The sequence below is a fragment of the Pelophylax lessonae genome, assembly GCF_965119305.1.
Source record: "Pelophylax lessonae genome assembly, chromosome: 4".
NCBI classification, from domain to species: Eukaryota; Metazoa; Chordata; class Amphibia; order Anura; family Ranidae; genus Pelophylax; species Pelophylax lessonae.
The window spans coordinates 468059930-468182684 of NC_138771.1; the positions used below are offsets into that span (position 1 = coordinate 468059930).

The 122755-nt window shown below is 44.6% G+C and overlaps 2 protein-coding genes across 2 annotated transcripts in view; one reads left to right on the plus strand and one right to left on the minus strand.

Annotated features, from left to right (window-relative positions):
• The first annotated feature begins 2532 nt into the window (after positions 1-2532).
• UBLCP1 (ubiquitin like domain containing CTD phosphatase 1) lies at positions 2533-70801 on the plus strand. The gene is made up of 10 exons (XM_082257169.1): positions 2533-2834; positions 18458-18549; positions 18800-18885; positions 21887-22002; positions 22272-22370; positions 26298-26335; positions 27076-27174; positions 28405-28521; positions 55055-55182; positions 70762-70801. Exons 1-10 carry the CDS (start codon positions 2654-2656, stop codon positions 70790-70792), a joined length of 987 nt encoding a protein of 328 aa, XP_082113295.1. The 5' UTR covers positions 2533-2653; the 3' UTR covers positions 70793-70801.
• Positions 70802-87325: 16524 nt separating this feature from the next.
• LOC309552031 (matrix metalloproteinase-21-like) overlaps positions 87326-122755 on the minus strand; it is a 42092-nt gene continuing 6662 nt past the window's right edge. Inside the window, exons 2-7 of the mRNA XM_082252780.1 lie at positions 117027-117678; positions 109802-109941; positions 108314-108455; positions 101041-101298; positions 96122-96294; positions 87326-88042 (exon numbers count right to left, since the gene is read on the minus strand). Of these exons, the coding sequence (XP_082108906.1) occupies positions 87737-88042; positions 96122-96294; positions 101041-101298; positions 108314-108455; positions 109802-109941; positions 117027-117678 (1671 nt within the window). The 3' untranslated portion in view covers positions 87326-87736. The remainder of the gene's footprint in view (positions 88043-96121; positions 96295-101040; positions 101299-108313; positions 108456-109801; positions 109942-117026; positions 117679-122755) is intronic.

The following is a 122755-nucleotide window of genomic DNA, read 5'->3' on the forward strand; positions in this document are numbered from 1 at the left end:
GGTCTCATGTACACAAAAATAATCACATACCTTTAGACCAGCCCCATTCTGCAGAGTTGTGTGCTGCTCCCCGCCTCCTTCTCTGTGTATGGGAAAACACAGGAAGGAGGAGGGGCGGGTTCAGTGCACTCAGCTCTGCACTGTGTGTGTGTCAGAGGCAGCCGGGGAGAGATGCCGGCTTCCATGTGCTACTCGCGGCGTGCGGGTAAAAAGCCGCCCCGAACCGCCACGGGCATTCCAGGACTCAGCCCTGATTTGCCAGGACTCAGTGACAGTGACCATTTTACGAGACGGTCCTGGTGATTCAGGGATGGTTGGGAGGTATGCATTCACATATCATTTTTCCCTGCCGGTGATTTCTTGCACAGTAAAAATAATTTTTACTTGATTTTTACGTGATGTCACAATGTCATGCCAGACGTGATGTTGTGACATCACGTCTGGCCTCAGGCAGTTGTAAACACTGTTGTGTATTTGACTGGAAAGACTAAAATTGTTTTTTTTTTTTTTTTATCTCAGGCTTTCCAGCCTAGAGGAGAGGTTTGGGGTCTTATAGACACCATATCTCTCCATAAAGAGGACCTACCATGCCCTATTCCTATTACAAGGGATGTTAATATTCCTTGTGAAAGGAATAAAAGTGATCAAAAAAAAATAATTGAAAGAAAAGTGTAAAAAAAAAAAAAATTGTAATAAATAAACAAACAAAAAAAAATTAAAAAGCCCCCATACCCTTGTTCTCGCACACAGAAATGAAAGCATACGTAGGTCGTGTCCGCATATGTAAATGACGTTCAAACCACACATGTGAAGTATCGCTGCGAATGTTAGAGCGAGAGCAACAATTCTAGTGCAAGACCTCCTCTGTCACTCAAAACTGGTAACCTGTAAAAAAATGTAAAGCGTAAGCCTATGAAGATTTTTAAATACCAAGTTTGGGGCCATTCCACGAGTGTGGGCAATTTTAAAGTGTGACATGTTGGGTATCCATTTACTCTGCATAACATCATCTTTAACATTATACAAAAAAATAGGGCTAACTTTACTGATTTGTGTTTTTTTTTTAATTCATGGTTTTTTTTTTTTCCAAAAAAAAAAAAAATCACGTTTGAAAAATTGCTGGGTAAATATTGTGTGACAAAAAAATTGCAATGACTGCCATTTTATTCCCAAGGGTCCCTGATATATATATATATATATATATATATATATATATATATATATATATGTATGTATATATATATATATATATATATATATATATAATGTTTAGGAGTTCTGAGTAATTATCTATGATTTTTACATGTAGTAGAGGAGATGCCCAGTACGGTAGCGGTTAACCACTTGCCGTCTGCTCACTAGAGCTCTACTGCGGCAAAGTGACTGTTATAGGTCAGACACTCCCCCTTCTCGGCGGCGCGTGCACGCCGCCGGAGATTCACTCCCGCTGTATTCAGTCACAGCGGGAGTCGGGCCAGGGGAGGAGCAGCGGCGATCGCCGCTGCTCTTCCCCGATCGTCGGGGAATCGAGTCTGGAGATCCGCCCGCTTGTGTAAACAAAGCGGGCGGATCTCCGAAGTGACAGGCAAGGTCAGATTGCAGGGTTCAGCATAGCTGAACCTGCGATCTGTCCTTGAGTCACTCAGACACCTCCCCCCACACACGTTAGTAAGCACCAGGCATACATTAACCCCTCCCTCTCCAATAAAATTAACCCCTTCACTGCCAGTGTAATTTTACAGTAACAGTGCATATTTATAGCACTGATTACTGTAGTAATGTCACTGGTAACCCCAAAAGTGTCAAAAATGTCAGTCAAGGGTCCGATCTGTCCGCCGCAATGTCGCAGTCCCGCAAAAAAAATTGCAGATCGCCGCCATTACTCATTAAAAAAAAAAACACCAAAAACAACAGAAATCTTTCCCTTAGTAAACGCAATAACTTTTGCGCAAACCAATCAAAATACGCTTATTGCGATTTTTTTTTACCAAAAATATGTAGCAGAAAACAAATTGGCCTAAAATGATAAAAAATTTTAATTTTTACATTTTTTTTGGGGGGGAATTTCATATAAAAAATGTGAAAAATATTGTTATTTTTTCAAAATTGTCGCTTTTTTTTTTGTTTATAGCGCAAAAAGTAAACATCGCACAGGTGATCAAATACCACGAAGATAAAGCTCTGTTTGTGGGAAAAAAAGGATGTAAATTTAGTTTGGGTACAGCGTTGCACGACCGCGCAATTGTCAGTTAAAGTCGCACAGTGCCGAATCGCAAAAAGTGGCCCAGATGTAAGACAGCAAAATCCTCCGGTGGTAAAGTGGTTAAAGTTTATTGACCACTGATATGTGTACAGTCAGGAGCAGGACACAGGTTTAATGCTTTGACAACAATATTATGAAGAGTAAAGGCAGCCCACGTTTTCTCTCAGTGCAGGCTCCTTTACAGTAGGGCAGCCACCTTGTGGTTGGCAGCGAAGCCCAGTACCCGGAAGTGTTGCCAGGGCAGCTTAGCCGCGCAGCCACTGACGCACTAACACGTCGCTCGTACATCACTTCCGGTTTGTGTCGGTGTGTTGTTGTGTCTTGCCGGCTGTCAATGGCAGTGGCCCGGCTTTGATGGTGTAACGCTTCGGGAAGGGAAAGCCGCCAGCAATGGCCGTCGAGGCAGCTAGCAAGTCCATGACCCTGTCACTGATCATCAAATGGGGCGGCCAGGAGTTCCCTCTGTCTGCCCTGTCCGAGGAGGACACAGTGCTGGACCTGAAGCATTCCCTCAAGAGCCTGACCGGGGTGCTGCCAGAGAGGCAGAAGCTGCTGGGACTCAAATACAAGGGTGAGCTGGGAAGCTGGCCCTCATTTCCGTACATCACCTAATATCCACAGGGCAGTCACCCACTCTCTCTTCTGTGCCCTCTGTCAGCTTTTCTGGTCTTTGGGGGGTCTACGAAAAGTTCTTCCATTAAATTAGAACCCAAGGCAAAGCTTTTTTATTCAATTCTGCATAGAGTGAGGGAGGGTTGTGACCCCTGTTAGGTTTTATGGGCTGTCTGTGTCCCATTGGAGAAATTTCCCTTCACTTCCTGTCCCTTAGCCAAAACAGGAAGTGAGCGGAAATCACACCAAAGTGAGGGAATCCCAGAACTAGTGTACCCATTACCCCTCTATTACTGTTCAGGGGAAACCCCAAAATTTGCAATTTTCTTTCACTTTCGCTTTTGATTGATAACTGTAAACAGGACAGATAGAGAGGGTGAATCTCTCTACCAGACAGCAATAGAAAACCTGACACTGTATCCAAAACTAGAAAAAAAAAAAATTTGCCTTTAGTTATATTTTAAAGAAGGGGTCTCCAAACTTTGTAAACAAAGGGCCAGTTTACTGCCCTTAGAGTGGCCGGTGTTCTAGAATGCCGCTATCTAGAAGATTCTGCAACCGGAAGTGACGTTCGGACGAAAACAACTTACTGCGCAGGTGCTATGCGTTCCAATAGGTTTCCTAATGTGACAGATCACAGAAACGGCTGCGGACATCTTCTTACACCCACGCAAGTCTTGAATTTTACATTTATTTTATTAGCAAACTGACCTTATAGACTGAAAAACAGTATTACATTTCTATTATTATTGTAATATAGTAAATATAGCTAGAAACCTGCAGGTAGAAGGTGGCGACGTCCATCTTGGTGCAACCTGCACTGCTCAGCGACAAACTGATTATATAGTGAAATAGACTATTTCACTATATAAGGTGAGTTTACTGCTAAAATAAATGTAAAATTCAAGACTTGCGTGGGTGTAAGAAGATGTCCTCTGCTTCTTCGTGTTCTGTCACATTAGGAAGCCTATTGGAATGCATAGTGGCCATGTTGGAAGGCATGGCGCATGTGCAGTAAGTTGTTCTCATCCGAGCGTCACTTCTGGTTGCAGAATCTGATAGGTAGAGGTATTCTGATAGAAGACCAGACTGTGGCCATCTCGAGTACAAAATGTCCCAGCATCATTGGGAGTCCTCATTGGTAGGAATTGGGCCCCATTGTTGGTGTCATTATGAGGAATTGTGTCCCATTGTTGGTAGGAATTGGGCCCCATTGTTGGTGTCATTATGAGGAATTGTGTCCCATTGTTGGTAGGAATTGGGCCCTATTGTTGGTGTCATTGGGAGGAACTGTGCCCCATCATTGGAAGGAATAAGGCCCCATTGTTGGTGTCATTGGGAAGAATTGTGCCCCATCATTGGTAGGAATTGGGCCCCATTGTAGGTGTCATTGGGAGGAATTGTGCCCCATCATTGGAAGGAATAAGGCCCCATTGTTGGTGTCATTGGGAAGAATTGTGCCCCATCATTGCTAGGAATTGGGCCCCATTGTAGGTGTCATTGGGAGGAATTGTGCCCCATCATTGGTAGGAAATGGGTCCCATTGTAGGTGTCATTGGAAGGAATTGTGCCCCATTGTAGGTATCATTGGGAGGAATTGTGCCCCAATCATTGGTAGGAATTGGGCCCCATTGTAGGTGTCATTGGGAGGAATTGGGCCCCATTGTGGTGTCATTATGAGGAATTGTGCCCCATTGTGGTGTCATTATGAGGAATTGGGCCCCATTGTTGGTAGGAATTGGGCCCTATTGTTGGTGTCATTGGGAGTAATTATGCCCCATCATTGGTAGGAATTGTGCCCTATTGTTGGTGTCATTGGGAGGAACTGTGCCCCATCATTGGTAGGAATAAGGCCCCATTCTATGAGTCAAGAGAATTGGGCCCCATCATTGGTAGGAATAAGGGCCCATTGTTGATGTCATTAGGAGGAATTGTGCCCTGTCATTGGTAGGAATAAGGCCCCATTGTAGGTGTCATTGGGAGTAATTGTGCCCCGTCATTGGTAGGAATTGTGCCCTATTGTTGGTGTCATTGGGAGGAACTGTGCCCCATCATTGGTAGGAATAAGGCCCCATTGTATGAGTCATGAGAATTGGGCCCCATCATTGGTAGGAATAATGGCCCATTGTTGATGTCATTAGGAGGAATTGTGCCCTGTCATTGGTAGGAATAAGGCCCCATTGTAGGTGTCATTGGGAGTAATTGTGCCCCGTCATTGGTAGGAATTGGGCCCTATTGTTGGTGTCATTGGGAGGAACTGTGCCCCATCATTGGAAGGAATAAGGCCCCATTGTTGGTGTCATTGGGAAGAATTGTGCCCCATCATTGGTAGGAATTGGGCCCCATTGTAGGTGTCATTGGGAGGAATTGTGCCCCATCATTGGAAGGAATAAGGCCCCATTGTTGGTGTCATTGGGAAGAATTGTGCCCCATCATTGCTAGGAATTGGGCCCCATTGTAGGTGTCATTGGGAGGAATTGTGCCCCATCATTGGTAGGAAATGGGTCCCATTGTAGGTGTCATTGGAAGGAATTGTGCCCCATTGTAGGTATCATTGGGAGGAATTGTGCCCCAATCATTGGTAGGAATTGGGCCCCATTGTAGGTGTCATTGGGAGGAATTGGGCCCCATTGTGGTGTCATTATGAGGAATTGGGCCCCATTGTGGTGTCATTATGAGGAATTGGGCCCCAATGTTGGTAGGAATTGGGCCCTATTGTTGGTGTCATTGGGAGTAATTATGCCCCATCATTGGTAGGAATTGTGCCCTATTGTTGGTGTCATTGGGAGGAACTGTGCCCCATCATTGGTAGGAATAAGGCCCCATTGTATGAGTCATGAGAATTGGGCCCCATCATTGGTAGGAATAAGGGCCCATTGTTGATGTCATTAGGAGGAATTGTGCCCTGTCATTGGTAGGAATAAGGCCCCATTGTAGGTGTCATTGGGAGTAATTGTGCCCCGTCATTGGTAGGAATTGGGCCCCATTGTAGGTGTCATTGGGAGGAATTGTGCCCCATCATTGGTAGGAATTGGGCCCCATTGTATGAGTCATTGGGAGGAATTGTGCCCCATCATTGGTAGGAATTGGGCCCCATTGTAGGTATCATTGGTAGGAATTGGGCCCCATCATTGGTAGGAATTGGGCCCCATTGTAGGTGTCATTGGAGGAACTGTTCCCCATCATTCATGTCTTTGCTAAGGACATGGGAGGAACTGTACCCTTAACTGCTGTCAGTGAATAAAATGGTGCCCCAAGGGTCGGATAAAAGCAAGCAAAGGGCTGCAGTTTGAAGACCACTGCTTTAAATAGACTCTGTCATTAGACCATTCATTTCAACACACATCTTCCCATAGGATATGTGCATTGACTGTATTTTATTCATGTTATTTACTTGTAAAACCTGCCTTATGTAGCCATCCAAAACCCTGAGACTGAGATCTTGGATGTGATGTTGGCAGCCCATCAGACTCAGAGCTGTTACCCAAGTGACAATCTATAATGTTCCCCTTTGCATTTTCCTGACCCCCTACATAATAGCTTATGTAGAGAGGTAACGAGATGCGAGGAGGAACTGGGTCAGCACAGACAGTATTTAGACACTCCTAGAAGAGGAGAGGGCGATGATGTTCAAGGAGGTAGGGGTCTGTAATAGGGAATTTATTCCTCTAAAATGGTCACATTTTCTAGCAACATTGCAAGTCAAAAAATAATTTATAGAAAGAAAAAACACTGCAAGTAAGCATTTAAAGGAGATATTCAGCCAAAGCTTGTTTGGCTGTACATCTCCTATGGATCAGAGGAGTGCAGATCGTTCTTAGTGTAGAGGTGCCAGGGGACAGATGCAGCATCAGACCATTGCTGTATCCACTTAGGTAAGTATAAATGGCTAAAAAATAGAAACCCTTCTCTTTTAAAGTACTCAAATTTTTTAAATTGGTGGCATGGTCTCTTTAAATTAGTATTAAACCCTTAGCATGTTTTAGTTTTAACACAGTGAGCGCTATAAAATAAACATTCCACATTAAACTATTTGTTAAAATCCATACCCCAGCACTTGCAGTTTACAGCTTTCAATGCTGCTAGCTCCTGCTTTCTCAGTGCTGCTTCCCTGAACTTCCTGTCTTTACAGGGAAGAGGTAACAGGGAAGAGGTAGCTATGAACAAGGCAGTCTGGCATCAGACTATTAACCTGGAGGAGGCAGGAGCAGAGGAGTGTCTTGTCATCCTACCTATGGGGTTGTGTGCTCCTATTGTTGCACCCAGTGTAAGGAGTTAAGCCCCGTACACACGGGCTGAAAATCAGAAACCATCCGTAGCCATGTGTAAACCAGCCTCTCTAAAGGAAGCTGGCCGAATGGCCGCCTTTTGTCAAATAGGCATGCTGGAAATCCAGCATCTGATTGGCATCCAATCAGCGCTTGTAGCCAAAGGGGTCATCCCCTTGTCAAAACACAATAGCTCAGTGGGGAGAGAGGAGTACTAACATCAGATAGTTAGTACAGCGGCTCCTCAGATTTTTTTTGTTCAGCCTGCTAGGTTGAACAAAAAAAAAAAACTGACAGTGTGTACCAGGCTTTATATTCCCAGTCACTGCATGCAAGGACGGTTCCATAGAATGCTGTAAGAGAAAGGAGCCACCCTGAAACAGAAAACCTGGGACAGAGGTCATGACACCAGCTTAAAGCGGAGTTCCACCCAAAAGTGGAACTTCCGCTTTAAATAGTCCTAACCCCCTGACATGCCACATTTGGCATGTCATTTTTTGGGGGGGGGGGGGGGAGCGGGTACCTAGTTTTGACATGTACCCGCTCCCACTTCCGCTCGGAGCGCCGCGGCGCCCTGAACGGAAGTTCTCCTCTCTCCCTCCCTCCCTGCAATCTTCTGGGACATGTCAGAGGTCCCAGAAGATTGCCGGCCAATCACGACGCATAGCGCAACTCGCGCATGCGCAGTGCATACCCGGCTGTGAAGCCGCAAACTGTCACAGCCGGGTGCCCACATCAGTGATGCCGGCGGAGCAGAGAGGGAGAAGACGGCGCATCGCTGGACCGTGGGACAGGTGAGTGTGTGCGGTTAGGCTGGAACTCCGCTTTAAGCAGGAACTTAGGCAAGAATGAAAAGATAAAGAGGCTGCATACTCAGTATAAGAGAAGTACAGCCAAAGCTTTTTTTTTTTTTTTTGGAACAAACTGCACTCCTGTGACCAGTTTTCAGTCAACAACAGGCTGAAGTCAGCTGGTCCAGGCTCTGAAAAGATCACTACCATATGGTCAGGATCCGCCTGGATCGACAGCTGGCTCAACCTCCCAGGGAGGCACTGAGGACCTGAGCCAGCCGCTCCTGTCCTCTCCTTAGCCCAGTGCTCCTCTGAGTGCTGGAAGGGTAGAGCAGAGAGCCAGTGGCTGACAGTCACCAGCCATCTGCAGGTTAAGGACAGAGAGCTGAGCGATCAGTGGTGTTTGACTTCTCAGTTCTCGGTCTTAGAGGCAGCAGGGGACAGATGCAGCTGGGTTTGGTTATGCAGCCATCTAGGCGAGTATGATTTTTTTTTTTTGTATGTGATTTCCATGCTTTTTTTTTTTTTTTTCAGCTGCTGAAAGTGCTTAAAAAAAATAAAGGTTTAACATCACGTCAAAGATGTTTTGTAATCTTTGTAAGCAGCAACATAGCTATACCTATGCGGACACCAGTACTAATTCTGAACCACCCCACCACTTTATCAGTCTGCTTTTTTATTGTGGCACTTTACTGCCCCACAATACAACTTAAAAAGAAATGATGAGAAACTAATAAAGGTTGCCACTGCTGACCCTTCCTTTGGAGAATGCTAGTTCTCTGGCTGCCATGTTGAATCACTGACCCGGAACAGGTATAGAGACCAGAAATTTTGATAACATTTGTATTGTTTTTTGTTTCAGAGATAAATAGTTGCACTACATGTGAATTATATTATATTTTATTTATCTGATTAACACTTCAAGCACTGTTTTTACACTCCTGTGGGTTCATTTTGAGGATCATATAACCTAATTGGATTGCAACAGCAGCTGCACTAAGTTGCACTGGTGGCGCGAGTGTGTTTTATATTCTTTTATAGTATGCATGCTTGGGTTCTGCGAAGTAAAAGTAAATAAATCAGACCTAGCCAGACAACTACCATTTTTAGAAGGACAGCAATGACAACTGTCGTTCTTCTCTTGTGATAGTCACTGAACCACTTCCCAACCACCTATAGTCAATAAACTGCTTCAGCGCCGGCTTCCATAGAAGTCCTCCCAGAACCCTGCCCCCGTGCACCTCTTGCGGCGTGCATCAGGTGTGCTCTATGACCGTGTTGTCTTTTGGAAATAGCTGATCACAGTTTAGGGTAAAGGGCCAATCACAGCGGCCCATTACCATGCGATCCATGCTGTGTCCATTTACAGCTGATTACATGTAAACAGACTTGGCAGTTATCAGCAGTCCTTTCCTCACACGCTGTGTCTGTGGGAGGAAAGTAAAGCCGTTAACTGCAAAGCCTGTCAGCACATTGTTTACACAGATAATTATTAATTAGTTATCATTAGTGTCCTGATTATCAGTGAGGAATAAAAATTATTATTATTATTTGCAAAAACATTTTTTTTTTCAAAATTTGTATTTTTTTTTTGGTTTGTTTAGAAAAAAATAAAAACCCCAGTGGTGATTAAATACCACCAAAAGAAAGCTCTATCTGTTTCAAAGCAATGATACAAATTTCTTATGGGCACAGTGTTGCATGACCGCTCAATTGTCATTCAAAGTGCGAAAATTGGCCTGGGCAGGAAGGGGTGAAAGTGCCTTGTATTGAAGGGGGTGAAAGAGACATATCACATTAGTGATACCATGTGAGAATTTGTTAGCAACAGGAAATCTAGAAAATTCAAGGACATATAACCTGCTTTATATGTGTAGCTCACTCACCAGCTTTGGCAGTTAGTTACAGCATAACTTAAGTTGGCAGTGAGCGATTGTTGAGCTGCTCCTCCAGCCAGTAAGGAAGTTAAACCTACAGGTAGTTGCTCGTATCACTGTCTGCATGTTGCCTCCAAAACGATCCTATTATCAGTGACAGTGTCTCTAATGTGACATGGCCCTAGAGACATGTACTGCACAGCATTGGAGAGGCACTTGCAAAGACTTCCCATAGCAATGTCAGGTGACCTACACAGTGATACTTCCTCTCCATTACCATGTGCTTGTATGTTTCTCTGGTAATGCAGGATAGTAAAGTATAGGTGGGGGCCAGAAACTAGACCAGGCACCACCTGCAGGATATGTTCTTTCAAGGGCGTGGTTGCATTTCTTACACTGGTGATTGTAAAAGCGCCCACTAAATATGCATAAAATAAATGATGCAAATAAAATAATGATGGTAGAGTAATGCACTTAGGGCTAAAAACACAAATGCAAACTACTCACTGGGTAGGGGGGGGGGGGACCTCTGGGGGAATCAAGGATGGATAAAGATCTGGGGGTCCTAGTGGAAGACAGACTAAGCAATAGCATGCAATGTCAAGCTGCAGGTACCAAGGCTGGCAGAATATTAGCATGCCTAAAAAAGGGGATATATTCCAGAGATAAAACTATAATCCTACCACTTTATAAAACCCTGGTCCGGCCACATCTGGTGTATTCTGTCCAGTTCTGGTCACCAATCCTCAGAAGGGACGTGCTGGAGAGAGTCCAAAGAAGGGTAACTAAACTAAGTAGGGGATTGGAGGACCTCAATTACGAGAAGCGACTACAAACACTAAATTCTCGCTGGAAAAGAAATGCTTGAGAGGGGACATGATAGCAATTTACAAATACCTCAATGGTAATCCCAGCAGAGGAAAAAAGCTATTAATTCTCAGGGAGTGTAAGAGGACACGGGGCCACACAAATAGATTGGAGGAGAGTGGTTTAACCTCAAGCTACGCAGGGGGTTTTTCACTGTCGGTGGTAAGAATGTGGAGCACTCTTCCACAATTGGTGGTGTTAGCGGGGAAGTATTGCTATTTTTAAAAGATTCCTGGACTTTCATCTTAAAGAACCCAATGTATAGGGATATGGGAAATGATTATCTGACACACACCCCCCTCCCTACACAGGTTGAACTGAATGGACTATTGTCTTTATTCAACCTTAAAGCGGAGTTCCGGGCACAGATGTCATTTTTTAATAAACATACCCCCGGGACAGTCAAGGCTAGCACATTCCACAATGGCTAGCCTCTGATCTGTCCCGGTTCGCACTTACCTTTTAGAAGAAATACTTACTTAGAAAATTTCTTCCACAGCGTTTCCATCTCTCTTGTGGGCAGCTGAAGCCGGCGCGGTCCTTTTCTGTGTCTTCTTCCGCGTCTTCATGTCCCAGAATGCGCCGCACCGGCCCCTCTCGTCACGCGCGGCGCCGCATTCCTCCACAGCTTCTGGGCATGCCCAGAAGCTGTTTAGCAGGGGAATGCGGCGTCGCCCGGAAATGACGAGCGGGGCCGGTGCGGCGCATTGATTCCTGGGAGCTGTGACGTTCAGCTCCCAGGAATCATAGCGAGGCAGGAAGTGACGGGGTGAGCCGCGGCTCCGAGGGAGGAAGTACTCTGAGGTGAGTATCTTCGATCTTCAATTGCAAGGTAAGTAAACAAAAAAAAAAAAATAACTATCCAATTCCTTTTCAGGTGAGGCATACCTAGCGGAGGGGCACAAAAAAAAAATATCGTTTTTGTGCCCGGAACTCCGCTTTAACTACTATGTTATTATGTTGCCTGTATTGAAGCCACAGTGATAGGATAGAACCATGTAAATTGACAACCGGTGAAAATAAGTAAGAACAGCTGGAACTAAAGATCAACTGCTTAAATTGTATGTATAGGCCAAACTTTTTTTTTTTTTATATAATAGTGGATAAAGTAGTGAAGGGCTAAAATCCATGTTGGTTTATTTATTTTTGCTGGCTGTATTTTAGGAAGATTTTTTTACATCCTGTCTCGGAGACACAATAGGAAGTGAGAGAGAGCCTCTGCAAAGTGTAGAGGAACTCCCCTCTTAGAAAGTTATCACTAGAACAAGTGTTCTCATGTAGAGATTTTCCTTCCCTTTCCCTGATGGGGGTCATCAGGATAAATGTAGAGTATTAAAGTGACTGTAAAGGATTTAAAAAAATAAACATGGTATACTTGCCTACTCTGTGGAGTAATTTTGCACAGAGCAGCCCCAATCCTCCTCTTCTCGGGTCCCATGCCTGCGCTCCTGGCTTCCCCCCCCCCCCCCCCAGTGACTGCCCCTATTGCAATCCGCTTGCTATGCGGGCACTCATGGGCTCGATCCTGAGCCACACTCTGTGTGTCCATTGACATTATCAGTGTGGCTTGGCCCTGCCCCCTGCTCCCTCCTCACAGGCTGTAATTGACAGCAGCAGGAGCCAATAGCCCCCACTGCTGCATTCATGACAAATGAGGAGGGAGAGACCTGTATAAGGGGGGCTGTATACAGGAGGTTTTTAACCTTAAAGTGGAGTTCCACCCTAAAATGTAACTTCGGTCCATCTTCTTGCACCGGGTCACCTGAAAAACAAATGGATAATCGCAATTTTTTTTTTTTTTTTACTTGTTTTAGAAGATAATATACTTACCTTACTTCCTCTTCCTCCCTCGGCGGCCACGGCGAGTCGTCACTTCCTGGCTTGCAATGATTCCTGGGAGCTGAACGTCATCGCTCCTAGGAATCAATGCGCCTGCACCTGCCCCGACGTCAGATCCAGGTGCAGGCGCCGTCATATCTTGCTAAACAGCTTCTGGGCATGCCCAGAAGCTGTGCAGGGATGACGCTGCAACCCCCGGAAGTGACGGCGGGGCCGGTGCAGTGCATTGTGGGACCGAAGAGAACGCAGAAGAGGATCGCGCTGGCTTCAGCTGCCCACACCTGAGATGGCAGCGCTGGACAATACATTTTCAAGGTAAGTATTTCTTCTTACAGGTAAGTGCAACCCAGGACAGTTCAGAGGCTATCCATTGTGGAATGCACTAGCCCTGACTGTCCCGGGGGTATTTTTATGTATTTTTATTTTTTTTTGTTTTAGGTGGAACTCCGCTTTAAGCCATGCTGTTTGAATCTCGATATTCAAACCATGTATGGGCAGGCTAAATGTACCCAAGTTGATCGATTTTTACATGCGATCATTGCTTGCAGCTGTTATAGCCGTTAGCAATAATCACTGTGTTATCCAACGGGAAAGCCTTCTTCCCGATATCTAAACTGATATGGACTGGGAAATGTGTTAGGAATGAAAGGATGCCACTTTATTTGATAGAAATGAAAATGATCAACCTACAGAGGGCTCAATTCAAAGACACCCCAAAAAATCAAAGTGAAAAAATTATGCAGAAGCCTAGTCCATTTTTGCTGAAATTTCATTGCAGCAATTCAAAATGGTACTCGGTAGTTTGTATGGCCCCCATCTGATTGAATGCATGCCTGACAATGTCAGGGCATGCTCCTAATAAGACGATGGATGGTGTCCTGTGGTATTTCCTCCCAGATGTGGACCAGGGCATCACTGAGCTCCTAAACAGACTGAAATGCAACCTGGCAGCGTCAGATGGACCGAAATATAATGTCCCAGAAGTGTTCTTTTGGATTAAGGTCAGGCAAGCATAGGAGGATAGTGGGATCAAACCGCGCTGACTCTGTCATCAAAGAAGCTGCCAGCACTTCAACTAGACATAAGTAGTGGTCATCAAACATAGATAAATTAAGTGCAGCGCTAAAAAGATATATACATAAAATCATAAATCACCTTCAAATGAATAAGGAAACAATTTAAAATAATAAGACAACTAAAATCTCATAAAAAGAGTTGAAATCTTTGTGAGAAAATGTCCATATAGGATTGCAGAAATAGAGTCCCAAGTAAAAAGGTGACTTTGAAACAAATACTGGTGATAATTGTGATAGAATCCAACACTAACAAGGTAATACAAATGCGCTCACCAGAAGTAATGGACCCAAAATTCCGTATAGAATATGGGTCATTAAAGCAGATTATCGTAATACGTCCTTTCTCTCAGCATACAGTTGTCCAATGTACATGCCAGGATGGATAGGGTGGTCAGCAATGGAACGCCCGGACTTCCCGACCGATGGTGTGTACATGAAAATGACCAAACGGTGCAAACATAGCGTAAAACTGTTTCTCAAATTTTATTAAAAAAAGAGAAATACACTTACAAGGTCATCATGTAAGGCAGCGCATGTAGTGAGGAGATGGCAGAATAAGGTTCTGATGCGTTTCATCCAATAGGATATAATCATAGGAGAATTGCCATGCCAAGCATAGGAGCCATTCGATGGAATCATTTCCTTCATTCTCCAGGAACTGGCTGCATACATACTACTGCCTGCTACATAAGGCTGGGCATTGTCATGCACCAGAAGGAACCCAGGACCCACTGCACCAGCGTAGGGATTGACAAACGGTCCAAGGGTTTCATCCTGATTCCTAATGGCAGTTAGGTTACCATTTTCTAGTCCAGGGTTTCTCAACCAGGGTTCCGTGGAACCCTAGGGTTGCTCCTGAGGTTGCTGGGGGTTCATTAAGCAATTTCTGCCTCTCAGATAATTTTCCAATGTTCCTTTTAGCTATCTGTAATGGGGTAAATCTTTCCAATGATGACAAGAGTAATGAGCATTCTTTCCACTGACTGTCACTCTAGTTGTCATGAGTTGTAGATTTTACATTTTTAGCAGGGGTTCCCCGAGACCATAAATTTATTTCACGGGTTCCCTTGTGTTAAAAAGGGTTGAGAAAGGCTGGTCTAGCCTGTAGAGGTCTGTGCGTCCCTCCATGGATATGCCTGCTCAGACCATCACTGACCCACCACCAAACTGGTCGTGCTGAACGATGTTCTAGGCAGCATAACGTTCTCGATGGATTCTCCAGACCCTTTCATGTCTGTCACATGTACTCAGGGTAAACCTGTTCTCATCTGTGAAAAGCACAGGGTGCCAGTGGCAGACCTGCCAATTCTGTTCAATAGCAAATGCCAGTCAAGCTCCATGGTGCCGGGCAGTGAGCACAGGGCCCACTAGAGGATGTCGGGCCCTCAGACCACCCTCATGAAGTCCTGTTTTTGATTTTTTTGTCAGAAACATTCTTACAAGTGGCCTGCTAAAGGTCATTTTGTAGGGCTCTGGCAGTGCCCAACCTGTCCCTCCGTGCACAAAGGAACAGATACCGGTCCTGCTGATGCGTTAAGGACCTACGGCCCTGTCCAGCTCTAATAGAGTAACTGCCTGTCTCCTTGAATCTCCTCCATGATCTTGAGACTGTTCAAGGAGACACAGCAAACCTTCGTATTGATGTGCCATTCTGGAGGAGTTGGACTGCCTGTGCAACCTCTATAGCAGGGGTGGGGAACCTGCGGCCCGCACAATCATTGCATCCGCCCCCCCCCCCCCCGTGCCGCTGAGCCTGTGCATGCCAGCGGAGCTGTCAGAAGGAGCCGATGGCTCGTCCTGACAGTGTGAGTCTCAGAAAAGGGTGGACCCGGGGCGCAGAGCAGTGTGCCCGAGCCCACCCATTTGTGTGACAATAGCGAATGAAAATTCGCTATTGTCACACGGATCCTCCTCCTGGCCAATCAGGAAATGGGTCCGAGACCCGCTTCCTGATTGGCCGAAAGGCGAAACCATGTCATTGGTCGAGGAGGAGGCGGGAGGACTCGAGGAGAAGCCGCCGCTGCAGGTAAGTGCACTGGCTTTCTGCATTGGAAGGGGGCACGCTGTGGTCAGTCTGCATTGAAAGGGGGCACGCTGTGGTCAGTCTGCATTGAAAGGGGGCACGCTGTGGTCAGTCTGCATTGAAAGGGGGCACGCTGTGGTCAGTCTGCATTGAAAGGGGGCATACTATACCTTGATTACTGGAGGCCCCTTTCACACTTTTGTGACCTCAAAGTCACGCAATTTTTTTACAGCGTTTTTTGCCGCAAAGCAATGCCTATTACATTTTTGCATACATTTTGTACGTCCCCCGAATGATGTTACAAAAATCCAAATGGCCCTTGGCAGAAAAAAGGTTCCCCACCCCTGCTCTATAGGGTCCAGGTATCGCCTCATGCTACCAGTAGTGACACTGATCCTAGCCAAATGCAAAACTAGTGAAAAGCAGTCATTAAAGATGAGTAAGGGAAAAAGAATGTCAGTGGCCTCCACCTGTAAAAGTAAAACTATTCCTGTTTTTGGGGGTTGTCTCATTGTTGCCCTTCTAGTGCACCTGTTAATTTCATGAATGCCTAAGCAGCTGAAACTGGTTAACAACCCCCTCCGCTACCTAACTGTGTGCGTGTGTATGTGTGTATATGTAATACACACGCACAGTGTTTTGCGAAAGTATTCGGCCCTCTTGAACTTTGTGACCTTATGCCACATTTCAGGCTTCAAACATAAAGATATAAAACTGTAATTTTTTGTGAAGAATCAACAGCAAGTGGGATACAATCATGAAGTGGAACGAAATTTATTGGATATTTCAAACTTTTAACAAATAAAAAACTGAAAATTGGGCGTGCAAAATGATTCAGCTTTGTAGCGCCACCTTTTGCTGCAATTACAGCTGTAAGTCGCTTCGGGTATGTCCCTATCAGTTTTGCACATTGAGAGACTGAAATTTTTGCCCATTCCTCCTTGCAAAACAGCTCAAGCTCAGTGAGGTTGTATGGAGAGCATTTGTGAACAGCAGTTTTCAGTTCTTTCCACAGATTCTCGATTGGATTCAGGTCTGGACTTTGACTTGGCCATTCTAACACCTGGATATGTTTATTTGTGAACCATTCCATTGTAGATTTTGCTTTATGTTTTGGATCATTGTCTTGTTGGAAGACAAATCTCCGTCCCAGTCTCAGGTCTTTTGCAGACTCCATCAGGTATTCTTCCAGAATGGTCCTGTATTTGGCGCCATCCATCTTCCCATCAATTTTAACCATCTTCCCTGTCCCTGCTGAAGAAAAGCAGGCCCAAACCATGATGCTGCCACCACCATGTTTGACAGTGGGTATGGTGTTTAGGGTAATGATCTGTGTTGCTTTTACGCCAAACATAACGTTTTGCATTGTTGCCAAAAAGTTCGATTTTGGTTTCATCTGACCAGAGCACCTTCTTCCACATGTTTGGTGTGTATCCCAGGTGGCTTGTGGCAAACTTTAAACGACACTTTTTATGTATATCTTTTAAGAAATGGCTTTCTTCTTGCCACTCTTCCATAAAGGCCAGATTTGTGCAGTATACGACTGATTGTTGTCCTATGGACAGAGTCTCCCACCTCAGCTGTAGATCTCTGCAGTTCATCCAGAGTTATCATGGGCCTCTTGGCTGCATCTCTGATCAGTCTTCTCCTTGTATGAGCTGAAAGTTTAGAGGGACGACCAGGTCTTCATAGATTTGCAGTGGTCTGATACTCCTTCCATTTCAATATTATCGCTTGCACAGTGCTCCTTGGGATGTTTAAAGCTTGGGAAATCTTTTTCTATCCAAATGCGGCTTTAAACTTCTCCACAACAGTATCTCGGACCTGCCTGGTGTGTTCCTTGTTCTTCATGATGCTCTCTGCGCTTTAAATGGACCTCTGAGACTATTACAGTGCAGGTGCGTTTATACGGAGACTTGATTACACACATGGTGATTCTATTTATCATCATTAGTCATTTAGGTCAACATTGGATCATTCAGAGATCCTCACTGAACTTCTGGAGAGAGTTTGCTGCACTGAAAGTAAAGGGGCTGAATAATTTTGCACGCCCAATTTTTCAGTTTATTTTTTAACAAAGTTTGAAATATCCAATAAATTTCGTTCCACTTCATAATTGTGTCCCACTTGTTGTTTCTTCACAAAAAATTACAGTTTTATATCTTTGTTTTTGAAGCCTGAAATTTGGCAAAAGGTCGCAAAGTTCAAGGGGGCCGAATACTTTCGCAAGGCACTGTGTGTGTGTGTGTGTGTGTGTGTGTGTGTCATATATAATCAGTTTGTTTTCAGATGCATTCAGGTTGCAGGTTGCATTTGATACGTTTTTGAGCTCCCTCCTAGCCATCTTTGTGTTCCTACTGATTTGGATGGGGAGAAAAGCAGCTCTGATCCAAAGAAATGCTAGTGTACACAAGCATTATAAAAAACATATATAATGAATATTAATACACACACACGCATATAAAAAAAAAAATATATATATATATATATATATGCGTGTGTGTGTATTAATATTCATTATATATGTTTTTTATAATGCTTGTGTACACTAGCATTTCTTTGGATCAGAGCTGCTTTTCTCCCCATCCAAATCAGTAAGAACACAGAGATGGCTAGGAGGGAGCTCAAAAACGTATCAAATGCAACCTGAATGCATCCGAAAACAAACTGCTTTGACCCATCTACTAAAACGTTTAATGATGGTCACAGTACCTGCTGTAGTGATAGGAATTGAAATAAATAAGACATAACTAATGTAGAAAACATTTGAAAACCCCTTATAAAAATTCTGTCTGAATAAATAATAATCAATAATTATGTTTTGTTCAATGTCTTCTACAGGCAAGCCGGCAGAAAATGATGTAAAACTGGGTGTTCTAAAGCTGAAGCCAAATACCAAGATTATGATGATGGGGACACGTGAAGAGAGTTTGGTAATGCAAGCTACATTTTCTATGTGTAATACTATATGGAAAACATAACTGGAAATAAGTCAGCAAAAATGACACAAACACATACTGAGAGAGAAAGATTAAACGATTGGTCATTTTCTTGGTGGAACACTTTTGATCTACCAAGGGTAGGTGATGCATTGCACCAAACATTCACTTTATTCCAGAATAATATTTAATCATCTTTACTGCCTTTCTCTTGTAAATGTAATCTTTTGTTACATCTCTGCAGGAAGAAGTCATGGCACCACCTCCAGAAAATGATGATGTTATAAATGACTTTGACATTGAAGAGGAGGTAGTGGAGGTGGAAAATCGGTGAGGCTTTTTTTTTTTTTTTTCATGTGACAGCTCTAAATCCTAATTGCAGGTGGTGTTATATTACTGTAAAGTTGTTTTTTTTTTCCTGTTAATATAATAATTGTATTTTGCTGGAATTTTTGACAGCTATGCAAAAATGAGAATAAAAACTGCTTATTACACTGTGAGACAGAGCAAATTCCTAATTTTGATGAACAAAGGATAGCAACAAGAGCAGCCAAACAGAACTCAGGCCCCTATATTCAGCCTATGAAAGATGTCTTATTGGTTTTTATAATGTACTGCACTTTGTGCGTCATCCTACCTTCTGCACTGCCTTATTGTTTAAACCTATAAGTGTAACAACCTGTGTGGCTGATTGTGCAGAGTTGTGTACAAGCTATTATTCCTTGAACTGCAGAATGATACTACACTCCATTGTCAGTCTCCTCTGAAAGTTTATTCCTTTCAACATACCCTGCTCAGACTACTCCCTGTAATGCATTTAACTTCAAAGAGCCTAAAAATGAAAACAATCTGATATCTCAGTCTGAATAAAGACATACTCTACCTTTTGCAAAAGTTTAGTAAATGCATCAACACATAAAAATGAAAAGTGTGAGTTTAATAAATTTTCTCATTGGGGCCTGCATAATATTGAAACGACAACCAGTTCATCAAGGGTGCAGTGCACAGGTTCTTGCGAAGCTGGACAGACAGAAGTGTGGACCTGGCGGGAGGAAGCTAAACTGAACTGTAGAGCAGTGACTGAAGAGATATTACTGACACACTTTCTGCAAGCCCCATTTGTTGCAGTGGCAGTAGTGAATTGCAGTAAATGAATGTAATGAGAAGTATAGCTGGAAGGTGAGGCTGTGTGGACAAAACCTTTCACATCTGCACTAAATGATAACCGGATTACTCAGGAGGATGCACCCCATGATTCAGATTAGTGGATACAGTGTAGGTTTTTGGGATGGAGTTTATTAACATGTTTCATGTTACACCGTAAATATACCTATACCATGTAATATGGTGTAAAACATGGACTTACCATTAAAGAGTAGCTCAAGTCCCCCCCCCCCCAAGAAAATTAAAAGTCTGCATCTACAAGCTGTTCAGCCACTCAAAAAAGCTGTTCAGCCACTCACTTCTGCTGAAGAGGGAATGGTCGGCTGAAAATTTTGATACTGGGATGATGTCTGCAGGTGCATGCATCATCCCGGTATACCCACTTCAACCTGAGGACGTCATATGATGTCATATGGGCAGGAAATGAATAAATCCACGAATCCACCAATTACTAATGCTGGAGAGTGCAAAATCTAGTGCAGCTCTGCAAAGAAACCAATCAGCTTCCAGATTTTATTGTCAAAGCTTAATTGAATAAGCTGAAGTTAGAAGCTGATTGGCTACTTTGCACAGCTGCACCAGTTTCTGCATTCTCGGTTTTAGTTCTGCGCATGCTCAGTTGATCTCTATTTTTAGGCACTGTGCTGAATTTGTAGAGGTGATCTGCTGACAGCTTAAAGATTTACTGCTGTTCATGGGCTCTAGGCTTCAGAAAAATGGCAGCCTCCAGCAAGAAGAAACTAGAACAATGCTGGGGGCATTTTACAGCCCACACTGATTTTGGTAGCATAATAATAATGTTGAATATATGTTCCTTGCTAAAGAACATTATTTATGTCAAGTTGTTCTGGGTAAAGTTCCACTTTAAAGGATAAGTTCACCTTTAAGAACATGTCACGTGTTCCACCCATTTTTAGGATGGAACATGTAACATGTTCTCACTCCTGTAGCCTCTCTCCAATCTGCAGAGGGGGTTTTTGATCTCTATGACCCTATGTGTAGTCGGGTTTGCCGTCGTCCCTGGTTGAATGTTGTATAGGTTGTTGGTACCTCAGGCCAATAAGAAGTGGGACTTTTAAGGCAGGTATGGAATATACGAGAAAGTACAAACAAAAATCGCTGATAATAAATAATAATAATTGTTTAATCCTTAAAACATATGTACAGTGAAGTACAGTTGCGTGAGAGGGTTATAGACCCTTGTGAAGTTGTGTAATAGATGGAGGGTTAGTGACATGTGAAAAATAGTGACTTTTAAGGGTGTATCTCTGTCATTCCCCAATGCGAGGCTACCATGCGAGGAGCTCTGCCTGCACTGCAGCGTCATTCGTTCAGAGTTTTGTGAATGGGAGAACTACAACTACCGACAGCCTTTGCGGCTGTGGACTTGTAGTTCCCAGTGAACTACCACAGTGCTGTTAAGTACTCTAGGTAGTTCATTGTCTTCTTCTCACAGTATGTAACAGCTTGTATGATGTACAGGCAGAGAGTGTTCCATCACAGTCTGCAGGAGTCCTGCATGCAATGCTTTCCAGGTTCCTAGTAAAAAATTATAATAAATGTACATTTTTTTTTTTTTTTTAACCTGCAAAAAGATGTGCATTTATTTTTTTACAAAGGTGAAATTCTCCTTTTAAGTAAGGGGTGATTTGAGCGTAGGACCTTGGAGAACGTGACTATGTTTTATGTTACACTCTAAATATGGTTGTTATATGAAATATGACTAATAATAAAAAGGCAAGTCTTGGGCCAGTCACCACTTTCGTTTCTGATGTCACTGCTCACATGTTAAGGGAGTTCTCTACTGTGGTGATCACAGGTATTTGTACAGGGTTCGTGACAATATGTCCTGGCATCTTTAGGTGCTTGCTTTTGAAGCTTCCAAATAAACACAGATTTACTTCTGTAAGTAGCTCCAGCCAACCAAAAGCGAAAACTTTAATCTGGATGGATGCTGTCGGGCTCAGACACCTATAGTTACTTTTAATGCTCAGGGTCCCCAGCAGAGAAATTCCCCTCTTCCAAAGAGGCCAACCCAACCTGAACATTTCAGTCCTTTAACTTTACCCCAGCCTCTGCCCACAGCATTAATAATTGGTGGGACTCAGTCTAACCATGAATTCCTTCATTTAAAACTATTGCTAATGCTAACTGTGATTAATTGCAGAGAAGAAAATCTGGCTAAGATTTCACGCCGTGTCAAAGAATACAAAGTGGAAATCCTAAATCCTCCAAGAGAGGGGAAGAAGCTGCTGGTTTTAGATGTTGACTACACTCTGTTCGGTTAGTATGCTGCACACTTATCTTACTATTCATTCCTTAGAGATGGATTGCATCCCCCTCCCCTGAGTGCTTCCGAGGCCCCTAAACTGATACAGATACAGTTTTATGAACCTCAGAGAATAGCATACCCTCTACCCTACATCTGCAATTTACTACTATTGCCTCTGTAACCCACAGTAGGGTCTGACTATTATTTGGGAAGGTGTTGCTCTACATCATACTGGTTTACAACCCTGCATCTTCTACTTTCCTTTCCTATGCTGTTTTAGATCATCGGTCCTGCGCAGAAACTGGCCTGGAGCTTATGAGACCATATCTACATGAATTTCTTACATCTGCCTATGAAGATTATGATATTGTAATATGGTGTAAGTTGTTCCAACCTTTATATGCCCCTTAGGTGACTTTTTGTTACCTTTTTTTCTTTCTAGGTTTTGTGAGACTTTTTTAGGCTTTACGTACACAGGATGCTTGAAAACCTCTTCTGAATGCTGGAACTTGATAGCTAGTAACCGACGGTTAAAAACATCCGCTTTGCCATTTCTAAACTACTTTAGGCGCCTGAGTGTACATGTACCCATAAGATAACATTGAGTAGAGTTCAGGGGCTGCTGAAAAAAAAATGCCCAAAGGCTCATAAATGTCTGTTTATCAGCTGCAGTGTACATGAGGCCTTAGTCAGAAAAAAATGTCTTAAAGAAATGAGATGGTCAAATGATTTCCTCAGGGAGTCTACTTACTTTACTGACTCTAAAGGAAGTGACTTCCAAAAAGCTCGAAGAGTAGTTTGCATTAAATGTGTAAACATAAACTAGACTTTTTTTTGTTTTACAGAAGGTCTGCTTTTTGTCTCAGGTTTATTTGGCTTTTTTAATAATATTGGAGGCTGTAGTTGCTAGCCTCATCTCATATAATGCATTAGGATAAAAAACCTTCTGCCTTTACAACTCCCTTTAACCACTTCCATACAGAGCAGTTAGACCCCCTTCCTGCCCAGACCAATTTTCAGCTTTCAGCACTCTCACACTTTGAATGACAATTGCTCAGTCATGCTACACTGTAACCAAACAAAATTTTATCATTTTTTTCACACAAATAGAGCTTTCTTTTGGTCGTATTTGATCACATCTGGGTTTTTTTTTTTTTTCGTGATATAAGCAAAAAAAGAGCAAATATTTTGAAAAAAAAAAACACTTTTTTTTTTAGTTTCTATTATAAAATTTTGCAAAAAAATTATTTTTCTTCATACATTTGGGCCAAAATTTATACTGCTACATATCTCTGGTAAAATTAACCCAAATTAGTGTGTATTATTTAGTCTGTGTGAAAGTTATTGAGTCTAGAAGCTATGGTACCAATTGCTGAAAATTGATTACACCAGATGTACTGATGGCCTATCTCCTTTCTTGATGCCCTGAAATGTCAGGACAGTACAAATACCCCCCAAATGACCCCTTTTTGTAAAGTAGACAGTCCAAGGTATTTAGTAAGAGGCATGGTGAGTTTTTTGAAGTTATAATTTTTTCCCACAATTCTTGGGAAAATGAAGAAAAAAAATTTAGTTTTTTTTTTTTTTCCCACAAAGTTGTCAATTTATAAGCCATTTCTGACACATATCATGTACACAGCAAAAATGACACCCCAAAATACATTCTTCTACTCCTTCTGAGTATGGTGATACCACATGTGTGAGACTTTTACACAGCTTGGCCACAAAAAGAGACTCCACATCCAAGTAGCACCTTCAGGCGTTCTAGGAGCATAAATAAACATAAAACTTTCTTACTACCTATCACACTTTTGAAGGCCCTAGAGCACCAATACAACGGAAAAGTCCACAAAATTACCCCATTTTGGAAAGCAAACACTCCAACGTATATTCTATGAGGCATTATGGGTCGTTTAAACATGTCATTTTTTTCCACAAGTTTTTGGAAAATGTGGGAAAAAAATGAAAACTTTTTTTTTTTTTTTTTTTTTTACTACTTAGAACCCCCAAACATTATATATATTTTTTTAGCAGAGACCCTAGAGAATAAAATGGAGATTATTGCAATATTTTTTATCACACCCTTTTGGCACAGCGGTCTTCCAAACACAATTTTTTTGGAACAAATTCACTTGTTTTAATTTAAAAAAAAAAGAAACCAGTAAAGTTAGCCCAATTTTTTTCCCATAATGTGAAATATAATGTTAGGCCGAGTAAATAGATACCCAACATGTCATGCTTCAAAATTGCGCACCCTCACGGAATGGCGACAAACTTTGGTACTTAGAAATCCCCATAGGCGACATTTTAAAAATTTCTACAGGTTGCCATCTTAGAGTTACAGAGAAGGTCTAGGGCTCAAATTATTCCTCTTGGTTTAATGATCGCGGCAATACCTCATATGTGTGGTTTGAACACCGTTTACATATGTGGGCGGGGTATCCATATGCATTCGCTTCTGTGCGCGAGCTCACGGGACAGGGTGCTTTAATTTTTTTTTTTTTTACTATTTATTTTATTTATTATTTTTTATTTTTACACCGTTTAAAAAAAAATAAATAAATTGATCATTTTTATTTCTATTACAAGGAATGTAAACATTCCTTGTAATAGAAATAGGCACGACAGGACCTCTTTTTTGTGAGATCTGGGGTCACAAAGTCCTCAGATCTCACAAGTACACTAAAAGATAGAAAAAAAAAAAAAAAAAAAGGGACCTTTAAACCAGTTGCTAGGCAATGACGTTTGCCGTAGCTCCGGTCCTCCAAGACCATAGAGTCGAGTGAGGGCAGGCTTGCCCTCACTCGACATCCTGTCTATGAGGATCCGGGACCGGATCGTTTTCCCCGCTGCCGGTGGATCCAGTAAGCGGGGAAAAGGACCGGAACGCAGTGGGAGGGGTGCACCTCTTCCGCCATCCCGGAAGGGTGATCCCACGGTGAATCCGCCGCTGGGACCACCCTTATTGGAAAGCCAACCGTCCACCGTTTAAAAAAAATACCAGGGTTATGGCAGCTATCTGCTGCCATAACACCGGTATTTAAGTTTAAACGGAGGACTATATAAACCTTTTTGGACTTGGACATGGTGGCTGTATGAAGGGTGACAGGTACTCTGGTACTTTGCTGGGCAGGTGACAGGTACTCTGGTACTGATGAGCAGGTGACAGGTACTTGGGTACTTTGATGGGCAGGTGACAGGCAGGTGATAGGTACTGATGAGTAGTACTGATACTGATAGGTGATACTGTACTGATGGGTACTGATGATCAGTACTGATACTGATAGGTACTGATGGGTACTGATGAGTAGTGATGGGTACTGATGAGCAGGCGGCAAGTACTCGGGTACTTCAGGCGTCAGGTACTCTGATGAGCAGGTGGAAGGTACTCGGGTACTCTGATGGGTAGGTGACAGGTACTCGGGTACTCTGATGACGGGTACTCTGGTGACAGGTACTCAAAGTACCCGTCATCAGAGTACCTGTCACCAGCCCATCAGAGTACCCGAGTACCTGTCACCAGCCCATCGGAGTACCCGAGTATATGTTTTAGCCCCGATTCACATCAGTGCGATGACAGACATAGCATGTGATTTGCAGCGCACTGCTCTGAAAATCACATGCGATGTCTGTTCTATGCAATGTCAGCCATACAGATTGTATGTCTGAATTCACATCGGATTCGGACACAACACGTACAGGGCCCTTTTTTGGGTCCACAGCAGAATCGGATCGCATGGTGGTTCACAACTATGCGATCTGATTTCATGTCCGAACTGACAGTTCGTACTGCGATATGCAAACTGATCTGGGGGTGTTGTTCACTTTGCATTTGGCACCCCCAGCGATTTCCATATGGCAGTGTGAACTGCCTGCGATTTAAATGTGATACGGGAACCCGCAGTGGATTTGCAAGGTTTCCGCATCGCATATATGTGAACCGGCACTAAACCACATCAAGAAAAACATCCTTGGCAGTGTTATGGTTTGTCAAAACTGTAACTGACAGTTTGTTAGATTAGCATTTCCTGTCACAGGAAGTGGGAAAAGTAACTGGTCTACTGGCAGGATCAACACGTAAAAACTGTTGAAAAACAAGGATCTGGAAAAACAAAAACTGTTTTGTTAATTGCTACTGGAAGTCTTTTTGCACTGCAAAGTGCACATTACACAGGGAACAATTAACCCTGTAACCCTATAATCATCTGGTAGGGGATCCCCTCTAGGCGCACTGAGTACAGACCAGTGCAGGCTAAGTTGTCTCCATAAATCCATTTTTGATTTTCATTTTTTTTTTTTTCTCTAGCGGCAACTAGCATGAAATGGATTGAAGCCAAAATGAAGGTAAGTGGAACTTGGCAATGTTTATAACAATTTCTGTTTGACATGTTGTATTTTATTTTTCCAACCCCTTTTTAAATGAACAGTACACACAGCACTAATATTTTATATAGTTGTTATAGCTGGAGCCTGGGGGTTGTTGATATCTTTCTGCCATTATAACATTGTTCTGTCACCTGAGAGTTTTGTTCCCACCCATCATTGTGTCTGTATAATAAATGTGAAAATTCCTGATAATTGCCATAGAAGATTTGTTGACCCAGAAACTCAAGCACTGCTTGCTATCTAAGTAAAAGCATTGTTGCAGCTCCTGAGAGCCTTGCTAGCACTGCCATTGAATACAGGGTAGTCTAGAGGAGTTTTTACTGGTGACATTAGGGTGAGGTATTGCAGCTTGGTCCTAGCCATGCAAAGCCCAGTGAGGTGGTCACATGACTTGTAATAAAGAAAGAAAATATTTAAAGCATTTTTTAAATATTCAGTGTTGGCTACTTTTGCATGTATGGACATTTCCCACACAAACATGACAAAAAAAGTTAGTTTTGGGAGGACTGGTCTTTATTGATTATACACTTTGCTGTATCCTTATGGTGTCACCTGCTTTTCTAATTTACCTTGTTGTCATAGAAGATCTGTACAAATTTGTCTATTCTAATGAATTGTGACATCATTGATGTACCTGTGATGTTTTTGAAGAGCTAAAGACTTATCTGCTTGCTCATTACAATGTTCTTTTTCTCTAGGAATTGGGCGTTAGCACAAATGCCAATTATAAGATCACTTTTATGTTGGATAGTGCAGCCATGATTACTGTCCACACACCCAGAAGAGGTCTCATTGATGTAAGTCCTCTCTTTGCTATGGGATTATCCATTTACACTGTGCTTTTCTGTCACACTTCTATATGGAGCCTTTTATTCAACAAATTAAATAAACTTGTGAGTACATTTACAAACATGTAATGAACTTACAGTCTTTTATAAAGAAAACTTGTCATTAAAAAAACCCCAAAAACTGCAGTAGCTATAAAGTGCTGGCACCTGCAAGAACCTCTGAGACCCTGCTTCTATGGCTGTAAACGGTTCATGAGAAAAGGTATTTAGCAGTTTTTATTTACTAAAATTATTGCATTTCCATGTTCTGTGTACTGTGGGAGACGAGATATAGTGGATGCAGGGTTCTGGGTTTTATTAACACTTTAAAGCAGAACTTCGCCCGAAAGGGGATGTTCCACTTGTCTGCCTTTTTTTTTTTGGCGGGGGGGACCTGGGAAAACCAGGTACCTGCTCCCACTTCCGGTCGAATCCCCACGGCGATCTGAACGAAAGTTTGCCCCCCCCCCCCTTTTCCACCTGCAGCCTTCTGGGACAGGTCACAGGTTCCAGAAAGCTGCTGGACCATTCACAAAACGCAGCTCGCTGTGGTAAGCCAGCTGTGAAGTTGGTAAACATGCCCGACGCCTGGACCTGAAGATGGCTCAAGAGCCAGCTCAGCCAGTGAGGACAAGTGCTGGATCCCTGGATAGGTAAATGTCCTAATAAAAAAGTCAGCAGCTACAGTATTTGTAGCTACTGACTTTTAAGTTTTTATCTTTAGGGTGAAGAAGTGAGCCAGTTGCTTTGCACTGTATGGGCAAAGCATATTTTCACCTTAAAGCTACCATTAGCACTGTCAGTAAGATCTGTATTTAGAGTTTCTGAAAATGCTTACTGAATTTTTTTTTTTTTTTTTTTTAGATTAACGTTACAAAATTAAACATTATCTGTGTGTTTAGTATCTACAGAGTATTCAGCTTGGCTGATGTTTGGCTTTGTTTCCATGTATGAAACGTTGCTTATGTTCGGTCAATGTAAGCTGTAGGTTTTGTCTATTCAGATCAGAATTGCTTAACTGGCCATCATCATTGTGTAACATGTGGTCTCCTTTATCTGTAAACTGATTTAGCCTATTAAAAAAGGTGGGGAAGTGGTGAGATCAAGTCAATGACTACTGGTACTTGTTTTAAGAACTTATATTGTGGCAACAAGCAGAGCCAAATATTTCTATATAACACTTTTGTTTTTTTTGAATAGGTAAAGCCTCTTGGAGTTATTTGGGGCAAATATACTGAATTTTACAGTAAAAAAAATACTATAATGTTCGATGATATAGGGAGAAATTTCTTGATGAATCCTCAGAATGGCCTAAAGGTGAGTGACATTATTCTGGTAATTCATCCATGTCTCATTGAAATGGAAGGATACAGGAGTCTTTCTCATTTAATACTATTAAACTAGATAAACCTTTGCATTGTGTTAAAGTGGTTGTAAACCCCCCCCCCCCCCCAAAAAAAAATAAAATAAAACCTTTTTCTTACGTCCTCCGACAGTCGCCGCCCACTCATACAGTCTTCACCAATGGGTATTCACTTAATCTCCACAGGAGTAACTAGGCATAAGACTTGTTAAAAACAAAGCATTTACATAGACACACCTATGGGGGCTGTCCCACTGGTCCAATACCCCCCTGCAATCAGCCATCTCAACTCAGTTTGTCTTCTGCCTAGTTAAGGAGTAAGATAGGCTTCCCTGTGCTGGGGCTACAGTCTCAGCCTTTCTTCTTTTTATGATTTTATTTGCTGCAAATGTGTTTTTTCTTTGCACTTCTAGCTGTTTATTTTGTCAGCGTTAGTCGGATCTTCGGATGAAGACTGGGTTTGCGGAGCTGGGAGTCGGACTGGTCGTCCTGGTTTTCCAGGACAGAGGGCCTGATGGAATCCCAGCCCGCCATCGAGCGTTTAGCAGGCTATGTGTTCGCCCTGGCCTCGCAAACGACCCATCCCTGTCCTCAGGGATGCAGCCTGCGAGGTGGCTACCTCGCCTGGACGCCTCATCCACGGTTCTCCGTGCACTGCTAGCGTCCTGCGTTTTTTGGCTGACGGCACCCCTGCCATCTGAGAGTGGACGAACCAAAAATAAAATAGCTGGCGCACAACGGGGAATAAATATCACCAGGGGCTATACCAATGTCACTGGACACACAATTAACCAGAGTTAATGATAATCAGTAAAAAGGGCAGATTGAGAAATCCATATATGGCAAAGTCCATAAAAAAGTCCATAAAAGTCCATAAAAAGCTCAAGGTGCACTCCTGAGGCAGCTCTAGTGACAAGTAGAAGATTTGCTTGGGGCCAACTAGAAGAAAACACAGGCGCCACTCTAAGTGCAGTAACTTGAAACTTTTTTATTTGGATAAACCGCTAAATAAGGGGGTACTCACAAAAGGGATGATTAAAACAGCTCATAAAACACACTCCGGTAAGGATCAGGATGGCTCGAGCGGTGACAAGTAGACAGGCTGTAGCGGTAGCTGCCGCACTTCCTCGTCCCGGAGACACTCAGATGACCGTCCGTCGTCACTTCCGCGAGCGTGATTACGTCATGGCGCCGGCGACGCGTTCTCGGAGCATGCACTCCTTCCTCAGGCCGATATCGCGCCATTTTGGATGTGGGCTTAAGTAGAGAGGGAGCCAGAGTCTGCCCGGTCCTAGTGCCCGCCTTGAATTCAAATGTTGCGGCGTGTTATGCTATTCTAATACATGTGGCAGCATCTAACTAATATGGCTGGAAGATTTTTTATATATATATTAGCAGTAATTCACAAAATGATGATGGAAATTTTAAGCAGTGGTTAGAACCATCAAAGCACAACATTAAAACCACCTGAAAGCAAAAATCTAAAAATAAAAAATGAAATTGAATTAAACTAGCAATATGCCTTTAATGAGCAATGTCATTGACTATAAAAAATTATTTTGAACAAATGGAAGTTATTAAATTCAAAAAATAAAATAAAATAAAATAACAGTAGATGAACAATAAAAATAAAATTAAAAAAAAAAAAAAAAATTATATAACATTTATGTGTATGCACATGTTATCAATATGATCTTCATGCACATAAAAACCCATGAGTAATAAATAGATAAAAATATATATTATAATTAAATTTATATTAAAAGGTATAGAACAAGGGGATATGCTAGAAACAGCTACATAAATAAAAATACATATATACTCTCTTGTAGTAGTCCATAAATAGGATGTCAACAAGGAAAATTAAAAAGAAGGGACAAAAATCTGTTCAGGGCGGACTATATGAGCGAATTTGTTTCGATTTCCTCATTTAAGCCACCCGGCACTAACGTATCCAGGGTGTAGATCCAGTACGCTTCCCTTTGGCACAACCGCTTAAAACGCTCGGCTGGTGCAAAGGTGGCTGGTATGGACTCTATGATCCATACTCTCAAGCCAAGGGATGATAGATCATGAAACAGCAGAAAGTGACGTGGAACACTATGCTTATCCTCCCCTGCTTCTACAAACCTGCGATGTTCCCCAAACCTCTTCCTCAAGGGACGAATAGTTCTTCCTACATAAAACTGTCCACACGGACATGTCAAGCAATAGATGACGTAGTCCGTGGAACAGTTATAGAATTTAGTGATGGGATATGTTTTGTCCTTAACCTCAAAACTTTTTTGCCCATGGGTTACATGCTTGCACGTTAGACATAATGCTTTACGGCATTGGTACATGCCTATGAGCGGGATAAGGCACAGTCGCGCTTGAGAGGGTGTGGGTGGTTTCCTCAATTTACTAGGAGCAACCATACTCTTAATATTTCTAGCCTTTCGATAGGTGACCCTAGGTTTCGATGGCAAATTATCCTTAAGATGGGGATCCTCCAATAAAATTGGCCAATGTTTCACTAGAACCTGTTCCATCTTTTTAAATTTAGTGTGAAACTGAGTGATGAATCTCGGTATACCAATCTCGGTGTTAGTTGTCTTACTCTCATGTCGTACGTAACCAGTCTTATACGTGTCCTGGGCGAGATTTAACAGGGGTTCTGGGAAGGCCTTATCTGTAAATTTCCTTTTTAGCATAACACTTTGATCTTCATAGTCTGCATCATTGGTACAATTTCTGCGAAGTCTGCAGAATTGGCTCTTGGGAATGTTATTAATCCACCTGGGGTGGTGGCAGCTCTTAAAATGCAAAAAGGAATTACCTGCTGTGGGTTTAGTATAATTCTTTGCCTCTATTTTTCCCTCGTGATGGTAGAGAAGGAGATCCAAAAAGGCCAACGCAACAGGGTGATGGACTGAAGTAAATGATAGACTGTAGTTGTTTGAGTTACAGTGACTGACAAATTCTGAGAGCAAAGTGGCCGTGCCATCCCAGATTACAATTATGTCATCTATATACCTCCCATAAAAGACAATATGGGAGGTATAAGGATTGTTATTCCAGACATAATTGTCCTCCCACATGCCCATAGTCAGATTGGCATAGCTGGGGGCAAAATTTTCCCCCATAGCTGTGCCATTGACTTGCAGGTAATAATCATCCTCAAATAGGAAATAATTGTGGGTGAGGCAAAACCTGGTTGCCTCCACAACAAACTCGGCCTGTGAGGGATTAATGGTGGGATGATTCGTAAGGGCACGAGCCACTGCTTCAAGCCCTATGGAGTGGGGGATGGAAGTATATAAAGATTCTACATCCAAGGAAGCCCACAAGTAAGTGGGTTCCCATTTGTATGGTGAAAGTAATTCCAAGAGATGGACTCCATCACGGATGTAGGATGCTAGATTTTGGGCCAGGGGTTGCAAAAATTGATCCACATACTGAGAAAAAGGGTTTGTAATACTGTCCATGGCCGCAACTATTGGCCTACCTGGTGGATTCTCCGGATTCTTATGTATTTTTGGAATGTGATAAAAATAAGGCGTGGAAAAGAAATCTCTATTGAAAAGTGTTATGCTAAAAAGGAAATTTACAGATAAGGCCTTCCCAGAACCCCTGTTAAATCTTGCCCAGGACACGTATAAGACTGGTTACGTACGACATGAGAGTAAGACACCTAACACCGAGATTGGTATACCGAGATTCATCACTCAGTTTCACACTAAATTTAAAAAGATGGAACAGGTTCTAGTGAAACATTGGCCAATTTTATTGGAGGATCCCCATCTTAAGGATAATTTGCCATCGAAACCTAGGGTCACCTATCGAAAGGCTAGAAATATTAAGAGTATGGTTGCTCCTAGTAAATTGAGGAAACCACCCACACCCTCTCAAGCGCGACTGTGCCTTATCCCGCTCATAGGCATGTACCAATGCCGTAAAGCATTATGTCTAACGTGCAAGCATGTAACCCATGGGCAAAAAAGTTTTGAGGTTAAGGACAAAACATATCCCATCACTAAATTCTATAACTGTTCCACGGACTACGTCATCTATTGCTTGACATGTCCGTGTGGACAGTTTTATGTAGGAAGAACTATTCGTCCCTTGAGGAAGAGGTTTGGGGAACATCGCAGGTTTGTAGAAGCAGGGGAGGATAAGCATAGTGTTCCACGTCACTTTCTGCTGTTTCATGATCTATCATCCCTTGGCTTGAGAGTATGGATCATAGAGTCCATACCAGCCACCTTTGCACCAGCCGAGCGTTTTAAGCGGTTGTGCCAAAGGGAAGCGTACTGGATCTACACCCTGGATACGTTAGTGCCGGGTGGCTTAAATGAGGAAATCGAAACAAATTCGCTCATATAGTCCGCCCTGAACAGATTTTTGTCCCTTCTTTTTAATTTTCCTTGTTGACATCCTATTTATGGACTACTACAAGAGAGTATATATGTATTTTTATTTATGTAGCTGTTTCTAGCATATCCCCTTGTTCTATACCTTTTAATATAAATTTAATTATAATATATATTTTTATCTATTTATTACTCATGGGTTTTTATGTGCATGAAGATCATATTGATAACATGTGCATACACATAAATGTTATATAATTTTTTTTTTTTTTTTAATTTTATTTTTATTGTTCATCTACTGTTATTTTATTTTATTTTATTTTTTGAATTTAATAACTTCCATTTGTTCAAAATAATTTTTTATAGTCAATGACATTGCTCATTATAAGCATATTGCTAGTTTAATTCAATTTCATTTTTTATTTTTAGATTTTTGCTTTCAGGTGGTTTTAATGTTGTGCTTTGATGGTTCTAACCACTGCTTAAAATTTCCATCATCATTTTGTGAATTGCTGCTAATATATATATAAAAAATCTTCCAGCCATATTAGTTAGATGCTGCCACATGTATTAGAATAGCATAACCCGCCGCAACATTTGAATTCAAGGCGGGCACTAGGACCGGGCAGACTCTGGCTCCCTCTCTACTTAAGCCCACATCCAAAATGGCGCGATATCGGCTTGAGGAAGGAGCGCATGCTCCGAGAACGCGTCGCCGGCGCCATGACGTAATCACGCTCGCGGAAGTGACGACGGACGGTCATCTGAGTGTCTCCGGAACGAGGAAGTGCGGCAGCTACCGCTACAGCCTGTCTACTTGTCACCGCTCGAGCCATCCTGATCCTTACCGGAGTGTGTTTTATGAGCTGTTTTAATCATCCCTTTTGTGAGTACCCCCCTATTTAGCGGTTTATCCAAATAAAAAAGTTTCAAGTTACTGCACTTAGAGTGGCGCCTGTGTTTTCTTCTATCTGAGAGTGGACGGTTTCCCGTCGATGAGAGGCACCCCACGCCATCGAGTACAGGTAAGTACATTCTGTCTGGGGCCTCTGTCTGGGGCTGGCAGTCCTGTGTGTCTGTGTTATCCCCTCATGTCTGTGCGTTTTTGGGCTCCCTGATCCCGGTCCCTGCGGGGGTTTTTCTCACAGCAAGTGCGCTGTGTGGATTTGTGGGGGTCCCTCTCCTGTGTCACTTTAGGGTGCTATTTGGAGGTACAGACACGCGTGGCGACCGCTGCGGGGTTAAACACCGCCGGTCCGCCATTTTAGGTGTGGGCAGCATGTCTGGCTTCACTGTGGGCGCTTATACAGCATTGTATGTGGTGTGTTTTTGGCGCCTTGCGGCGCCATCTTGTGTGTGGCAAAACGTTCATTCCGAGCACATGTCGGCGGCCATTTTACCGAAGCCTCCCATACTTTCTATAGGCAACCATTTTTTCTTGGCCTGCAGTCTCAGTTCAGTCTCCTGCAGGGGCATCACTTCCTCCTTCTGTTCAGAAGAGATCGGCTGCGGTGGTAACACTTGTGGGGGTCTGTCTGCTGTCCTTTTTTTGTGTGCAAATACTTCTGGCTATCAGTTTATCCTGTTCAGGGGTCTGTTTGTCACAGTCTTGTAGCGGTGTGCTGCAGGGGTCCGCGGCGCGCTTAAAGGACCAGTACCTTCCAAAAAAAAAAAACTTTTTTAATATTGAATCTCAGGACAGCAAGTTTCCCACAGCCTTAGTGGGGGATTAAGGTTCCTCTGAATCTTCTGCTCTGTCTACTTTGTCTGCTGCAGTGGCGACTTTGGTTTCCAAAGTGGATATTCTGATGACTAAACGTGCTGACAGAAAAAGGCCTAGTTTTTCCTTGTCTTCTGATTCTATGGAGCTATGGATGCGCTAATTCTTGCCATTAAGGAAACACTAAATTTAGAGGATGAGCCCAATCCTCCGGGCATTGTGTCCTCTTTTGGTACACACAGGACCCGCAAGGTGGTTCAGGTGTTCCCTTCCCGTGAGTTTCACGCTACTGTGAATGATCAATGGCGTCATTTAAAACGCACCTTTGTGGTGCCTAAGAAGTTTCAACTCCTTTATCCCTTTGTGTCTCCTACGGATCTCACTGTGGCTAGATTGAACAAGGCCACTCTGGTACCCACCGAAGATTCTCCGGTGTTTAGGGATCCTACGGATAGGAGGATGGAATCCCTTGCCCGCCATGCCTACATGGTGGCGGGTTCCCTTTTTAAAGCCTATTTTCGCCTCTGTCATGGCGGCTCAGGCTGTGGCGTATTGGACCAAGGTGTTAAGACGCACGCTCGTGGCTGATTCTGCCCCCCCCTACTACCGTGGCGATGGTGGACCAGATCTATCAAGGAGTCATGTATTTGTGCGATGCGGCCTTGAATGAGGCTCCATTAGCTGCACGCCTGTCCAGTGTCGCGGTGATTAACCGTCGCCTGATATGGTTGAAAAGCTGGTCGGCTGCCAGACTTCAAGAAAAACGGTGGCTGACAACCCCTATGCGGGGTCTCGTCTGTTTGGGGAATCCCTGGATGAATTGGTAAAAGGGGTCACTGGGGGCAAGAGCACTCTGCTGCCCCAGAATCCAAAAGGCAAGTTTTTCCACGGTAAGCAGGGCCCCTCCTTTAAACCAAACCAGGGGTCATTTCGTGCCTTCAAGGCACAGTACAAGGGGAAACCCTTCAAGGGCCAGGGTGGCCAGAAAAAGCCCTGGGCGGGCAAACCTAAATCCGGCCAAGCTGGTGTGGCGGCCCAGTCCGCCTCTGCCTGATGGGGTGCCCTCACCCGTTTCAAGGGTGGGGGGACGTTTGCGCGGTTTCCTCCAACCTTGGCTGCTCCGAATTCCGGACAGGTGGGTTCAGGAAATCGTTCGATCAGGTTACAAGATCGAATTCCTTTTGCGGGCGGCGGACAGATTCTTTCCCTCAAATCTTCATTTGACCCCAGGGCGGCTACAGGACCTGCATCAGGCGGTACAAGATCTCCTCGCCCAGGGGGTGATCATCCCGGTGCCTCATCGGGACAGGTTTCGGGGGTTTTACTCAAATTTATTCACTGTGCCCAGAAAGGAGGGCAAGGTGTGTCCTATTCTGGACTTAAAAGCTCTGAACCGCTTTGTACGCGTTTGGAAGTTCCGCATTGAATCGCTTCGCTCGGTGGTAGCCTCCCTGAGTCCAGGCGAATTCCTTGCCTTTATCGACCTGAAGGATGCGTATCTACACATCCACATTTTCGAGGGTCATCAGAGGTACCTCCGATTCGCTATTGTGGAGGAACATTATCCGTTTGTGGCGTTACCTTTCGGTCTCGCTTCGGCTCCAAGGGTGTTTACCAAAGTGCTGGCTCCCATTCTGGGCCTGTTGAGGGCACAGGGCATTGCGGTCTTGGGGTATCTGGACGATCTCCTGTTAAGATCGAGTGCCAGCCAGAGCCTACTACGCGATCTGTCCACTACAGTTCAGACGCTTCAGGAGTTCGGATGGACCATCAACGTGCAGAAGTTGACCTTGTCTCCTTCGGTTCGTCTCCCATATTTGGGAATGGTTCTGGACTCTGCTCAAGCGAAGGTGTTCCTGCCGGAGGACAAGCTCTGGACCCTACAGAACGAGGTCAGGGCCCTCAGGGAAAACGAATCCTTGTCACTCAGGACCTGTACGCAGTCCCTGGGGTTGATGGTGTCGGCCTTCCAGGCGATACCGTTTGCACAGTTTCACACAAGGTCTCTCTCTCCAAGTGGAGATCCTAGCCAGGTGGGACAGGCTCCCTCAGTCTTTGGATCTCAGAGTGTCTCTGAGTCACCAAACCAGAATGGATCTTCTGTGGTGGCTTCAGTCCCCGGCTGTGGCGGACGGAAAATCCTTCCGGCCATTACTGTGGACAGTACTTACCACGGATGCCAGCCTGTTGGGCTGGGGTGGAGTCCTGGACAACCTGTCTGCCCAGGGCACTTGGTCGGTGGAGGAATCCTCCCTCCCCATAAACATATTGGAATTGAGAGCGATCAGGCTATGCCTGCTCCATTGGTCGGATCGTCTTCAGGGCCGCCCTGTACGGGTGCAGACGGACAATGCCACTGCAGTGGCTTACATCAATCACCAAGGGGGCACCAGGAGTGCCCGGGCGGCCCAGGAGGTGACCAGCATTCTGTCTTGGCCGAGACTCATGTCCCGGCAATATCGGCAGTTCACATTCTGGGTGTAGAGAATTGGCAGGCCGATTATCTGAGCCGCCAGACCCTGGACCAGGGGGAATGGTCCCTGCACCCGGAGGTATTTCTAACGCTGTGTGCGAAATGGGGATCTCTGGATGTGGATCTGTTCGTGTCCCGGCTAAACCGCAAGGTGGAAAGGTTTGTGGCAAGACCGCGCGATCCTCTGGCAGACGCCTCGGATGCACTGGTGGTGCCTTGGCATCAGTATCCTCTGATATATGCCTTTCCTCCGATTCAGTTGTTGTCCAGGTTCCTTCGCAGGTTGGCCTCAGAACCAACGTTGGTGATTCTAGTGGCACCGGACTGGCCACGCCGGTCCTGGTACGCGGACATCGTTCACCTGGCCGTCGTGCCTCCATGGCGGCTACCAATGCAAGAAGATCTACTGTCTCAGGGACCGATCTTCCATCCTGCTTTACAGTCGCTGGCTTTAACGGCATGGCTGTTGAAAGCCAGGTCCTGAGAGACAGGGGTCTCTCCTCAGAGGTCATTCCTACCTTACTCAAGGATAGAAAAGTCTCGTCTGGTAAGATTTATTACCGTACATGGAAAGCTTATTTTGCCTGGTGTGAGTCCAGGGGCTTCTCTCCTCGTTCATATTTGGTGGCGAGAGTGTTGGCTTTCCTTCAGTCTGGTGTGGACCAGCGCCTTGCGTTGACCACGATTAAGGGCCAGGTATCTGCTCTGGCTGTCCTTTTCCAGCTCCCCGTGGTGTCTGATTCATTGATTCGCACCTTCATTCAAGGTGTGTGTCATTTGGCCCCTCCTCGAAGGGATCCCTTACCTCCATGGGACTTGAACTTGGTTCTGTCCGTGTTACAACGTTCCCCGTTTTAAAACATTAGGGAAATCTCGTTGACTCTGCTGTCTAAAAAGGTTGCCTTTCTTGTGGCGATCACTTCTGCTCGCAGAGTGTCGGAGTTGGCGGCCTTGTCTTGCCGCTCCCCTTACCTAGTGGTTTATAGGGATGAGGTGGTCTTGCGACCTAACCCGTCCTTTCGTCCAAAGGTGGTTTCTGATTTTCACCTTAATGAGGACATTGTTCTGCCTTCGCTCTGTGCGAATCCTAAGCATCCTAAGGAGGTTGCTTTGCATTCCTTGGATGTTGTCAGGGCGATCAGGGTTTACCTGTCGACTGAATCCTTTCGGAAATCGGATTCTCTTTGTCCTTCTTGAGGGACCTCGGAAGGGTATGGCTGCGGCGACCATTTCAAAATAGATCAGACAGACAATTGTACAGGCCTATTCTTTGAAGGGACGGGTACCGCCCTTCCCTGTCAAGGCGCACTCTACCAGGGCGGTGAGTGCGTCATGGGCTTTCCGGCATCAGGCTTCGGTGGCCCAGGTGTGTAAGGCTGCGACTTGGTCGTCAGTGCACACCTTTTCTAAATTTTACAAAATTGATGTTCTGGCAGATGCCTCCTTTGGCCACAAAGTTCTCTGTGCGGCAGTACCGTAAGGTGACCCTGGTTTTATTGCGGGTCCCTGGCTGTTGGGGTTGTTTATCCCCTCGGTTATTTGCTTTCCTGGGTTGTTGCTCCTGTTGAGCTTTTTTGTTACCCAGAGGGTTACCTTTCTATTCATGTAAGGTTCCTTTCTCTGATGTGGGTACTGCGTTGCCTTTCTGACTGTTGCGTTTCCCACCCCTCATGTCTACACTGCTTTGGGACATCCCCATTGGTGAAGACTGTATGAGTGGGCAGCGACAGTCGGAGGACGTAAGGGAAAACGGAATTTTTGTAAAATCTTACCGTATAAATTCCTTTCTCGGAGTCCTCCAACAGTCACCGCCCCCGCCCCTCTATTGGGGTTCTTATAGACTTAACTGCTTGCTACCAAACTGAGTTGGGATGGCTGATTGCAGGGGGGTATTGGACCAGTGGGACAGCCCCCATAGGTGTGTCTATGTAAATGCTTTGTTTTTTAACAAGTCTTATGCCTAGTTACTCCTGTGGAGATAAAGTCAATACCCATTGGTGAAGACTGTATGAGTGGGCGGCGACTGTCGGAGGACTCAGGGAAAGGAATTTTACGGTAAGATTTTACAAAAATTCAGTTTTCCACCTGCAAGGTAATATCTACTATGCATCACTGACAGGGCTTCCATCTTCACCCGGTCTTCCTTCTGGGTTCATGGGCTTCAGCTGTTTGAATGAGCGAGACGCAATGATGTCAATCCCGTGCAATGCGAATGGGAATTATGGCAGCGGCACAGCACTTTGAGGGGACGGCATGTTATTCCTTTTGAGTGCAGTGCCCATGCGCCGGTGATGTCACTGGCTGCTTGTAGAAATTAATAGGGCTTGAAACATAGAAATTCTTTCGATGCGCTGGAAAGCTCGCTTGTGGATATTAATATGTGCCAAACGCCATTAAACCCTTGTACTGAAAAGTACAATGACCAACTCTTTTGTATAAGGTTATCCAAGCGCTCAGCAGCAAGGAAAATGAACAGACACGCTTGCTGTAGTCAATTCGATGCCATCTGGAGGGTTCCTCTGAGTGCCCGTCCCATCCAGAGCAGAGCAGGTTTATTTACAACAAGTGAACAAAAGGAAAGGGGGGTTACAGGCAATGTTCCCTCTAATTTTTTACTGTGCTGAGCAAATAAAAAAATTTCTGAGCGCAAACCTTTAGATTGAGCAATTGGGGGGAGGGGGGGGGGGGGGGGGACGTCAATGCAGAGTGACCAGCTTGCCCCAATAAACTGCAGAGTGCCACAGCAATGCCCCCAATAAACTGCAGAGTGCCACAGCAATGCCCCCAATAAACTGCAGAGTGCCACAGCAATGCCCCCAATAAACTGCAGAGTGCCACAGCAATGCCCCCAATAAACTGCAGAGTGCCACAGCAATGCCCCCAATACATTGCAGAGTGCCACAGCAATGCCCCCAATACATTGCAGAGTGCCACAGCAATGCCCCCAATACATTGCAGAGTGCCACAGCAATGCCCCCAATACATTGCAGAGTGCCACAGCAATGCCCCCAATACATTGCAGAGTGCCACAGCAATGCCCCCAATACATTGCAGAGTGCCACAGCAATGCCCCCAATACATTGCAGAGTGCCACAGCAATGCCCCCAATACATTGCAGAGTGCCACAGCAATGCCCCCAATACATTGCAGAGTGCCACAGCAATGCCCCCAATACATTGCAGAGTGCCACAGCAATGCCCCCAATACATTGCAGAGTGCCACAGCAATGCCCCCAATAAACTGCAGAGTGCCACAGCATTGCCCCCAATAAACTGCAGAGTGCCACATCAATGCCCCCAATAAACTGCAGAGTGCCACATCAATGCCCCCAATAAACTGCAGAGTACCACAGCATTGCCCCCAATAAACTGCAGAGTGTCACAGCATTGCCCCCAATAAATTGCAGAGTGCCACAGCATTGCCCCCAATAAACTGCAGAGTGCCACAGCATTGCCCCCAATAAACTGCAGAGTGTCACAGCAATGCCCCCAATAAACTGCAGAGTGCCACAGCAATGCCCCCAATAAACTGCAGAGTGCCACAGCAATGCCCCCAATAAACTGCAGAGTGCCACAGCAATGCCCCCAATAAACTGCAGAGTGCCACAGCAATGCCCCCAATAAACTGCAGAGTGCCACAGCAATGCCCCCAATAAACTGCAGAGTGCCACAGCAATGCCCCCAATAAACTGCAGAGTGCCACAGCAATGCCCCCAATAAACTGCAGAGTGCCACAGCAATGCCCCCAATAAACTGCAGAGTGCCACAGCAATGCCCCCAATAAACTGCAGAGTGCCACAGCAATGCCCCCAATACATTGCAGAGTGCCACAGCAATGCCCCCAATACATTGCAGAGTGCCACAGCAATGCCCCCAATACATTGCAGAGTGCCACAGCAATGCCCCCAATACATTGCAGAGTGCCACAGCAATGCCCCCAATACATTGCAGAGTGCCACAGCATTGCCCCCAATAAACTGCAGAGTGCCACAGCATTGCCCCCAATAAACTGCAGAGTGCCACAGCAATGCCCCCAATAAAATGCAGAGTGCCACAGCAATGCCCCCAATAAAATGCAGAGTGCCACAGCATTGCCCCCAATAAAATGCAGAGTGCCACAGCATTGCCCCCAATAAAATGCAGAGTGCCACAGCATTGCCCCCAATAAAATGCAGAGTGCCACAGCATTGCCCCCAATAAAATGCAGAGTGCCACAGCATTGCCCCCAATAAACTGCAGAGTGCCACAGCATTGCCCCCAATAAACTGCAGAGTGCCACAGCAATGCCCCCAATAAAATGCAGAGTGCCACAGCAATGCCCCCAATAAAATGCAGAGTGCCACAGCATTGCCCCCAATAAAATGCAGAGTGCCACAGCATTGCCCCCAATAAAATGCAGAGTGCCACAGCATTGCCCCCAATAAAATGCAGAGTGCCACAGCATTGCCCCCAATAAAATGCAGAGTGTCACAGCAATGCCCCCAATACATTGCAGAGTGCCACAGCAATGCCCCCAATACATTGCAGAGTGCCACAGCAATGCCCCCAATACATTGCAGAGTGCCACAGCAATGCCCCCAATACATTGCAGAGTGCCACAGCATTGCCCCCAATAAACTGCAGAGTGCCACAGCATTGCCCCCAATAAACTGCAGAGTGCCACAGCAATGCCCCCAATAAAATGCAGAGTGCCACAGCAATGCCCCCAATAAAATGCAGAGTGCCACAGCATTGCCCCCAATAAAATGCAGAGTGCCACAGCATTGCCCCCAATAAAATGCAGAGTGCCACAGCATTGCCCCCAATACATTGCAGAGTGCCACAGCATTGCCCCCAATACATTGCAGAGTGCCACAGCATTGCCCCCAATACATTGCAGAGTGCCACAGCAATGCCCCCAATACATTGCAGAGTGCCACAGCAATGCCCCCAATACATTGCAGAGTGCCACAGCAATGCCCCCAATACATTGCAGAGTGCCACAGCAATGCCCCCAATACATTGCAGAGTGCCACAGCAATGCCCCCAATAAACTGCAGAGTGCCACAGCATTGCCCCCAATAAACTGCAGAGTGCCACAGCATTGCCCCCAATAAAATGCAGAGTGCCACAGCAATGCCCCCAATAAATTGCAGAGTGCCACAGCAATGCCCCCCCGCGACCCCGTGCACTTACCTCACGGACGGTCACGGCACTCTGTCTTCAGTCCCCGGCTTCCAGCTTCCCGCGTCTCCATCCTCCCGAGTCCCGGTGCCTCCTCCTCGGCCAATGGCATGAAGTTGGCCTTTCGGCCAATCAGGAAGCGGGAGGACCCGCTCCCTGATTGGCCAGGAGGAGGACCCGTATGACAATAGCGAATTTTCATTCGCTATTGTCACACGATGGGCGTGCTCTCGGGGTGCACGCTCTGCTCCCTGGCCGCTCCGTCTGCGGCTGCGCCGTCTAACTAGGTGCTTGCGCGGGACGTAATTTCCACTGCGCGTCCGCGCACGCGCGCACCTTAAAGGGAACACTGGTTACAGGGTGTGGCTTCAAGACCACCAATCACAGAACATGTATACATTCAAAAAGTACAATAGGAACGAAAAGTCAGTGTTTATGTAGAAACACAGCCATGTGCAGAGATGAGCAGAAATGGCTGCCATCGTATGGACTTGGCTTTGCTCATTCACAAACATAGACTCATTACCTGTTAGTGGATCCCATCAAAAATAGTTCATATCAGTCATATTTGCTATTTATCATGCTACTATTCCAGTGAATGGGACTTTCTTATTTCTGCATAAGACAATAGCAGCAGTATTTCAATCAAATGGATCAAATATGACTGAAAGATGCCATCCATTAATCCATTATTCTTGGTAAAACTGTAAGAATTCCACATCACAAACACATCTCCGCTGTGAATGCCGGGGCCCCAGATGGCGGGTATATATTTGTGCGATGGACTTCCCCTTGCGCTGCCATAAATCAGGCTACAAGTATTGTTACATCTAATGGAATATTTTCACTAACAGGCCTTTCCTCAAGGCCAGTTAAAGCAATATTCGCTGTGCATAGCGATTACCTGTAAACTGACACTGGGAGACATTATGGCAATTAGCAGTTAGCAATTAGTAGTGAAAATCTTTTAAACTGTGTATGTTTAGGAGATATTCCTTCTACCAAGCTGTGTTTACTACAGCTTTAATGTATTTTGCACTATTTAAAGGTTTGTCTTTGTGAAAAAAAATTATAAATGCACATTTCTCTTTCTTTAATTTACTGACACAGTGCCTGATCTTCTTAACCATTGGGTTATACTGCCCCCTACAGGAGTAGGACACTAGGCAGAAAAAAAGTCTGGCTACGCCTATGGGCAGTCCCAGGGTGTATACTCCCTCTCTCAGTTTTTTCTGCCTAGTCAGGAGTAAGGACCTAGTTCCTTGCTGGGATGTCTGGTCCTGGAAACTTTTTTTTTAGATGGAATTTTTTTTCTCCTGGATTTTTTCCTGTGAAATCTACACAGGATCAACTGCCGGACTGGGCGACGGGCTGGATAATCTGGAACCAGTGGTCATCCCAGTCTGGCCAGTGAGCGTGCCCAGACTTCAGCTCCGCACTAGGTCAGCCATGTGAGTTAAATGCCTCTCGAGGTCGCATACGACCCGGTCTTGGCTGGAGTCGCAGCGTTCCTCCTGGCCGACAGCCCTCCCCCCCATTTTGATGAAGAGGAGGTTCTGTCTGGAGCGGTGCCTGCCTGGCTCCTAGTATGGTAAGTGACTGTCACCCCTCTCCCCCCTGGAGGTTTTTGGGGTGGACGTTGGCCCCTCTCTGGGACAGTCAGACCCCTGGGTACCCCTCCTTCCCGTTAGGCATCCCCCTCATCACCAAATGGGGGCGTGCCGCCGTCAAAATGGCAATCAGCTGTGGGGGGGGGGGGGCTGTACCTGGTGGGGGCTCCTGTCAGGGCCCCCCCCTTTTTGCCTGTCCCAGGCCAAGGGATCCCTCCTGGGTCCCTGGGAGAGCCTTGTAGCGCTGCCATTTTCTCGTAGCCTGTGTGCTTAATGCACGGCGGCCATGATTGTGTAGTCCAGCGGCCATTTTTTGGTGGTTTGCCATTGAAAATAGCGGCGGCCATGACAGTGGAGCCCCCTGGGTGGCGATTTCGGCAGTGGGAGCCCCTCCTCATCCCCTGGAGTTGACTCCTGGATCTTTTCATTTCCTGATCGCCGTTCGTGCAATGCAGATTCTCCTGGTAGCTGCGGTGCCTGATTTCTATGGGGTGGTGAGTCTGGTGGGGTCCTCTCCCTCTCTACTGAGGATCGATTAGTGCTTTGGCTGGCAATCGGGTGGGCTGCCAGAGCGGTGAGGGGTTTTCACTTAGCGGTGTGTTACACTTTTTTGTGGGGTCACCCTGGTGACTCATGGAGTCTTTGGAGCACATCTCCCCACCTGATCGTCTCTCTGAGGCTTCGGGGCCCCATCCATCCATCAATTTACTGACGGCGGTCCTGGTGTACCGGGTGAAGGTGGCTTTTGGGTGACGGGCTGGCAAAAAGCGCCCCTCTCTTTCCCCTGTGTCATCTAATCCTTAATCTGATTTGGCCGCCGCGGACGTGGGTCACCCTGCTGGGTCTGCGACCATGCTGTATGTGAGATCTTAAAGATAGAGGACGCAGCTGAAGCTGCGGCGGAGGCACAGGTTCCCTTTGGCATTCACAAGCCATCCAGAGCGGAAAAGGTGTTCCCTTTCCCTTCCTATTTTGACAGAATTGTCACTAAATAGTGGGGACGACCAAATCATCTCCTTGGGGTCCCTAAGTGATTTTGCTAGGCTATACTCCTATGAAGAGTGCCTTCTTAAGAAGGGGACTGTTCCACCGGTGGTGGACCCACCGGTTTCCAGATTAAACAAGCCAACCATGATTCTGGCTCAAGAGTCCACGGCCTTTAAGGACCTGGCTGACAGGAAGGTGGAAGCTGTGGTCCACAATATGTACACCCTGGCTGGTTCGGCACTGAGGTCGATATTCACCATTGCCCTGGTGTCGCAGACTCTGACTAAATAGGCTAGGCTTTTGCGCCTGACCTGGGGGGGGAGTAGCTCCGCCCTGCCTTTGCTGTGCTGGTGGACTAGCTAGTCCAGGGGCTGCAGTTTATCTGTGATGCCTCTTTGGATGCGGCTCCCCGCGTGGCTCGGCTCTCTGTTTAGGCAGGGGTCCTTCGGCGTGTCTGTTGGCTTAAATGCTCCTTCCTCTGGACAAACTCCAGAAACTGCAGGCTGTAATTTTGTCTCCTGCTGTCCAGCAGATGGTAATCCCTCCAAGCTTGCATGCGGGTGCTGGGCCTGGTGGCATCTACCTTCGAGGCTGTTCCGTTTGCACAGTTGCATACGAGGTCCCTGCAAGAGAGATTCTGGCCAAATGGGACAAGAATCCGCAGTCCCTGGGTGCTCAGATCTGGCTGAGCCAGGGAACGAAAGAGTCCCTGATATGGTGGCTTCGTGCTTCAGCTGGGCAAATCCTTCCTCTACTCCTATTGGGCAGTGGTCACCACGGATGCCAGCCTTTTAAGCTGGAGAGGCGTCCTCGGCAAAATTTCTGCTCAGGGGGTCTGGACACTGGAAGAGTCCAGACTACCGAACAATGTCTTGGTACTCTGAGTGATCAGACTGTGCCCGGAACAATGGACGGATCGTCTAATGGGATGTCCAGTGTGCATTCATTCGGACAATGTCATGGCCGTGGCTTATGTCAAACACCAGGGGGGCACAAGAAGTGTCCTGGCAGCTCTGGAGGTAGCCAGCATTCTAAGGTAGGCAGAATGGTTTGGTTTGTTCCAGCCCTCTCCGCCGTACATATTCCCAGGGTGGAAAACTGGCCGGTGGATTACCTCAGTCGGCGGGCATTGGACCAAGGGGAGTGGTTCCTTAATCCCGAGGTGTTTCATCAGTTGTGTTTCATCAGTTGTGTCTCCAGTGGGGCATCCTCGAGGTGTATCTGTTGGCATCTTGGCTCAACAGGAAGGTGCAGAGGTTTGTGGCTCGGTCATGGGATCCTCTGGCGAACGCCATGGATGCACTGGTGGCCCCGTTGCGTCAGTATCGTCTGATTTACGCTTTCCTGATTTTCAGGCTTCTGCCAAGACTTCTACGCAGGATTGAGGCAGAAGGGATTACGGTCATCTTAGTGGCCCCGGACTGGCTTTGCCAGGCTAGGTACGCTAATCTGGTGCTGCTGGTCGCCGACGTTCCTTGGAAGCTTCCTCTCAGGGAGGATCTGCTGTCCCAAGGAACAATCTTCCATCCTGCTTTACAGTTGCTGGCTTTGAGGGCATGGCTGTTGAACGCCAGGTGCTGATGGAAGTTGTTTGTCTGAGTCGGTGAATTAAACGCTGTTAAAAGCTAGGAAATCTACTTCTAGGAAGATCTACCATTGTATGTGGAAGACGTACATTGCGTGGTGTGAGTCTCTTGGGATTCATCCTTTCGCTGCTGTCCTTGTCTCAGAAGGTTGCCTTCTTGGTGGCTATCACTTCTGCCCGCAGTGTGTCTAACTGGCGGCATTGTCTTGCTGATCACCTTATCTGGTGGTACATAGAGATAAGGTTGTACTTCGACCTAATCAGTCATTCCTTCCTAAGGTGGTTTCTGATTTTCATCTGAATGAAGACATTGTATTGCCCTCACTTTGTCCTAAACCTCAGCATCTGATGGAGCATGCTTCACATTCTTTGGCTGTGGTTCGGGCGATCAGGGTCTATTTACAGACCACTGAGTCCTTTCAAAAATCGGACGCTCCTTTTGTCCTTCTTGATGGACCTTTTAAGGGTATGGCTGCGTCTACTGTGACCATTTCCAGATGGATCAGGCAGACGGTTGGACAAACCTATTCACTGAAGGGTCAGGCTCCTCCTTTCCCAGTGAAGGCTCACTCTATGAGAGCGCTGATCGTCTCTTGGGCTTTTCGACATCGGACGTCAGTGTTACAAATTTGCAAGGTGGCAACTTGGTCGTCTGTGCATACAATCACTAAATTTTACAAGGTAGATATGTTGCCATCCACGGGTGCTTCTTTTGGCCCCAAAGATTTGCAGGCTGCGGTTTAAAAGAGAATTCCTTTTATTTCTATTTGGGGGTTCTATTGTTTCCGGTGAGCTCCAGTTGTTCCCGATTGAACTCTATTTTACCTGGTTGGCTACTTTAGCTATTGGGCATATCGGTTTTTTGTTTCTGTATTGTTCCCTCCCCTCATGATCTACTGCTTTGGGACATCCCTATGAGTTTATGAATAGGAAGAGCTGCGTCTGTCGATTGAACTTCAGAGAAAAGGATTTTATGGTGAGTTCTTACAAAAATCCAGCTATTTTTGCCTGAAAAAAATGTGCATTTATTAAATTTCACAGGAATCTGCACATCATTGCAGTGTCAGGCTCCTGCAGACACACCCACAATGTTCTGCCCGTACCTCCATATGGGTTGTCAGTCTTAAAGCTGCAGGGCTCGTGAGTGAAAGAGCGCTCATCAGCAAAAAATATAAGCCATCTGCCCTCCTGTTTTAAAGCATTGCGCAAACTGTTGGTGCTATAAAAATCCTGTATAATTATAATAAAGTTGATGCCTGCATTTTAGTCCTCAGGTGTGTTTAATAATAAAATTAACTTTAACCTTGACATAACTACCAAAAATTCTCTGCTAAATCCATGTCGCAAAGCAAAACTATTTACGCATTTCAGCCGAAACAGTTGTAATTGTAGCTATGCACCAAGGCCATTTAGGCTTAAATACGTAGGCGAGTTTTGCTTTTTGAGCAATATGGAATCCACAGGCTTTTTAAATAATTTTTGGCTGAAAGGGAGCTGGTACGGGTATTAGCTTTATATTTAACCCCACCTGATAATTGACTTAAGGCAATCTTTATACGATCAAGGCAGTAACTACTACATTATAACAGATTCTAGCAGTGCAAATACTGTCATGTGGAAAATAACCCCAAAACAAATGATCTGGCACTTTAGTGTAAAGGAACCTAGTTTTAAAATTTTTAATGCAAGTTTACCTTAAAGTGGATAGCAGCACTATGGGGATTGGTGGATGAAAACGCAGCCCGCAGCAGGAGAAATTGGCAAATGAGAAATGTTTTTTATTGGTTGAGCCAGATGGACTTTTCTCTTGCGTCCTCCGACAGTCGCCGCCCTCTTCATATTCGTCACAATGGGGTTATGACCTTTGCTCCGTAGGAGTAGCTAGGCAACAGAATATGTTAGTATTAAGGTTTTTAACATATCCCACCCCCAGGGGGTGGTCCCCTCAGTCTATAACCCTCCACTTCCTGTATCCAACTCAGTTTCAATGTCTAGCTTGTCAGGAGTAGCTGGATGTCTCTGTGCTGGGGCATTTTGTCTCAGCCTTCTCTCCTTTTTTGGATTTTATTTGAGTTTTTCTCTCTTTCTTTATTTAGCTGTTATTTTTACCAGCATTAGTTAGGTCTTCTGATGAAGAGGATAATGCGGGCTGCGTCTCGGGCTGGCCCCCCTGGTCGCAGGTTGTGGGTCAGTGGTTTCTCAGCCCGCCATCGAACGTTCAGTCAGGTACCGCTCCTGAGTTTTCTGAACGACCCATCCCTGTTCCGTGCAGGGATGCTATGGTGAGGTGGCTACCTCACTGGACGCTGTGCGGTTTCTCAATCCACCTTCTGCTGCTTCCTGGATGCGACTCTCCCTGTCTCATGTACAGCGGCTTGTTCGCCTGTGCGGGTCCCCCACGCCATGTAAGAGGTAAGTGTATTTATGTGGGGACCTGTCTGTCTGGGGGGTGTCAGTCTGGGACTGTGTTACCTTGCCCTGTGTTCACACTATTGATGTTTCCCTATCTCTCACACTGCATGCTGTGGGCTGCAAGGAGGGGGGGCTGTGCTGCACTTCTGTGTCAGTCTGAGTGTGTGAACGGCTGTGTGCTGTGGAACTTGATGCTATCATGCTTGGGGCACATTACAGCGCCGCTGCGGCGGTTCACCATGTTATTTATAACCTTGTGGTGTATTTTTATTCCACCTTCATGAGGTGGGGGAGCGGCGGTTTCGGCGCCAAACTGCACCATTTTGGCTGTACTCGCTCCGGCCGCATGGTACACATGCATGGCGGCCATTTTCTTGTAGCCTCCCATAGGCTTTAATAGAGCGCCCTGCATACCAGCACCAGGAGCACCGATCTAGGCAGCAGCAGCAGCGGTCTCTCCAGGTTTTTTCCCTCTATTTCACTGTATCCTTGCCTGAGTATACCTTCTCCCTGTGGGGGTCCCTGGTGTGGGTGTGCTTGTGTGGCGGTGGGCTATGTTCGCAGCGCCTTATTTAAAGGGGCGGTCACCCATTTAACTTTACTCATTTTGGGGCATGGATTCTCAGGAAAGCAAATTTCCTGCCACATTGGTGGGAAGCCAGGGAACTGCGGTTTCCCCCCCGGGGGGGGGGGGGGGGAATTTGGCTGCGATTGTGGCTAGCCTTGCGGCTCAGGTGCAGATGCTGGTGGCTGTTCAATCCTCAAAAAGGCCCAGAGTTTCAATTTCCTCTGATTCAGAGGGTGATGGTGATGGGGCTGCTGTGGCTGGGGTCTCCTTGTCGGGGTCCCGTTCCTCCCTGGACCTTGTGGGGTCAGAGGTGGAGGCTGAGGTTGAGGGGGTTGATAATTCTCCCCCTGGCTCGTCTGAAGAGCTTGCACTCATGGATGAATTGGTTGCTTCTATCAAGCAAACACTGCGTTTACAGGAGGAACCATGTCCTCCTGCTGCCACCTACTGTACCAAGTAGGTTTAAGCTGCGCTATCCTTTTACGCCCGCTACTGATGAGCGTTGGTGTGTCCCGCCTCCGGTGGACCATGCGATAGCAGTTTTGAATAAGTCCACTGCGATTCCTGCTGAAGATACCCCGGTGTTCCGGGATGCCACGGACAAAAGGATGGAGTCCCTTGCCCGTCATACCTATTCTATTATGGGTTCTATGCTGAAAGCTTTATTTGCTTCGCTTATGGCGGCTCAGGCTGTCGCGAGCTGGACGCAGGTGCTTAGACGCGTCCTGGTGGCTGATTCTGCCCCCCAGGCGACATTGGATATGGTGGATCAAATCCATCAGGGTGTCATGTATCTGTGTGATGCGGACCTGGATATGGTTCCGTTGGCTGCACGTGTACATGGTGTGGCGGTGTTGTCTAGCCGCTTGGTTTGGTTGGAGTGTTGGTCGGTGGACCAATCTTCGCGTAAGACCTTGGCTAATCTGCCCTATGATGGTTCTCGCCTTTTTGGTGAGTCCCTAGATACGTTAATTAAGGGGATCACGGGTGGTAAGAGCATGCTCTTGCCCCAATCCCACAAGGCTAAGACGGCTCCCGGTAAGAAGCATGCTTCCTTTCGGCCCCCTCAGGGGTCCTTTCGTGCCTTTCGGTCACACTATAGGGGCAAGCCGTCCAAGAGTCAAGGCTCCCACAAGAAGCCGTGGGCTGGTAAGCAAAAGTCCGGCCAGTCCGGTTCCGCGGCCCACAACAGTGCGGCCTGAAGGGGCGCCCTCACCCGGCTCTGGGGTGGGGGGACGCTTGCTCGGTTTTCTCCAGCCATGGCTGTCCCGGGTGCGGGACAGGTGGGTTCAGGAAATCGTTCGATCTGGCTACAAGATCGAGTTTCTCTCTCGGCCGGAGAGCAGATTTTTTCCCTCAAATCTTCTACTGTCCCCGGAGCGTTTGCAGGATCTGCATCTAGCGGTACGGGACCTGAGGGCTCAGGGAGTGGTGGTCCCGGTGCCTCATCGGGACAGATTTCGGGGGTTCTATTCCAATCTGTTCACCGTGCCCAGGAAGGAGGGCAAGGTACGTCCGATTCTGGACTTAAAGGCGTTGAACCGCTTTGTGCGGGTGCGCAAGTTCCGCATGGAATCCCTGCGGTCGGTGGTGGCTGCCCTGGTTCCGGGGGAGTTCATGGCTTCCATCGACTTGAAGGACGCGTATCTTCACATCCCGATTTTCGAGGGTCACCAGAGGTACCTTCGATTCGCCATAGCGGAGGATCATTACCAATTTGTGGCGTTGCCCTTTGGTCTCGCCTCGGCTCCACGGGTGTTCACCAAGGTGCTGGCACCGGTTCTGGCTTTGTTGAGAGCCCAGGGCGTCTCTGTCCTAGGGTATCTGGGCGATATTCTGGTTCGGTCTGCGACCAGCCAGGGTCTGGAGAAGGCTCTGTCCGTTACGATGCAGACTCTGCAGGAATTTGGTTGGACGATCAATTTTCCAAAGTCAATACTGTGCCCTTCGGTTCGTATCCCTTACCTGGGGATGATTCTGGACTCTGTCCAGGCGAAGGTCTTCCTACCGGACGACAAACTCAGGACTCTTCAGGTGGAAGTCGGGTCCCTCAGGGACGCTCCATCCTCGTCCATTCGGACGTGCATGCGGTGTCTGGGATTGATGGTCTCGGCTTTCAAGGCGATTCCCTTCGCCCAGTTTCACACGCAGGGTCTCCAAGCGGAGATTCTGTCCAGATGGGACGGGCGACCGCAATCTCTGGATCTTCGGATCTCGTTGAGTCATCGGACCAGAAGGGACCTTCTGTGGTGGCTCCAGTCCCCGTCAGTGTCCGGGGGGCAAGTCTTTTCGTCCCTTCTCGTGGACGGTGATCACCACGGACGCCAGCCTGTCGGGCTGGGGTGGTGTTCTGGGCGTTCTGTCCGCCCAGGGTATTTGGTCGGAGGAAGAGTCCTGCCTTCCGATCAACATTCTGGAACTGCGAGCGATACACCTCTGCCTTCGACGTTGGACGGACAGGCTACAGGGCTGTCCGGTTCGGGTGCAGACGGACAATGCCACGGCGGTGGCTTACATCAATCACCAAGGGGGCACCAGGAGTGCCCGAGCGGCTCGAGAAGTGACCAACATTCTGTCTTGGGCCGAGACGCACGTCCCGGCAATATCGGCAGTTCACATTCCGGGGGTGGAGAATTGGCAGGCGGATTATCTGAGCCGTCAGACCCTGGACCAGGGGGAATGGTCCCTTCACCCGGATGTCTTCCAGGTGTTGTGCGCGAAGTGGGGTCTCCCGGAGGTGGACCTGTTCGCGTCTCGTCTGAACCACAAGGTAAAGCGGTTCTCGCAAGGACGCGCGATCCTTGGGCAGACGCGTTGGTTGCCCCGTGGCATCAGTACCGACTGATGTATGCGTTTCCACCGATTCAATTGCTGTCCAGGTTCCTTCGCAGGTTGCACTCGGAACCAACCACGGTGATTCTTGTGGCACCGGACTGGCCTCGCCGGTCCTGGTACGCAGACCTCGTAAATCTGGCGATCGACGCCCCGTGGCGTCTGCCTCTTCGAGAAGATCTCCTGTCGCAAGGGCTGATCTTCCAGGGGATTCCCACCTCACACTTTTTCGGTGTCTAGGGTGTTGTCCTTCCTTCAAACGGGTGTTGACCAGCATTTGGCGCTGGCTACGATCAAGGGTCAGGTGTCTGCGTTGGCCGTTCTTTTTCAACGTCCTGTGGCATCGAACTCTTTGGTTTGCACTTTTGTGCAGGGGGTTCGGCGTCTGATCCCTCCTAGGAGGGACCCTCTACCCCCTTGGGACTTGAATTTAGTTCTGTCCGTGTTGCAGCGTGCTCCTTTTGAAAGGATCAGGGAGATCTCGCTGTCCTTGTTGTCCAAGAAGGTCGCTTTTTTGGTGGCAATTACCTCGGCTCGTAGAGTGCCGGAGCTGGCAGCCTTGTCCTGCAAGTCTCCTTATCTGGTCGTGCACTTGGACAAGGTGGTCTTGCGACCTAACCCTTCTTTTCTTCCGAAGAGGGTTTCGGAATTTCACCTCAATGAGGACATCGTCTTGCCTTCGCTCTGCGCGAAGCCTAACCATTCGAAAGAGGTGCAGCTGCACTCCTTGGATGTTGTGCGGGCGATTAGGGTTTACCTAAAATCGACTGAATCCTTTCGCAAGTCGGATTTCTTGTTTGTTCTTCCGGAGGGTCCTCGGAAGGGCATGGCGGCGTCGGCTTCTACCATCGCCAAATGGATCAGACAGACCATTGAACAGGCCTATGCTTTGAAGGGGAAAGTTCCCCCTGTGCCTGTGAAGGCGCACTCTACCAGATCTCTGAGTACGTCTTGGGCCTGTCGTCATGGGGCCTCTGTGGCCCAGGTGTGTAAGGCGGCGACTTGGTCAACCGTACACACTTTCACAAAATTCTAGAGAGTAGATGTTCAGGCATCGGCGGATGCTTCCTTTGGCCGCAAGGTTCTTAGTGCGGCAGTTCCCTAGAGCCCTTGTTGCGGGCTCCTTGGCTGTTTGGGATTATTTGTTTTTCCCTGGGTTCTTGCTCCTGTTGAGCGAGTGTTTTTTTCTCATTGCCCAACTGGTTTCCTTCCTTTGGTAAGGTTCCTTTCTCTGATGTGGAGACGGCGTTGCCTTAGGCGCGACTGCGTTTCCCACCCCTCATGTTTCCACTGCTCTGGGACGTCCCCATTGTGACGAATATGAAGAGGGCGGCGACTGTCGGAGGACGTAAGAAAACTGAATTTTTGTAAAATCTTACCTGTAAAATTCCTTTCTCTGAGTCCTCCGACAGTCGCCGCCCCCGCCCCTCTTTTGGGGTTGTTGGTTGTATACTCTACTGCTATTCCACTGAAACTGAGTTGGATACAGGAAGTGGAGGGTTATAGACTGAGGGGACCACCCCCTGGGGGTGGGATATGTTAAAAACCTTAATACTAACATATTCTGTTGCCTAGCTACTCCTACGGAGCAAAGGTCATAACCCCATTGTGACGAATATGAAGAGGGCGGCGACTGTCGGAGGACTCAGAGAAAGGAATTTTACAGGTAAGATTTTACAAAAATTCCGTTTTTTCAACCTGACTATGTAACCAAATACTGTATATCAAACACTCTCGAAGTGTCAGATGCTAAAGAGGCCAGAGCGGAGAATATAATCTCTTCTCTTGTATGAACTTGCTATTATGATTTTTTTTTTTTTTTTTTTTGCACAACAATCTCACTTTAAGCAAGTGCCCTTAACTTAAGGGAGACTGCTTATATGCTACCCCCTTCCCCTCAAAAAAATTGCTTTGTAAATTTAAAACATCAGAAAGCATAAAAAATACTCGCTTTACACCCAGCATTGTCCACTTCCCTAGGCGAGTGGGACATTATTGGGGCTGATCATGGGATGCTAGGAAGCCAAGGATCTCAAATTCTAATACTAGAGAGGGAGGGGAGGCTTAGAACTTCTTCAATTAAATTCTTATTGATTGTGTCTCTTGTTTCCAATGCTACCATGTACCATCCCCTCAATCCCCACACTGGGGGATGCAGGCAGCAAAAATAACCTTACCGAAATGCTTACTGAATAAAGGCCTCGTTCACACCAGTTTTTTTGCACCTGGTCCGGCAAGGGCACAAAGAAATCCATTGTTCTATATGTGTCCTGTCCACACCAAAACGCTGTTGTCATGTGTGCATTTTTTTGCACTGAAATCTGCAACATGTATGCATTTTTTGGGGCAAAAAGAAAACTTGCATGACCTCAACATTGTGCTCTGAACAGGGCACACGGAAAACAATTTTTTTCTTTGTGTCCTGCCGAGAATCTATGTTGCAGATTCCTGCGCAGAAAAAAAACTTGTGACCACAGTTTTATGGTGTGAGCAGGGTACATGGAAAAGAATGATTGATTTTCTTTTTGCCCCTGCAGATGTTAGAAAAACTTCCCACACACGGTGTGAACAACCCCAAAATATTCTATTCGGATCAGTTTTAATGCACATAAAGTGTGAATGAGGCCTACTCAATCCAAAACAAAAAAAAAAAAAAAAGATTTGGATCTGTAGAACAGAAACAGCAAAAGGTGTTATATTCTTTTGTCTAAAGCTGACTGGGGGAATGGTGTTTTTCACTAGTTAATATTTTGGATAACTTGATTTATTTCTCTTTCTTGTAACAGATCAGACCTTTTATGAAAGCTCATTTAAATCGGGATAAAGATAAAGAGCTTTTGAAGCTATCGCAGTACCTTCAAGAAATTGCTAAACTAGATGATTTATCAGATCTTAATCATAAATATTGGGAAAGGTTTGTATTCAATTTAATTTTTTTTTCTGTTTCCTTAGATTTTTGCTTTTATATTTTTTTTACGTTTAATATTGAAAAAAGTTGACCCAATGTGTTTCTTTTTAATTGAATAAGGGCTCTTTCACACGGGTGATCCGATCAGATCCGCCTGTCAGTTTTTTAGGTGGGTCGGATCCTCCATGCAGCTCTATGGGGCAGCGGGTGTTAGCGGAGACACCTCCGCTGACACCCGCTGCCATCCGCATCCGGTCCTGTGCGTGAAATCTGGACGGATGGAAATCCTATTTTTCCATCCGTTCAGTAATCGGAGCGGAGCGGATCTGATGAGAGCGGACAAGCGGTCCGCTCTCATCCGACCCCCCATAGAGGGCAGCGGGTGATGAGACACCTCCCTCTCCGCTCTGCAAGCGGAGATGGATCTGTCATCCGCCGGCTCAGCGGGGATCGCGGATTGATCCCCGCTGAGCAACACGGATCCGCCTACGGAGGCGGACCGTGTGAAAGAGCCCTAAATCTGGTAAATTGCTTGAATATTTGTATGTAATATTTGCAGGCAGCAGGTGGTTAGCTGCATGCATATTCTTTGCTCCCTGGAGGCTTTTTCATATAGCTTTTTTTTTTTTAATTGATATTAAAAGTAATGTTGTGTTTTTTTTGTTTGTTTTTTTTTTTTTTTTTTTAAATAATAAACGTGTTATACTTACCTGCTCTGTGCAGTGGTTTTGCACAGAGCAGCCCCGATTTTTCCTCTTCTTGGGTCCTCCTTTGGCGCTCCAGGCCCCTCGCTCACTGGCTTTAATTGAGTCATTGATTTCAGTCAATGAGGAGGGAGAGATGGGGGGGGGGGGGGGGGGGGTCTGCGCTTTTGCACACAGAAGATTTTTTTTTTTAACTTCATGCATAGAATGCCTTTAGAGCCACTTTAAAACTATTGCTGATCAGTTGTGTTGCAGTACTTACAGTGCCTTGAAAAAGTATTTATACCCCTTGAAATATTCCATATTTTGCCATGTTACAACCAAAAAGAAAATGTATTTTATTGAGGTTTTATATTGTAGACCAACACAAAGTGGCACATAATTGTGAAGTGGAAGGGAAATGATAAATGGTTTTCAATTTTTTTTACAAATGAATATCTGAAAAGTGTGGCGTGCATTTGTATTCTGCCCCCCTTAGTCAGTACTTTGTAGAACCACCTTTTGCTGCAAATTACAGCTACAAGCTGTTTTGGGTATTTCTCTACCAGCTTTGCACATCTAGGGAGTGACATTTTTTCCCTTTCCTCTTTGCAAAACAGCTCCAAGCTGTGTCAGATTGGAGGGAGAGCGTCTGTGAAAAGCAATTTTCAAGTTTTGCCACAGATTCTCGATTGGATTTAGGTCTGGACTTTTACTGGGCAATTCTAACACATGAATATGCTTTGATCTAAACCATTCTATTGTAGCTCTGGATGTAGGTTTAGGGTCGTTGTCTTGCTTGAAGATGAACTTCTGCCCCAGTCTCATGTCTTTAGCAGACAGGTTTTCTTCTAAGATTGCCCTGTATTTGGCTCCATCCACCTTCCCATGAACTCTGACCAAATTCCCTGTCTCTGCTGAAGAAAAGCATCCCCACAACATGATGCTGCCACAAAAAGTTCAATTTTGGTCTCATCTGACCAGAGCACCTTCTTCCTCATGTTTGCTGTGTCCTCCACATGGCTTCTCTCAAACTGCAAACGGGACTTCTTATGGCTTTCTTTCAACAATGGCTTTCTTCTTGCCACTCTTCCATAAAGACCAGATTTGTGGAGCGCACGACTAATAGTTTTGCTGTAGACAGATTCTCCCATCTGAGCTGTGGATCTCTGCAGCTCCTCAACAGTTACCATGGGCCTCTTGGCTGCTTCCCTGAATAATGCTTTCCTTCCCCGGTCTGTCAGTTTAGGTGGACGGCTTGGGATATTCTTTATAACCTAACCCTGCTTTAACCACTTTAGCCCCAGCCGCTGCAGATGTACTGCGGCAGGCTGGCGCTCCCAGGCAAACCGCCGTACATGTACGGCGCTCGCCTGGTAGGAGCTAGGGGGCGAACATGCCCCCGCTCATCAGAGGAGAAGCCAGTGCGTGTGGCAGGGGGCTCCGATGGCCGCCGGCCACTTGCAATCTCCTGCCGCTGACAGAGAAGGACGGACGGCTGATGTAAACACAGCCGTCTGTACTTCTCTCTGAAGTTGTCACAGATGTCATGTGATCCTGCTATATAGGATCACATGTCTCTGTGATGACTTCACAAGCCACGCCCCTAGGGTCACATTTAACCCCTTGATCACCAGTACTGTTAACCCCTTCCCTGCCAGTGTCATTTTTACAGTAACAGTGCATATTTTTAGCACTGATTACTGTAGTAATGTCACTGGTATCCCCAAAAGTGTCAAAAATGTCAGAGGTCCAATCTGTCCGCCGCAATGTCACAGTCCCGCAAGAAATCGCAATGACTTAAAATCTTTCCCGTAGTTAGTAAACGCAATAGCTTTTGCGCAAACCAATCAATACCAAAAATATGTAGCAGAAAACTATTTGGACTAAAATGTTAAACATTTTTGATTTTTACATTTTTTTTTGAGAATTTCATATAAAAGAATGTAAAAAATATTGTTATTTTTTCAAAACTGTCGCTCTTTTTTTGTTTATAGCGCAAAAAATAAAAATTGCACAGGTGATCAAATACCACTAAAAGAAAGCTCTATTTGTGGGAAAAAAGGACGTCAATTTTGTTTGGGTACAGCGTTGCACAACCGCGCAATTGTCCGTTAATGTCACGCAGTGCCGAATCGCAAAATAGGGCCTGGTCATTGAGCAGCCAAATCCTCCGGTCTGAAAGTGGTTAAACGTCTTCTCACTTTATCCCTGAACTGTCTGGTGTGTTCCTTGGCCTTTATGATGCTGTTTGCTTACTAAGGTTCTCTAACAAACCTCTGTGGGCTTCACACAGAACAGCTGTATTTATACTAGGGCTGGGCGATTTTGGCTAAAAAAAAAATCTTCGATTTTTAAAGAAAAATTAGAGTTTCGATTCGATTTTCGATTTTTTTTCCAATGCACTTAAAAAATGACTGCAGACATCAGATATAGTGTCAAAAGTGCAACTTTATTGCTATTTTAACTCCTCAAGAGTTAAAATGCGTAGAATCCCAAAACAAAAAGTAAACGAGGCTCTGTCATTCAACAATTTCAAGCTTTAACCCAGGTTTAAGCAAAACTAAAGTGTAACAACTTCACAGTAGCTTAAATTTTCTGTTCAAGAAATCCAGATAATTACAAATTTTGTAACATATAACATTACAATTAAAAAAATAAACTCTTCTCAGTGTGAACTGTGAATATAAAAAATGAAACGTGCCTGTGGCAGACATAAAGCCTGCTCAAAGAGTGAACAAATGTAAACTAAGTTTTAACAACAAAACACGTGCTTGTTAGATCTCTGAAACATTGTGCATGCTCAGAGTCATTCTAAACATTTTTTGCAAGAAAGATGAGCCTGTCCACAATCTCTGGCTTAAGGCAGGCCCGGTTGCAGGTAACTATTCCCCCACCCACACTAAATACCCTCTCTGAAGGGGCACTAGTGGCTGGAATGGAATAGAAAGATATTTTTTAGCCAGTAAGCTTAGCCTTGGAAAGTTGGGCTGATGCAGCTTCCACCATTAAAGAGGATCTGTGTCTGGCTCTATGTCTGGAATAAGGAAATACGTTGCAAGCTCAGTCTCAATTTTAGTTTTCTCAGATTGTGGGTGTGGCATGGTGGATGGTGCACTGTTTTTAAAGAAGGCACCCAGAGTCATTTTCTTTTTTGGTGGCAATGGTGGTGGGGTGTTCTTCTCTTGAACAGCTGAGGGACCAGCTTCCTCTGTGGTAGAGTTGCAGAGAGCAGAGATCTCAGACACCGCTCTTTTTTTGACAACTTCCAGTTTGCTAGCATCAATGTAGGTTGTATGGAACCTCGGGTCTAAAAGTGTGGCCATGTCCAAAAGTTCCTCTTTCTCCAAATCAGAGTATTTACTTTCGAGGTAACGCATGATGTCAGCTTTGATTGTTTTTGTTAGCTCCAAATCTTCCTCCTCTGGCAGGAGGAGACTTGTTTTAAACAAATGCAGCACTGGTTTGATGCATGACACACTGACATATGATTCCCCTGACAGTGCATCAGTGAAGTCCTGGAGAGGTTTCACTGCTTTGTTGGTGGCTTCCAATACTTCCAAATCTTGCCACGTGGGAACAAGATGACGCGTTTTCTTGTCCGCACCCAGGACACGAGTTATTGCCTTCTCTTGCTCAAGAAAGCGCTCAATCATCTTTTGACGAGACCCCCAACGTGTTGGGGATTCTGAGATCAAAAGATGCTGGTGAAGTCCAAGCTCAGCCTGCAACTCTGTCATGTCTTGCCTTTTTTTCCAGCTGTAGGAGAAGGCTGATACAGCTTTTTTGCAGACCCCTATGGCCTGATCGATCCTTGGATCCTTTACACCATTCTCTGTAATAAATGTGAAAAGATATTTAGTATATTTTATGTTCTGGCTATTAATTTATGAGCAAACAGTACTTTACAATGTGCAAGTATTGTGCACCTATTTATTCTTACACCAACTCTTACCTATAGCATTGTGGAGTCTGTGGCCAAAACACTGCAAGCTGGGCCAGTTGTTGTCTTTAAGGGCTTTTATGATGTTGGTGCCACTATCAGTTGTCATGCAGACGAGTTGTTCCTCCGAAAGTCCCCAGGAGCTGAGAGCGTCTTTTAAGCCATGGGCAATTATGTCACCAGTGTGGTTGTCGGGGAAATACGCTGTCTGAAGGCAGATGCTGCGCAGAGTCCAACTAGTGTTGATGTAGTGAACCGTCAGACTCCGATATGGCTTCATCGTCCGGCTGGACCACAGGTCCGTTGTGGCTGAGAAAAACTGCATCTCCTCCATCTCACTGCGGATCTTTTCCCGAGTTGTATTGTACAGGTGAGGCAGCGCTACTTCGGCGAAATACTTGCGACTGGGGACAACGTACCTTGCATCTAATACTTTCATCATGTGATTAAAGCCTCGCTTTTCGACAGAATAAATTGGCAGCATGTCTGTGGCAATATAAAACGTGTTCGCCTCTGTAATCGCTTTCCATCGCGCTCCTTTCTTATCATAAGGCACACAGTTTGTAAAGCTGTCAGGAAGTGTAGTTTGCTTTTTAGCAGCAATAGTAGCCTTAGTAGGTGTGCTAGAGGAGCCGTTTTCGCTACGGAGCCGGCTGCACTTCTCCCATTCTTCGCGATGTTTATTCCTCAGGTGCTGGAAAAGATTTGTTGTACTGCTGCTTCCAGTAGCAACAGCCTTGAAACATAATTTGCAGCAAGGCTTCGTCTGTGTATTGTCTGCTGCATCAAAACTAAACCAGTTCCAAATTACAGAATTACCTGTGCCTTTCTTTGGAAGTAGTTCTTTGCTAGTGCTAGTAGTACTACACGCTGCCATGTTGTTAATTTTTTGACTGTGTTCTTTTAATAGACATTAGACAGTAAAAGAAGACGCGGGGGTGTAGCGCTGAGCGGGGAGGGAGGAGAGCTCACTGTGTGGAGGGAGGACTGAGGAGAAGGAGAAGCGCTGTATATGTGTGTCTGACGGACCACCGCCGCGCCTGGATGTGACGTCAGCTGCGGGCGGTGCGTCTGTACAGGGGCTGCGCTGGGATAGGTACAGAGAACTCCCCAGTAACCGGCCACCTTTTTTTAGTTTGAAACAATTTTTTTTTTTCAAACTCGAGTTTTTTCTGCCTTTTTCCGCCTTGTGCAGCCAGCCCCCCGCGTAACTACACACACCCTGGGCTCCAGCCAGCTCCTAGTCCGCCGCACAGGAACCGAACTCCCCAGTAACGGACCATCGCCGCGCCTGGATGTGATGTCAGCTGCGGGCGGTGCGTCTGTACAGGGGCTGCGGCGCGCTGTGATAGGTACAGAGAACTCCCCGGCCTGGATGTGACGTCAGCTGCCGGGAGAGGAAGCGGGCGGTGCATCTGTACAGGGGCTGTGATAGGATAGGTACCTATCCTATCACAGCCCCTGGCCTGTACAGACGCACCGCCCGCTTCCTCTCTTGGCAGCTGACGTCACATCTAGGCCGGGGAGTTCTCTGTACCTATCACAGCACGCCGCAGCCCCTGTGCAGACGCACTGCCCGCAGCTGACGTCACATCCAGGCGGTCCGTTACTGGGAAGTTCGGTTCCTGTGCGGCGGACTAGGAGCTGGCTGGAGCCCAGGGTGTGTGTAGTTACGCGGGGGCTGTCTGCACAAGGCGGAAAAAGGCAGAAAAAACAATTGTAGAAAAAACTAGAGTTTAAAAAAAAAAAAATCGTTTCAAACTAAAAAATCAATAAATCGATTAAATCGATTTATCGCCCAGCCCTAATTTATACTGAGATTCGATTACACACGGGTGGACTCCATTTACTAATTAGGTGACTTTTGAAGGCAATTGGTTCCACAAGATTTTAGCTTGGTGTATCAGAGTAAAGGTGGCTGAATACAAATGCACTCCACACTTTTCAGATATTTATTTGTAAAAAAGATTTATAATTTTCCTTCCACGTCAAAATTAATATGCCACTTGGTGTTTAGTCTATCACATAAAATCCCAATAAAATACATACACGTTTTTGGTTATAACATGACAAAATGTTGAAAATTACAAGGAGTATATATACTTTTTCAAGGTACTGTATTCGCTATCAAGGAGCATGTTGATAGACGATCAAGTCTTCTGCCCAGGTGGACAGGATTGTGCTGTGTAAATCTCAAGACTGGATTGACAGAAGTATAAATCTTCTTCTTTTGCAAGTCCTGCTTATTTACATTTTTTTAAACCCAGCAACAGTTACTTAACCACTTAAGCCCCGGAAGATTTTACCCCCTATTTTGCGATTCGGCACTGCATGAATTTAACGGACAATTGCGCGGTCGTGCGACGCTGTACCCAAATGAAATTGATGTCCTTTTTTTTTTTCCACAAACAGAGCTTTCTTTTGGTGGTATTTGATCACCTGTGCGATTTTTTGATCATGCGCTATAAACAAAAAAAGAGCGACAATTTTGCAAAAATAACAATATTTTTCACATTTTTTTTATATGAAATTCCCCCCCAAAAAATGTAAAAATCTAAATTTTTTAAAATTTTAGGCCAATTTGTTTTATGCTACATATGTTTGGTAAAAAAAAGTTATTGCGCAAAAGTTTGCGCAAAAGTTATTGCGTTTACTAACTAAGGGAAAGATTTTTGTCATTTTTGTTGTTTTTTTTAACGAGTAATGGCGGCGATCCACAATTTTTTTTTTTTTTTTTGCATGACTGCGACATTGCGGCGGACAAATTGGACCCTTGACTGACATTTTTGACACTTTTGGGGGTACCAGTGACATTACTACAGTAATCAGTGCTATACATATGCACTGTTACTGTAAAAATGACACTGGCAGGGAAGGGGTTAAGTGTGTCCCTAGGGGCGTGCTTCTTACTGTTATGGGATGTGGCTGTTTGTGTAACTACAGAGAAATACGATCCTGCATAGCAGGTCCGTATGATCTCTGCACTTACACAGGGGAGAATGACAGGCGGCTTTGTTTACATTAGCCGCCTGCCTATCTCTCGCTGTACCGGACGATCGCGAGTGATCGGCGGATATCGGGTCCTCCGCTCACACGCGCGGGGGGGTCCGTGAACGAGCGGGGGGCGGGAGCGCGCCTCGGGCAGCGCGCGCTCGCCCCTTAGAGCCTCACAGGCTAGCGACGTAGTACTACGTCACTTTGCCTGTGAGGGGCTGACTGCCGACGTAAATAGTCGTGCGGCGGTCGGCAAGTGGTTAAAGTTTCTACTCCAGCCATACTGTTAAACACACAGGTGAACACATAAAGGAATTTTTATCTGCCAAAAGATTTGTTTCTGTCTATCCAGCCCCAGGATTTACATAGCACAGCCCTCATAGAGGGGAGCATTCCCTTCTGCAGTTTCACTTTCAATTAACCACTTAAGCCCCGGAAGATTTTACCCCCTTCCTGACCAGGGGGTTTTTTGCGATTTTTTTACTGCGTGACTTTAACAGACAATTGCGCGGTCGTGCGACGCTGTACCTAAACGAATTTCCTTTTTTTCCCCACAAACAGAGCTTTCTTTTGGTGGTATTTGATCACCTGTGCGATTTTTTGATCATGCGCTATAAACAAAAAAAGAGCGTAATTTTTGCAAAAATAACAATATTTTTCACTTTTTTTATATGAAATTCCCCCCCAAAAAAATGTAAAAATCTAATTTTTTTAACATTTTCGGCCAAATTGTTTTACGCTACATATGTTTGGTAAAAAAAATCACAAAAAGCGTATTTTGATTGGTTTGCGCAAAAGTTATCGCGTTTACTAACAAAGGGAAAGATTTTTGTCATTTTTGGTGTTTGTTTTTTTTAACGAGTAATGGCGGCGATCTGCGATTTTTTTTTTTTTTTTTTTTTGCGGTACTGCGACATTGCGGCGGACAGATCGGACCCTAGACTGACATTTTTGACACTTTTGGGAGTACCAGTGACATTACTGCAGTAATCAGTGCTATATATATGCACTGTTACTGCAAAAATGACACTGGCAGGGAAGGGGTTAACTGTATTGGAGAGGGAGGGGTTAAGTGTGTCCTAGGGGCGTGATTCTAACTGTACAGGGACAGGTCTACTATTGTAAAAACAAAGATCAACGGTTCTACATAGTAGAACCGTCTGATCTTCATTTTAACACAGGGGAGAATGACAGGCGGCTTGTTTACATAAGCCGCTCTGTCTTTCTCCCGCTGTACCGGTGATCATAGTGTGACCGGCGGACATCGGGTCCGCCAGTCACACTCCCGCACTCCTCCATGAACGAGCCGAGGCGGGCGCGCGCTCGCCCGCTATTGGCTCTAAAAGGAGTGACAGGCTAGTGACGTTAATTAACGTCACTCTGCCTGGCCGGGGCTGACCGCCGCAGTAAATTTACTTGCGGCGGTCGGCAAGTAGTTAAAGGCCTCCTTCCCGCCCACACCCTCCCACTGTACAATGAAAGAAGAAAAAGCAGACTGATGAGCTTGTCTCTCTGTGACTGCTCTCCCCTGTCATCATTTCCCTTGCGTTTTAACACACCTTACTTATTCCTGGTGTTCCTGCCTCCCTCTCTCTGAATTCTGTTGTACAGGGGCTGCAAGAGGTTGATACCATGTCAGCTTTAGGTGCTTACACTGCTTGTTTTTGAATAAATTAAATTAAATTAAAGATGTACTATTAGGCTCGTTTCACACTGGGGAGACCTTTCCCGCGACATCTTGCCGCTCCCCATTTAGTGCAATGGACTCAAGTCACTCCAACTTAGAAATAGGTTCCTGCACTACTTGGGGGCAACTTCAGAGCGACATGCATTGACATCTGTTAAAGAAGTCGTTTGCAAGGCATGCTGTGCGACACAGCTTCAATGTCGGGCGAATTTGAAGTTGCGCTAGTGTGAACCGAGACTTACAGAGCTGCATTTTCACTTTTGTTTATTGACCTACACAGTGCTCCATTATTCAGAACCACAGGGTTAAACTGCCCCCTACAGGAGTAGGACACTAGGCAGAAAAAAAACTTGGCTACGCTTATGGGCAATCCTTGGTGGTATTCACCCCCCCCCCCCCTCTCTGCTCTAGACCTTCAGCTTTTTTTCTGCCTAGTCAGAAGTAAGGACCTAGTTCCCTGCTGGAATCTCTGGTCCTGGCAATTTTTCTTTTTAAATGTTTTTTGTTTCCCTGTTTTTTTTCCCTGCGAGATCTGCAATTGACAGCCGGACGACAGGCTGGATAATCTAGACACAGTGTTCCCCCCAGTCTGGCCAGCGAGCACGCACAGACCACAGTTCCGCGCTAGGTCGGTCGCGATATAGCTCCACTGGACAGGGGCTGGCTTGCAAGTTAAATGCCTTGCGCGGTCACATACGACTGAGTCTTGGCTTGACTCACACCGTTCCTGCCTGCCGACAGCATCCCCATTTCGATAGCGAGGAGGTTCTGTCTGGGGCGGTGCCCGTCTGGTTTCTGGTATGGTGAGTAGCTGTCCCCCTTTTCCCCTGGAGGGTTTTGGGGTGGATGCAGGCCCCTTTACCCTCAGCCCCCCCCCCCAATCTGCGGTAGTGTGGTGAATCTGACTCGGCCACCTTGCACGTGGCCCACCCTGCGGGGTGTGTAGCCATGCTCCCTGATTTACCAGATAGTGAGGAGGATTCCTCCACACCTGTAGCTGCGCACGAGAAGGCGCTAGTTGACCCACTGTTTGCATCTGTGCGGGAAACTTTAAAAATGGAGGATGCAGCTGAAGCTGCTGCGGAGGTGCCGGTCCCCTTTGGCACCCAAAAGCCGCCGAGCGCGGCAAAAGTGTTTCCTTATCCATCCTATTTTGACAGATTTAAAAGAGTGGGAGCATCCTAAACGTCCCTTTGTGGTTCCTAAATGCTTTGCGGTAAGGTACCCCTTTGAGGAGTCCCTCCTTAAAGAGGTTGTAAACCCAAACCTTTTTTTTTTTTTTTAACCTGAAAGAGAAACACATAATGAGCTAGTATGCGATTATGAAATACTTACCTTACAATGAGCCCCCGCCGTGCCGCCAGCTTACCTCTATGACGGGCGACCTGTTCAGTCGCCCGTCTTCTGGGAAAGCGGCATCCGGCCATTTGATTGGCCAGAGCCGCGGTGACGTCACTCCCGCGGGAGCCAACGGTCACGACACGGGGCTCTGAAGGAACGGCAACAGCGGCCATTCCTTCAGAGCGCATGCGCCAGTAATGTCACTGGCTGCATGTAAGGTAAATATCTCCTAAACGGTACATGTTTAGGAGATATTTACAGTACCTATAGGCTTACCTATAGGTAAAAGTTGCAGAGGAGGGTTTACTTCCTCTTTTAAGAAGTGGATTGTTCCACTGGTGGTGGACCCCAGGGTTTCCAGGTTGAACAAAGCAACCATGATTCCGGAATCTCAGGCTTTTAAAGATCCGGCTGACAGGAAGGGGAGTCTGTGGCCCGCAAAATGTTCACTGTTACTGGTTCGGTGATTAAGCCTGTCCTGACCATTGCCCTGGTGTCGCAAACTCTGACCATGTGGGCTAAACTTTTGCGCCGTGACCTAGAGGGTGAGCAGATTCCCCCTGCCGTTGCTGAATTTGCAGACAAGTCTGCGATGCCTCTTTGGATTCCGTTCTCCTGATTTCTAAGCTATCTGTTTTGGCAGTGGTGCTGTATTGTGGCTTGAGTATTGGTTTGCAGACCAGACTTCTAAAAAAAAAAAGCTCTTACTGATTTATCTTTTCAGGGTGATCGTCTGTTTGGGGCTACCCTGGATACATCATTAAGAATCTCATAGGGTGGAAGAATATCTTTCTTCCACAGTCTGGGGAGGGAAAAGAACCCCGTCACAGACGTGGCCCGTCTTTCTTAGCAAGAAGTTTTTTTTCGTCCCTCAGGGTCCACTGATAAGGGTTTAAAACCTTTCAAGTCCCCCTCGAGAGGTTCAGAGCTGCCCTGGTCTGGCAAGCCAAGAGCGGGTTTCGCTAGACCCGTGGACAAGGCTCCTTCTTCAGCATGAAGGTGCACCCTCACCCATGCCTAGGGCAGGGGGTGGCGTCTTTGCTTCGGGGCCCGTGGACCTCTTTGGTAAACGACAAGTGTGTCTATGAAGTGATACTGTTCGGTACGATAGTTTCGTTCTTGCCCACCAGAAAGGTTCTTTGCTTGCAAGCTCTCTTCGGGGCGGTGCAAGACCTGTTGCTTCAGGGAGTGTTGTCCCGGCTTTCGGTATCCAAACGGTTTCAGGGTTTTTTTTTCAAACCTGTTCATGGTCCCAAAGAAGGAGGGCAGGGTATGTCCGGGTCTGGACCTCAAGGCCCTTAATTGCTTTGTGCGTGTACAGAAGTTCAGAATGGAGTCCATTCGCACGTTGGTGGCGTCCCTTTCATCAGGGGGACTTTCTTGCTTGAAAAAAGATCTGTGCCCCTGCGCTTTAGGGCTTATGCAACTTGATCTTTTTAGAGACACGGCTCTGCTGGTTTAGTCGCCATTTCACTCCCAACAGGTCAGGGAAACCCAGATAGAACTCTAAAAGGAAAAATACAGAGGGCGCACCAGCCTTGTGTGTGTGTGTGTGTGTGTGTGTGTGTGTGTGTGTGTGTGTGTGTATGTATGTATATATATATGTATATATATATATATATATATATGTGTGTGTGTGTGTATGTATATATATATATATATATATATATGTGTGTGTATGTATGTATGTATGTATGTATGTATGTGTATATATATATATATATATATATATATATATATATATATATATATATATATATATATATATATTTGGAGGTTTACATCTCACTACTGTTTGTACCAGCGGACTATGCTAAGTGGAGACTTCTGGTGGACTCACTTTTTATCTCTGCTGTTAATTCATCTCCTGTGTAAGTATGATGTATATGCTTTTATAAAAAATAAATTGTTGCAAAGGTAATGCACTAGGCTGGTGCTCCCCCTATATTTTTCCTTTTAGAGGATTTTCTTGTATCAACATAAAGGATGCTTACCTGCACGATCCAATATGTGCCCGGCACCAGTGCTCAGTGCTTCCTCAGTTTTGCTGTGGGAGAAGAGCATTTATCATTTCGTGGCGTTACCCTTCTCGCCTCAGGTCTTCTCAAAAGTGTTGGCCCTGGTTCTGGCATTGCTATTTCAGCGGTTGATTGCTACCTGGATGACCTCCTCTTGCGAGTGGAGTCCTCTGCTGCCCTGATGGACGACGTGGAGATCAATATACAGACCCTGAAAGAGTTTGGCTGGCTTCTAAACTACCAGAAGTCTGCCCTGATTCCATCCATAAAATTGGATTATCTGGGTCTGACTCTGGAGTCAGCTCTAGCCAGAGTGTTCTTTCCTCTGGACAAGCTCCAGAAGTTGCAGGCTGCGATTCACCTACTGATGTCCTGCAGGTGGCCGTTCCTCTGGATTTGCATGCAGGTGCTGGGCCTAATGGTATCTACCTCCGAGGCGGTTCTGTTTGCACAGTTCCATACGAGGTCCCTGAAAAGGAGATCCTGGTAAAATCGGGCAAATATCCAAGGTCTCTGGACAACCAGATATGGCTGAGCCGGGAAACCAGGGGGTCTCTGGTCTGGTGGCTTCGCCTTCCGGGAAGGGCAAATCCTTTCTCCCCTTGTATTGGACAGTGGTCACCATTGATGCCAGTCTGTCCGGGAGGGGAGTTGTCCTGGGACTGAGCGCCGCTCAAGGTTGTTGGACGCTGGAAGAGTCCAGACTACCGATCGATGTCTTTGAACTTTGGGTCTGGATCACTAGATGGATCTAGTTTGGGGGCTTCTGCTGCGTATTCAGTCAGACAGTGCCACGGCTGTGGCTTATGTCAATCTCCAGGGCGGAACAAAGAATGTGTTGGCAGCCCTGGAAGTAGCCGGCATTCTCTAGGGGGCAGAATGCTTCGTTCCAGCCCTCTCTGCTGTAGACATTCCCGGAGTGGAAAACTGGCAGGGGGACTAACTCAGTCAACAGACGTTGGACCAAGGGGAGCGGTCCCTTCATCCGGATAAGTTTCATCAGATATGTCTCTGGAGGGAAACCACCCCCCCCCCCAGGTGGGTCTGTTGGCATCCCGGCTCAACAGAAATATACTGAGGTTTGTGGCAAGGTCAGGGGATCCTCTGGTGGACGCAACAGACACTCTGGTGGCCCCGCAGGACCAGTATCATCTGATTTACGGTTTTCCTCCTCTCAAGCTTCTGCCGCAGCTTTTGCACAGAACCGAGGCCAAGTGGATTCTGGTAGTGGCCCCGAACTGGCCTTGTTGGTCTTGGTATGCCAACCTGGTGCGACTGGTCGACGACGTCCCTTGGGGACTGCTTCTCATGGAGCATCTACTGTGCCAAGGGCCGATCTTCCATCCTGCCTTACAGTCGCTGGCTTTGACGGCCTGGCTGTTGAAAGGCAGGTATTGAAGGATAGAGGTTTCCCTGAGTCGGTGATTCGGACACTGCTAGAGGCTAGGAAGTCTACCTCTAGGAAGATCTACCATCGTACGTGGAAAGTGTACATTTCGTGGTGTGAGTCGATTAGAGTTTACCCTCTTTCCTTTTTGGTGGCTCGGATATTGGCTTTTCTTCAAAGAGGTGTTGAGCATAAATCGGCCTTGAGTACCATCAAGGGCCAGGTGTCTGCCTTAGTGGTCTCCTTTCAGCGACCCCTGGCCACGCTTTCCCTGGTGCGTACCATTATTCAAGGGCTTCGACATCTGACTCCACTGGTGCAGTCTCCTCTACTGCCTTGGGATCTGAACTTGGTGCTTTCAGTTCTCCAGAAGCCTCCCTTTGAAAATATTCGGGAGATTCCCCTGCTTACGCTATGCCAGAAGGTCGCCTTTTTGGTGGCTATCACTTCTGCTCACAGGGTGCCATAGCTGGCAGGGTTATCTTGTCGTACCCCTTATTTGGTGGACCACAAAGATAAGGTAGTTCTTTGCCCATGTCCATAGTTCCTTCCTAAGGTATTCTCTGATTCTTCCTAAGGTATTCTCTGATTTCCATTTGAATGAAGACATTGTGTTGCATTCCCTGTGTCCTAGGCCCAAACATTCAAAGGAATTTGCTTGCATGCCTTGGATGTGGTTCGGGTGATTCAGGTGTATTTGGCAGCCACAGAGTGTTTTCGGAGGTCAGACTCACTGTTCGTGATCACAGAGGGGCCAAGAAAAGGGCTGTCCGCTTCTTCTGTGACCATTTCCAGATGGATCAGACAGACGATGGCTCAGGCCTATTCTATCAGGGGTCAGGTTCCTCCTTTCCCTGTAACAGCGCATTCTACTCAAGCACTTAGTGCTTCTTGGGCCCTCTGTCATCAGTCGTCAGTGGCGCAGGTTTGCTGTTTAGAAAGTCTGTTCCCTCTTTGGAGGGTTATTGTTCAGGTGGGCTCCAGGTGTTTTTGTTGAGCTCCAGCTTTACCTGGTTGGCTATTATGTCTAGCCTTGGTTTTTTTTGTTGCCCTACCCCTCATGTTTGGCACTTCTTGAAGACATCCCTGTGATTCTAAATAATGGATTGCTGTGTCCGTCAATGAACGAAAGAGAAAAAAGGATTTTTGTAAAATTACTGTAAAATCCATTTGTCTGAGTTCATTGACGGACACAGCACCCACCGCTCTATGGAGTTTTGATATTTCTGACACTGCTCATTACTAAACTGAAGGCCTATAGCAGACAGGGGTTGTATACCACCTAAGACTACCCATAGGCGTAGCCAAGTCTTTTTTTCTGCCTAGTGTCCTACTCCTGTAGGGGACAGTATAACCCTGTGGTTCTAAATAATGGAGCGCCGATTCCGTCAATGAACTCCGAGAAATGGATTTTACGGTAAGTACAAAAATCCCATTTTTTTTCTGTGTTTTTTTTTTTTGCCAGAAGTTAAACTTTAAATATTTTCATTGTATGACATTTAGAAGCTTTCTCTTTTTTTTTTTTTTTACAGATACCTCTCAAAGAAACAAGGTCAACCGTGAACTGTTTCATTTAAAGGATGCACTGTATTTACAGTGCATTTTATCTATTATGTGAAATGGGAGAAGCCAGGATGATGCTTGAACTGGGATAGCCCATTTTTTTTCTTTTTTTTTTTTCTTTGTAGCAACAAAACTTTTTTGCCTTGCTTGACGTCTCCTAAAACACAAATTTTCAAGCACTTGTTATTTCTCTGTGTTTGCCTACCCTCTATTTTGTCATATTTTTTATTTATGTTTTTTTTATATATTGAGTTCTTTGAATCATTTTGCCTGTTGTCCATTTTTTTCCCTTAGTTTAGGTTTGATTTTTTTTTCTCCTTTTGAGATGCAGGACAATTTAGCATAACATTTTATTTGTAGGTTGGACAAAGACAAATATTGAAAAGCGAAAGGTAAAGAGACTAAAAGAAGTATATCTTTGAAAAAAATATCAATAAAGTTGAAGATATGGCCTTAATGCCCAGCTCGTTTGTCAATATGATGGAATTCGCATTCTTCAGATTTAAAAATAACAAGAGATATTTAAAGGATGGCCTTGCCCATTATCACTGCATAAACTTACATTATTTCCCTGTCGACTTCCAGGACAGCATTTGCGTAAGGAGGCTGCTTCCACCAAAACAGGAAACACTTCAACGAGAAGTCTTTAAATCAAGTCCCATGGGACTGCTCCTTCAGTTATCTTGTTTCCTTCTGTCTGACAGGTTTTCTTCAAGAATTATTTTGCGAAGGGGAACTTTCTAAAGCACTATCCTGCCCCCAAACCCCTGCCTCTGGAAAGTTTTTTTGGTTTTACTGACATCCCAGTAACTTTAAGGCCCACACCTGATGAGCAATCCTGTCATTGGTGAGAACTTGCCATCAACACCATCTATATTAGATGCATTGGTTGGGTGCAGGGCCATTCATTCTGTTTGACAACCCAATGCACCTGTTAACACACGTACAATTCAGTGCAATGTGCGGCAACACAAAAGCACGTGTTGCACTGTGCTTTTTAAAAAATAGTGCAAATGTTATTATTTGGCAGCTAACCACAATGCACAGCCATCAGCAGAGATGTTGGGATGCCATTTATATTGTATGGCACTGCAACACCCCAACAATATTAACATACATTGACGTGCATAGAAGGTGTGAACAGATCCTAAAATGTGCAGTGAAATCATTTTGTTTGCTTGCATGTGTTATTCCCCTTTGAGAAGTATTCATTCCCCCCCGCTTGAAAAAACAGAATTTACGGCAGAAAAAGCGGTTGTAACCCCATTCCCATTCTATGCTGTAAAATACCTGGTTGATCCTGTCTGTTCCTGTGTCCCCTGAGGTGTGCTGACCACGGTAATCATGGCTGCTGATCCATGATACCGTGGTCAGGTTACGTGCCTCCGTCATCCCGTTGTTTTCCCTCTCCCTCCCTGCCTGTCAGTTCCTAGTGTAAATGTATGTGAGCTGATCCCAGTTTGGGCTCCATCTGGAGCAGAGGGCAGGGGTGACATTAGTAGTCTAACAGATCCCTGATGTCCCCTTAAAAAGTATCTGACACCAGCCCCCTGCCAAACATTATGATATGCAGTTGTTTTCAAAATAAAACCAGTCCAACGTCACTAACCAGATCAAGTACTGTTTTTGGTATAAATTCTATTTCTACATGGCAAATAAGTTACTAGTAGGTGTAGAAGAGTTAGACTCCATGCACACTAGTGTTTTTCATCAGCTCGAAAAATGCTGACAATAGCATTTTTGTGTCAGCTTCTAGTAGCATTTTAGTAGCCTTTAGAAGCATTTAGCAGCAGTAGCATTTTATTAGCGTTTTTTGCAGTACATAAAGAAAAAAAAAAGCTAAAAAAATATATATCTTAGTAGCACTTAGAAGCAGTTCAGTCTTTTTGTTCTGCAGGAAAAACGCTCCAAGAAACTCTGCGAAAACAATTTTTTATTTCTGCTCCTCGACTCTGAAAAAAATTGCTCCTAGCTCTAAAAATGCTAATAGCCTAAAGAAGTGTGCATTGCCACATGGGGTAACACGATTTTTCATCTAGGAGCAGAAAAGAAAAATGCTAATAACCGCTTCTAGGTGCTTAAAAAAAAAAAAAAAATGCTAGTGTGCATGGAACCTAATAGAAAACCAACAGTCATGACATGCATGCTGCTGATTCTGTGTAATTGAATCATTAATTTAAAATTGTTCAAAATAATAGCAGTTTGGAGTTCAATTATCGAGGTCATTCAATGTGAAAAAAACAGGTGGTCCTTATTTAAGGACGAAGGCAGCAAATGTACCTGCTGTGTATAGCGCATTTCTCTCTGAAAATCTGAGTAAAATGGGTCGTTACAGACATTGTTCAGAAAAACGGCGTACTTTGATTAAAACGTTGATTAGAGAGGGGGAAAAAAAGAAGTGCAGCAACTAATAGGCTGCTCAGCTAAAATGATCTCAAATGCTTTAAAATGGCAACCAAAACCAGAAAGACATGGAAGAAAACGGAAAACTACCATTCAGATGGATCGAAGAATAGCCAAAATGGCAAAGACTCAGCCAATGATCAGCTCCAGGGGTATCAAGGAAGGTGTAAAGTTACCTGTGAGTACTGTAACAATTAGAAGATGCCTATGTGAAGCCAAGCTATTGGTAAGAAGCCCCCATTATTGGAGAAAAAAAAAATGTGCTGAAGAGGTTACAATTTGCCAAAGAACACATTGACTGGTCTAAAGAGAAATGGCACAACATTTTGTGGACAGATGAAAGCAAGATTGTTCTTTTTGGGTCTAGGGGCTGCAGTTTGTCAGACGACCCCAAAACATGGAATTCAAGCCACAGTACACTGTAAAGACAGTGAAGCATGGTGGCACAAGCATCATGATATGGGGATATTTTTCATACTATGGTGTTGTTGGGCCTATTTATCGCATACCAGGGATCATGGATCAGTTTGAATACATAAAAATACTTGAGGAGGCCATGTTGCTTTATGCCGAAGAGGAAATGCCCTAGAAATGGATGTTTCATAAAGAAAACGACTCCAAACACACCAGTAAGGCCCCGTTCACACTGGGGCGACGCTACTTCCTGGGGCGACCTCACCTCGGAGTGGCCGGCACGGACTTCATAACATTGAAGTCTATGCAGGTCGTTCCGGGTCGCCCCAAAGAAGCTCCGGACCCTTTTTCTAAGTCGGAACCACTTGTGTCGCTCCTATTAGAACGGGTCCACAGCTTCTCTATGTGAGGCGACCTACGGCGACAGGTCGCCCCTGTGTGAACGGGGGCTAAGTGAGCAGCATCTTGGTTCCAGATCAACAATATTAATGTTATGGAGTGGCCAGCCCAATTCCTGGACCTTAATCCAATAGCAAACTTGTGGGGTGACCTCAAAAATGCTTTTTCTGAGTTAAAACCAAGAAATGTAGAGCAATTGTCCTGGGCTGGAATACCTGTTCACAGGTGCCGGAAGTTGGTTGACTTAATGCAACACAGATGTGAAGCAGTTCTCACAGTGATTATATAACTAAATATTAGTTCAGTGATTGACAGGAAAGCTAAATCTTCAAGCATTTTTCAGTTTATACAGTAAATGTTTGAGTTTGTAAAGAAAAATGCAGACACTGCTATTTTTCAGAAAAGCCAAATATTCCTTTTTCTTCACTTTCTGTAAAGTATTAACAAATTTGAAACCTTTTTCTTCATGTTTTGATTCGGAATAGCCTGTGCAGTGTTCCCAATGCATTTGCATGTATGGAAATAAAAGCTCTTTGCAGGATTTTGAGGATTCTAGGATTCTGAGCTTTACTCCCTTTTTAAAAAACACTGCTATTATTTTTAACACAACTATAGTGGGTGTGTTAGATCCCTTGTGATAACAATAAATGTAAGTGAAAAAAAATTGTTAATAAAAACATTTAAAATATAATTAAATAAAAATGTAAAGCCGCTCCATGTACCACTTATGAATGCAAACACATGCAGAGGGCACACGTCAGAAAGAGAGAGAAATTGTTCTAGGCTTCTTAGTGTTGCCTATTGATAATTTTTGGTACAATTATCTGTTGCCATTTTGTGGGTGCATACAGTTTTGAGGCTGGACATAGTTCACATCAATTTACTTAAACAACCATTTTTTCCTCAAATACATTTTTGTACTTTTTAATAGATTTGATAAGCCGTTGCAGAGATATTGTGCAACATAAGAATTTGCAACTACCATCCTTTTATTTACAGGGCCTCTGCTTTCAGAAAATATGTTTTTGGGGTTTTAAGTAATTTTCTAGCCAAAAATTCAGATATTAACATGTGAGAAATGAAATATTGCTCTGGAGGCAAACTGAAGTACTGAAACCAGTGGCTAAATAACATTTCCAGCTAACTAGCATTTTTCAGAAGCAGCAAGGGTAGTCTCCAAATTTCTGCCACGAAGTTTTTTTTTTAAATTTTTATTCTGTGTGCTTTAAAAAGATCTGAAAAACATATCAGCATGTTTACAAATATTTACTGATGTACAAGTATATGTGTAAAAGAAGTCGTACAGTAATTATGGAAAACACATATGAGGCTGTTTAAAACGTAGTTTTATTTGTCAAGAAAATTGTACATTTGATACATTATTGTTACAATAAAACAAAGCTGAACCATTTATGGTACATAAATATTCATACAGAATAATTTCTTAGGCTAGGTTCACACTTCGGAGAGGGAATGTGTGTAAATCGCACACGTTTCTGCTCCCGCAGAAAAAATAAGCTGGTGCGCAGGGGGTGCTATTCATTTATGACACTCCCACGCCTCTGAAATGCACGAAACCACATGGTGCAAAAGCTCCTATGCAGTTTTTTTGTGCGGCTGTGGTTTTGATAAGGGGCAGGGACCTTTTAACTATGTTTCCCGCAGGTACAGCAGCTCATTCAAATGAGCGGGCTGCTGTGCCTGCACAAACATCGCATGCAGGAACCGTTTACAAATGAGCCCAGCCTTACTGAGTGTCTATAGAGTGTCTATATAATGATTTAATATATGTTCATGTATTCCCTGTTAGGTTCCTGAAATGTAACTTAAAGTATTCATAGATGTATATAGCAGATAAACCTAATTTTTAAAATCTATATATAAAAAAAAGAAAATGTTTTCAAAAGTCAATCATTTTGATGGCTAATGCCAAAGTAAAGAAAATATAATATTTTAATAAAAATAAAGCTCGACAATAATAGTACTGTAGGTAACTTGACTTGTTAAGGCAAAGTGGTACTCTAGGCCAGGGTTTCTCAACCGGGGTGCTGCGGCAAAAGAACAAGGAACTTGCACTGTGCTAAACCCAGTATACAGAGGGGAGAGAGCGCACATCCTGGCATCATCGATTGCGAAGCACTAGTCGGGAGGCCTGCACAGCTTTTTGTATTGCCAACGAGAGTATAGATATTGGCAGAGAAGAGGAGAGAGCTGGGAGGAGGAGGTCTGGACTGTGCTCTCTCCTCTCTGTATACTGGAGAGCAAAGGGCTTCCGCCTCCTAGGCCATCTAAAAAATGCTGTCTGACTCCTAAATCCAAATGAGTGGAGGCATCCCAGAGTGGAGAGACTAATCCACCCCAGAACAGATTTGCAAAGCAGTAAAGTAAAGCAACAATATGCAGAGCCTGCACAAATCAGACTGGGGTTTTTCATTACCATCCCCTGTCTCTTCCCCATGCTGGGGGGGCACAGCTTCCACCTCCTCCCTGCTCTTTACCTCTCTCTTGCTGTCACTAATCCTGTAGTGATGAGAGGGATGTGAGCTTTTGTGTTAGGAGGGGGAATCTAGAGAGGGGAGGCAGAACATATTTTTTTTCTCAACAGGGAGGATTTGGGGGGGGGGGGGGGTTGTGCTAGGAGAGGGGGATTGGGGGGTAGGTTTGTGCTAGGAGAGGGGATTGGGGGATTTGTGTTAGCAGGGTGGGGAGGGAGAGAATTTACAAACTGCCAAACAAAGCACATCTTAGGGTTTGTTCACACAGGTGTGGTAACGTGTGCAAAATCACATGTGCACCCCCACATATCTAGCAAATGTGCATGCATTTATGCCCGCTAAAATGCATGGTACCACAGTAGCATGTGTTTTGGTACAGTGTGATTTAAAAAATTCTTGCTATCACTATTTTTTTTTTTTTTTTTTTTGTGCGATTCACATAAATAGGGCAACCCGTTAAAAGCACAGGGAAACCTGCATAAAAAGTGTGTTTAGACTGGCGTGCCTTGAGATTGTGCACAATTCTAAAAAAAAATAAAAAATTTGGATTTTAAACAGTATAGGCCAGTGATGGCAAACCTTGGCACCCCAGATGTTTTGGAACCCATGATGCTCAACTACACTGCAGAGTGAATGAGCCTCATGGGAAATGTAGTTCCAAAACACCTGGGGTGCCAAGGTTCGCCATCACTGGTATAGGCACTTATTTCTAATGTTTTACATAGTTATACCTGCGAAAGGGGCCAGCCTGAATTCTTCTAGTAGGATTTAATTTTCTGACTAACGTTCCACTTTAATGAATTGTGTTTGTGCTTTGTAGGATCCATTTGTTATTGAGCCCGAAAAACCCCAGCTCTGCTTACCTACTGTACATAAAATAAAAATAACGACAATAATATCATCTAAGAAATAAAAATATAACAGCAGTACATTAAGCCTCCTTTGAGAAAGCCCAAACAGGCTATGTATCCTTGTCTAAATACAGGTTTAATATTAAAGCGCTAAAGTAGTAGTCACAAAGATACTAATTTTAGACTTGTAAAATAGTAATAGCTTATTAAACATTAACATATATGCAAAATGGATAAATAAATATTTTAAGTTGCATTTTTTTAAAAGGGTGTCTGCAGCAAAGACAAATACCTGTGTGAAAAGCCTCAGACAGAAGCTGTCATTTTATGACTCCTAGACCACATGCTAGTTCCTAGGCATATGATTCAGCCTTAGTATCCTAAATACGGTTGTATTACTATACTAAATACAGCATGGGAGTCAACAACTTCACCTATAGGCAATTTGCTTTGTGACAGGTTTCCTTTAACATCCAGTTCAGTTCTTAGCAGCAAAAAAACCCCTAAAACATTCCTTGGTTTATGGCTGTATTAACCATGGGTCATGGTTGACATTCACAAGCTCTTGCATTGTTTATATTCCAGCCCCAGGTCTGTACAGAAGTATGGAACTTCTTTTATGTCGATGGAGGAAGCTCTGTGAGTCCCACTGCTGTGGTGGTAGATGGGATTTGTATTTTTCCCATTCACAGATCCAGCTGCGCTAAATTAAAAAAACTAGGATGATCCAGGAAGAAGCCCTCCACAATTCATGTAAGTTGATTGGGGGATACCACCCTCTTTCATATTACACCCTAAATATTGGTGTAATATTGAACATGGTCACAAAGGTGGACTGTGCCTTCAAACCATCCCTCCTTTGTGACAGCAGTGTTCTCTCAACAGCAGTCAGATGCACCCTTCTAACTTTTGACACGGCATTACGGTCAGCAAACAGTGTGAGCTTTGCAGAGCTATAGTTCTGTCTCAGCACTGGGCATGTCAGACCTCTGCAGAAAGACCACTGCTTTGACATAGAGAGAACAGCGGTCTTTAGCCCCAGAATACTGCATGTACCCCAGAATATGCGGCTGCGGGTTCTTGCCTGGGGTCTGGTGTGTCCTTGTTCACCCCTTCAAGTGCGAATCGGGTCCAAATTTTTGCCTGAAATTGCACCTGAATCTGAGCCAAAGACGCACAGGACCCTTTTTAAATGCGGACCGCGGCCGTCCCTGACCTGGACCTCCAATTCGCATATGTGTGAACTCAGCCTTAGTGGCGATGTTGCGTTGTTACACTGATAACACAGGTAGGACATTGAAAACCTGTTATTTTGCTACACCCTGAAATGGTGGGTGTGAATTTTGTAAAAAAAAAAAAAAAAAACTATAGGGCTTTTCCCTTAACATAACTGAGCATATCATGTACTGTTCTCATGTGACTACAGCAGAGGGCAAAATTCTAACTATTGGCCATGAAGGGAGGATCGAAGGCTACTGTAAATAAAACTGCATGGGTGCAGTGCCTAGTTTGTTTCTAGAAACCATATACTGTACGTCTCCTTTCACGTTACAGACCCAAAAAAGTGGTTGAACATAACGTTTTCTTCCAGATTGTGCTTTAAAAAAAAAAAAAGGATAAATCACTTTTCATATGTGACTCAATTGTCTGTTTTGGATTGGTCTTTTAGAGTGTACGTTACCCAAAATATTTTTTCTGTATGTGTTCACATACTGTATGTTTATTTTATAAATCATAGTCGCTACCATTTTCATCAGGGTGGTAACTACAGGGGTCAGAGGGATTAAAATTGCGACCCAGCCCCATGCTCCAGGGGGGCCGCATGGCTCCCCTGTTCTACACCTGGATAGGAGGGGTGGCATATAGAGGAACCAATCACCTCCAATTTCCTCCTGCAGCCATTGAAAGCCTGTTTCTCCTCTCTCTCCTGCAGGCATTCAGCATCTGCAGAAGGAAATTGAAGGGGAGCGGTTTCCTCCATATACCCCGCCTCCTATCTATTTAATGTGTTTTCAGCTACCCCCGGACCCCTGTGTGCTCCCCTGTCCCCCCTGCAGCTCTGTCGGCTTTCCCCCTCTCCTGCTGACTGCTGCAGGGGATGTGTTGGAATGGAGAGTGGGGAAGGAGCTGGTAAATATGTCATTTACTGGCCTCTTCCTTTTGTGAATGAACAGGGTCAGTGATCAGTATCGATTATTGACTCTGTACATTCAAAACTGATGCATAGTAAACTGTGTTTTTTACATTTTTGGGTCCGGTTCAGGTGAAAATTCAGGCAAAAATTCGGACCTGAATGGCACCTGAACCGGTGAACGGAAATGCACTGGACCCCAGGCTAGAAACCGCGGCTGCACATATGTGAACCCAACCCCAAAGGTAAAACATCAGGGATTTGTGTAGACTCCTAATATCTCACCAAAGCCCCCCATGGGGTTCCTAAAAAAAATTGTAAAAAGTAAAATTGCAAAAAATAAAGTACCAAAAAAAAAAAAAACTATTGATACTAGTGAAAAAACTACCAGGGTTGCAAAGGTCGCTTTTGCGACTGGGCCCTGGTGTTCCGCCACCGTGGTGGGGCCCCAAAATGGCAGGAAGGGGGACAACTGTAGGTCCATAATAAAGAGACTCATGATGGGAGTGAAGGGCCCTGGGATTGGTGGAAATGGCCAGGGGTCGGTGCCCATTCATGGTTTCTTGCACCATGTTCCTGAAGAATCTAGTTACGCCTCTGATTTTTATGTACTCCATTTGAAGTAGCTGGTTGATCCTTCCAATCACCTTGCTTCTTTGTTCTAAACTGACCACACAGAATCTGATCTGTGTCAGCATGGACAGTTTTCATTCTTTAGCTGTCTATTCAGAGGTACAGGACACTATGCAGACACACACCATGCCTGTATTGGGTATTTTTTTTTTCAGCCACCACACCCCCTGACCAACCGCAGCCTGTCTCCTAAACATGCCATCTTGCCTCAAGCTGAACAGACTCTAGTAAATCAACCCCAAAGTGTGCTTGTATTCCAAAGGCAAATAGACTGTGCACTTTACAAAGTGCACTTGCACTCTGAAAGTGCAGTTGCTCTGAAGCTTAGAAACTGAGGTTCATCTTCACTTTGCAAAGAATACCCAATCACATGCAAGGACAATACAAAAAACCCCAAAAAACTGAATTTTTGCTTGCACATGATTGGATGATGGAAGTCAGCAGAGCTTCTGCTCATTTACTAAGCTCTGGAGTAACTACACTTGAAGAGTGCAGGTGTACCTCTTTGTGTCTGCACAGTTTCCTGTAACCCCATACCTCCGCCCCTGCCATGCCCCTATAAAGGAGAATTAAGCCCGTACACAGGTACCGATAGTCGGCCGCAAATATTCGGCCGCTGACCGATCGGCCAATTGTAGGCTTGTTAATATGATGCTTCCGACAGCGCATTTTCGGCCGAACAGGATCTGTTGTGCAGACTTTAAAATATTTGTTGGCCGTCACCAGAATGGCCGATTGTTCGCCAGTCAGTACAGAATTCGGCCGACATTCAGCAGATTTGCAAGACTGGGCATGCTCAGAAAAGAAAAAACACACGGAAAGTTAACCATCACATGACATCACTTCTGCAGTCGGCTGTTGTTGGCCGACAAAATTCGTGTGCAGTCTTTTGCAGTTTTCAACCAACAGGACAGCCCTGGACAAAAGACGGCCGATCGTTCGGCCGACGATCGCTAGGTGTGTACGGGGCTTTATACAACAAAAAAAAATAGTTAAACCACCAAGTGCATTTTTACCACTACTATTCCTTTATATTGGATTTTGAAATTTACTAATGCAGCAAATTTAGAAATTGGTTAAAAGGTTTGGCACTGGGAAACATTTTTTGAAAGTTAAAAAGTGCATTTTATATACAACTCTATAGATCAGACCAAAATGAGGGACAAATGAGGAGGAGAGAGGGACAGAGGAACTTTGTTCCAAATCAGGGACACTTCCCTTGAAATCAGGGACAGTTGGGAGCTATGCAACCCTGCCCCACACTATCAGGAAAAAGAGAGGCACAGTCACATGTCAGAACTTTTTAACCTTGTTAAAAAAAAAATTCTGAAAATAAGCAAAAGCAGTTATATTGCCTGCACAGTTATAACTGTGTTAGAAAGTGTCTATAACATCATATGCTCACAACTACTTTAACCATTATTCTTTTCTAAAGCACACCTGCTATTTATTATAGTAGTTTATATAAGAGATCATGATCATAGACTATGACAGTGACAATATTCCATCTGCTGGTACACTTAAGTTTCCCAAAATGCACTGCACAGTATCGGTTGGCTTCCAACACTTCTGTCCACAACAGCATCTCATTGATGTTTATCTTATAGAAAGTATGGCACCATTAAAGGGGCTTGCTAATAAAACAAGCACGTGCAATGTAGAAAGTAAATTTGCACCTTTCCTGCTTCCCGCGTTACTGAATGTCTCTCTATTGAAGAGAAACCATTGGATGAAGTTTCTTCAGAAACAGAAAATCCCATGAGTGTTATTCTTCTATGTACCTCCGCTGTGCTTGGTGGTTCCTTCTAATACTTCTTCAGGTCACTGCAAGATGCAGAGTCAATGGCAGAAACCACTGAGCACAGTTGGGACGGATCAGAGACTGACATTGGCACAAGTGTACGGTTCTGAGGAAGACTTGGGGCCCTCAGGCTTCTGTAGACAGTTAACTGTGTTTTGATGCTTAACTGTGAAGGAAGATATTTTTTTAAACTGTGTTTTAGGAGATAAATGGTTTGATTTAATTCTTTAGCTTTTTTTTTTTTTTTTTTTTTTTAATTTTTGTGTGCTGTTTATCTTCTTTTATATACTTTTTTCTTCTGATCCCGGTGTGGATCTAGGGGTGTGCTTGGGTGAGGTTTTAGTCATGACTCCTCCCAGGTCTCTGAAATTGGCACACCTACTGAGCCATGACAGTGTCCCACCCCCAACATTTACAGGAGGACAGAAGTGAACTTCTTCCACCCACTTTTTTTAGCCTGCTTCACCTCCCATTTCCTTTGCTTTGGCTTCCTGGCCCTGAAAGGTGTGGGGGTAACTCTGATGGGACAGTTGATGTAAGGGGGCTCTCTAATGGGGACAATTGATGGAAGGAGGCACTCTAATGGGAACAGTTGATGTAAGGGGGCTCTCTAATGGGGACAGTTGGTGTAAGTGGGGGACACTGATTCAGACTCCTGATGTATGGGGAAATGATGAGAACTTCATATATAAGTGGGGACTATGATGTGGTATTCTTATGTAAGGTTGGACTTTGATGAGGACTTCTGCTTTGAGTGGGGTCCTCAATGAAACAAAGAAAGCCGCTCCATGTGAGTGAGTCTCCAGTTAAACCTCACACACACTAGTCGGGTGCTAGCCCAACTTACATGCTTTGTACTATAAAGCAAATGATTCCGGACAGCTGCTGTTCCAAAAATCCTCTTTATATAGGTGGTTAACAGATGGAACAGAAGACAAGGAGGTAGACACGTTTCACAGAAATATTAGTGCTTAGTCATTACTAAGTGTTAAAATAGGCATGAATTGCATCTACCTCCTTGTCCCCTGCTCCATCTGTTAACCACCTGTCACATGAGATCCAATAAAGAGGATTTCTGCAAGTGCAGCCATCCTGAATCATTTTCTTTATGATATTAAAGGGGGCATGATTGGGATACCTAGTATTTTGAGGCACAGGTTCTCTTTAACCATCCTTATTTAATGACAGCCTACTAATACTTGCATATTTCGTGGCAGGGACACTGGTCACACTGTGTGGCCGACTAGTAATGACTCACACACAGTTGACAGTATGCCCTCCTTACTATTTTGTGGCAGCCACCTAGATAAGCAGGGACACTGGTCACACTGTGTGGCCGACTAGTAATGACTCACACACAGTTGACAGTATGCCCTCCTTACTATTTCGTGGCAGCCACCTAGATAAGCAGGGACACTGGTCACACTGTGTGGCCGACTAGTAATGACTTACACACAGTTGACAGTATGCCCTCCTTACTTTTTATCACTGCACCCCCAGATCAGACAGGCTAGGTCCAGCCATGTTTTGATTTTCCATAATGGATCTTACTGAGAGAAATATTTAATATGGCACATGTAACTTTAAGAGGGCCGTAGAGACTACAGCAGTCTCATGTAACATGTAACATGTCTTCAATCTATGGCTGCCTCCATTCTTTAACCATCTCCTATTGCATATCTGCAGCCTTTGACAGCTTTGTGTTACATTACATTCACTGAATAATATGTGTGGCCAGTTTGGTGGTGTCATGAGTCATACGTGAGGACCCCTATGTTAAAAAAAATTGACCACCACTGATTTGGAGGAATGATTTATCTTCAGTGGAATGGAATTTGACTATGGAAGAAGGTGAGCATTTACTTTCCTATTTGCAGGTGTTTCTTTTATTCAATAGTTTATTTCAGTGACAGGGATGCTTGAAAGGAAAACCGTCATCAGAGAAATACACAGGATGCCATTACTGAGCACCTTCTAAAAATAAAAAGTAGTATAGCCAGAGTATCCGCATTGCAAAGAGGCAGCAATGAAGTCACTGACACAGGACAACTATGCAGTGACTTTTTGATACAGTAAATATAGTGTTAAAAACCAACTCCAGACCTAATTGGGCCACAAATTAGACCAATGTCTGCATCCACCAGCCAATGTCTAGATGGGCATGTTCAATGCATCCTCGTGGACATGTATAGTACAGTCTCCTAAAGTGGAACTTCACTCTCTCAATCAACATTGACTATTTTTAATCTTTATGCTGCTAGCATTAGTAAATATATATGAAGTAAGTAAAGCATGAAAACCAGGAAGTAAAAAGTTACTGCCTGGTTTCCATGCCTAGGCAAATTATGTCATACATCCCAGGAGTCTTCAGGAGGGGGATGGGTTTTCTCAGCTAAGCACACCCTCCTGTCTGCATACCTGGGAATCAAGGCTGTCTGCATGCCTGAGCGAGACAGATGGTTCCAGGAAGTAAATGTTACATGAATCATCTGCCCTTACTCAAGATGGCCACAGCCAGAAAGGCTAGGGGGACATTTTTAAAAGTGATTTCATAGCAAAATAAAGCACGTAGACATAAATGGATGGAGGAGTTTTCTTTGAATATAAAAAATTAACTAAATAGCGTTTTTGTTTTGTGGTGCTCAGATGCAGTGTAGTCCCACTTAAGCATTGAGATGTTCAAGAGATGACCAGGTATAGCCAATGGGGAAATATTTGGTTGGAGGATGTAAATATTATAGTAGGCTGCAGGAAGGAGGTGGTGGGGGGGTTAGATGTTGGTGTACGTTTTTGTTAAAGTGCACTTATACTTTAACCACTTGCTGACCACTTGTCACAGTTTTACTGCGGCAGGCTGGCTCGGCTCGGCTGTGCAAACCGAGGTAGTACTACGTCGGTTGCACGCGTGGTGCTGGGGGGCGAGCGCGCTCCCGCCCCCACTAGGCAGCAGGGATGCAGATGCACGGGGCTGGCGGCATTGATTCCCGCCGGCCACCTGCGATCACTCCCCGCTGAGACAGAAGAACGGTCAGCTGTTGTAAACACAGCCGACTGTTCTTCTCTCTAAAAATGATCACAGAGCGCCTGCGATCCTTCTATATAGGATCACAGGTCTCTATGGTAATTTCACAAGCCCCTCCCCCAACATTTAGTAAACACTCCACTAGGCTTACATTTACCCTTTGATCACCCACTAGGTTAACCCCTTCCCTGCCAGTGTCATTATTACAGAAACGGTGCATATTTTTAGCCCTGATTACTGTAGTAATGCCACTGGTCCCCCCAAAACTGTCAAAAAGGTCAGCTAGGGGTCTGTCTGTCTGCCGCAATGTCGCAGTCCTGCTAAAAATCGCAGATCATTGCCATTACTAGTAAAAAATAAATAATGCGATAACTTTTGCGCAAACCAATCAAAATACGCATTTTGGGATTTTTTTTTTTTTTTTTTTTACCAAAAATATGTAGCGGAATACAAATTGGCCCAAAAGGATGAAAAATTTAGATTTTTACATTTTTTTGGGGGGGGAATGTTATATAGCAGAAAGTGAAAAAATATTGTTTTTTTTTTCAGAATTGTTACTCCTTTTTTTTTTTTTTTTGTTTATAGCACAAAAAAATCAAAATCGTACAGGTGATTAAATACCCCCAAAAGAACGCTCTATTTGTGGGAAAAAGGGACATCAATATTATTTTGGTACTGCGTCGCACGACCGTGCAATTGTCCATTAAAGTAACGCAGTGACATCGCAAAAAATGGCCTGGTCATTAAGGGGGCAAATCCTTCCGGTCCAGAACTGGTTAAATGTATCCCCGTACAAAACACAATAAAAGTCCCAAGTAGAGCAGCAAAATCTAGATGGTGTTTGGGCCTGTAACTCTAGGGGTGCTCAAAGTGGCAAACACAGATGGAGCCCTATATAACCAGAACCAAGAGTAAAAAGTCACTTGCACTTCAAGAAATGTGTCTCAGTGATTTATTGTAAATATAAGACATCACATAGGTCAAACTGCCATGCCAATGTGTAAAGACCTCTAAGGGTCAGTGACCACTAAGTCACATTGAGGAAGAGGATCCTACGAGGGCCCAAAATGTTATCATAGCAGTTGGACTTATGTGACGTATTTACAATTAATCATTGAAATGCATTTCCTGGAGTGCTGGTAACTTTCTGCTTTTGATTCTTATACAGAAGACTTCTCTTCCATGTTAGTCTCTTGCTCTGTTGCAATTACTAAATACTAGTACTACTACTACTTGTACTTTACTAGTAAAATCTACATTTCTGTAATTGCTACTAACAAATCTCAATGTAAAGGACTGTAGAACACATAAAAGTATTTTTTGCTGTTTGCTCAAGAAGCTTCTTTTGTGGTGGCAAATATAAACTAATCCAATTAAGTATACAACAGCAGTCCTGAAGTGAGACTGTATTCTAAAGAAATAAAGTGGGAGCTAAGTTGGCACAATTTATTATCTATTTGATAAAAAATACAGATTTCTAAACCCACTTACTAAAATCTCAAATAGGATTGACAGTGAAGTCAATATTCAACCACTTCCGCAGCCCATGCTGGGGCATGGGTGTGTGAAAGACGTTCCAGGAGATCAACAGCACCGAGGTGCAAAAAAAAGAATTGGAAAAAAGAAAAAACAGGATTTTATGTTTAAAAAATGGCAGTTGTCTATGATACACAGTAGTTTTGCAAACTAAATGTCATCCAGATAGGGTTTAAATCTACCTTTTATACATTATCATTATTAAAGCCCAGTTGAATCTTTCATTTTTCTTCTTATAATGCAGCCAGGCGCAGCAAACAGTAATGTGTTAGTGTTTTTTTTTTTTTTTTTTTTTTATATTTTTTTAATGCACTAGTGTTCTACAGTCTTTGTTAGATTTCTCTGTGTTGTCATCACACTGGAAATTTGGACCGTTGAGCAACACAGAGAATGCAGCAATCCAGATATTTAGCAGTCCAACAACCCCACCCCACCCCACAATGTTCTAATCAACACTCAAAATCTGTCAGCAGAGTTGTTGATTGTAGAACTGTGCTGGGGGCATGTTGGACCACTGGAGCACCAGACTGCTGCACTTTGTGTTGAGCATGCTACCAATGTTGGGAGTTTGAATGAAGGCTGCAGCATACTATTAGGTTACATTAAAAAACTTGGACACTTATCAGTGGTCTCCCCTGCATGGGCTGGACCACTGCAGTTTGTACTATTCCTATAACTTTAAATTCAATAATAATTGATTTATAAAAAAAAAAAAAAAAAAAACGGATACATCCTTTACTGTTTAAGAAACCTGTCAGCATTACAGTAAGTAAAAAATTATTGAAGGTTCCAATAGGTTTTAACATAGCAGAGCCCTATAAAGCAAAAGCAGAGCTTTACATTTTCTCTAATTACCTACAGCATACATACGTACATACGTACATACTATCATTATGCTTATACTTAGACTGTACTAGTCGGTTTTTCAGTATGTTCAGACAGGTACACTTTAAAAATTATTGTGGAATGTTGCTTTAGTCTTTGAGTCTGTACACCCTGGATACAGTCAATAGCAAGTTAAACATTTCCTGGAGAAGTAGTGTGTTATTTTGATATTACACAAGTGATCGCAAGTTATTTGGAGGAACCCATGACTACTGGGCCTCCCCATTCCCTTCTCATAGCAGCAGTCCTGGGAACAGCTTTAATGGTACACAACGAAGCGTTGGAGGTGGCAGGAATGCAATAATAAACATTGTGTTGCAATGTTATTTCCCGGTGCTGTTGAGCATACAGACCAAACGTGAGAGTTTTCCACTCTATGTTGTGTTGAAGAGAACAGAAGGATGGACATCACAAATATCATACCATTTGGAGTTAATCTTCTTCCTGGGCCATAGTCCATTGAGTGGAAGGGATGCATTGGCTTGCCTTTCTTGATCTTTGACCATTTTCCAGTAATAACTATCTTTCATGAAGTAGGCTGCCTGATTTGTATAGGAAAAGTAGACAGCATCTAGGTACCCTATTGGATGGTCTCCAGGGTCCACCGCTGAGAAAACGTCTATGATGCGTTTTGGAAAGCCTTCGACTAACTTGTTCTTATCCACGCTGAATGCTGTTACCTAAAAGGATTAGGGTATAATGATTTTTAATAATCAAATCTACGCAAAATGATTTTAAGCTTTGAAATAACAATAATAATAAATACTTCTAAATACCATTTGTATGGTAAAGTGGCTGTAAACCCTTACATATAGCCAGTGAAGGAACTGGCCCTATGTGATACACAGAGATTAAACAAATCCTCCTACATAAATTGTACGTGTCTATCTGCAGCCCTCTATTTTCTACATCTGTTAAAAGTGCTGAATTATAAAGCTACTCTGAGAGTTCAGAAAAAAGGGTGTGGAGAGCTGAAGTTACACTCTGCAGAGCTCAGTTAGGAGAGCTCTGACAGCTGACTAGAGGGAAGGGGACACAATCCCCTTCACAAAGCACAAAGGAACAGAGCTGAGGCTGTCAATCAGGTGGAGCTCCCTCCCTGTCACCTTTTTTCTCTTGGTGTCAGAAAAACTGGTCCGAAGTGATTCATGCTGATAGCAGAGGAACGAAGCAGCAAACAAAGAGTACCCTGCTTCCCTTGTCTCCTGTCCCTGTCCTGTATTGCTATTGTTTGCTCCATCCTTTTGTATATAGTTAGTTAGGTCACTATTGGGGTTTTGCACTGTTACGTTTATATTTTGTTTATTTGCTTTTGGTCTACTGGTGTTTGTATTGGAGTGTATCATTTAGGCTCCGTTCACATGTTAGCGTATGGATCGCGGGCAGAACCGCCGCGATTCCGCCCGCGATCCCGCCCGCGATCCGGAGATTATTGCAAATCGCGGGACGCCTGTGCGTTGCCCGTTGATTTGCAATAGCCCCCCAAACGCTGAGCGATGTTGCCGCGATTTCCGCCTGCCGAATCGCGGTAACATCGCGCAAAAAAAAATCGCGGGACGCATTACGGCCAAAAAAGTACAAGAGCTTCTTTGGAGCGTATTGCGTCTCGCAATTTTTTTTGCGCGATGTTACCGCGATTCGGCAGGCGGAAATCGCGGCAACATCGCTCAGCGTTTGGGGGGCTATTGCAAATCAACGGGCAACGCACAGGCGTCCCGCGATTTGCAATAATCTCCGGATCGCAGGCGGAATTGCGGCGGTTCTGCCCGCGATCCATACGCTAACATGTGAACGGAGCCTTAGCTTAATGAACTTATTTACACCTTATCCGTCTGGGTCCTGGATTCTTAGTACAGCCAACTGATCTGGTCACCCTTGCTGGATGCCTGCATGTGGTATCCCTGACAGAATACTGAAGCCACTAACGATCAGATTGGTTGCACCTGGGAATTAGGAATTGTTTGGTTGCTGCAAGATGCAGTCAGAGGAGCTCTTTTATTTTACCCAGCTTGTAACAGAAGACAGGGAATATTGCCACCAAATTGTGAGAGTTTATCCTAGAGAGCAATTGTTGGAATGCATCCGTCTGGCTCACTCGCTTGTTGACCAAGGTAGATTTTTGTTTGGAGAGATTCAGCCACTCATTCAACTCTGTGCAGAGTTGGCTTTGTCCAGTATCCACAATGGTGGTGATGATTATTCTCCTCCTTTTAGTGTCTCTCAGGTGTTATCTCTTGTGTGGCTCTTGGAAGAGGATAAATCCTATTTCATTGAACATTATTCAGTATATTCTCCAGAGGCTCTGCTGGATTGTACGAATGCTGTACACTCTCTAATCAGAAAAGGGGATTGTAAATTGAGTTTTGTTCAGCCCTTACTCAAAACCTGGTCAGATCTTTCTGATTCAGCATCAAACCACTTCTGCCTCTAGACACCAGTTTACTCAAAGATTCCCCTCTTCGTTACCCATAGCAACAACAGCTGCAGTTCAGTATGCTTTGCTTCCAACTGCATGTTCATATCCTGTCTCCACTAGCTGCACTTTTCCTGCATTTAATCCAGTGAAAATCCCCTCTACTACTCTGTTGCCCCTAGCAACTTCTCAGAAATCCTCCTCTGTAACTGTCTCTACTTTGCCACCATCTCCCAGTACTGCCATTATGCTTCCTTCTACTTCACAATCTATTCATAGCCCTGCAATCACTCGCATGATTCCTGTATCTAAATCTAAAAAGAAAAGGAGAATCCCCACACATACAATTATGCATGCTGCCCTGCCTGATGTGCCTCTGCCTGCTGCCCAGTCTAAAGATCTGGTGCCTGCTGCCCAGCCTGATGATCCAGTGCTTGCTGATTGGGTGCCTGCTGCCCAGCCTGATGATCCAGTGCCTGCTGCCCAGCCTGCTGATCTGGTGCCCGCTGCCCAGTCTGCTGATCTGGTGCCAGCTGCCCAGCATGATTAACCAGGGCCTTCTGCCCAGCCTGCTGATCTGGTGCCTGCTGATCGGTGCCTGCTGCCCAGCTTGCTGATCAGGTCCCTGTTGACTCAGGGCCTGCAGATCTGTTGCCTGCTGCCCAGCCTGCTGATCTGGTGACTGCTGCCCAGCCTGTTGATCTGGTGCCTGCTGCCCAGCCTGCTGATCTGGTGCTTGCTGCCCAGCCTGATGATATGGTGCCCAGTCAGCTGATCCGGTTCCTGCTGATCCAGTGCCTGCTGCCCAGCCTGCCGATTCAGTGCGTGCTGCCCAGCCTGCTGATCCGGGGCTTGCAGCACAGCCTGTGGGTCCGGTGATTGCTGCCCAGCCTGCTGCTCCTCTGCTTGCTGCCCAGCCTGCTGGTTCTCTGCTTGCTGCCCAGCCTGCTTGTCCTCTGCTTGCTGCCCAGCCTGCTTGTCCTCTCCCTAATGTGCCAGTGTCTGTTGCCCGGCCTGATGTTCCACTGCCTGCTGCCCAGCCTGATGATCCACTGCCTGCTGCCCAGCCTGATGATCCAGTGCTTGCTGATTGGGTGCCTGCTGCTCAGCCTGATGATCCAGTGCCCTTCTGCCCAGCCTGCTGATCTGGTGCCCGCTGCCCAGCCTGCTGATCTGGTGCCACTGCCCAGGATGATGATCCAGTGCCTTCTGCCCAGCCTGCTGATCTGGTGCCTGCTGATCCAGTGTCTGCTGCCCAGCTTGCTGATCAGGCCCCTGGTGCCCTCTGCCCAGCCTGCTGATCTGGTGCCCTCTGCCCAGCCTGCTGATCTGGTGCCCTGCTTCCCAGGCTGCTGATCTGGTGCCTGCTGCCCAGCTTGCCTATCAGGTCCCTGCTGACCCAGGGCCTGCAGATAAGGTGCCTGCTGCCCAGCCTACTGATCCAGTGCCTGCTTATCTGGTGCCTGCTGCCCAGCCTACTAATCTGGTGCCTGCTGCCCAGCCTACTGATCTGGTGCCTGCTGCCCAGCCTACTTACCTGGTGCCTACTGCCCAGCCTACTCATCCGGTTCCTGCTGCCCAGCCTGCTGATTTGGTGCCTGCTGCCCAGCCTGCTGATACAGTGCCTGCTGCCCAGCCTGCTGATCTTGTGCCTGCTCCCCAGCCTGCTGATCTCGTGCCTGCTGCCCGGCCTGATGATCCGGTGTCTGTTGCCCAGCCTGCTGATCCAATGCCTGCTTCCCAGCCTGCTGGTCCTCTGCTTGCTGCCCAGCCTGCTTGTCCTCTGCCTGCTGCCTGGCCTGATGTGCCACTGCCTGCTGCCTGGCTTGATGTGCCACTGCCGAATCCTGGCCTGATGTGCCACTGCCTGATGACCAGCCTGATGATCCAGTGCTTGCTAATTGGGTGCCTGCTGCTCAGCCTGATGATCCAGTGCCCTTCTGCCCAGCCTGCTGACCTGGTGCCCGCTGCCCAGCCTGCTGATCTGGTGTCACTGCCCAGGATGATGATCCAGTGCCTTCCGCCCAGCCTGCTGATCTGGTGCCTGCTGCCCAGCTTGCTAATCAGGTCCCTGTTGACCCAGGGCCTGCTGATCTGGTGCCCTCTGCCCAGCCTGCTGATCTGGTGCCCTGCTTCCCAGCCTGCTTATCCGGTGCCTGCTGCCCAGCTTGCTGATCAGGTCCCTGCTGACCCAGGGCCTGCAGATCAGGTGCCTGCTGCCCAGCCTACTGATCCGGTGCCTGCTGATCTGGTGCCTGCTGCCCAGCCTGCTGATCTGGTGCCTGCTGCCCAGCCTGCTAATCTGGTGCCTGCTGCCCAGCCTGTTGATCTGGTGCCTGCTGCCCAGCCTGCTGATCTGGTGCCTGCTGATCTGGTGCCTGCTGCCCAGGCTGCTGATCTGTTGCCTGCTGCGCCCCTTATGATCCGGTGCCTGCTGCGCAGCCTACTGATCCGGTGCCTGCTGCCCAGCCTACTGATCGGGTGCTTGCTGCCCAGCCTATTGATCCGGTGCCTGCTGCCCAGATTACTTTTTCAGTTCCTGATGCCCAGCCTGATGACACGGTGCCTGCTGCCCAGCCTGCTGATTCAGTGCTTGCTGCCCAGCCTGCTGATCCAGTGCCTGCTGCCCAGCCTGCTGATCTGGGGGGCTTGCTGCCCAGCCTGCGGATCCAGTGATTTCTGCCCAGCCTGCTGGTCCTCTGCTTGCTGCCCAGCTTGCTTGTCCTCTGCCTGCTGCCCGGCCTAATTTGGCAGTGCCTGCTGCCTGGCCTGATGTGCCACTGCCTGCTGCCCGGCCTGATGTTCCACTGCCTGCTGCCCAGCCTGATGTTCCACTGCCTGCAGCCCAGCCTGATGTTCCACTGCCTGCAGCCCAGCCTGATGGGCCACTGCCTGCTGTCCAGCCCAAAGATCAGGTGTCTGCTACCCAGCCTGATGATCCACTGCCTGCTGCCCAGCCTGATGATCCAGTGCTTGCTGATTGGGTGGCTGCTGCTCAGCCTGATGATCCAGTGCCTGCTGCCAAGCCTGCTGATCTGGTGCCCGCTGCCCAGCATGATTATCCAGTGCCTTCTGTCCAGCCTGCTGATCTGGTGCCTGCTGATCCGGTGCCTGCTGCCCAGCCTACTGATCCCGTGCCTGCTGCCCAGCCTACTTACCTGGTACCTACTGCCCAGCCTACTGATCCAGTTCCTGCTGCCCAGCCTGCTGATCTGGTGCCTGCTGCCCAGCCTGCTGATTCAGTGCCTGCTGCCCAGCCTGCTGATTCAGTGCCTGCTGCCCAGCCTGCTGATCCAGTGCCTGCTGCCCAGCCTGCTGATCTGGGGGGCTTGCTGCCCAGCCTGCGGATCCGGTGATTTCTGCCCAGCCTGCTGGTCCTCTGCTTGCTACCCAGCCTGCTTGTCCTCTGCCTGCTGCCTGGCCTGATGTGCCACTGCCTGCTGCCTGGCTTGATGTGCCACTGCCTGATGCCCGGCCTGATGTGCCACTGCCAGCTGCCCGGCCTGATGTTCCACTGCCTGCTGCCCAGCCTGATGTTCCACTGCCTGCTGCCCAGCCTGATGTGCCACTGCCTGCTGCCCAGCCTGATATGCCACTGCCTGCTGCCCAACCTGATGGTCCCCAGCCCGCTGCCCAGCCTGACGATCCTCCACCTGATGCCCAGTCTGATGCTTGCCGCTGGTGCTTTTCTGCCTGATGCCTTCGGTCTCAGTGTTGGGACATGTGCTGCATTGAGGGCATGTATATTCTTGATGTTACACCTCTGCAGGAATCTGACCTGTGGGGTACCTAGATGGCTTCCTGATCCTGGTGGTGGGACCCATGATCAATTACTGGACTCTGGTGGCACGCCTTCCAGCAAGTTAAGACTCTGGTCTGGAGATCGTAAGGAAGTCCACAAACACGGAGGGGAAACCTTTCTGGACTTTTGGGGCAGAATGGAACATCCAGAGGCCTCTTTTCAGGGGGGGGGCTGTCAGGATCTGTGTCATTTCGTGGGTCACCTACTGGTGGCACTGCTGTTCCTGGAGCTGAAGGACGCAGTTCCAGGGCTCACCAGCAGGTGTCTCCCAGCAGCTGGACTGTACTTTAATTAGGCTGCACCTGAAGGAATTTAAGCCCGCCCTTCACTTAGGTTTAGTGCTTTAGTATTTTCCCTGCAAGCAGTGTCCCTGTGTGAGCCTGAACCTGTGTCCTGATCCTGAGTCCTGTTCCCTGTACCCTGCTTCCTGTACCTTGCTCCCTGCTTCCCTTGTCTCCTGTCCCTCTATTGTTTGCTCCATCCTTTTGTATATAGTTAGGTCACTATTGGGGTTTTGCACTGTTATGTTTATAATTTTGTTTACTTGTTTTTGGTCTACTGGTGTTTGAATTGGAGTGTGTCGTTTAGCTTATTAAACTTATTTACACCTTATCCGTCTGGGTCCTGATTCCTTAGTGCAGCCAACTGATCTTACGCTGAGTAAATAGATACCCAACATGTCATGCTTCAAAATTGTGGAGTGGCGACAAACATTGGTACTTAAAAATCTCCATAAGTGACGCTTTAAAAATTTCTACAGGTTACTAGTTTAGTGTTGCAGAGAAGGTCTAGGGCAACGATCGAGTGGATAACTCACATGTGTGGTTTGAACACCATTTACATATGTGGGCGTGACTTGCGTATGCTTTCGCTTCTGCGGGCGAGCTCGGAGGGACAGGGCACATTACATTTCTTTTTTTTATCTTATTGATTTTAACCTTTTATTTTTACTCTGTCCCTTTAAAAAAATGTGATCACTTTTATTCCTATTGCAAGGAATGTAAACATCCCTTGTATTAGAAATAAGCAGGACAGGTCCTCTTTAATGTGAGATCTAGGGTCAAAAAGACCTCAGATCTCACATCTACGTTTAAAAGAAAAAAAAATTTCATATTTTTTTTTAGCATGAAAAAAAGGGCCCTTTAAGTCCGTTGGGAGGAAGCGACGTTTGACGTTGCTCCGATCCTCCAAGTCCATGGAGTCAAGCGGGGGCCATCTTGCCCTCACTCGACTTCCTGCCTGGGACATGGACGGACCGGATCATTTTCCTCACTACCGATGGCTCTGGAAAATGACCGGGAAGTGGCAGAGGGAGGGGGGGGGGCACCTCTCCTGCCACCCATAAAAGTGATTCTGCAGGGAATCTGCCGCTGGGACCACTTTTATGGGAAAGAGGATCGCCCGCCCTGTAAGAAAACACCAGGATTATGCCAGTTATCTGCTGCCATAACACTGGTATTTAACATCAAACTACCGACCTAAAACTGCAGTGGGCGGTCCGGAAGTGGTTAAAGTAGATGTAAACCCTAAAGGGTAAGTAAACCCGCCTTTCGTTTTCAGCCAAGGAATCTGCCATCTTGGCCTCTGTATAATCTTCAACTGCCATGATGCTGCACATGTGATCAGTTATGGCACCAACCATTGGATGGTTTGACAGTTTGATTGACAATCATGAGACATCTTTCTGACATATAGAGTTCTGGAAAGGTGAGTTTCTTTAACAGTGTTGCTAGTTATGAACTTCTTTAACATAGGAATAGGGTCAAAAACATGTCAAAACCCACTTTAAGCTAGAGGACCATAGATTGTCCACTTTTGCTGCTAAACAGTGGTTCACCCCCTTGAGGTTGGTGTCACTATTGACAGTCTCAGGATACCATTTTAGTCCCCAGGATATTAGAACAGATGATGTCATTAAGGCCTAAAAAGGCTACAACATGTTTGTAAATTGATTTCTCTCCCAGACTTTAATAAAGTAAATAACGGAATATCATCTGATAGGCTGGTCGTGTCTTCCTTTGTTCCCAGGTATGTCAATAGCACACCAAGCACGTGCTTCAATTGCATTACTATGGGACTGCAAAGGAGCTATCTGCCTTTCAAAGTCAATTTGAAATTAGCAGAAGCTTTTTCAGTCAAAAGAAGCCTGTACATGGCTAACCAATGTTGACCTTGTTTTAAGCATGCCCGTTGCCTGGCTGTCCCTGGCTTCAATGTGTTCTGAGCAATTGACATAGAACAAGCCTATAGAATTCATGATCTGCATACTACTTCCAGGTCAGAGCCTTGAATTGGAGTATTGAGCTACTGGTTCAGAATGAGAGGCAAGCAACTGGCTTTTTTTACAAGGAGAGTTTAGCAATGGCAGTCTTCCTATTATCTCTGTGCATGTTAATTTTACATCTCAGATAAGCACATCTTTCTCAAAACAATAAATAGCTGACAGTCAAGATTCCAGATAGATTTCCAGATAAAAGACATTGGAGGTCCCATCATAAAAATACTGCAATCAATAAAACTACATATATAGGTACTCAACCATACATTGTTTTGTCTGAAGAAATATATGAGACGCTCCTTTTTGTCAAAGAAAGCTGCATCAATTGGACTTGGAGCCCCAGGGAAAGCCTCAGATATGAGTTGAGGGTACTTATTTTTCTTCCAGTCTTCTGTATAGGCTGTGTCTTTGTCAGGGTCATAGCGCCAGACTTGAGTACCTTCAAAGGAAGGAAGCCATCATTAAGTATAGGTCTGAATATGAACACAAAAATCAGACAGAGTTTGTGGGCTCTTGATTTATAGCAATTCCCCCTCAGGAGTTATTCTAGTGAGGTCAGCTACTACGAATGATCATCTTCCATTAAATAACAAAAAAGAAGGGAGGCCCGGGAAATTCAGTTTATAGTATTATACTATACACTATACACCTGGCCAACTCCACACAAAAATATATATATATTTTTTTTTTGGAGAGAGCTGACCGGTTCCTAAAAAATTGGATTTTTGGACACAGCTCCTGAGCTTCTTAACTACTGGGTTATACTGCCCCCTACAGGAGTAGGAAACTAGGCAGAAATAAAGTCTGGCTATGCCTATGGGCAATCCCAGGGAGTATACTCCCTCTCTCTGCTATAGGTACTCTGTTTTGTTACAAGCAGTGTCAGAAGAATTACAACATAGTAGAGGGGAGGGTGCAGTGTCTGTCAATGAACATCAGAGAAGTACATTTTACGGTAAGTCAAATTCCCATTTTCTCTTTCTTTTATTGACGGACACAGCTCCTGATCTTCTTAACCATTGCGACGTCCCAAAGCAGTGTTAAACATGAGGGGTGGGAACAGCAAAAAAGAAATTCCCAAAGCTAAACTATAGCCAACCAGGTAAACAGGAGCTCAACCTAAACAACTGGAGCCCACCTGAAAAGAACAATACACCCTCAAAGAGGACCAGGTCCTCTAAACAGCAGCCTGCAAAACTCTGCGGCCAAAGGAAGCATCCGCAGATGCAGAGACATCCATTTTATAGAACTTTGTGAAAGCGTGCACCGTTGACCAAGTGGCCGCCTTGCAAACCTGCGTCACTGACTCCTCATGAAGGATGGCCCAGGAGGCACTGAGCACCCGAGTAGAATGCGCATTGAGAGGGAAAGAAGGACAACCCTTTCCGAGGCCCATCCGTAAGCACAAATAGTGAGTCTGATTTCCTAAAAGACTCCATAGCTGCCAGGTACACCCTAATCGCCCGGACCACATCCAAGGCATGCAAAGCAATTTCCTTCAGATGTTTTGGCCTGGCACAGGGCCAAAACCCACCCCTCCCTAAACACTTAGGGAGGCAGCACTGTCCCTGCCGGCAGCCCTACTCTACCCTCATCCTGCATTCACAGAGCAGGAGCCGTTGGCTCCTGCTGCTGTCAATCAAATCCTTTGAATAGGGATCGGGGGTGGGGCCGAGATGCGCTGTGTCTGTCTATGGATACACACAGCCCAGCTCGGAAGCGTGCCCACAACTGTACCACTATAGCACATAGCATGCTATTGGGGCACAAACAGAAGAGGAGGAGGAGCAGACAGTCAATACCATTGCATAGAGCAGGTAAGTATAACATATTTATTATTTTAATTAAAAAAAATTCCTTTACCACCTCTTTATTAATGGATCTTGCTGAGAGAAAAATAAAAAATATTGTCATAAGTATGTTGTAAGGGGGCTGTAGGGGGCTCATATGTGAAAGCACTGTGTTTTAATCATTTTCCACAAACCGACGTACCTGTACGTCGGTTTGAGGAAGTGGTTGTACTGGGGTGATGCCTGCAGCTGCAGGCATCCCCCAGTACAGTTTTTTAGAGTGGGTGGCCGGCTTTCCTAGTGATAACAGATGCGGCTCAGCAACCGCTCAGCCGTTATTACAAGGAGTGGGAGGGGATGACCCCACCCCTCCTGCTGCCTTCCACCGTTCCGCCCAGGTCTCCCGTCCCACCGGGAGATCAGAGGGACCAGCTGGCACATTCGTTGGCTGGAGTCCGGAACAAAGCCGGATTACGCTCCGATCAGGGCGCTGATGTATTAACCCGGAAGTGATCTCACTACGTGCTGATTTAAAAAAAAACAGTATTAAAAAACACAGATTTTGATGTTTTGAATACTTTTAATTGCAAAGGATGGATTTGGGGTCTTTTAGACCCCAGATCCCTCCATAAACAGTACTTGTTACTGCCTATTACTGTCACAAGGGATGTTTACATGCCTAGTGATGCCAATAAAAGTGATTAGATTTTTCTTTAATGGGACAGTGAAAAAAATAAAAAATAAAATAAATAGAAAAAAAAATGTTCAAGGTGCCACTGTCCCAGCGTGCTCACACACCAAAGAAAACACATACTTAACTCACGCTCGCATTAAAACAGTGTTCAAATTACACATGTAACGTATCGCCACGATCATCAGTGTGAGAGCAATAATTCTATAATTCTAGTAAAATACCTCCTATGTAACTCTAAACTGGTAACCGTTAACATTTTTTAAAGCGTTCCTTATGGAGATTTTTAGGTAACGTAGTTTGTCGCCATTCCACAAGTGTGCGCAATTTTAAACCGTAACATGTTAGGTATCTGTTTACTCTGCGTGACATCATCTTTCACAATATACAAAAAAATTTGGCTAACTTTACTGTTAAGTTTTTTTTAAATTCAGTCAAGTACTTTTTTTCTTTTAAAAATTGCGTTTGAAAGACCGTTGCGCAAATACTGTGTGACATAAAATATTGCAATGACCGCCATTTTATTCTCCAGAATCTTTTCTAAAAAAAAAAAAAAATATATATATATATATATAGAGTGGGGATCGAACGTTTGGGCACCCCGAGTACAAATTTGTATTAATGTGCATAAAGAAGCCAAGGAAAGATGGACAAATCTCCAAAAGACATCAAATTACAAATTCGACATTCCTATAATATGTAAACAAAAGTTAGATTTTATTTCCATCATTGACACTTTCAAAATTACAGAAAACAAAAAAATGGTGTCTGCAAAAGTTTGGGCACCCTGCAGAATTTATAGCATGCACTGCCCTCTTTGCAAGGCTGAGACCTGCCATGTCATGTCATGGATTGTTCTCAATCATCGTCTGGGAAGACCAGGTGATGTCAATCTCAAAGGTTTTAAATGCCCAGACTCATCTGATCTTACCCCAACAATCAGCACCATGGGATCTTCTAAGCAGTTGTCTAGAAAACTGGAACTGAAAATAGTTGACGCTCACAAAGCTGGAGAAGGCTATAAGAAGATAGCAAAGCGTTTTTAGATGTCAATATCCTCTGTTCGGAATGTAAATAAGAAATGGCAGTCATCAGGAACAGTGGAAGTTAAAGCAAGATCAGGAAGACCAAGAAAAATATCAGACAGAACAGCTCGCAGGATTGTGAGAAAAACAATTTAAAACCCACGTTTGACTGCACGATTCCTCCAGAAAGATCTGGCAGACACTGGAGTTGTGGTACACTATTCCACTATAAAGAGATACTTGTACAAATATGGTCTTCATTGAAGAGTCATCAGAAGAAAACCTCTTCTACGTCCTCACCACAAAAATCAGCGTTTGAACTTTGCAAATGAACATATAGACAAGCCTGATGCATTTTGGAAGTTCTGTGGACCGATAAGGTTATAATTGAACTTTTTGGCCGGAATGAGCAAAGGTACGTTTGGAGAAGGGGCACAGAATTTAATGAAAAGAACCTCTGTCCAACTGTTAAGCATGGGGGTTGATCAATCATGCTTTGGGGTTGTATTGCAGCCAGTGGCAAAGGGAACATCTTACGAGTAGAAGGAAAAATGGATTCAATAAAATTTCAGCAAATTTTGGATGGTAACTTGATGCCATCTGTGAAAAAGCTGAAGTTAAAGAGAGGAAGGCTTCTACAAATGGATAATGATCCTAAACACACCTTGAAATCCACGGGGGAATAACATCAAGAGACGTAAACTGAAGGTTTTGCCATGGCCTTCACAATCTCCTGACCTCAACATAATTGAAAATCTATGGATAGACCTTAAAAGAGCAGTGCGTGACAGACAGCCCAGAAATCTAAAAGAACTGGAAGACTTTTGTAAGGAAGAATTGGCAAAGATACCTGTGTAAATGATGGAAATAAAATCTAACTTCTGTTGACATATTAAAAGAATGTCTATTCTGTAATTTGATGCCTTTTGGATATGTTTCTATCTTTCCTTGGCTTCTTTATGCACATTAATACAATTTTTTACCTGAGGTGCTCAAACTTTCGATCCCCACTGTAGATATATATATATATATATATATATATATATATCTATATATACTGTTTGGGGGTTATAAGTAATTTTCTAGCAAAAAATACTGATTTTAACTTGTAAGCAACAAGTGACAGAAATGGGCTTGGTCCCTAAGTGGTTAAAAGGGTTGTAATGACAATTATCTTTAGCAGTCTCCTGTAGCATGTCTCCAGTCTCTGACCATCTTCTGTAGCATTTCTGTAGTCTCTGACCTTCTCTTGCAGCACATCTCTGGTCCCTGGCTATCTGTTGTTCCATATCTTCAGCCCCTGACAATCTCCTGCAATATGTGCACTCTTTCACCATCTGTGTTGAACCATATCTGCAGTCTCTGACCATCTCCTGTTACATGTCTGCAGTCTTTGACAGCTTTCTGTAGTATTGTTTTAACTGAATAAAATCTGTGGCCCTATAGCAATGTCAGGGGTTGCACTTGAGGCCCCCTATTTTAAATACGATGATCACCACTGGTTTAGAGCCTGTGTTAGGTTTTGATTATCATATGTGAGGAGATTCACCCTTACTTTCTTTCAGGACCAAGGGGACATATACAAACAAGTAGTAGTAGATTGGGCAAGACTTGAAACTTCTGAAAACATTTTTTTATTGCTATCCAGACCTTCCTGTCCTTTATAATTGAATTCTTACCTTTAAAGAAATATTGAGCATCTATATTCCACGTCCAGACATGTACATAGGCATCTATGTCTTTCTCTGGAAGTCCCTTCCAGCCTGTTTTAATTGGCAGAGGGTCTCCAAATCTTGTTCTGTTACTCTTGTTTTCATACATCCAGTACCAGCCAGTCTTGAAAAAGTAGGTGTTGAACCTGTAGAAGGTGTCTCCTCGTGAGTTCCGTTCCTTCCTCACCCAATCAAACACTGTGCTAAAGCTGCCATCACATGAGCCTGGTGACCAAGAGATAAAGATTAAATCTGGTGCCCTTTATATTTGCATAAGTATATTCTGTATTCAGCAAAGGTAATTAAATATACAACATAGGTACAGATAGGTAGGTTAATTTAAAATTCTAATTTAAAACTCTCATTTAAAATTGAGAAAAAAAAACCTGTAGAGGTTAATTATATTTCCAAGTCCCCTGATTGATGACTCCGATCTTTACCCTTCTATAGGGTGACACTGACTTAAAATATTTGCATTTGACACTTCCGGGTGTGGTGAATGTCTGGTTCCCTACTTTATGCCGTAGATGATGGGCACATAACTACTGCACCACTGCAGAGCTGTAGTAATGTAGTAGCCAGCAGGTGGAACACAGCGGCGAACACTGACTGACACTGAAGTGTCAGATGCTAAATATCATTCTTAATACTCTAGTCTAGGGGACTCCAAACTATGGCCTGGAGGCCAAATGTGGCCATCTGGAAGATTTTATCCTGCCTGTAGTTAGGGTCAATGGCCTCTCACAGAGGTCTTCATGTCAGCCTATAGCGTACCTCCGAACCTTTTCAGATGGGAATGAGGGACTATTACCAAAAGTATGTAGGCATAAAACACACCCTGCCACGTCCCCTTTGAAAGAAAATAAGTGCATTTTATATACAACTGTATAGATTAGAACAAAATGAGGGACAAATGAGGAGGAAGGAGAGACAGAAGGACTTTCTTTTTACCAAATTGGGGACAGTCCCGCGAAATCGGGGAAAGTTGGGAGCTATGGCTTACAGTCTTTATGTCTCTCTAACATGGATGGGGATTGGAACCCTTATGTAAAGGAGGACTTTGATGGGAACTCTCATGTATGAGAGGGGACACTGATGGGTTCAAAATGATTTGGGATTTCTTTGCTTTCTTTTACTACAGTTCTTTCTCTGTTGTTTTGAGTCATATCACACTGATTACAATAAAGCTCCAAGTAAAACGTATTCATTAATTTATAAAACTGATTTTTTTTTACCCAAAAATATTTGGAAAAATATACTGTATAATTCTGCCCTCATATTCCAACTTTGAAGATCCCTGCTTTTTGTTTTAATAACGAGGATAACGTGGAAAAGGTCAGAACCTCGTCAGGTTTTCCTGTGCCTCCATTAGGAAGGCATTCATTTCACTTTCTAGAGTGATGATGGTCATCATCCAGGCAGGAGATCTCTCCATTGAGGAAGACACTCAGAAAAACAAACATATTTTGTAAAACAAAAACAAAATCATAATAAATAACTAAAATAAAGGGACCCTTGCAAAAAATATATTCATTATTCACCTGTACCAGTGCCTGGGCAGTTAATATCTGCTGAAGTGAAAAGAAACATCTTCCTGCATATTTGCCAAGTGTCCCAAATCTTGGGAACAGTCCTTGCAGAGCAGCAGCTAAGGAGCATGTATTCAGGTAAGTAACTACTGTCATTAACGAAGTAGAGTTTATTTTATCCCACTGACACCAATGAAAGGGCTTATTGTACTCCCACTCTTTATGCAATGTACCCCAGTACCCCATTTTGTCTATAATATAAGCATCTGGAAAAAGGTGTGATACTTCAAGCGATACTCTGTAAAGTCACACCCACTTTTCATCATATCTCCATGTGTCACTCCTAATTGCTCTTTCAAATGTTGGCAACTGAGTGCCTAAAAAATCAGCGGAATCTGCCACTTGGGGACCATTTGAGTCGCTATAAAGAATTGTGATGGGTTGAACCTCAGCTATTTTTTTTTACATTTCTTCTGTATGGTTGGTAAGATTCTTTCACCTCTTGGCCTAGTAACAGTTATCGCTGCCACGGACAATGAGGGTAAAGCTCCCAAAAGACGGGGGACGTGTCCAAGATGGTGACGGAGCAAGACGATTGATCTCATTGCTCTGCTGCTTCATCTCCAGACTACCAGCTGCTGCACTCTTTGGTTCCATCCTCCTCTCTAACCCTGGAGGATTCCAAAGGGCTGACAAAATAAGCTGGCTACACTGCAATGGTGACTCAGTTGAAGCCTGCACCTGACAACCCATCTAGTTTAGCCAGTTTAGAGGCTTGTGGTTCCCCAGATGCCCCTCTCCGCACCTTCATCCTTACACTACTCAATTTAAGACCAATACCAAACTCCAATCAAAAGGTATACTTCTACAGCATGATCTTCAGGCTAAACCATGTGTTTAAGTTCTTTACGAAAAGAGGCCTCAACCTGGCTGGAAGCAACACTTTGGTCCCAAGTGGGTATATACAAGGCTTTACACCAACTTTTTTTGGGATGCATTCTTTGCGCATGGGTCACATAGATGTGAGTACTACTCGGTTTTTCATCCTCTCAGGTTTAATCCTGTAACATATGGCCTACACTCCCCAGTAGTACCGTATCTGCCTGCAGTGGTGGCCTATTTCAACTGGCTAATACCTGGCTGTGAAATTTAATGGTGTTGGTCCTGTGACCTGACTAGGGATGTGCCTCCCCCTTGGTGTCACCTTGGATAAGCTGCATCCATCCCTTTCTATATGTCTGTTTTTTCCTGCTTCTTTTATGGAACCACAAGAGAGGCTGTACAGAGAACGGTCCTATTCAATCACTTTTGCCTGTGTTCTGAATTCTACCTCTTTTCTAAGTTTTGTGTCCTTGGAGTGATCTAAGAGGCGGTGCCTTTTAAATATTGCAGCAGACTCTGCAATACCCCAGGCTTAAATTTCTAAGATGAGCATCCTGACCAGGACCCCTCAAGGCTTGTTACCTGTTTTTGTTTTGGGACTTAAATCTGCCGCCTATTCTCTACTATGCTACAGGGCAATTGGGTTTGCTCTCCTATGACTATTACAGCTTTGGTTAAAAGTTTGACTATTCCTGCATGATGTCAACCCTTAATTGTATTTACTGGAATAGCAGGGGACTAAATCCACTGATTAAGCATTCCCTTGCCTTCCAATTTCTTAAACATCTCTGACCCCACATTTGTATTCTCCAAGAAGCACGATTGCTGGGTAGTAGAGTGATGACCTGTAAGAAGACATAAGTAGGACATTACTATAATGCTACATACTCCACATACACAAGGGGGGTTAGTATTTTAGTCCACAGATCAGTACCATTTCAGCTACTTGACCTTAAGCTGGATCTAGAGGGCATTTTATTTCATATGCTAAAGTATAATGCATTGATTTGGTGTTGGTGGGATAGTATTTGCCCCCTCTGGCTGCGACACAGACTCTCCACGGGCTGACAGCCTCGGTTACCCAATATCCTACCTCTAACTTCGTCATAGCAGGTGATTTTAGTATAATACCTAATCTGAACCTGGATAGACTTGGTTCTGTAGCTGATGAGGAGTTGGATCTCTCTAAGTAGGCTGCGACCTTCAAGTTTGTGGGAATTGGAAATACTCGATAGAGAGAGCATATATAGTAAATACCACTCCGCTATCTATAGATCCATGTCTCAGATTGACCTTTATATATGTGTCCACCTCTTTGCTCCCTAAGGTTCAAAGCATGTCCATTGTTCTGAGGGGTATCTCTGAATAGCAGTGTCCCTTGACACAGAGAAAGCATTCAACTCGGTCAAATGGGTTTACCTTTGGGAAATGCTGACTAGATTTGGCTTCAGTTCAGACCCCAATTCATGTTCTGTCTGAGAATGCTTTACTCTGCTCTTATGGCAAGCAACCACACTAATAATAAACTGTACCCACTGTTCGCTGTACACAGGGATACAAGACAAGGCTGCCACTCTCACCTGGACTATTAGTCCTGGCGTTGGAAACTTTGCTATCTTTATACGAGAAGCCACTTCCATTCAGGGGTTACCTGTGGGCTCATGGGAGAAGAGGATTTCTCTATAGGATGATGCTGCTTTATCTCTATGTTCTGCCTTGGAGATCATCAACTCCTTTGGCTGTTACTCAGATATTAAAATTAATTAAGACAAGTCGCTCCTCTTCTTATTTGGTCAACACCCATCCCTCCAGCCCATGGGAGAGACCCCCTTAACTACTTATTTGGCCTAATTAATACATTTGGTCAACTAGATTGATTTCATACAGCTCCCAATCTTCTTTATCAGGTCTCTAAATTTAAATATTTTTGGGTTGACGTGCAAGTGGATCTTTCCCTCTTCATTTCAGATAACCTACAACCTTTTCTACAAAACTTCTCCCGGAAATGTACCAGCTGGACATCTCCCCCATTGACCCCTGTGGGTAGGAATAATTTATTTAAAATGGTTTTCTTGCCTAAACTTCTCTATTTTTTTAGATAAACTCTGCTCCCTATACCAAAATCTTTTACCCCGTTGTTTATTTGGTCAGGGAAAACCCCCCAGCTGACAAAAGTAGTTCTACACCATCCTCTTACCCTTGGGAGCCTAGCATTCCCTAACTTCTTTCTATACTACTAAATGGCGGTCTTATGTACTGGGCATTGGTGATTTGTGCAACCCCGTGAAAACTACCAAGGTTACTTTGGAAGCTAGGCTCTTGGGCTCCTATTCATCATTGCAATTACTACACTGGCAGTCTGATGATAGGGTTCTTTGAGGTATTCTGCTTCTGACATTCCATTTGGGGGAATCAAAATTTTCCCCACCTACGCACGATACCAAGCTCACAGCTATGGTATCAAGTTTCATGTTTCAAATTTTTTTCAGTGTCAGCTTCTTACATTTGACAGGCTAAAGGCTACTTACATCCTTCCAAATGTTATCTTCTTTTGCCTCTTACAACTCTGCCATGCGATTACCACACAATTCCCTGGACAGATCACGTTGGTTTCCCAACTATTAGAAAGCCTTTTTATAGTGGAAGATAAACCACTCTCTACCATTGAACATAGCTAACAAACCTAAATTGGCCTCTCTTTATCAGAAGTGGATGTGGATCTGCCTACTATGAGAAGGATTGGGGCGAATGTTTGGATTATTTTCTGACAAATATGACCGCGGCCAAGGATAGATTCATTCAAAATAAACTGTTGCATAGAGTCCTATACCCCTCAGAGGCTTTCTTGTATCTACCCTCAAGCCACAGATATTCGTCATAAATGTTCCACTGATGTAAGGTCTTTTCTTCATATGCTATGGACCTGTCCAAGGCTACTGGACTATTGGAGGGAACTGATGTCAACAATCCATGCTGTGGCTCCATGCCATGGTGTGGTGGTTGTCCCTATAGACCCTCTAATATTTCTCCTAGGAATGACTGATAATCTTGAAGAGTTTAGCTATGTTACTTTGTTCATTTTTCTTGTGTGGCCTTTTATGCCAGACAAAGAATATTGAAAAAAAAATGGAAATCACCCTTACTACCCACTCTTACTAGTTGGAAGACAGCAAATATTAATGTCTTACCAATATACAAGCTTATTTACACTAGTTGTAATTGGCCTAGGAAATTTAATAAGATCTGGGCAAGCTGGATAAATGCTGAAGACATAATTGTTCTGTTATTTGTTAATTACCCCCTTCCTAGGGACATTCACGTACATTTCCCCCTCCCCACTTCCCCTGCCCTTCCTCCCAATCCACCACCTTTTCCCCTTTCTCCGTTCTCCCCTTGACCATGGATGCATTTCCCTGTAAGGACAGGCTACGCTATTGGATGAGGTTTACATCTGCTGTTCCTTTTTTAATATAGCCTGTGAAATATTATTGGCAAGTACATTTTTTTTTCTGTTTCTTTTATTTGATTTTGTTGTCTACTCCCAATATGTATTCTACTATACTTTATTTTGGCTTAATCCTTATTAAACATTTCACTGACAAAAAATTCTCCCAAATGATGACATAAGAATTTTAATCTCTTTGGAGGAATGCACCTAATAAATCATTCAATATACAATGTACATGATGCCAGAGATGGGTCCTGGGTGGGAGATATATGTCTCCACTATTTGAGTTGTGGTCCCTTTTAGCCTTTTAGACATTTTAGCACTCAGGGGTTCAAACCCATGCAGGGTAAGGGGTTCTGCGGTAGTCCAGTTGGAGAGGGAAGGACTGATTTACAGTATACTCAGGATTGGTAAGTCCTCATTCGGGACCTGGAGTTCGGAGGCTCTGAGAGACTTTGGGTGGAAAAGAGCTTCCAAATCCTGATTGCAGGGACTTTGGTCCCAAAAGGGTTAACCTGCCTGCAAGGGAGGCTGGAAAAACAGCAGGAAGGAGTCAACACCTTTCTATTAGGTGGAGTGGAGTAATCCAGAGAAAGTGTGGGCTGTCTAGCAACTGAGACTCTTTTTACTGAACTCCTGCGGCTTGTCTTGTACCCTGAAACTGACCGGAACCCTAAACCGTAAAGTGTAGGACCAAGATACTGGTGGTGAGCCATTTTACGTTTGCTTCTTTTAAGAGACCAATAAATAAAATTTCTGTTTGCAAGTGGCTGGCTGGTGCTCTCGAGCTCTCCATATTGCAACATACACACATTTTACCTTATGCAATGGAAGCACTGGGCTCCCAGTTCAATTCACACCAGGGACGCAATCTTTTTGAAATGTTCTTTTTTGCATGTCTTCTCTTAAGCTGGTCATAGATTGGAAGAATTTCAAATGAAAATACTTAGGAAAGATTGTTCCAAAAAAGGTAACTTTGTTTTTCTAATTAGCGGGGCTAAATCTACGTTAGTTTTCAAGGAAGAGAAAATTTGAAGGAACAAGATGGAAAATTTTTCTAGAAAGAACAAATTTCTAATGGTGTATGTGGTTTTCGGTTGATAAGGTCCATTCCTTCCAAAATCAAATTTTAAAAGCAAACGAAACCTGAATGACATTAAAATGTTCTGAGAATGTTTTAAGAATTTTTGTACACTTTTTGCTATGACTTTTCCTATGAATTTTCATTCGAAGGTCTATCTATGGCCAGTGTAAGTTTTCTTTCACAGTCCAAAAACATACCAGTATAATGATAAGCCTTTACATAAAACTGCAAACTCCCCTGAAAAAGGGACTGATGCAAGTAGTTCTACATGCTCTATGAATTAAATAAAGGTAATACCATATTTTTTCTGTACAGCTTTTCTGTCCTCCCAGTCCAACTCGAAGTGCTTCCCCAGAGGTGTATAGTTTGGCTGCATCACTGACCCCATGCGATTTATATGGGGCAGGCCAAGAGCATGACCAATTTCATGGACAGCAACCTGCAACAGAATATATTTAAAATAAGCCCTCTAGATTTTATTGTATGGGTTGTGCATTTCCTGCTAAAGCAATTTGGGAAAATTATGGTGGCCACTCAAAATAATGACACTTTGGGTCCAATTTGGACATTTTCACTCACTTTTGTTGCCAGCGGTTTAGACAATAATGGCTGTGTGTTGAGGTATTTTGAGGGGACAGCAAATTTACACTGTTATACAAGCTGTACACTCACTACTTTACATTGTAACAAAGTGTAATTTCTTTAGTGTTGTCACATGAAAAGATATAATAAAATATTTACAAAAATGTGAGGGGTGTACTCACTTTTGTGAGACACTGTACTGTATATACAGCATATGCTAATACTAACACTCCATAGAACTCCCATGCTTACCTTCTCTGTAAGCTAAACAAAAGTCACCCTTTCATCCTTTCACCCTTTCATAACACTAACCCTACCTATTACTAGCCCTTACTGTAACCCTAAAGCCTTGTACACACGATGAGAATATTGGATGAATGATCGTACATTTTTTCTTGTATGTTAGTCCTATATCGAAAATAAAGAAGTTACTAAAGTTGCAAAAAATCTCATACGACAGAATACAACTTCGGAAGTGATGTATTCCTGTGTTGTAATGTATTCTTTTGTTTCCAAGCATGCATGGTCTTTAGTCTTCTGTTTTTTTTTGGATAAATACTGTTCTGATTAAATGAAAATCGTTCATTTTGGTATTGTACGAGAACATTTTTCGTGTTTGTCCCTTTGGATAATTTTGCATGAACTGTCATGATTGACTCTTGAAAGCTGTGTAGTAATGATCAAATTATCGTACGATCGATTTGAAAGCAGTATTTTTCATCCGATTTTCTGATCCTGTGTACTAGGCTTGGCAGTAACACTCCTTGCAACCCTAACACTCCATATAACTCCATTGCTAGCCATCTCTTTACCCTTTAACCCTCTCTGATATCCTAAAGCTAACACTCTTAGTAATCTTAGGACCCAAAAGCCTAAGCTTCCTAAGCCAGAAGATACCAGCATCAACGTTACAGTGCAGCAATCTCCTCCTGAAATGGTTCCATTTTCTTTTCTTTTCGGTTGACACCAGTCAGAAACTAGCAGTATTTAAGAAAAGGTAACCCATGCTCTAATCTTTGTGACTTGATATTAACATACAAAAGACTACAAAAGTCTATAATACAGCATGCATGTGCTAACCCATGTGAAAAAAAAAACCTTTAGTGAATTGGGAAACATTATTTTTGTTCATAAATAAAGGAAATACATTGCTACTTTATTTACTACTGGATTTATTTGTCATCTAGCAACAGTACAACTCACTTTTAAAAGGCTAATTCCTTGTTCACTGGTAGGACCAACAAAGTGTTCATCATCATCAAAATGAATGTCTCCCAGGTACCAGGCATGCGCAAACTCCTGTCCGACTCCATCGAATGCCTGAGTACAGCCAAGGTGCTGCCCTGTGAAGAGCCAGATTATTATTATTATTATTATTATGTACATCTAGGAAAGAAATGGCAAAACCATCACTTGGTACCCTCAAATTTATTTCATTAAAATAAGCTAGAATGAAGTTGTGACTGCTTTGAACCACTTCTGGACTGAAAGGATTTACCCCCTTAATGACCAGGCCATTTTTTGCGATACGGCCAATTTTTATTTTTTGCGCTATAAACAAAAAAAAAAAGAGCGACAATTTTGAAAAAAAAAAAAATATATATATTTTTTACTTTCTGCTTTATAACATTCCCAATAAAAAATGTAAAAATCTATTTTTTTCATAATTTTAAGCCAATTTGTATTCTGCTATATATTTTTGGTAAAAAAAAATCCCAATAAGTGTATATTGATTGGTTTGCGCAAAAGTGTTCGTGTCTACAAACTAGCGGAAAGATTTGTCATTTTTATATTTTTTGAGGGGCGACAAATACTGGACTTCTGCGCTGGCTTGGTCAAAGGGATTCTGCATGAGCGTGGCTGTATATGCCCTCGTGTTGTATGCAAACTTTGGGCCCTTTGCTTTTTTCTTGTGTAATGCTGTGACCTCCTTCTACTTGGATTACTTGTCTTTGTTCTAGCCATTTGTGAATATAGGTCCAACACAAAAATCCATATTCTTATGTTTGGATTATCAGTCCTACTGGCCAGGCCTCTTATATACATTATAAACTTTCTACTTTACAATGACCTGCGTTTTGGTTCCATTTGTCCCCTGTGCCTGCCCCAAGCCAAAGTTTTCGCCTATGCATTTTTGAGAAGATTATAACTGTCTGTATACGGTCCTGACGAAGCTTACTGCAAAACGCTTTGACACAGACGTACTCTCATACCCATGCAATCTTGATATGTTTTATATTTCTACTGTGTATTTGTCTTACATTTAGTAGTTATGATCTTCTGTATACATAAAGGAGGGGAAAGAGGGGAAAAATGGCGCTGCCTAGAGGCTCAAGTAGGAGGAGTGTGTATATAGAAATGCAAAGAGATAAAAGTGGTGGGATGGACGAGGCAAAAACTGTGTGCTAATGATGATGACGCACGTACAATTAATGTAAACAATAAATCTTCTGATATTGCACAAAATAGGAAAATAAATAAATAATAAAAAAAAATGGTAAGTAAATACAGGGGCTATTTATAGGAAAGAAATAGATAAAGTGACTGCTGCTGCTGCTGCTGCAAAAAAAAGAATAAACAATGCAAGTAGGGTACTCCCAATATTGTAGTAAAAACAGAGCGGTAAATGGAGTCTCCGGAACGCAATGCATTCCAACGATAACCGCAACTGGAAGTGATGTGACGGCACCGCTCTGTTTTACTACAATATTGTGAGTACCCTACTTTACTCTATATGTGAATAAAGCATGTTTGCAGTATTGCGCTATTTGCCCTCTCCTTGCTTTCCATGATGTTTGCATACACCCCAACATCCCGCTAATACCCCCGGAATACCTGGGATATGACCCCTTACTGAGCGTGGATTTAACCACTGGGAACCCCAACCAGGATATCCAGGAACCCCTGATAAGAATCCTAGAGAGTCCCGGAGCCATACAGGGATTACCAGCTCCATACAGCTTTATCTCCTGAGGGAACCAGGATCCATCAGATGAGTTGCATTACCTTACTATATATACCGGCTCTATACCCCTGTGTGGGGTGGGTATTTCTGGTGAGTGTGCTACTTACCTTATGGTTCGCCAGCCCCCCCCCACTTTACCCACCATAGGGCAATTATTGGGATTACCGCATGAAGATTGACTTCTTGTTCACATTGTTTATGGACTGTGTGCATTTTATTTAATTATTTGTTGATCATTCATCACCTTTCGCACAGTGTCACTTTATCCTGCTTATATATATTTTTGGACACAGCGTCACCTTCAGTTATTATATGCTTTGCCCCATCACCATTATTTATATATATCACTATATTTACTTATTTATCCATCCTCCCACCTGTGGCATCAGCACGTATATTCAGCTTTTTTGGCACTTGATAGATTTTAATATATGATATTCACTTGATATTTTTCACCTTATTTGTTTACTCATCTTTTAGAGTATACATCTCTTTGTACTCATTTCACTTGCATTGTTTATTCCTTTTTTTTTTTTTTTTTTTTCATCAGTCACTTTATCTATTTGTTTGCTATATATAGCCCCTGTATTTACTTACATTTTTTTTTTTTTTTATTTATTTATTTATTTTCCTATTTTGTGCAATATCAGAACATTCATTGTCTACATTAATTGTACGTGTGTCATCATCATTAGCACACAGTTTTTGCCTCATTCATCCCACCACTTTTATCTCTTTGCGTTTCTATTCACACACTCCTCCTACTTGAGCCTCTAGGCAGTGCCATTTCCCTCTCTCCCCTCCTTTATTACACGCATATAACCTTTGGGTCATATTCGAGGGAGGCTGCAGCCTACTATTATCATTTATTTTTCCATAGTGCGGAGTATACTCCTTTCATAATCTTCTGTATACATGTTTGGTGAGCTGGACCTCCTTTTTTGGTAAATTTCATCATTTTAGTTTGTCATTGAATTTAATCATGAATTAATAAATGTCCATTTTATTATTTTGTGTATGATTATCTGTCTCATGATGTGCCCATCAAGTCCACGTATATGTACAGTTGTTTTCTTACAGCTGTCGTTCCCTATGTCATTTTTATAATTTTTTTTTTTTACTAGTAATGGCAGTGATTAGCATTTTTTAGCAGGACGGTGGACAGATCAGACATCTAACTGACATTTTTTACACTTTTGGGGGGACCAGTGGCTTTATGATAGTTATCAGTGCTAAAGATATGTCTCCACGGGGAGCGATTGCGGGTGCCCGGCGGCTATTGCGGCCATCGGACCTGCTGATTGGCTCTCCCTGTGGCCAGAGGGGAGAAGGCCAGAGGGGAGAAGGCCAGAGGAAGAAGACCAGAGGAAGATTTTTAATAAAGGATTTCTCAAACCGTCTCCTGTCATTATTTACATACACTGCCTTTTATGGGTTGAATGGGTAGGGGTACAATGTACCCCATACCCATTCACATAGGGAGGGGTTCCGGGATCTGGGGGGCCCCCTTGTTACAGGGGGCATCTAGATTCTGATAAGCCCCCTGCCCGCAGACCCCCACAACCACCGGCCAGGGTTGTCGGGAAGAGGCCCTTGTCCTCATCAACATGGCGACAAGGTGCTTTGAGGTGGGGGGTGCAGAGCTCCCCCTGCCCCAAAGCACCCACCCCCCCCCCACGTTGGGGGCGTGTGGTCTGGTATGGTCCAGGGGGGGGGTGGGGCTGCTCGCTTGTCCTCTCCCCTTTCCTGACCTGTCGGGCTGCATGCTCAGATAAGGGTCTGGTATGGATTTTGGGGGGGACCCTATGCCCTTTTTTTTGCGTGAGGCACCCCTCAAAATCCATACCAGACCCAAAGGGCCTGGTTTGGAACCTGGAAGGGACCCCCACGCTGTTTTTTTCCCATTTTGGCGTGGAGTTCCCCCTCAAGATCCTCAGAGCGCAAGTCGCAACACAAGTTGAATCATCCTGATCTGACTTGTGATGCAACATCCATTCAAATCAATAGGCTCCCATAGGGAACCATTGATTTTCACATAAAAAAAAAAACAAAAAACGTATAACGTGGTTTAACGCTGTATAAGCAACGGTAAGCAATGTTAATCAGCCTTTTGCAGTGTCAGACATTTTTACAGCTCTGATGCTGGTCATCAGAATGCACAGGCCCTGGGGTTTTTTTGCAGCTTAAAAATGCCTATGCCACTTGGAGCTCCTAAAAGCCCGTGTGTGCATGAGGCCATAGAATAACATGGAGGGGGGTTTTTAAGCTGCAAAAAAAAAACGTCAGACACTCCTAAAAGCAGCTGCAAAAACGCCCTGTGCATGGGGCCTTAGAGGCTGTTAGGGGCAGGAAAAAAACCCACTGCCAGTGCATTCAGGAGCAGCAGAGTTTGGGCAGAAAAAAAGTTTGAAGCTGCTAACAGCCGCTAGAAGCTGATAACAGCTTCTAAAAGCTGTTAAACATTAGTGCTTTAGCAGCAATTCATTTCAATGACCAGAATAAATTATTTATTTTGGCCAATGAAATGAATTAACGCCCAAGAGCTTGATGCCTATAAAAGCTCCTAAAAGCTTGTAAAAGCTTAAGACACTTTTACAAGCGTCAGGCATTTCTGCAAAAACGCTGCTGGTTTCTAGGAGAGTTAAAGCGGTTGTAAACCGCTGCACATTTTTTTTTTTCTAACCTGCAAGGCAAAGGCATAATGTGCTAGTATGCATCGCATACTAGCACAATATGTTAAACTTACCTGAAAACAAAGTGTTCCAGCGATGTGATGCCATCGCTGAAGACAGCCCCCATCTCTACCTGGTCTTCCTTCTGGGTTCGCGGCTCCAGCTCTGTGACTGGCGGAAGCCACCATTTCATCACTCCTGCGCATGCATGCAGAAGCCACCAGTCACAGCACACTGCTCTGAAGAAACAGCATGGGTGGCCATTCCTTCAGAGCGCATGTGCCAGTGACGTAACTGGCTGCTAGCTCAGTAAATATTTCCTAAATGGTGACACATGTTTAGAAGATATTTACACTACCTATAGGTAAGCCTTAATATAGGCTTACCTATAAGTAAATCTTAAAGATAGAAGTTTACTTCCTCTTTACATTAAGGTCCTGTGTACATGAGGCCTTATAGTTGAAATACAAATTAGCTGTACTTCTGTCCATCCAGTCCAAACATTTACACAGCACAGCCCTGTTAGACAACACAGCCAGCCTGGCAAACTGAATCTTCTCACCTGCCACTAAGAGAAAAAGCTAGACCACCTGCCTGTCCACGACCTTTGTCTGGACAATAAATGAGCAGCAGCAGATGGTTGACCCCCTACTTTTGCTCACTTTTCTTGCTCCTTCTGTCAGCTACTGATTGATCTCTGCCACTTCCTCTCCTAGTCTTTAGCACAGGGTATTACAAAAGGCTGTAACCAAATAGTTTCAGGTAGACTTGCTGTATTAAAGCATTAGTAAACCGCCATGCTTTTTTTTAAAACTGCAAAGATGAAGTTATAATGTGCTAGTATTCATTGCCAGCGATCCCGAATTGCCGCAAATCGTGGGACGCGCCTGTGATCCCTGTTACTTCCAATAGCACCCCGATCCCCGGCGAATCACGGTAAAATTACACATACAGAATCGTGGGATTCCAGAACTTCTTTTGCTGACAGGGCTTCCATCTTTACCTGGTTTTCTTTCTGGGTTCACATCCTCTGGCTGGCCTTTTGGCGCGCTGCGATTATGTCACTCCTGCGCATGCACTCGGGAGCTGATATCCATGGTCCAGGACTCTGAAAGAATGGCACGGGCATGCTATTCCTTCAGAGCGCATGCGCCAGTGATGTCACCAGGCCCATTTAGAAGTAAATATTTCCTAAACAGTGGCACCCCGATCGTGGCTTGATTTTGCTTTATTTAGCCACAATTGTCACCCGACGGATCACAGTAAAATTGCACAAACAGAGTCGCGGGAAGCCTGTTGCCGCGATCAGGGTGCCATTGGAGTTAACAGGGATTGCAATCACGTCCCGCGATTCGGGATTGCAGGCAGTATCACGACGATTCAGCCAGCAATCCTGAATGCCATGGTGTGAATGGAGCCTAAGGGATTAGCAGGATTTTCTTTGCACAAACTGATATAATTGCCTTCAATAGTATTTTTTAACAGACCAAAAGGAGAAAAAAGGAGAGGTTAATTGTTGGTTTTCTTCACCTCCTTCTCTGGTGACAACTGTCTAAGATGGGATTTCCCATCAATTCATATTCAAGAAACAGTGGTCACAAGGACAAATATAGATAATGGGGTTTATTTAATAAAACTGGAGCATCCAAATTCTGGTGCAGATCTGCATAGAAACCAATCAACTTCTAGGTTTTCGTCAAAGCTTAACGTTTTTGTAAACCTTCACATATACCAAGTGAAGTGAATAGCCTCAGATGATACATAAAGATTAAACAAATCATCCTACATAAGTTTTACTTGTTTATCTAGAGTCTTCTCTTGCCCACAACCCTTCAAAAGTGCAGATTTGTGATAAAATCCTTATGCATCTGTGAGGAGCAGGGAGGAGGGGGTAGAGAGCTTCAGCTCTTATACACTGTGTGAGAGCTGATTGCAGGAAAGGGACACCCCCCTCCACATAGGCAGAGGAATGAAGGAACATACAGAACTGTGTTCTTAATAGACAAGCTGTGTGCTTATCTCCCCCTTCATCACAAATTTATCTCATGTGACGTAAAAAACTTGTCAGAAGTGTCTCATTCTGATAACAGGGGAATGAAGCACCAGAGAGAAACGACACCTTGGGGAGAGACAAGTAAACACTACAGATATACAGTATGTGCTCCGTTCAGATTTCATGACTGAGGTTTACAACCACTTTAATTGAACAAGCTGAAGTTAGAAGCTTATTGACTACCATGACCAGCTGCACCTGATTTTGCACTCTCCAGTTTTAGTAAGTCAACCCCAATGTCTCTCCTCAAAGGAAATACATATTGCAATGACTGTTGCTATACAAAACAAAAAAGGTTTTGGCTAAAGATACACTAATACCAGCAATTTGTGGGAAAACAACCCAACTTGTAAAACAAATTGATACTTTTGTTTTTTTCAGACTTGTACTAAATCAGTTGCATCCCATTGGTTGTTCTGGCCAATGTACTTTCATTATTAAAGTTTTCTTTATATGTGTACTACGTCCACTAAAAAACATTTACTTTCTTTGTCCCAGTAGGAATCCTTTCATTGGGAATTTTGACACAGTAATATCAAATAAAAAGGAGGGAGGGGTGCTAACTGAAAACACTGGAATCAGATGAGTACTTTTACAGTTTAAATGTTGATGTTTGTGTAAGGATTAGGGTTAGTTTTGAAGGTTATTTAAGGGGTTAAGAGTATGGCACAACCGTAGAATTATCCAGTTTCAGGAACTGTCACAATTGAATTAATCAAGAAATAAGAATAAACTTGCCTGTGCCAAATCCAACTCGAATGTCTATATCATCTCCAGTGAGATCCTCCTCAAATTGTAGTGGAATTACCTCACTCCACATACGGAAAGCAGTACGAAGTATTCTCCTCTGCTGCTCAATGGTTAATTGCATGCTGTATCCCTCTCCCATAAGCCTCCACTTCAATGTCCTCTTGGAAATACTCATTGCATTTGGGTTTTCCAGAGCATTTCTCTCATCCCGTTTATTTCTGTAATGATCAACCAATGTGGACAGAATGCTTCTTCTTCCACGTTGATTTCTATCTGGTTGTGTGGAATCATGGTATGTTTCACTTGTGGCCAAAAGGCTCAAAGTTGCGTTTTTACGTCTTGAAGGGGCTTTTCGGTCAGGAACACCACAACGGGGTTTATTCATGGCCAGTTTGGTGGGTGTGTCTAAGATGCCCGTAGTGTTCAGCCCATTGGCTTCTTGAAACTTTTTCAAGGAATCTGAAAAAGATGCGCTTAACTCAGTCTTGTTAGAAGGAGGGAAGAAGGAGCGCTCCGATGATTCACCTTCTGATAAAAGCTGAGAAACATCTTGTGGAGCTTGGTCAAGTTCAGGGGAATCTCCAAATGACTGCTCCTCCCAGTTTACAGGATTCACCCAACCATATTTCACCAGATATTGCTGCAGAACAGAGAAATTAAAACATGAAAATCAAGGCCAAGTGACACACACACACATATATATATATATATATATATATATATATATATATATATATATATATATATATATATATATATTACAGTGGTTATGTACATATTTTCTTCATTTAATTATTATTGACTACATTTTACAGTGGTGATCAACTTACCAGATATAGAGGGCCTCAAATGCGGCCCTAGACATGACCAAATAATCAGTAAATGTAATGATACAGAAAGCTGTTAGAGACTGTAGACATGTAACAGGAGATGGTCAAAGACTTTAGGCATGCTATAGGGGATGGTCAGAGTCTGCAAGCAGGTTACAGAAATTGTTGGAGACTGGAGATATACTTCAGGAGATAGATGAGATCAAAGGGAAAATGTATGAAAAAAGAAAAAAGGATAGACAGTACTAAAAAAGTAATGTAGTATGAAAGAACTACTAGAAGTCAGTATAAAGAATATTTGCATGCAGACTACCCTAGGTGATGCACACGTGATGCTGAGCTCTATTCACAAAACGGTATCTACTGCTCTAAGATTAGTGGTAAAACAGCTCATACCGTCTTTCAAAAATGTTTTTGCAATTCACAAAAAAATTCTACTAAAATATCACATGCACTACTTTTTGAAGGGATGCGGTATTTTAGAAGTGAAAACTAGCGGTATTTTATGGACGGCGCCCACCACTGACCCAGAAAAAGAAAAACAGACTGGGGGTCCCCCCCCCCCCAATTTATACTAGGCTCTTCAGGTCTAGTATCAATTTTTGAGGGGAACCCCACCCCAAAATGTAAAAGAAAATAGTGTGGGGTCTCCCCCAAAATCCATACCAGGTTGTTATCCAAGCATGCAGCCCGGCAGGCCAGAAAAAGGGGGGGGGAATGAGTGAGCATTATCCCCTAAATGGTGGTTCTATCCCCCTAAAGCACCTTGTCTCTATGTTGATAAGGACAGGGGCCTCTCCCCCACAATCCTGGTCTGTTGGTTGTGGGGGTTCTGGGGGTTGCCCACCCATGTGAGTATAGGGTACAAGATGGGTCGATGATATCATGAAGGGGGGTGGTCACCAGGTGATATCATTGGGTGACCCCCGCCCCTTAGCTTACTTAATGCTCCTTATGATATCAGATGTGACAACGCGTAGGGCGGAGTGACTTACACACACCACAGCACATGGGCAGCTACTGGGTGGCCATTTTTGTTGTGGGAAGCCCAGTTTGTTAGTGTGCTTCTCTTTTATATTGGGCCTGGCGCCGCTCTGGAACAATTGCTTAGCTGCAGTTGTTTGTTTGCTGGAGCTGTTTATTCATCAATCCTAAAGTGACCCTCCTGTCTACCTGGGTTGTTGGATTGTCTCTGTAAGATGAGCGTGTGTTGACTACTCTTATTAAGGGGTCAAATGATATCTGGTAAGCAGCACATGAGAGTGAAGGGTGTCTCCTGGCTTTCCTAAGTATTCCTATTCCATCACGGTTGTGGGATCACTGCAATTGTAATTTTCAGCTTTTTCTTTTGGATATTTTGGACTTTATTTGATTATTTATGCACAATTTTCACCTTGGCATCTACTTATTTATACAGTATATGTTATACAACATTTAAGAGCTGCACTATTCGTTTTTATTATTTGTTGAATGTTTTTTGTGTCAGAACACGGTGCACAGCAGCTTTGTATTTTTATTCTAGTGAAGATCTTCACTAATTTTGATTATTTAAAAAACAAATTTTTCATTTTTTGCCTGGCGTTGTTTTTTAAAATACTGTATTTTCTCTGAAATTCTAATTTTAGTTAAACAATATTAATCTTTCCAGATGGAACATGGTGAAATGTTTCCTGGATGAGCTTGTATGTTTTTTGACTGTTCTGCTGGATGATGAAAAAAAGAAAATACCGTGCTTGGTGCAGGTTCAACAGGGGGATGTTTATGCTGCCTTGTTGCTCATGGTAAACTGAGGTATTATGACATGTGTTTTCATATTTACTGGCAAATTTCCATTCTATCATCCTTGAGGTTTCGTTTCTCACACTGGCTTCCAGAGAGAACTTCACTCCCTCCTCGTTTTTTCTTAAAGTGGTTTTAAAGCCTAAACATTTTTTATCTCAATGCATTCCTTGCATTAAGGTAAAAAATATTTAGGCATCAGCCTCCCCCCCTCACCCCCCCTTTTTTACTTACCTGAGCCATCATTCGATCCAGGGCTGTGCATGTCTGCAGCTCTTCTCTCCCCTCACTTCCGGGTCTGTCTGGCTTTGCTGGGGCACCAGGAGCCATTGTGCTGTCAATCAAAGCCAGTGACAAGTGGGCAGCACAAATCCCGCTGTCTGTGTCAAGGGACGCATCAGCGGAGCTCGGGAGTGAGCACACATAAGAGCCCCCATGGGAAGCCGCTTCTCATTGAACAGCGGGAAGGGGCAAGGAGTGCCTGTGGGGGACCCGAAAAGAGGAGGTTCACGCCCACTCTGTGCAATTTTATTGCACAGAGCAGGTAAGTATAGATATTTTTTTTTTTCTTTTTCATTTGTTTTTTTTTTTCATTTTTACCTTTTCAATCTCTTTAAGCCAATCCTTACCTGATGGGCTGGATTCACATACTGCCAAGATAATCCAGTGTTGTCCTGCTACAAGGCTTGGGACTTGAGTAAAAATAATTACCTTTACCTTGGCTTTAAAATGATACTAAACACAGTTTAAAAAATATATTATACCTTCTATTTCTATATGTGGATGATGGCACTGTAATATTTTTAAGAAAACAAAAAATCTAAGTACCTTTTTCCTAATCGATATACAGCTGTCACGTGACCCAGCTCTTTCCCAGCCTGTCTGCAGGGAAACATAAGCAGGAGGAACTTCTAGTCCCCTGCTGATGATCACATGTAGTGATGGTCGAACATCGGCCAGGGCGGTTCGCGAACGTCAGCCGCAAATTTTCTCAAAAGTCTGCAAACCGCAAGTTCGCGGCGGGCCCCATTGACTTTAATGGGAGACGAACTTTAAAAACCTTTAGGTCATATTTGCAGCCACAAAAGCCGTACTAGCTGTGCACAAATAGACCCAGCACATGGACAATGTCATAACAGAAGTATTGCAATTGAAAAAGTTGCCCTAAATTATTATTTTTTTTTTTTACAGCAAAAAATATATATATTTTTTTTCATAAATCAGCCAGAACTGACAGCAGCCGGTAAATACACGTCTAATACATATAGGGTCCATTCACACATCTGTAAAATGGGTCCGCATCCATTTCACAATTTACAGAGCCATTGTTTTTCATTTCCAGTCTGAACAATTAGGCATTCACAGGATAAAGTGTTGGCCATTCCAGGCCCCAAAAATTAGCCCACATGCGTTTACCTGACAGCTAAGAACGTAGTATTCTGTGGCTGAAGGTACATTAGGCATTCACAGGATACAGAAGTAAGTGTCGGCCAGTATTGGCCCCAAAAATTAGCTCACTTCAATATGTAGTATTGGGGGGAGGGGGGGGGGACTGGTCTATCACACCAGTTGTTCAAAAAATTGGCCAGTGAGTTTGGCACTGTGTGTACCAGACTTAACTCAGCAAAAGAGGCAATATTGTTGCAGGACACAAATACACTTCTAAAAGTATACTCAGATAACACCCCGCTTCAAGCTGTGGTATTGGGGGACCACAGATTTATTACAACAGATCTACAAATAATTGGCCAGTAACTGTTGTCACTGTGTGTAGCATAGTTAACAAAGCAAGAGAGGCCAAATTTTTGCAGGACTAAAATACACTCTTAGAAAATTATACTGTTAAATAACACGTCACTTCAATATGTGGTATTTGGGGGCCACAGGTTTATTACAACAGTTCTACAAATAATTGGCCAGTAACTGTTGTCACTGTGTGTAGCACAGTTACCACAGCAAGAGGCCAATTTTTTGCAGGACTAAAATACACTCTTAGAAAAGTATACTGTTAAATAACACCCCACTTCAATATGTGCTATTGGGGGGCCACTGGTCTATCACACCAGTTGTTCAAAAAATTGGCCAGTGAGTTTGGCACTGTGTGTACCAGACTTAACTCAGCAAAAGAGGCAATATTGTTGCAGGACACAAATACACTTCTAAAAGTATACTCAGATAACACCCCGCTTCAATCTGTGGTATTGGGGGGCCACAGGTTTATTACAACAGATCTACAAATAATTGGCCAGTAACTGTTGTCACTGTGTGTAGCACAGTTACCACAGCAAGAGGCCAAATTTTTGCAGGACTAAAATACACTCTTAGAAAAGTATACTGTTAAATAACACCCCACTTCAATATGTGTGCTATTGGGGGGCCACTGGTCTATCACACCAGTTGTTCAAAAAATTGGCCAGTGAGTTTGGCACTGTGTGTATCAGACTTAACTCAGCAAAAGAGGCAATACTGTTGCAGGACACAAATACACTTGTAAAAGTATACTCAGATAACACCCCACTTCAATATGTGGTATTGGGGGGGGGGGGGCATTGGTCTATCACACCAGTTATAATACATTATAAGTGCTTTTGTCACTGTTTGTAGTATTGCTGCAGCAACGCTCAGTCACCACACCTGCCACAATGCTGCACAGTGCACAATAATACTACTAATCCACCATAATATGCTTTCTACAAAGTATATTATACTGTGGATTACCCCCCCCCCCCCCATATAGTGCACTGCACAGCAATACCAAACAAATTGCAGCCCTTTAAATGACTTTTGTGGACATTAAAAGAGCGATTTGTGTGACTGCTGCCGATCTCTAACTGCCCCTAAAGCACAGACTGGATACCTGTCCCTAACCTGAAAAGAGACTGGACCTATACCAAAAATTGCAGCCCTTTAAATGACTTTTGTGGACATTAACAGAGCGATTTGTGTGACTGCTGCCGATCTCTAACTGCCCCTAAAACACCGACTGGATACCTGCCCCTAACCTGAAAAGATACTAGTAGACCTATACCGAAATACCAGCCCGGAAAAGGACTTTTGTGGATCTTAACAGATCTACAGTATTTGTGTCTGGCAATCTCTCCCTGAAGC

Bases quoted from the DNA above. Each gene is read 5' to 3' on its own strand.
- UBLCP1 (XM_082257169.1), top strand. From the start codon at position 2,654: ATGGCCGTCGAGGCAGCTAGCAAGTCCATGACCCTGTCACTGATCATC. The intron at 22,371-26,297 runs GTAAGTTGTTCC...TTTTTTCTCTAG, and splicing joins TTATGATATTGTAATATGGT to CGGCAACTAGCATGAAATGG. The intron at 26,336-27,075 runs GTAAGTGGAACT...CTTTTTCTCTAG, and splicing joins GGATTGAAGCCAAAATGAAG to GAATTGGGCGTTAGCACAAA.